The sequence below is a fragment of the Ziziphus jujuba genome, chromosome 11 (genome assembly GCF_031755915.1).
Source record: "Ziziphus jujuba cultivar Dongzao chromosome 11, ASM3175591v1".
Lineage (NCBI taxonomy): Eukaryota > Viridiplantae > Streptophyta > Magnoliopsida > Rosales > Rhamnaceae > Ziziphus > Ziziphus jujuba.
Window position 1 is genome coordinate 10,141,686 of NC_083389.1, and position 144,179 is coordinate 10,285,864.

The following is a 144,179-nucleotide window of genomic DNA, read 5'->3' on the forward strand; positions in this document are numbered from 1 at the left end:
TATATGGTGAGTACATACTGGTTTCGATTGCACAAAAATCCGAACTCAATGCTGACTCGAATATATAAACTAATCAAATTAAGAAAACTCTAATTATGCCAAGGTTTGGCATTTTATGCTCTGCACGTCTACTACGAGAAAGGAAAAATAATTAAATAAACACTTTATATTTGAAGTGGCTTGTACAGGTAGATTACAATTAAAAAATCTGATATAGTATATTGCAATTAAAAAAACAAACTCCTGTAAATTATTATTCGTTGTTTAATTTATAGGTTTCAAATTATATTGATCTATACGTTTAAGAACAAAAAAACAATATTTCATTACTGGGACAGGTGGTTTCTTTGTCTTTAGCAGCACACCACCGGTAGTTGCAACTACTACACTTGCAAATTAAAATCACAATTTTCCATGGAAAAAAAAATATATATATATATATATATATATTCAACCAAGTCGTATAAAGGCAACAAAAAACTTCAGGTGCTTAACCAAGATTCAAAACTCTATTATTCCTCCAAACATGGCCAGTAAATCTCTCTCACACCTCACATCCATCATCCTCACGATCATTTTCTTCTCTTCTCTGCAAATCTCGAGCCTCGTTAAAGCCGATTTCTCCCGAAACTTAATCCCAGAAAAACACGGACTCAAACAAGAGAAGCTAAGCCACCTCCATTTCTTCTTCCATGACATTGTGAGCGGGCCAAACCCTACAGCCATCCGGGTTGCCAGAGCTCCCACCACAAACATGTCCTCAACTGGGTTCGGTGCCGTGGTTATGATCGATGATCCGCTAACTGTGGCACCGGAAAACAATTCGAAAATCGTCGGAAGAGCACAAGGGATTTATGCTCTTGCATCTCAGAGCGAAGCTGGTCTGTTAATGGTTTTGAACTTTGTTTTCACGGAAGGGAAGTACAATGGAAGCACTCTCAGTGTGTTAGGTCGCAACGCCGTGTTCTCGAAGGTGAGGGAGATGCCTATCGTGGAAGGAAGTGGGGTTTTCAGGTTTGCTCGTGGCTATGCTCAGGCTAAGACTCACACCTTTAATCTTAAAACTGGGGATGCCGTTGTGGAATATAATGTGTATGTTTTCCATTATTAATTAACATGCATGTTATCAATTTTTATTTATATATATGTATATATGGAACTGATATCTTAAAAACTATCTTCCAGTTAATCATGAAATAAATTTTCAATACTTTCAAGAATACAATTCCCTTCTCTTACAAATAGGTGGGACTATTACATATGGATTTCACATGCATCCCATTTTTTTGTGAGAAAAAGAAGTTGTACTTCTGATAATAGGATCATTTTTTAGTTGTTCTCAGAAATATATTGATGCCGAGATTTTTGTATTTTCTTTCCTTTTTCAATTTCACTAGTTGTAATTTTTTTCAATTTCAATGTCAAGAGAGAGAGAGATGGAGAGAGAGAGAGAGAGAGAGAATAGAAAAGAGATTATATATTTTTTCATCTGCTACTTCTTCTCTTCTTTTGTTTATTTGATCAAAAAGAGAAAGAGTGTTATTGGCTTTGGAGAAAGAGTGTTAATGGCTTTGGCCTTGCCTAAAATATATGTGTGGTCCCTTTCAATGGTATATGAAATGAATATTTCATTTGTTTTTGTCAAATTCTACCCACTCAACTACAATGCTGCTTCTCAAAAAAAAAAAAAAAAAAAAAAAAAAAAAAAAAAACTACAATGATGCCTTTAGAGTTCAGGCTTCATCTTCTTCTTATTCTTCTTCCACTTCCACTTTACCATGAAGACCTCACTTGGCTTCAGATGCCTATCATATAAAATAATTTTGCTAGTTCGTCAATATTTACTTCATTAACTAAATTTGGCTTCGTTGAATTTGAAGCCTCCAAAACCCAAAATTCACGATTAGGCTGTTTGGCATTTTAGGACTTGGTCAAAAGTCCAAACCAAACTTTTGTAAATCAATTAATTTTAATTTATTAAATTAATCGGAAAGTGTGTATAAAAAAAATGAGTAGAACAGAGAATTAAAAATAATAACAATAATAAAAACAAAGAAATTATTGGTTTAACATGTATGATGCAGACGCTTATGTGTGTATATCAAAACGTCATTCCAAAATATTCAGTGGACCAAACGCAAAAACCCCTTAAAAAAAGTTCATTGTTCTTTCGTGTTTGGTGGTTCTTCTAATTCTCATAATATATTATATATATATATATATATATATTGGCTTCCTAGGGAGGAGAATATCATTTTATCTGTAAATGGTGTATCACCCATAATACCAGTGGAATGTTGTCTCAAAGCTACCTCCCTAGTAGTTTTGTTGACTTTGTAACCCAAGAGGAAAGGGGCAAGTAGTCTTCTTTTCTGTGCTTTTCGGTTGTTGTTTTTAGGTTCTTTTGGTTATAAAATTTTTTTTTCTAGCAAAAAAAAAAAAAAATTCTTTTATGATCCTGACCGTCCATATGATTTTTAAAAAAATCATTGTTAAATATGGATCATTTATAGAGTAGCATTTATATATATATATATATATATAATAAAAAAGTTAAAAAAAATGAAAATAGGTTTTTTTGCCACAGGCTTGGACTGCAATTCTACACGCTGCGTAAATGGGCCTAAATTTGTCCTCTTCTTGATAAATAGTCCAATAGCCCATTAATGATCCCTTTGCACAGTTGTTCACACGCTCAAATTCAGTTTATACACACCCCCTTTACGATAAACGGTTTTGATTCGACTTTACACTGGAGTACTGTGTATGGAAATCAATTTAGGATTTATTTTTCTCTAAAATCTACATTTATTCTACTTCATGTAAATTTTAATACATCGAAATATATAACTCTAAGAAAAAATTATATATGTTTTTTCCTTTAATCCCGAATATATTGTTTAGTTAATCTTTTTTTATATTCAAAAATTAAAAAATTATTTTATATTAGAGCCAAAAAAAAATAAAAATAAAAAAATGCAGAAGAGAAAGCCTGGTAAATCTTTAATATTAGAGTGAATTTTTTATTTTTCTTGCATTCAAACAAGATTCAGTGTAGTACCAACCTTTACCGGCTTTAGATGAAGCTGAAGGATGGGAGTGAAGCCGATAATAAAACAGAAATAAAATAGTGATTCAACATGCAAATCATACTAAAATGTCGACAGGAAGACTTGCGTGGTAGCTCAGTGATTAGCACAGCACAGCCCGGCCAGTGGAGCTGGGTTCGAGTTTTGGGGAGGGGTAAGGGGATGCCAGGGGGCATGGCCAAAAAAAAAAAAAAGAATGTCGACAGGAAAGAGAATCAGAAACCAACCTGCAACTTGTGATCACCCTCCACGCACTTCTCAAATGATATGCATAAACATTATTTGATCCTTTCACATCAAAGTTGGAGGTAATAAAAGGATTTTGTTTTCTTGGATTTCTGAAAAATGCCCTTCAAACAGCTGTTTAATTTATTGTCCCCTCAACAACAGTTCCCTGGACAGCAAACAAAACAATAATTAATATATGACGAAAGGCATAAACCTAGACCTTCATTTGGCCCTCCCATAATTCTTTTGCTGCAACACTCTTTATCATTGTATTGAAGCTTGTAAAATAAATTCTGTAGTGCAGGGATGCTTGTCATATCATTTTCAGATGTTGCAATATTGTAAACAGCCTGATAAGTAGCCCGAATTTAGGAAAACAGAAAAACTAAAACAGAAAACATAAAATCATTGAGACAAAAAAACAGACCACCTATTTACCTCTCTAAATTGAGAAAGGTGGTACAATATGTGGAGGAGACAAGTTAGATAACAAGTTGCCCCCTGATTTTCAAGTCCATTGTGGTCACTTTCCTTTTTGAGTCCAAGCAATCATCAAAGAAGAACCATCTCCTAACCAGGGAGTTGTGTGTCTACAAAAGCATATATAACAAAAGTGAAAACAAAAGCAAAAGCAAATAAAAGATGCCTAATGATACCCTACAAAAACATATATAATAAACATCAAAATAAAACCAAATAAAAGAAGCCAAAGATAGGGAGTATGGCACAGAACCAGTAGGCTAAGGCTCTGCCGGTGTAGCCATCTACCGGGATTAACAGCAGTATTTGCTAAATCTAGCGTATGCCTGACCTTTAAACTCTATAACATTCATACTACCTATACTTTTCCCCCTCATTTTCTCGGCAACCAAAGGGATAAGAAGGTACGGAGCAACAAAGCATCTATCAGCGAAAACGAAACGTAAAACGCAACGATCGAATGGAAAATAGAGAAGGATTAACAACGGCATTTACTAAATATAGCGTATCCCTGACCTCTAAATTCTAACATTCATACTACATTTACCTTTCCCCCCCTCATTTTCTTGGCAACCAAACGAATAAAAAGGTACAGAGCGACAGTGCATCCATGCGTGAAGCCAGTCCTTAAAATATAAAAGTTTTTTTTTTTTTTTTCCTGCAACTTAAAGGTGTGGAAACGAAGCAACAGTGAAAACACAATAGTAAGGTAGGTTGCATGGAGAATTTTGGTAGAGAGAGAAGAGTCCAATTAGGTTGCAGAATGTATCGAAGCTTGAGTTTCAATGCCAATTGTTTTTGTGTTGCTTTTTCTTGGTTCTTATTTATTTATTTTTTTCTTCTCGGGGTTTTAAGAGGGTTTTTGGTTTGTCAGGTTTTGAAAAATCCATCTTTATAGCTTCTAGTGCGTAACGAGATTGCTGATGGATTTTTTTGCGAAGAAGACCGCCTCTGAATCTTGTTGCATAGACTAGGCATTGCTCTTCTGCTTCCGAAACTCTTCATACTGCTTCGCAGATTCCTCAAAATCCCAAGAAAATATACTCCTTTTCCTCTCTCTTTTTCTCCATTTGGTTGCTGAGAAAATCAAACTTCAAAGTTTGCTGCATCGTTGTTCTCATTTATAAGATACAGGAGTCTACTTTTCAAATTGGAGCCTTATTTTAAATACTTGTGTGAATCTTCAATATTGTCGTCAAAAGGATATCACTTTCATGGCATGGTACTCTAATGGAGGCATTTCACACCCAATTTTTGTACTTTGCATTACATGTACTAAGTAATAATTAAGGACATTCATAACTAGCTAGAAACATTGCTGTCCATAAAAAACGTGAATATATATTAGTTTATATTATATATTCACCCTCATATAAACACCAGCCAGCCAACCATGCATTGTAAAGCCATGGCTACGATTTTCATCTTTCAAATTAAGCTCCACACCATCACCATAACTAAGACTCTTCCAAACCTCAAGCCAATCATCCTCATTTGACATAAAGAAATCTATGCATGCTGTTATGGAGTATAATATTTATGTCTTCCATTATTATTGATAGAGAGCTTAGACCATACTATTGGCTTACAGATATATAGTACACTTGGATCCGTAAAATATTTTACCAAAGAAAAAATAAATAAATAAATAAAAAGAAAAAGAAACTTGGATCCGTAAAATATTGCCAAAATGTCGAGGATCGATAATGTCTTTGGTTTTTGTGTTGTTGTTTTTTGTGACTTTGCATGAGAATGGTCCCTCCATTAGTAAAACTACCATTATTTTTCTCAGTAATGATCCCAATTTGAACAACCTACCAATTTAAAAAAGAAGAAAAATAAAAGAAAAAAATTAAAAAAAAAATAAAAGAAGAAGAAGAAGAAGAAGAAGATAATGGGGTTTACAAATATGGAACTAGGGAAGCTGGCCACAAAAGACGATGATATGTCTAAAATTATACATATTATTCATGGAATATTATTGTAGTAATTTTATTATTTGTTATGACAGTTACTTAGTTTATATGTCAAACTTTAATATTAAGATATTTAATTCTATTATTTTTTATATTAAAATATCAAAAGTGAATTTTTTAATACTAATAACTTAAATTATTATCTAATATATAATTTCATTTGTAATCATTTATCATTGATAACAAATAATTTTTTTTTGCATTTTTCCTTTGATAAAATGTTTATGTTTCTATGGTTTTTTGTTTGTCTTTCTTTCTTATTTTTTAATCTGAAAACTAAAGATTTATCCCATAGTTACAATCTTTTTTTTTTTTTTAATGGCCAAATTGAAGACCATTTAAAACTATTTACATTGAAATATTTAATGAAGAAATTGTTGAGAAAAATATTAAAGTTAGCCTCAAATTTGGCATGGAGAGTATAAAATTAATTACAAGACCAAGTAATCCTATCATACTATTTGGCTTCAAATATAAATTAGACATGTATGGCAGGATTTTTAAAAAGTTAGAAACAGTTTTTAAAGTTCAAAAACTGTTTCAAAAAATATTTAGATAATTTTCAAAAAATTCTGATTTTCAAAAATATTTTTAATTAAAATCGGTAAAAGATGGTTTTTTTTTATATAATATTTTTAAAGAAACAGAAACAAAAGCAAAAATAAAAATTATACCCAAAAAGACTTTTTTTTTTTTTTGAACAATACCCAAAAAGACTTTATTAATTAACTTTTAAATAATGGATCGGGTTTTTTTTTTTTTTTTAATTGAAACAGTTATAACGATGATGATAATAATAATAATAATTATTATAATATAAAGGCTAAATGGGCGTGTTTCGAAATTAAAGAAAGTAAGGAGGGTGGTTTCAGAATTTTGGAGAATCGCTTCGTTAAGCGCGGTGGGAGAGAAGAAACGAAGGGAAGCGAAAGAGAGAGAGAAAGAGAGAGAGTGATTTTGTGGTGCGGTGCGGCAGGGAAGAGAAGGAGATGGGGACGAGAGAGGTTTACGAAGAGAAGCTACGGAGAGGAAATCTCTACCACGAGCCCACCATCAAGCCGGGACTCGGTTCCCCTCGCTGCCCTCGCTGTCTTTCTCTGATCGACTCTACCTCTGTACGAAAACTCCCTTTTATACAATTATCTCTCTGTGATTGTGTCTGGTGGGCTTTTTGGTATTATTTTAATGCATATAACCTGTTCGACGAATTTCCTCTTTGAATCATGAATTCAATTGAATTGGGTTTGTTGGTCTTCTTTCAGGGCAAGGAAGAGTGGACTATAACTTCCGTTTTACATGATGCCACCTCTGTCGTGAGTTTCTTCCTCTTCGTCTTTGTTTTTCTTTTTCTGTATCTTCTGTTTGCTTGTTGCTCATAGTCGATGGTTTGTACTTAAACTGGAGATTTTTTTAATTCTTAAATGTCCCAAGTTATAGAATTATGTTATAGTGTATTAAATTGTTATCCCCAAAAATTTTAGCTAAATTCTTTTCTTGGATGTGGCAATGAGTTTTCTTCTCAATGATTGTTAGTAATTTGGGAACAACTCTTGGGTCGTCGGCTCTTGTTGATGATGGGATATTTTAGACTGAGCGTCTGTCGGACTGTTTTCTTTTGGAATACTAAGTTCTCACTAATAGGGATGAGCTTACTTTTTTTGTATTCTGGACTTTGAGATCATAAATGTGCTTCATGATTGTTGGTTTTTGGTAATTGCCTTTTTTTCTTTTTTCTTTTTTCTTTTTGGGTATATTTAGGTATTTAGCTTTGGTCCTCTACAAATGTAGATGGCATTATTCATATGACCTTACACAGCCTGCCCTTTTTGATAGAATTGGTTACTTGATGGTCATCTGATCTAATGTCCGTTGTAGCAAGCTTGTTATTTTCTGGTTGAAAGTCATGTTCTAGTTTATGGACAAAAACCACATTTGAGTCTATTGTATGCAAGTTGTGATGGTTGAGGTATACATGATTGAAGATCCTTGTTATATTTACTTTCTGGTATTCTTATTGGAATAGGCTGGTTCAGGAATTGGTGGACTGCTTAGTGCTATTCATGGTTTTAATACAGGTATAATTTTGTTACTTTGCCTAAGAATCTGTATACATACAAATGCCAATTGCTAATTATTGCTTTATTGCAGGCATCCCATACCTTCAGAATCATGTGAAAGGACCAAAATGGGTTCCTTTTGTAGTTGGGGTACATCTCAATTGTTTCTCATTTTCTTTTCTAATTGTTTTAATATGCATTGCCAATAATATTACATGCAATGTCAAAAGATGGGTTGGTTAACTTGATTTGCATGTGCATTTTATTTACCTCATCTTATTTCATTGCCTTATTTTGTGATATAGATTCCTCCTCTGCTACTGTTTTCGGGTGCCAGTGCTGCATTTGGAGGTATATATGTTTTCTCACTACTTATGTGGCAAAAATGGTGTCTTTTAATCTTAACATGTGGTAAATCATAAATGACCACATATGTTATATTGTTCCATTGATTATATCTTCACTTTGTTGTATTTGCACATCCTAACATTTTAGAAGGTATTACTGAGCTTATTTTACCCGAAAAAAGAAAACGGTTAGTGTCCTCTTTTTCTTTTATATCACTTATGGAAGAAGCCTAAGTTGAAGGCAGCTACGTACTCTTAATCAGGAGAGAGTAAGCTGTTGACTTTTAACCTTGTGGTGTGGGGCAAGAATGATTCACTTTCAGGGAAGGAAATTTGAACTGATGTTAGGGTTTAGGAGATTGAAGTTGGTCAAGGCTCATGTTTTCGGCCAGTTTGCATTTTTTTTTTTTTTTCCTTTTTTGTTGGACATAGGTCATGTAACAGTTTTATGAACATAAATATATGTACTTTAGTACGTTAGAACTTGCGCTTGGTATAGGGTCTGATGCCCTGTCAATCAACAAAAATTTTGGTTGGCAAAGGTGTAACTGCAGTGATTTGGTGGGTTTTATCTAGCATGTCCAATAAACTCTAATATATCATACCTGTTTTAAGGTTGCAGTTATCAGCATCTCTGATATACTATATCTGTTTTGAAAGCAAGACCAAGGAACAAACTAGTAGTATTATAGACTGAAAGCACAGAACCAGGAATGAAAGGGTCTTTTCAGTCTCTAATACTTTTTCACTCCTGGTTTGTTCTTCAAAATTCTTGCTCTAGCTTTCGTAGGGCTTTAGAATCTTTGTTGGTTTAATGGTTCTTGTATAGACCAGTAACAAAGTGCTGTTGTAATGGCTTCTAATGCTTTGTAAGTAGGACCTATACCAGAGATTTTGTTCTCTGGCCTCAGAAGCACACCTGAAGGAAGACCACCCCATCTAAATATAAAATTCGAAAGAATAACATTTTTATTCTAGGGACCTCTGACCAATAAGGAAATGACACATGCGTGAGTACGACAGAGAAGGCTTATCTTCTCTGTGGAATGTATCAGGTAGATTGGCAAGTGGAATGATACTTAATTCTGTGGTTTTGAGCCAAATAAAGTCAATATTGAGAGTTTGAGATTTTTCAGAGTTGGTATTCATTATTATTTTTTGCTGTTGGTTACCGAGTTTAGTTGGTTTTTTATATGTAAAGCTTGAGCTGGTTGAACAAGCCTGGCACTCCATTTACATGATCTTTTCTGTTCTATTTTCTTTTTCTTTTTTCTTTTTTAAGTTAAAGATTTTAGATGTAAATAATTCAACTGGCTGTTTACATGTAATGTTGTAGGTTATGCGCTTCCAAAATTTGCTCAACTCAGTGTCACTTCCTATTATGCTGCCTCTAGTGCCTCTCACTATGGAATATCACTTCTCACTCGACGTATTGAAGAGGCCCACACTTCCCGCACTGGGCAAGAAAGTCTCAGATGATTTTTTGCAGGTGCTCATATTAATACATCTACCATTTTCTTATCTCCTTCCAATTTTGTACGTAGTGTTATATATGTCTTCAAAGACACATTAAGTTATATATAGGATTGTTCTTCACTTTTTGCCTTCAATGCTCACATTTTTTTTATTTTTTTTAATGACATATTTTGTAAATGAGTAAAGTTATTTCATTAAGATGATTTGGGTTTTGGGCTCCCTTTCAACCAGCTGAGTAATGGATGTTATTTATAAGATAGTTGATTAAGTGAAGATGATGATTGCATATCTAATAGCATGATATAGTATATGTTCATAACGATCAAGTCTGACGAGGTTCGCATAACCGTAAATTAGATGGCTTCACCACTACTGTTTAGTGAATGAGTTAATGCCCATATTGACATCATAATTTACCTTGTATTATAAATTCAAGCTTTGTATTACTTGTGGGTAGGATCAGATAGTCTGAAGTTGCTATATTATGGTTTAACCAATGGTACTTCCATGAATTGTCATATCTCGTCCTTCCAGACAATTTCAATTTGGAGCATTAATCTAAATTCCATATTGGCTCGTTCTCGACTTTAATTAAGATTTTAGGGTAGGAATTAAACCAAAACGGTTGTTGAGACTGTTTGACCTTATGAAGAAAGATATAGCGCCTATCGGGTTTCTTGGGGTTAGATGCCATGGAAGACAAGTTTTATGGTTGTGAAGAAGTAGGTTTTCACCAAGATAAATTTGATTACGACCAATGGACTGATTAAGCAGCTGTTAGATTAGAATGCAGGATAATGGTATAGAGAGAGAGAGAGAGAGAGAGAGAGAGAGAGAGAGAGAGAGCCTATGGATGACCACATGGTCTATAAGTGTGTTAGGCATTTATTGTAAAATGCTAAAAGGCAGTGCTACCGGGCTAACAGAGGTCCACCACAAAGGCCAAATGATTCAATAAGAATGAACTCAAAGTGATTTTTTTTTTTCTTTTTTTTTTGTTTTTAATAACTTGTCATGGGATGGGGGGGTGTTGAAATGCATCCCAAGAGTGGCGTAGGTTAGCAGTAGGATGCTACCGTATAAACAGTCAACCTCGTTTAAAAACTTTATAGAGATGCGGGCCGATGTTACTTAAATTCCAATGCTCTCATTTTCTCAAAACAATTTTTGCTCTTTCTTGGAGAAGCATATATTTATATATATTTATGCACCAAGGAGGAGAAGAACAAGAAAAAGAAGTGAAAGTGGTCCCAATGATAATGTGTGTACTCTTCATACTGTCTTTATTATGCCTTTCTTATCAGCTTCCTCCTCACATGCCCTCCTCTTAGATTTTGCATCTGCTTGTGGGCCCCCCACCTTCATAGTTGTGCTGACGTTAACTGTCTTTCTTTTCATTATATATGCAGAGATATGTAATTGGTCTCTTTAGCATGTCAATATGGTAATATTATATACTCAAGATTCTTATCAGTCACAGCTGTTTGGATTATTTGTTTGCCGGATTTGTTTGATAAGTCTAAGCCTATCTTTTAATATTAAATATAAAAAAAAAATGGATTATATAGGTTTTGTAGTATATTATTATCATGTCGAGCAACCTTTGCAAGCTCAGATGCCCTTTGCTTTTTCCACCAAAAAAAAAAAAAAAAGCCCTTTGCTTGATTGAAGGAATTGGATGTCTAATTTGTCCTTTTGTCAATTGTTTTCGGTTTCATAGATCGCTCTAAACTTCTTATTTCCAATAAACCCAAAAATTTCTCAATTTAAGTTCCTTCTGCTAACCAATTATTAGAGAACTAATTGACAGTGACTTGTCCATCTTACGTTATTAGTTTTATTGTTGATTAAAAGATAATTCCCGTGGTTTGAATTATGAATTTAACTTATATAATTAACAAGGTGTTTGATCGACTTTGTATAGCAAATGGGGGAAGATAAATAATGTTAAAATGATTCCTTTTAATTATTATCAAAGGTATTTAAAATTCTGGAAAAGTTATGGGTTATAAATAGTTAAATATCTGACAAAAAAGCATAATAATAATAGATAAATATAATGAGCGGTATACACAAGTTCTCAAAAAAGTATGCTGCTATTAATGTTTGTCAAAAAAGAAAACTTCATTAATGCCTTATTCTTACTATTGCCATTTTCATGCTTGCAATAACAAATAATGAACTAAGAACCTTAGCTAGCTTCCTATTTTCCCCATATCTAGTGGGCTTACATTTCCAATGTTCAAATTCACTTTTCATTAATTTTTACATATGTATACCCTAAAGGAAAGTTTAAATGCCCCTTTACAAGAAGATGATTTATTGACTGCCCCAATTTACTCTTGGCAAAATATGAGAACAGTATTTTTATTTTTGTGTTTCTTTTTGCAATAATTACATGAAAGAAGAGGCCAAAAGAATGGTTGGAATACAGGTAGGAACCTTTTATCACTACTGTGGACTTTTCTTTGTTTCTTTTGCTCCATGAATTACGTTTTACATATTATATGACAAACATCACCTAGAAATAACCAGGAAAATTAAGTTTAATTTTAATGAAACACAAGATTTTTGCAAAAAAGTTATATAAAATTTAAAATAGATAAGTTTCAAAGTTTGGTGCATCTATGAGGAGAACTCGATGAAAGAAATATTGCAGCAAGCAAGTCTTTTAAGTTGCGAACTCCAAAAAAAAAAAAAAAAATTGTCTTTAAATTAATGACAAATCATGTGATAAACTACGTTATAGAGCTTCTAAAAACTTTTAGATGCATAAGCAGTTTCCATGATTGAGTTTCTGGATTCGGTTTTCAAATAAAAAATGTACCCTATTGATATACATATATATATATATAGATATATATGTTGCCAATCGAAATCCAAATTCGCTAATTATCCAACTCATAAGTCTCATATAATTGACGAGATGACTAGTGGAAATTTAGGCACATAAAAATGCATCGAATCACATTATTAGTATTAGAAATTGGTATTTAGGCTTACCACAAAAGGGGTAATGGGATTTCATAATGAGGTTTGTTAGTTTTCACAAAACATCTTTGTTCACATGTTAATAAATAAATAATCGGCTTTTTGTTGTTGAAGTATAACAGACAGCACGTCCAAAATGGAAATCTTGATTGAAAGCAAGTAATACGATTAATGTATATAATAAATATGTAAATCCTTGTTGAAGTAATTGCGTAAATGTATTTTTCATGATATTAACTAATGATGGCAATGTTCCTAAAAATGTTTCAAACAACCTTAAAGAGATACAATAATTAGGAGATAATGAAAGAATTCTTTTTTCTGATAGCAGTCTGAAATAATTTGATTACGAAGCAAAAAAGATAAAATTAAGAGTCTTTTTTCTTTCCTATTTAGACCGCAATAATACTGGTTGGTCCAGATGTATAATCTGAAATTCAAATTTAAAATGTATGTTTTCTGGTAGTAAGAGGTTGAGAGGAATCATGCACAAATCCCAACATCAAAGAACACAATGTTGGCCGAGAAAGCATATATTTTTTTATATATATAATTATGATAGTTTCTTTATAATATTTCTTAACAAAAGATTTGTGGGAGTTCTGTATATTATCCATGATCGTATTAAACACTGACCAGCTTTGTGATGTCACATTATTTTAAATAACAGATTGATTAAACATTAAATGAAAGAAACAGAGAGATCCTTTAATTTCAGTACAAAACTATAACTGAATTATTGGTTATTGAGAGAGAGAGAGAGAGAAAGAGAGTCGAAGTGCTTGCCCTAGGTGGGCACAGCTATATTATCAGAATCCGTAAATTTTTATTCACCTTCACTCACATCTAAAAACTATATAACCTACCTAATTGCTTTATTTTCTCTCTCTTTCTATTGCAGACATAAAAGCAAATGGTACAAAAGCCATGGAAATAAAGATGGCAGGCTAACTACCATGTTCATATGTTCCTTTCAAAGAGTCTCCTAGAGAGGGAAAAGGAAGACACATCCTTTTCTCTAGGGTTGGTTTTGCCATTTTAAAGCCATGAAAGCTTTGGTACTATTCCCTCTGAAATGACGAAAAATGTACGTTCATAAACAGCTACAGACAGAAGTGACCCATGAATTCCCCTACTACTACTCCTAGACCTTCATCAACTTGGTATTCACTTATTCCTCTTTCTTCTTTGAATTGACACCATTACAATTGTTTCTTCTTCCATTACCCACTTCCATATTTTTCATCTCTGCTATAGTCATTTTCTTATAAAATCGACCTGATATAAATACTAACAACCTATTATATTAACTATTTAACTAACCTTATACAAAGAAATCCTACATTTGTTAATAATAGTGTTTAGTATAACATTATGAGGATGACGTGATAATAGAATATTGTCAATTATCGCCAACAATCACTGGGGTTAATTAAGAATCAATATATGGAGATTATATCAACACTAAAACATAAAAATGGAAAGAATCAGTGGTCTTGAGATTGGCACCTTTGTCTCATTAGTCATTGAGGTGGTATGATGATCAGGTGAGGTAGGTTCCACCACAATCTTTTAGGTAGATATGTAATGCGCATCATTATTTAAAGTTTGATGGGCACACATTCATAACACATAAACAGTCTTTTCTTTTTCTGTGTCTTTCTTTGTTTCTTTCAGTCTGTGGATTGCACTGAAAATAAGTGAGAATAATAAGATCAAGGAAGAGGAGGAGGAGGGACATGCATTAAAGTTAAGCAAAGCGCTATGCTGTACCTGCAGCAATGCCATGGAATTATCGTTTTCTTCTTCTGCAAAATGTTATATCTTTTAAGCAGAAGAGACATTTAACCTTATCAATATGTCTGATAGATGATCATCTTTTCTTTTCTTTTTCTCTCATGACTCTGATGCACCGAAGCCAATCTCACCTCTCTCATCACCCCACCTGTCTTACACATCAAATATGGACGTATCCACACGTGTGTATCGACAAAAGTTCATGCGGAACTCGACTGGTACCATATATTCCCCACACGTGTGTTTTGCAAAAACAAAAAAACTACTCTGATTTATAAAGATGATAGATACATATATATGAATTGCTCAGAGCAAAATATTGCTTTTAAGTATAAATCGATGAAATTTGAGCAAGAAACATTGAACCAAAATTTTACTTAATTGCTTCTAAAGGTTGAAATATTTAGTATCAGAAAATTATGCGTGGGGGCGGGGGGAAGAGAGAGAGAGAGAGAGATGTGTTCTCGGAAATGGTCTTCTAGAATTAACGAAGCTAATAAAGAGAAAGACGTTAAACATTTTAATTAATACCATGTGTTATAAAAAATTCCCAACAAACACACAAATATTTTTCATTTTTTTTTTTTAATTACAATAATGGGGAAGGAGGATTCTTATCCAGGTCAAGGTTTGAACCTCAGTTACATGGTGAAATTATGAATGAAGTTAATTCATAAATTAATTAAGCAAGAAAATTAATCTAATATTTTTTATAAATTTTCCCACATTTGCATATACCGAAAGGAAATTAAATACCCAACATGAGAAAAATCTCAAATTTTTTTCTTTCCCAAAAAAAAAAAAAAAGTTAATTAATGGAATTATTACAGATGAAGATCCAAACTCACATGGTCCTGAACGCTAGGTTTTGACTCATAAGTAACATACCGACTTTGAGAAGCAGCAGATCCACCAAGGTGTGACGCTTTCATTTCTTCACCAGCAAACAATGGCAAAGGATGCACAGCCGATGAACGGTCACGATTAAAAGCAGGGTGGTTGCTTTGAACGGCAGGAGGGATTCGCCACAAAGCCAGAGGACTTCCATTTATTGGTGGTGGGTGAGAGTAAGAGCCAAGGCCTCCATAAAACCTATTCCCACTTGCAATGGCAGTGGCAGCAGTAGAATTATTGCTGCTGGTCCACGACGGATAAGCTGGACTCGATCCCAGTCGATAATTCATGAGACCATAGACATGAGCATCCGTCAGGTTGCTATGCACCATAGCAGACTGAAGGTGTGCTCGCTTGGCGTGTTGTCGCTCTCTCTTATGAGCGTTCTGATGTCCTCCCAAAGCTTGTGATGTCGGGAAGTTCCGGCAGCAGTAATGGCATTCGAATCTCCGATTGCTCTCCCCGTTGTTGTTGTTGCTCTCGTTGCTGTTATTGTTGCTGGTGCTGTTGTTGTCTTTGGCATCGTCGTACGCATTATTGGTTTCCGCGGATTCGGATTCTTCCGTGGCGGTGGTGCCCGCCACATCGCCGCCGCCGAATTCTTTGCCGAAAAGGCGAATGCTCTTTTCTTTAACTGGAGCTGGACGAATGAAGGGAAGCTGAGAGAAGGATTCCACGTTCATGAAATCATGAGTCTCTCTCTCCGTCTTGTCCATAAGGAGGAAAAAAACACAAATGAATTTTTTTTTTTTTTTTTTTTTTTTTGGGAATTAAATTCGGGCTCAAGTTAGCAGGAAAGAGAGGAAACTGGGGTGATGGGTGCAGTACACACCACTCTGAAGGATAAAGAGGAGGAAAAAAAAAAAAGAAAGAAGAAGAAAGAAGAGAAGGAAATGGAAATGAGGAAGCAGAGAGAAAGAGAGGAAGAGAAGAGGAGGGTAGTGTTGGTATGTGGGGATGAGGAAGGAGCGAGAAGGGGTATTGTGGGGCCTATAAAAGGGAGGGGTGAGTCTGATCAATTGACAATTGGGGCTGACCCATCTGAGGGTGAAGCCTGATGAGGCCACAAGTTTGAGAGTGGCTTTTGCTTCTCAAAGTACCACCTTAATTTTGCTTCCTAGCTTTCTCACTTATTTTTGTTTTCATTTGGAAACTTCTTTTACATCCACACCCCCGCCCCCAAAGCTATTTTCATAATTTTCAACCAACCCCATCTTTTACGTCTTATGCCTTTTTTTTTATATAAAAAAAAAAATGCTTTGGTGAATGATATTGGAAATGTAAATAATTAATGTAAGAAATTTTGACCAATTGTACTATTTCCAATCTAAAAACTTAAAATGATATGTAGAGAAGATGGATATAACTATGATGATATCGACCTCTCTGTTTGTACCGTGCATCGGTATAAGGAATAACCTTAATCTGTTAGTTTTAGACAAAGTTTGACCTTGTTAGAAGATAATTATATTTTCATAATTTTCAACCAACCCCATCTTTTACGTCTTATAACTTTTTGTTAAAAAAAAAATTGTTTTGGTGAATGATATTGGAAATGTAAAAAATTAATGTAAGAAATTTTGACCAATTGTACTAGTTTCCATCTAAAAACTTAAATGATACGTAGACAGGGTGGATATAACGATGATGATATCGACCTCTTTATATGTACCGTGCATCGGTATAAGGAACAACCTTAATCTATTAGTTTTAGACAAAGTTTGACCTTATTAGAAAATAATTATATTATAATGGTACTTGGGAATAAAAGCTATAGCCTAGCTTCATGATTAAGCTTTCATTGATTCCCTCATAATTTCCTATATATCAATCATTTGATTTGTAATTCTTCTTTTCATATTATTAAAATTTGATAAATGATTTAATGTGTTATCGAATTAGGGGTTTTTTTTAAAAAAAATAATTATCTAATTGGGGATTGAGTAGTTAATTATAAAACATTATTTCCTTTTAATGATAATACTTGCCGTAATAAATAAATAAGAATCGGAATCCACTGTTGATTTTGAGTAATTATTTAATAAGGAATTAACATTTAAAAAGAAGAAAGTAAAACTAAACTACTTTCTTTTAATAATATGAAACTCTGTAATAAATCGATTTTGTTAATTGGTGTATCAGTCTCCTGAAGAAACATGAAGATCCCATATTAATTAGTTTCTTAATTAAACTTATACTTGAAATGTTAAATTTTCATATTAAAAATGTTGGATGTACATATGTTTGTCAAGTCACAGCAGTTATCGTACATTCAAAAGCAAAAGATAATATTAAAAAAAAGTCCTCGTTTTGTATACATGTTGGTTGCTACGTGGTGGACATGCATGTAAAGATTTTGATTGTATATATCATATTGGATTTTAGCGGTATATATTGGATGGTTTAGTTATTAATTAATTAACTGGTTAAGAATATTAAACCTAACCATTATTAGTAACGCCAAAACTCAAAAACTGTCTAAAACGTTTCTTTCCTATTTTTTATTATTAAAGACAGAAAAAAAAACAGAAAAAAGTCCCTGAAACATATAAACTATTGATTAGAAATGAGAAATAAATTTGATTGGTATACCATTTTCATGTTAATAATTGTAATATCTTCTTCCTCTTCCAATGGCGCATAACACATGCTTCCTTTAGCATTCAGATTGATACAAACCCCTTAATAAAAGTTCTTCATCATTAGGGTATTTTAGAAAGACAAGGAGATATATATATATACCAAATATTATATAAACGTTCTGGTTGATTGATTATGATTTTACAACTCCTTTAAAATGTTTATATATATTTATATATATATATATACATATTGATTTTTTACTATAATGTCAACACCATCGACCATCATCTTAATTAATTTAAACCACTTTAAAGTTTAAAATAGAAATCACTAACGTTCATGAATGTCAATTTCAATAATATTGATGCATTACATAATGTTTCTTTAAACTAAAAAAAATTTTCATAAAATTATTGAAAATTTTCATGAAAAAATCTACTTCTGAGTACCCAGCCAACTGATGTTTTTTAGTTGCAATGAAATGAAAACTAGCCTATAAATAAATTTTTAATCGACAAAAAAAATAAATAAATAGCTTTCATTATCTGCTTTTGGTGGGGAAAAAAGTTTCACCACATGGCTGTTTTTCACAGAAAATCTGTCTCTTGCTCTTATTCTCTATCAATCACCAATTGTATATATATCTCAATTGGTAAAAGTTATTGTTTTTTTTTTTTTTTTTTTTTGAATTTTTTATCTTTGGTTGGTAATTCTCTTTGTTTCTTGACCCTACTTGGTTGGGTAACTATATATCGATATGTATCTATGTGTCTCTCTCTAGGACCAGGGTACTAGGAGTTGGTGTTGGTTCTTTATAGCTTTGTTGGCTGTTTTTATATCTGTCGCAGGGATTCTGCAGAAGTGGTCCTTAGAAAATTTTAACCAGAGACAGTCACCCAAATATTATCATCTAACCTTTTTTTGTTCTTTTTTATATTTTTTTTCCATCCAAACAAACACCCACTTAGATCTCTTTCTCTCTTTCTCTCTTTCTACATCTCTCTCTTGTATAATTCATCCCTCACGCATTATTAATTAGGAAATCCTATATATACAAAAGTGGAATGTCTATATATAAGCATTTCTACAATTTAGTAGTTTTTCCTTTAGGAAGAATTTTCCTCTTTTTAATTTTCCTTTCCTTTCCCCTTAATGAAGTAGAGTTTACATCTTTTCTTTGATAATAATATTAATCACTTTCAAATATAAAAAGTACTATAGGATGATTCATATATATATAGCATTTGCGTATTCTATTCCACCACTTAATTTTTTTTTCCTTTTTCAATTGGTATTTTGCATTTCTTTTTTTTTTTTCCCCTTTTTTTTAGAAGTTTTTTTATTCACGCTTTTCCATATATGTTACACATGAATCTAATGTCATTATCCACATATCTAACTCTAGGGGAATAACAAATTTGTTTAAATATTTTCATTTTGATTATATATATATATATCATTTGCTATTTTTTATTTTAAATAGAAGTGAAAGGATTTAAACTCAAAATTATTTGATATATCAAGGAAATAGTTTGGCACGGTAAAGCTAAATTAAAAACATATTTCTACAAATTAAAAAAGGGATTAAATAACCAATTTCGGCTTCTGCTTATTTATACTCCATCTATTATCGCCAGTAAATAGCTCTTTTTTGATAAATCCCAAGTAAATAGTTATTGGAAAGAGTATAATTGAAAGAAAGTGCTGCTGCACGAATGAAAATTAGGGGATATAAAAGAAAAAAATTATTATAAAATAGTTCTTGAACACTACTTTTAATTTCTATATAATATTACTTTTCTTTATAATATTAAAGAGTATTCTATGAATTAGCAACATTTACAATCTACCATGCCCAGTGTGTGAGAAATTAAGATGTAGATCAAATATTATATGTTAGTTGACATATTAATATAATTTACTTATAAATATCTGAATTTTTTAAAGGATAAATGTAATTAAACATAAATAGATCAAATATTCATCTATGTATATAGATTCATTTGATACATTTAGCGTTATTTCAATAACACATCTCGAATTTGAATCTCTATATTAACATAACAAAAAAATAAAATAAAAAAATCTACAAGATTTAAATTCTAAATTATTGGCTCAAGGAACAATAATTATAATTTGCCACTTGATTGTCCTTAAAAATTATGCCACATTACTTTTTTTTGTTGAATGTACATTACTTGGCATATAAAATTTGACAATTTAAAAAAAAATGATAACATGGAAATTATAACTTAGTTAATGTATTTATAGATATTATAACTATGTGTAATATGAATTACTCACAAAAAAAGCTTGTGACAAATATATATATATATATATATATATATTATAACACATTTATATACTACTATAGAGCTATATGATCCAAATAAAGACAATGAAATTACTTCAAAATACTAAAACTAAATTTGAATGACCACAAATATATGCTTTGTACTTCTATTGCCCAAAAAATAAAAAATAAAAAATTTCTTCTACTTTTTTTTTTTTTTTACGATATTTATTTACTGCCCCATGGCTGGGGCATGGCTCAATAATTGAAGGTATATAATATAGGGATCGGAATTAAATTAAGTTGAGGCCCCGCCCCCTATAAGTTTGTTGAATAAGATGTACATAGCCGTTGAATGTAAAGTAATTGTAGGAAAATTTGTACGTTGGAAATTAAGTAAGCAATTTATTTATTAATACGAAAACAATTAAAAATCCCATATATAATTTTGTCATATGCTAAAGGAAGGAAGACGTATGTATCTCTCTCTACCTATTCTTTCCTTCTTTTCGCTTCTTTTAATAAAAAAATCCAACCCCACTTTCGTTTTCTTTTATAACCATCAGTAATCAGTCAGGCCAAAAAGTTGCTCTTACCATATGAGGTACTTTGTGTTTGTTTGTGTTTCTGTGAAGAGAGAGAGAGAGATAACTTACTATTTGCTATTACAAAGGGGGTTTTAGTTTTAGGGTTGGGAGGGTCTGTAATTTTATTTATTTTTATTTTTTTCCCCTTTTTGAACGAGTGTGTTATCTTTTTTTGAAGAATGAGTGTGTTATCTAAAATAGTAATTTAATGATAATTTTTTGGGGGGTTTTTCTACCAAAAATAAAAAATAAAAAAGGAACAGTCTGCCTCATTCATGCATGCTTGACTCGTTTTGCAATTATTCCCAAACCCAACCGCTCTCACTTGTTTCATAATTCTACCTTTCTTTGCCATCCCAAGACAAGTCGCCATCTACATCTTCTCTCTCTTACATAATTTTTTGGGTTTTGTCATTAATATGATCTGGAAGAGAGCTTTTTCTTGTACACCACTGGCTAGCTAGCTCATAAACTCTAAGAAGGTATTATACGTAATGAGTACATTATGTCATTATATATCATTTTTAATTATAATGTGTAACTGTAAATTGAAAAATTAAGTCATCAAGTTTGACAGTTTTATGAAATAATTGTTGAGTACTCTAAATGGCCTATACACCGTAAAAATGTTAGTTAACCCTTAACTTTTTAATTTAGTAATTTAAATTTTTGATTTTTCAATTTGTTATAATTTGAATCTTTTTTACTTTTAATGTATGATTAGTAATTTTAAACTATATCAAATTTCAAACCACAAAGTATTAAAATACAAAATTTAAAAACTAATTCCAAAAAATTTGCATTTTTTAGAGCTTTAAATTTAAAATTTAATATAGTTTAATACTAGTCAAGTAATCTATACAACTTTTTTTTAAAAATAAAGGGAACCAAAATGCAAAAAATTTAAAAGTAGTTTTAACATTTTATATTTTAGTATCTTATAATTTAAAAATTGGTACATTTTAATATGATTCAGATAAGACAGCAATTAAAAATCAAATAAAATGCAAAATTTACAACAAATTAAAAAAATGAAGATCTAAATTGCTAAATTAAAAAGTTGAGCACTTAAATTGTAAAATTCTTAAAGTTGAGAGGGTACCAAGTACAATTGATTCTAAAAATGTTTTTCAATGACCCTATTTGGAAATTTTCAAGTTATGTTTTTTTTTATTTAAAAAAAAAACTTGGTGGTTTTTATGGAAGCATATAACTAATTCCATGACGATCATCGATATCGCTTTGCACCCATCTCAAAGTGGACCCCCTCTAACTCTCTTGTTGCAACCCTAAAGCATTGTGTTAAAATAAAAACCCACATATATTTGCAACCCTAAAGCATTGTGTTAAAATAAAAACCCGCATATATATCTTCCAAACCTAACAACAACGTTTCATTGGTTTCAAAAAAAAACAACCGTTCATTCACACAACAAGCTTCTTTGCCATTAAAGTCTTAGTCGTACAGGACTTTGAGAGGAGGGGGACCATATATATGGACATGGTTAAATGCAACTGCACCACTTGAAAAAGTAGATTACAATATGATGTGAACCCACCTCATTCGCTCTTTCCTTTGCCTCGTGATGTGGCTACATCGTATGCGACGTTTCCTAAATTAAAAGGGTACACGTTTCTTTGATAACCCCCCAGTTTGCATTTGCATTTCCTAATTCATTCACCCTTTTAATTCCCTTTTCTACATAATTATACTATAATATATTAGCTTTTAAATACAAACATAATCCGATAGTCTAAGTAGTAAAGGTACTATTTTATCAAGCTAAATAATCCCATTGAACTTGAACTCTTCTGCATTCAAAACAAAATACAAAGATAATATATTGTTTTATTTGGGATAAAAATCCTGACCTTAAAATAAATCAAAGTGATTGTTACACATTAGTTCAGTTGGTATTGCCTCTCATATTCACACCCATGAGATCTTGAATTTAAAAACACATCCCCTCCCTTTGTATTAGGAATTGTAATGATTGAAAAAAAAATGAAAAGAAAAGAAAAGGAAAAAACTCAAAATCCCATTTAAGCCCCAAATTTTTTATTTTTTCCCCACAATCAATTGATACACGTAAATTCTCTATCTTCAAATATAATTGTCATTAATTAATTGACACGCTAATTATTAACATACTCAAGCAATGTAATATATATCCAGCTTAATTTAATTGTAGATTTCTATATATATATATATATGGGCTTTTTCAAGAATTAATTAATGATATGTCATCTCCATATATATATATATATATATATATGTACATACCTTCGTACATATCTATTGTTATAGCATGTATGGTGAGTTGGTGTTTTGTACAACATGTGTGAGTTAGGTGTTTGGTTTAATATTCAAGAATTGAGAAAAAATATATATTGTGGGTTAATTCAACGGAGATAGAAATCAAGAATAAATAAATTTAAAAAAAAAATTGAAATGTGGAGAACTTATGGTGGAAGTCTTGGATAGAATAGACTAAACATTGAAGAGTATATAGTAGGGGGTCATAAACAGAGAAGGCTCAGAGCTTGTGTTTGAGATGTGTTTCCAATAACTTAGCGTTACCGACTTGATACGTCTTTTTATTAATGTCACGTAGGCCATACTTTGATAAGAAAAGATCATCTTCAGCCTCTTTGTACCGCCACTTAAATGACCCCAAAAGCCTTGGCTTTCACATTCTATTTCATAAAAGTTTTTTTTTTTTTTAATTACTTTTCTTTCTATTTCCTTTTTACTCAAATTGGCCCGTAATATTGTGATGGCTAACCTCATATGCAACCATCGAGGATTATAAGGGAAGTTTCAAAATCTTGATCAACACTTGATTTCAATTATTAGTATCTTTCTAATAGATGCATTCCGTCTAAATTTGAGGACTTAAAAAACATGGACTTTTTCTTTTATTAAAAAATTAAGAAAGAGGAAAAATTATTATAGATGATAAAAAAGAAGAAGAAAAAAAATCAATGTCAAATGACAGCAAATGTTCATCAATTCTATAGCTTGACTATCATTTTGGGGTTTTACTTTTTTTTTTTAATTTTTTTTTTTTTTTTTTTTGAGATCTATCAAGTTTTGAATTTAAAATTTCTTAGAATAATGCATGAAATTGAATTAATTATCAAATTTTTTAAAAGATTAAACTAACGGAATGTGTGAAGGATTACATATATATATATATATATATATTTATATATATTAAAAGTGATAGCAAAATCAGTCATCTTTCATATATGTAACACAAAATGTAAAATTCACAACTAAAAAAAAAATGATAGGATGCGATTTTTGTTATCCATTTCTTATCATTAAAGGAAGGTGATTTTACTTTTGGGAAATCCAAAAAACATGTGAAGATGGCACAAGAGAGTCCAATATATAGTGTAATTGCATGCAAACAACAAAAGGGTCACCATCCAAAAAGAAAGGGGAAAAAAAAAAAAAACCTAAATTCTCTTTTTTAAACAGCCTAAAATTATAATACAATAAAGAGTTTGGAGAGTATATTGGTTAAGCAACGGTGTCTCGTTAGTACTATCCTTTTCTAGCAGCCGCGGTGTTTTATTGTCTGTTTATGGCTCTTACAAAGGGAGAGGTCCTTATCTTCTTGTTCCTCATCTCTCTTTCCCATTAGGTGGCCTCAATGTGACTTTACCTCTCACAAACTCCTGTTTTGGTCCTCTCTTTCCTTTATATATATAGCCCATCTCTCTCTTCTTTTCCCTGCAACATTTTGTTACCAATTTCTATGGACCAAATCGATAGCTATGCACGACACTAGTGGTCATGTTCTTTTAACCAAACCCTTGTTTGGACGCGACTTTTTATTTATTTTTTGTCACTATTATATATTTGATTAATTAGTGCAAGTTTTCTTTATTCTTTTATTATTTTCTCCGTCATGTGAATTTCAAGGTTTTTAGTTTCAGTATTGAAGATCCTGTCAGTTCAGTCAATTCAAATTAAGATCAGGTGTAGCTAAGGTAAGCCCATATTTTTCAATCAAATTATACATATAAATAAAACTAATTTACCTTTTCAGATGGGCATGTTACTTTAGAAAAACTAATTATTAATTTGCCACCGACGTAACTTTTTAATTTATTATGGATTGGTACTTATGCTTCTGTTAACATTTATTATTTGAATAGAGCTTTTTTGAAAAAATAAATAAATAAAATAAAATGTCAATTAAACGGGCACGTAATCTAATAACCATATAGGAAGGTACAAACTTATTAGAACTTACATATACATTGTGAAAAACCACTGGCCAATTTATATATATATATATATATATATAATTAGATTTAAATAAGTTGTACTTATTAGTTCCTTTTTTTAATAGTTATTAGATGAAATTATAAACTTTGATCCATTTACATAGAATCTAACAGCCATAATAGAGGGGTTTTATTTTAAAAAATAAAATGCACCTTATAATTAGAGCCTGATATATATATATATATATATATATATATATTATTTTGTTAATTTAGGCAACATAGCTTATGTTTAGATGGGAGACAATTATTCAATCGTATACGATTATATGTACTCAAATCGAAATCACATTACAAATGCACTTTATTACAACTTGATATCATATTGAAGATTTTGTTAATTTGGGCAACATCACTAACCCCTTAATGGACATAGCTTGCCCTTAAATGAAGATGTATATCCAATCGCATTGCGACTCCATCTACTAATATAATCGTAATTACATTATATTATATCCAATCACGTTCTGAATACATGTAATTGTATAAATTGGTGATGATAAATATTTGTCACTCACCTGTGGATATCGTCCATGGTAACAGTTTTGTATGTATATATATAGGTTTTATGTTCCATAGAAAATATATTATGCGTACATTCAACAATACGGTAATAATTTGGTTCAAGAAAACGGAGTTCTAACTATTTTCCATGTAATATTAGATTCATAAATAAGAGGTCTAGCTTCTACAAAAAATAAAATAAAAGAGATAGGAGTGCTACTTCCGCAAATGTACTTGAGTATTATGTATGAAAAGATATAGATGTAATTAACTCAATTTGGTAAAATAAATAAATTCACCTGTACTTACTGAACGTTGTATGGAAAATCAATTAATGAAAAATAATTGGGTATTCTACACTATGACCCTCTGAAATTTTCTCCCTTCTTTGCACTTTAATTTCTCAACTTTTTTTTTGCTTATCACAACCCAAAAGCTTTATAAAAATGCAGCTACAGTCTCTAGCCTTTATTTTTAGCTGTTTGAAAATGTATTCTCCCTTTGTTATACATAAATTAAAAGGGTTATTGACTATCAACCAGTCTATTATTAGTCAATTTAACATATATTAGACTAAAAATTAGTTTTTAATTTAATATTATCACGTCTATTTTTTTTTTTTTTTTGTGGTAATTATTATCAATTCTGATATGATACAAGAATGATGATGTATAGACTAATGGTACTGTTTATGAAAGAAGTTCAAAAAGTACCGTGTCAGAAGAAATAATTGAGATTAAAGTGCACAAAGAGAAAAAGTTGAGGGACATTTCTGCAAAAGAACCAACACCAATCATATTAAAGACGTATCACATGTGTTTGAATGCAAGACCTTCCACAGAGGAGGAAAAAATACACGTGTCCCCTGTTCATTAGTTGATAAAATCAGAACCCCTCAAGTTGACTCCAGAAGATTTGAAGATCAAGAGAAAATAAAAAAACAAATAAATAAATAAAAAAGAGGTATGATCCAGACATTCCTGTTTGCCCTTTCACCACATGTGACTTCACATATATTCTAAGATATGCAAAGCCAAAAATTTAATGTTTGGAAGAGATATTTTCTGCAGAAACAAACACAAGGCAGGAATGTGGATGCAAAGAAACCAAAGCAATATGTGCAAGTGGTAATCAAAACATCAGACCCCACCATATATATATATATATATATACAACTCTTTCACTCTCTCTCTCACTTAGTAAAGGATAAAATTAAAGCAGCTTAGCTAGCACCATCAGAGGCACACATATAAACATAGACAACATGCAAAGGGGCTAAGTCTATGAGGATGATGGATGGTGGGCTTTTTCTACTTGCAAGACCCTTAACTGTCATTATAAGGATAGCTCTTTGAACTCCTTAAATTTAAAGCTTGATGGGTATGATATCATTGTTGTCTGAAACTGAAGGTTTTTTTTGGACCACATTGGGGCATCTTTTCAGATGTTGCATTAATTCTCTGTGGGGGCAACTTTTTTTTTATGCATGTAATTATGTGTGTCATATCTTTTGGTCCCTTTGCCTTTCCTTTTCTATTTAATTAATTCACTTACCTATCAGTATGTTTTGCTATATGATAATAGAGTTTCATCAATTCACTGTTAATTAATTAATTGACCACCCTTTCAATTAATAATTGATTCATTTTATACCAGGAGAAATATAGTTATAATGAATAATTAGAGTCTAAAAATTAGTAATTGTTCTTTCGGAGACAATTCAATAACACAGTCCATTGAATTTTAAATCCCACACCTCCAATAACTTAGTAATAATAATAATTAGCTATCAATTGCTGTGTATATAACAATAAATTGATTTGTGAACCAAGCTCCCAATATTGAATGTATAAGGAAAGGTTATAGCGAGATTTTGTGTCAAATGATAAAGAAACATGTACAAATTGTAAAAAAGATAATAATAAAATCAAAATTCATGTTTCATAAGAAAAAACAGAGAAAATTCCTTGCAGTCGTCTAATCTAATCACTTTCCTTGAATTTGAAATAAATTTCTTTCAATAAATGGTTTTATTTATTTTCCTGTCGTTTTGGACAAATGGATGGATATACAAGAGACCCGCCACGCATATAATTTTGGAATTGATTAAAATGCGAAGAAGAAGACAACGTTGTGAAAAGCTTGTATCACGTTTGCATCACAATTATAGTCACTTTCATCAATAATTATGGTCATTCTCTTCTGAATATACTTGCTGGTTTTGTGTGCCAACTAAATCTAACAAATCTAAGTTTCCAGCTCAATTATACTAATTAGATTTGATTTTTTGATTGACAAAGAAGCTTCTCCAATTTGATATAAACATTTTGCTCATTTAAAAACTTTCATTTCCTGAAGGTCCAAATTATATATAAAATAAAGCAAAGTCTATGACTTTTACTATATAAAGAAGGTCGTTCCCGTACCCACCACTGAACATCTATCATCTAAGGTGGTGAAGAAGCTCATATATAATTTATTCTATTTGGAAATATAAAATTTTTATAAAAAAAATCTTTTTAGAAATAGAAAAAAATTGGTAACAAATTAAAAACAAATATATAAAATTGAAAAGGTTGGGAATTGAAGAGAAGACTAAACGGAAGAAGTGACTGAGAGCTATAAGAAAAGAGTGATGAAGATCCAGCCAATGCTAAACTTACCAAGTTGTGGGGAGACAAGGTCAGTTGAAAGTTTGGTCACTTTAATTTCTTCGAAAAAATTTTAGAGTTAATAAATTATGGAATTTATATTTACCTGTGGGCTTGGTTGTGTTCATGACTCACAATAATGAGAGGGAGAGAGATCTATAGAGCGAGAGAGAGAGAGAGAGAGAGATGCCATCCATATTTTTGTGTTATTTGAGTTTGACATTAAAGTTGCATAGCCATAGTATCTGAATTTGGTAGTTGTAAGTTAACGACGTTCACATGAATAATGTTCCCCATATTTACTTCAATCACTGGAAATTTGGTCCACATCTTTAAATTATGATGTTGACGTAAGAGAAACATTTTGAATCATACTTCCTTATTTACCTTTTTCCTTCTTCTTCTTCCTTCTTTTTTTTTCTTTCCTTTTTTTTTTTTTTTTTTTTTTTGGTTGTGAATTTGATAAGATATAATAATCAATATAGTTGAAATAGTTCAGGGTAAGCGTTTTAATTAAATATAAGCATCTCCCCTTAAATTCTTGTTAAAACTCCAACTACAGAAGATTAAAAAAAATATATATCCTTTTTGGAGAAACAACCATGCATATATATATATATATGTGTGTGTGTGTTATTGTAACAAATTACATAAGGAAAAGGGTTAATTACACTTTATTATCTTGAAATATTATATCTTTTGCAAATTTGCCCCCAAATTAAAACAATATTAGATTGCTCCCTTAACTATCCTTCACTTGTAACATTAGTCAAATCATGAGATTTTTACTACGAATTTGGCTGAATTATCCATATACATCGGTTAAAAATAAATAAAATAAAGTAAAACAAAATAACTTTCAAATTATATGAGTTGTAGATGGTAATTTTCATCTAATTCATCTATTAAAAATAAATAATTACACTAATTAGTGATTAATATATATGTATGTATATGTATATATATATATACATATATAAAATCAATAATTCAAGAAACAATTTGAGATATTCTATAATTCAAAATATAAAGTACAACATTTGTAATGGTTCAAAAGACCTAAATATATTTAAGCCTTAACAACATGTCCTTGTTGAAGATTTGGACATGTTGAAGATTTATTTCATATAGAGAACAGAAGAGTACCCATCGACAAGAGAATCTTTTCTTGAATGACTAAAGATCACCCAAAGTACAATGATCAAAATTGTTTTAAAAATCCACGTAAAAAGAAAAACAAAGTTTTCTAGGTCATTTAACCCTCTGAGAATAAGCCACACACCCACACCCCCCTCTCTCCTCCCCCCCCCCCCCCCCCCCCTCCTCTTTTTCTTCAAGTTTCGTATTTACTTTCTACTTTCCTTGGCAGTGTAACATGGGCAACTTGACCTTTTCTAGAATGTTTGCAGTTGTTGTTCTACGGTACTTTGAAGATGAATGAGTGAGAGAAAGAGAGAGAGGGAGAGAGGGAGGGAGAGAAAGAGAGGATTATAAAGTCCATGCAATTGGTAGGGTATGGTACTTTTGGGGGGGGGTGGGTTTTGATAGATATAACCAATGCTCTCTGGCGCACCCTCAAAGGTGGTCCTAGAACAAGTACTACAATGTCTTGTGTTTTTATCTTCTTTTGCGCCACTTCCTCCACACATAAACTTATTTGACTTTTCCTTCCAATGTTTAACAAGTGTAGGCCCACTGATAGCCACTTTGTGATGATAAAAAAAGCTTTGCTTCCCCAGTACATAAAAACCAAAGTTTTCAATCTAATCAAGTACAATATCAAACTTAACTAGTTATAGAAACGTAAATACATAATTTTGTTCCTTGTTTTAGCACTTCTATGTTTGAGTGCATTTTCTTGGATCATATCCCTATTTACTTCAAAAAGGAGGCTATATATATGTATATATATATATATATATATATTAAAAGAAAAATTCTTAGCATCAGTTTCTTTGTCTACCTAAAAGCTACTACAATCACAAGTCAAGGGGAGGCCAATGGGGCCCTTAATAATGATGTATTTGGGTGACCAATTTTCTATCAATTATTATTATCTTTCTAAATTATTCTAAGAGCATTTTTTTGATAACCAATTTGATTGAAAGTTTTAACTAATACTTTGAACCAAGGTTCCATTGTTTGTTCAATGCCCACATTCAAATATTCATTTGGGGTCCAACAAAATGACTAGAACGTGAGGCTTTTTTAGTTGGGAAATGATTTCCTTTTTGAGACATATATCATAACTGGTGAACAATTGTCCTCTATATTCACAGCTGGAATATTGGTTTTGAACATAAGGAATTAAAAGAGCAAAGCGGTGCAACAGCAAGGGCCAGCACAACAATTATTGGCTGACTAATTAAGCAATGCTTTGGATGTTTTAACAGAAAAGAGTGAACAAATTTATTATTAGATAAGGTTTGAATTTTTACCACTTTGATACAATTGTGATAACGATGACATTATTAAATGTATGATTGATCTTGTATTTTAACAAATTTTTCTTATAAATAGAAGAAATAGGAAAAAAGTTTTACAAAAAAAAAGTATGTCCGTATGATGTATTCTGTTAGGCAGCCAATTCATTTTACCCAAAATAATTCAAGAGACAAAACATTGCAAAATTTACAGCTAAGCATGCAAGGAAGAGACAGAGATAGGGTCAATTATGATGATTTGGACAAGAATTTTACTCTCTTCGATTTTCGACAGTAAAGACTTAAATCGTTGTTAAAAAATAGGGGTTTCATGTAAAAAAAAAAAAAAAAGTAAAAATAAATAAGAAATTGATTCGAGTCGGCCCAGTTTTTAAGCCCATTTGAGGGTATGTGGACTCTGCGTAACCCATCTCATGCAGAAGCAAAGCGGTAAAAATAAAACAAAACAAAATCAAAAATCAAAATCAAAGTCCAGCAGAATTGTGTAAAAACAGTCTATTCTTGATCGGAGTATTCCTGCCTACAAACACACTAAAAACTTTATACAAAAACTCATAATTTGGTAGTGAATATTTTTTTTAATATTCATCCCTCCATATCTATAGACAAGGAAAATTAAGCAAATAATACTTGCAGGATAGTCTTAATGGCAAAAATTATTATTTTCTTGAAAAATTAAGGGTTAAAAGAGACGATCAACCAACACAAAGCCTAACTGGAGTGAAAATTTTGATTCTGAGTATAAAAAGTTTATTAAAATTGAATTTATTTAATATTAATACATATATTGCACAAAATAATATTAATAACATTCAAAATTATAAATAAAATAATTATTAATTAACCAGGAATATTGTTAACGTAATATTCATTAGAGGGGACAGACAAAGCAGAGTAGACATGTAAATTGCTATTTTATTTAGCAGAGGACAAGGTATTACAAACGCAAATAAACAAAACAAAGTAGGAATAAATAAAGAAAGAAAGAAAAAGCTTTTTTTTTTTTTTTTTTCCTTGTCAGCTAGATGTATAATTCTCTTCTCACCTCTTGCAGTCGTAAATTTTGGATATCTAACCTGTAATTTGCCCGGGAGTTAATTTGAAATTTTACCAGCATAATGCCGCTTCAACACCCATGGGCCATGACCAGCTATTCCACGGCTAAAGGCCCTCTTTCATCAGAAAGTTGAGGCAGCAATGGATGAGTTCATCTCATTGAGAATGCGGTAGTAGGTACTGTGATCCGATGTGTTTCTGAAGCCGGGAATAAAATCTGAAAAGAATCTCAGAACTGCAGCTAGATGTTGCCAGTCATTCGAGGCAAACGCCGCCTCAAGAAACAACGAAGGACGTACAGTAGTGACCTGTACAATTTACTCATCTTGTTAGGTGTTAAAGACTTATTTGTCAAGCCAAATCAACAACCATAAGCACATTGTCTGGCATTCCAATGAAATATTAATGAAAATCCTTGCCTTTCAATAGAGAATACAGTTAGGAAAAGGGCTCTAATATAAAACTTGCCAACACACAAAAATATACAGGAAGATGAGATTAATTAAATTTTGAAAAAAGAAAAAAACAAGCACACAATTCAGAGAAAAATTTAGTAATAATATATTTATTTTCACTGATTTGATATTTTAGACAAAGCATCAGTTTTTCTAGTGCTTCAAAGGGAGACGTTTTTTTACCAAAAATTTTCCCATGTCGCCAAACACAACGTAATCTTTACTGGAGTTTCAACATGTACAGGGCTTAATTCAGAAGTTAACACGTTCTTGACAATCAAAATATCAAACAGTAATGGTTTTGCCTGGTATTGAAGAACATAGAATTACCTTGTACTTCCTTGCATACCGTAAAGCTTCCAGATAATATCCATCTTGGACCAGTAATAATACATAGTCATGATGTAAGGCGAGCTGCCTTAGCATGTCTAGACCCAACTTCCTTGTTTGGGGATTTTGACGGCCAGACTCTAGGAGTTGCATTGCAACTTCTTTAGATGGTTCAAGAATCTACAATGAAAAAGGTTTCATTATTAACTTACAAACATAGAAGATGAAGAGAACCTTTCATTAATATCCAATTTAAATTAGAAAGACATATACTCTGATACCTTGTTTAAGACAAACAACCCAAGTTCTGCATATCGCTCACCCCGAGCTAGAAGTTGTATAGTCAAAACATACAGATTAGGATGCACTTTAACCTTTTCCAAATTGGCACTGTAAAAGTAATAAAAAATCAACATATAATCTTTGGGACAATAGAAAGAAGGGGATATCGCTTGTGACAAGAAAGATAAGAGATACGAACTAAAAGTGCCCCCTAATATATACCAGAATGACTGCTTTTAAAATCCTAAATCACTTTGAAGTTCATAATCTATACCATACCTACGAAGAAACTCAACCATGATTGAAACCAAGTAAGAAGGATCTCCAACCATCTCTTCTTCAGCAGGAGCAAAAATAAAACGATAAATCTCATCAGGCGAAACTGCTGGAGAAGTAAGTTGAGATTCCTGCTGCTCATAAGCATTTGCATTCAATGGGTTGTTACCAAGTCCAAGATGCTGAAATTGAAAAGATGATGGCTGCATTTCACCACCAGAAGGTTCAGCATCAACTGCCTTTCCTCTGTCTCCAGAACTTGCACTGTCATCAGAGTCTGAATTTGAAAAAGTTAAAGATTTATTGGGTGATCCACCATCCACTCCAGCAGCAGATGATTCATGCTTGATGGATTTTCCAAGAGCATCTACTCTAATCGCAGATACATCAGCACTTGATCTAGGGCCTCCAACATGTGTCACACCTGAAGGTGATGTCTTCTCGGATTTTATCACCTTAAGATGGTTCCCTGTCTTAATTGAGTGGGCATAGGAGGTCACTAGAACATCTATAGCCCTGGAAACCATAGTGACAGGTCTGTGTTCTAGAATCGCAGTGCATACTATTGACAAGCACAATTGTTTAGCCTGTAAGTAGAATTCAAAGACAATTACCACCAGCTTAAACAGAAGAAAGGCAATGGATACACAAGGAATAAAAGCAATCATTAAAAGTTACAACTTAAAATCATAGGATATTTCTAATAATTGATAAAAGTTATATGAACAAGTATGTCACTAATGCTCTGAAAGAACACATATCATTTAATTAATGAGAAAACAACCACTTTAGACAATCAAGTAACAAATAAAAAGACCTACTTTACTGGCATCCAACTTCCGCCTCTGTAAGAATTCTAGTACTGATGGCACATCTGAGCTGCTGGCAGAAATTGCCTGCAAGAGAAACAGAGGAGCATTAGTTATTTTAAAAATTCTCTATGTAACAGAGATGCAAAAAGAGTGAAGAAAACTTGCCTCCAAGTCCAGATGAATCTTCCACAGAAATTGATTGGCAACATCACATATGAGATCAGGAACAAGAAAAGTCCAATTATCTCCATAGACTTCATGATCATTTACAACATGAGACTCAGAACTTTCATTACCTTCCCTATATGCTCGAAAGCCAGAAGAATTGGACCTGGGGAAACTTCTCAACAACAAAGGAAGTGGGGCAGATATGGGTGCTCGAGAATCTGCAAATACGTCATACAGTATGACAACTTTTGCATCAACTTGATGAACAAGCAGTACATTATCAACCACACTGACAGCAACCTTGCTAGAATAAATTGGCAAAGAGCCCTGCAAATACGAATGAACCTTATTTTAAAACAGCAAAGTCCAGCTTATGACTGTAGTTGAATTGCTTGATCAGTTCAAGTCTAGAGAATATAAAGCCTTTTTGATGTTCTTACAGCTTAGAGATATGGGAACTTTCTTTGTTCATTAACTTTGAAATTTAACAATTTATATGCAAAAGCTTACCTGTTGTACAACAGCATCACGGTAAAACCTATACAAGTGTAGGAGCATTGCAACCCTATCAACCTGAAGGCAGTATATTCTACCATAACTGAAAACAAGCAAAAACAATATATAAGCATTGATTTAGGAAAGCAATTAAAATTATGCATAACATGCTATAAAACAGACACATACACAGTAACAATAAATATATCTTCAACAGCTAGGACAGGTTTATTGTTAGCCTCAGATTTAGCCATTGCCATCTCGAACTTTGGTAAGCGAATAATCCCAGCAGATGATAGCTGAGCACAAGAGTTGGCAACTTTGTCAGACCATAACTGGAAAATAATAGATGGTGCTAAATACATTGCAAGATGGTCTTAAGTAGAAGGAATAATTATGTTACCAAGACCATGAATTGATCCTTGCATCGAATTAAATAACATGATGCTTCAAATAGAAGAATTTAGATATCTTAAAATAAGGGTAGGTTGAGGTGTGGGAACAGGGGTTGCTTTGAGGTATGCTTCCAAGCATACAAATAAGATTAGATAATAATTATAGTTTTACATATACCTGAAATCCATTGAAGGTCTTGCACTGCATTCCAGAAGCAAGAAGAAGCAAGCGACTTTCATGTGTATAAACATACCAACTCACATTCAGTCTCCTTGTCTCCATCAACTGAAGCGATTTTGATTCGGGTTTGTAAGCAAGCAAGTCCCACCCACTGCAATTGAACTCCGTTTATCAAAATAGAAATCAAAACTTTGGCACAAATAGACGTTACCAAATATTTATCCCTCATGCAAAAAGGAAGAAATAATTTTAACAACATAAAATGGGAAAAGTATCAATAAAAGGAGTGGAAAATATTTATCCTTGTAGAAAAACAAATATATTTTCTCAAATAATGAGGAAAATATATTTCTGTCTGTATAATTGTCATCTACACATACAAGAAGACACTCTTTACCTAAGAAGACACAAACATATCTTCAATCGAAGATCATAATCATTTTGAACACATTTACACATGGATTTCAAGTAACATAATTCATCCTTTAATATTCATATAATGCATGATGGAAATTTCTCTTTATATATGGATCCTTTAATATTCATATAAAGTAATATGATAGAAATTTCTCTTACCTGGTCTTTACGATTACAATATCACCCAATGGGCAATCTGTCCAAAAGAATCCCAATATACTTTCTGCCTCTGGCCTGCACTTCTCACTAAAATGTTGTCCACTTTCTCTATGCCAAAACTGGATCTCAGTAGTAGATCGTTGAATTGCTATCAGCTTTCCATCTAAAGAATATCGGATAGATAGAATTGGCCCTTCACTTATTGAATCGCAATTAGGAGTAACACTAGGAGCAAAGGGTGCAGTCTTCCAGGAAAAGACCTAAATTTATTTGGTAAAACACAGAAGCAAGAAAAAACAATTAGTTTTGATCAGAAATAGAAGTCTTAATAACCAAACCATCTAGCTTATGGTCAGGGAAATAAAAAGCTAATCACACAGACGATTTTAAAGTAAATGATTTCTCAATTCCAACTATCCAATTTACCTGGTCGGATTTTGGGGATATTAGTAACTTATTTCCATCATCATAGAATAAACCCCTTGACCCAGGAACACAGCATCTTAGGGGTGGATATGGGATATAAACATGCGACAAAGCACCAGAACCATTCAAACCAACACTTGATTGTGAACTAGATGCTTTTCCAGACATCCTTCAGCCTCCTTATACGTTTGAGAAGTTTTGACAGAGTATAGAACAGCCGCTACTTATTTACATGGAAAAAAAACACTGTAAAGAATTGCAAAATCACATCAGTTGAACAGCATATAAATATGGGCTTAATGAGCATTACCAACCAAAAGAATAGCACACTATGCCTCTTAATGCATGAATGAAAAACCTTTTTTGAATGCTTCCAACTGCTATCACGAAGTACTGAAAATTACTCTTGCATTATCTAGTCTATGCTTCGACAGTGATGAAAGTATAGTGCACTCAAGCCTTTCCTCGCAACTATTCAAAAGGGGGAAATTTTGAAAAATAAAATTTTAGTTAGAAGAAAAAATAATGTAAAGCTATCATACATTGCAACGTGTTTCTTATTGATTAAAAGAAAAAATTGGTACCACATTCTGCATGCAACTCTTAAGTGCAAGAAATTCTTTCAAACACATATCACGTTCAACTTCAGGAACCTTTGCTGCAACACAACCCCCGTATTCTTTTGCCTACAAGGATTATAAAAACTTAACACTGAACTAACACAATACATATTCCTATACCATCCAAATGAACCAAGCAGAAAGAAATCAAAAGACAATGCAGCAATTATTCATCTCCATTTGGCATACTCTATCTTCTACCCTTTCTTTCTGCAAATGAAGATACATAACCTTATACTAACATTCAAGTAGGTTTTCTAAATAATTCTACTTCAACTCAATGAAGAAGTTGGAGCCGATAGTATACCTGGGCCGCACAGTTAACCAAAATGCGGTTAAGGGTGGTAGCGGTTTTCCTTTCTTTCATGTCCACCATACTGTGAAAGATTTTTTTCAATAAAATTATATTTTAACTATTAATAACATGCCATATCAAAGAAAATCATAAGAACAACTAGCAATTTTGAAGTGTAGGATTGGAAACGCTTGCATCAAAATCTTCTATATTCAGAGAAAATCATATTTGAATTTAAACACACAAATATTACAGGAGACTCAAAAGAAATATGGAAACTCTTTGATTAGGTGGATAAGCACCATCTATGAACTAGATTGAAGAACACGTCTAAGGCACAGTTGGATCAGAATTGGCGTAAGTAAAGCAACATATATTCAGCACGCCGAACTTTCTCTTTGAAGCAAACTTCAAGAGGTGCAGAGGTCGAGACTTTCAAAGAGAAACATAAAACAAACTCTTATTAATTACAAACCAGCGGATATGATATATTCCTTTTCTATTTTCCTTCTTTCACAAATAAATTTTCCGAATTGCCAAACAGCCTAGTCTAATGTTTAAAATTTCACTACAAAAGCCACTGCAAAGTGCAAAAGAAACATAATATTTTGACTTGTATTGCTACTCGTATGCACCGGGATCAACAAAATCAGGAAAGACAGGGAAGATTCAGCAAATACGAGTAGAGAAAGTGATGGAAAGCGAAAGAAAATACCAACTGAAATGACCATCGGAGGCTTTCGCTGTACGTGAAAAGTGAAGCTCGATCTTTTCGATGCCAAGGAAAGGATCTCTGACCCTCTCTCTCTCTCTCAGTGAAATTTGTTTAGCGGGTCGAACCACCTAACAGTCGTTTCGAGTTTCAACCAGCAATTAACCAAAGTTACTGTTCTACCAAAAAAATAATAACAATAATAAAGAAAACCAGGAAATCCATTGAGTTTTTCTCTCTGATTTTACCCATAGCTTCTCTTGGACTGGGCCTACTTGTTTAGCTCACTATGCCCAAAAGACGAAGCCCGATCCAATTTAGAACTCTTTTAAACCATTGGTTTCTGTACATCATGATTCTTATTTTTTTTATTTTTTTAAAATAATTTTGAATTTCCAGATCATTATAATGATTTTATCATAATATTTAATTATTTATTAATTAATATGTAAAGAAATACAGGCTCTCACTATCACTTCAACACTTTCCAGCCATCTTCTACTCTTTTTGTCTTTAATTATTGATTCTATCATCTACTAATTCCAATAAACTCTCAATTCCTTATAAAGTATGACTACCATTCTAGTTTTAAATCTTCCTCATTGTAAACCAGTTTAATTTTTGGTGGAGTCGAAAATTGTTAATAGGGCCAAAGTTTTCTCATCCAAACATTTTTACAGAGGAATTTTTTTTAACAATAATAACAAAGTAAAGAATTTTAGTACAAGGTTTACTCTTATGAGAGACCTTACAATAATTCATTTACCTGGCTAGAGAGAGCTTCACAAAATAAATTTAATTTCTGTATACTTTCACTAGTTTATTCCATAAAACCTTTCCTGAATTTCTCTATAGTTCCTCAACAAATTGATAAATAATAACCGACTATGAACCAACCCAATAATATACCAGGCAGTTAATAAAAAATATATTTATATAATATATTATTTAACAAAAATTAAAACACATTTTAAAATTAAGTCAAAATAAAATAACGGGAATAAAGGGGTGGAAAAAAAATTCATTTCTCCAAAAAAAAAAAAAAAAAAAAGAAGGTAAATTTGGTATTTCCTCAAATAGGATAGCCGAGTGAGATTCGTAATTAATTGTTCACCAAATAATTCCAAAACCAGTGTAAATATGCTTGCCACCTAATCAATACCATGTTTTTTATGATTTTTGATAAAGATGTATAATGCTAAGTTAGGTGACTGATAGAGATACATTCGTTTTTTTCATTTTTCGAATTTTGCACCTTGATTTATACGAATATACATGTAGATATCCATATAAATATATATATATATATATATATTTACATCTTTAATTAATTTATTACTTAATTTGTATTGAAAAGTTAAGAGGGACCTATAAATGGAATTTAGTGTATGAACATGAAATATTAAGTGATATCGATTGTCAACTTGCCCCATCTAAATACCCAAAGTCATTAACATGGACCTCGTCTCATTGACTGATATCTTAATTGATTGATGGTCGATCTCTATTTATTTTTTATTTTATAATGAAAATGGCAAAATTCATAATTTATTTAATTGTTTGATTGAAACACCAAACTCAATTATAAACCCTTCAAATTAAAAACAACACAGATTTCTTTGATGTTTTCCATAATTGAATTATAAGAAAAGGTCCCTAAATCAATCCATATTTATTTATAGTGAATTGATTGTTGTGTGTTTTAAAATCCAAAGTGATTACAATGACAACGACTGGAATTAGTACAACAACATAATAATAATAATAATAATAATACATTATCAATAACGACAGAAATAATATTCACCAAAAAAAATAACAGCAATAATATTAATTATAAAATATAAAAATAAATGAATAATGGAATACAGTAATCTGCTCACCTAATATATAAAGATAACATTGATGGCTCATCTACCTTCATAATCAAATTGCAAGCTACCTTCCTCTTTTTTTTTAAAAAAAAATTAATGAGTCATGATTCCCAATTTGGCCTTCCAAGGCACACAGACCATCCGTACTGTATTATTGCTAAAAGAAGACACAATTGCTGAATGCCCTTAAAGAACAAATTTCATGCTCTTAATTATCGTATTATCTGCTTGTAATAGAAAATGATTAAGTAATTATAGTATACCTAATAATCACCTAACTGAGACCCTTAATCATATACCTAACTTCATTTCCAATATCTAATATGTTCACAATCATAAAATTCTATGTATCTTATTCTTTAGAAATACTTGTCCATTAAACTGTCACACCCACACCTACTTCCAACTTTGTTTCGTTATTTTTTATTTTGATCTAATATATGCAGAATAAGAGTTTGGCAACTGTAACACTCAAATGGATTTAGGTAAAAAAATTTAATTTATCCAAAAATTTTACATTTACATGTGATATCATGAAAGGTAAATATTTCAAAAAATGTATTGCATTGGTTACGTGTCGTTTAGATCTGATTTTCACAGAGACAAGCCAGCGCATCCGTTTATTGCTGTTCTTGAAGAAATTCACCTATATTTTGTATATGGCATATTGAGTTTGGACAACAAAATTTCATATCGAAATCATTCCTTTTGGTCTTTTCCATGGGACAAAATATTTCAATTACTTTTGCCATGTAAAAGTTTCTTAGACCTTTTAGTGCCTATATTACTTCCATAATTACAGTGCAGGGTTAATTGTTGAAGCCTCCAAAATGAAGCAGTGTAAACAACATATAGCTGTTATATATTAATCATTAGATTTTATGAGTGGACCGACCGAGAAGTATCCTAATTATTAAATCTAAAAAGTATGTTTATCCCTCTTGTGCTAAAATCTTCTTCTTATTTATTTATTTATTTTTTTTAAGGGATGGGCTTGTACATAATATATATGCAAGATTCCAACTAATAAGAAGCAAACAAAAAAATGAAAAGGCAAAAGTATCCAAGACAAAAGGAATCCTTTTAGTTATACAATATGAGTGGTTGTTGGACAGGCGTTCTCTATGATGTAGAGTAGTAGATAAACCAATACACCACAAATATTTCATTGAGACAAAACATATAAAAGAATTACCATGAAAAAGGTTTTTCATTGCCTTGGATGCTTGAAAATTTTCATGATACTATAGGTTACCTGCTAAAAGTTTAATGCAATGATTGAAGTTGAAGTTGAACTTCATTTTTTTTTTTTTTTTTCAATTGGAAATTGGATTGGTATCCTTTTTATCCTTTATAAATCCAAAATACTCAGTACAGAGTTGTTTTCTTTTTTTTCTCTTTTTTTTTCTTTCTTTTTTTTTTTGGAAAATTAATACCAGTGCAGAGTTACCATTGCAAAAGGAAAGAGAAAAATAAAAGGAAAGAGAAAAATAAAGAAAAAGAAAAAAGTGTATGGGAAAGGGAAAAAAAAGATTAAAAGAAAAGAAAAGAAAAAAGTCCTCTTGTACTCTGCTTTTCTTTTTTAATTTATATTATTTCTTCTAATTTTCTCTTCGATTTGAGGCTTTTAGACTGGTTGGAGTAGGGTTGGGGATTCTCTGAAAAAATTAAGAGAGTATGAAAAAAAAGGCACTCAATCTTTAGCTGAATATATTTATTTATTCGTACTTATTTGCTTAAAATGGTCAAACCATCTTTATTTATTTTTTAATTTTTTACCCCACCTACAATCTTTATTCCCAAATTCCAACTTTGCCACCTAACGGGGCTACCTTCTTTTCTTTCTCTATTAGCTTGCCAGGCTTTTAAGCCATAGAGAAAAATATTCAATAATCTATTTCTGTTCGACCCTCTTACTCTTTTCTTCATAGACGTGACTGGAAAACTAGATTCACCTAAAAAACAAAAAAAAAGGACTGAAAAAATAGACATGCATGCTACTTCCCTTATATAACATTAGACAATATTAATTTTGTGACCATTAATATAATATAATTAGATGTCATGCTATCGCTAATTTTTAATTGGATAACATTGGACTGCTAGAAAATTATCAATCTTTTGATACTAATAAATTGCTTACACATCCCATAAGTGACGACTTCAGAAAATAAAATAAAATTTTACAAAATTTATCTTAAAAAATGATTTTTTTTTTTTTGGTACTTACATGAATAATTTAATCGCAAAGGTGTTATGCCTTCTTATAACAATATCAGTTAAAATCTCCATAGCATAGTATGGGAAAATAAGTTGTTTTTTGGATTCCCATGCAAATGTATATTGATAATTTATTGTTCCCTTAATTTTCCTGAATCATTATTACTATTATTATTATGATTATTATTATTATTATTATTATTATTATTATTCTATATTTAACCTTTTGTGGTTTTAGATTTATTTCACAAAAGCTTCTCCTGCTTAATTATGAAGTTAAAACTAATGATGGAAGTATATAAACGTGTACCATAAGTGGAGAGAGGGAGAGAGAGTTTTGGCAAAAGAAAAAGAGTAAAAAGGCACGTCACCTTTATAACTAATATGATTGAATGCTTTAGTATCGATCTGCCTATAATAAATACAAGATGCTTATAACTCATAAAGCATTAGCTAGAAATGACTCTTCTCTACTCATTATTATTTTCTTAAAGCAAAAAAACAACGATATTTTTGGCATATATAATATATAGTTGTATGTGGGGTCGGAAGAATTTCTATTTAAAAAATTTGGAGTAAGAAATAAAAATAAAAATTTGTCACTTTAACTTAATATACGGCAAATGAAAGCAATATATTTGGTACAACGAGGTGATGGATGATGATAAAATAAATAATTACGTATTTAATTATATAATTTATTAAAAATATGTAATCATTGTGTATCGGTGATCACAATGCGCATCATTGTTAATATATTTTATTAGGTTTTTAAGATTAATAAGGATGTATATATAATAATTATTAGACAATATAATATCTATGTATTTTTTTGTGACAAAAATGCTTCTTATTTTCAGTGGGGAACAAACTTAACAAACAAAGGTGAAAAATCTTTTCAGGAATAGTAAAAGTTATCGTTTTTCCAAAATAATTCAAATTTAAATTTGCCTAACATAAATAAAAAAAAAAAAAAAAAAGAAGAGAGGAAGATGAGAAAACCTTGCAGAATAGTAAAAGTTATCGTTTTTCCAAAATAATTCAAATTTAAATTTGCCTAACATAAATAAAAAAATAAAAAAAAAATAAAAAAGAAGAGAGGAAGATGAGAAAACCTTGCAGAACAACCTAACAGTAAAAATCATTTTTTTTTTTAACAAGTAACCCAATTTAAATTTGCCCACTATCAAAAAAAAAGAGACGAGAAAAGGGCTTTTTGGTAAGTCTAGCCTTGGGTGTAGAGAACCCAAGTTGTACAGCCTCATCAGAAACAGGTAGTGGCATAAGATGGCTGAACGAAAGGTAGTCGTTTGATTTCTGAAATTAACTCTAAAATATCACAATATTCATGATTAATGCGATTGACGGTTATGATGGCAGGACTCTCGGTCAGGGTCCTCGGTAAGTACAGTACGTTACCTTTATTGGATCCCTCACATGTTTAGAGTCGTTGATACTCTAAGTCCATGTCAATATGTTTATTTTCCCTGTCTAGTCTACCATCGAGAGTACGGTAACGTCTCAAATTTCAATAACCTCAATGGATAAATATATAAATAATGTGACTCCGCAAAATCGTAATAATAATAACAATGGAAATGCTTTGGAAAAATAAAATGCGGTGGAGAACCAATAAATAGATAATGTAATGATATAGTATTGTATTAGGCAACTTGCCATTTTATTACTCTTTTAATTTCTTTATTTTTTTATTTTTTTGATAATTCATTGTAAAACTATACCATATAATAGCTATATGAAAAGAGTTCTTTCTGTAGCAGTAATTGGAACCAACAAAAGTTATTTCGCACTTTCTTGTGAAAAGGGAAAATTTTCAATATTTATTGTTATTTAATGTCATTAATTTTTTCCATAAATTTTATTATCAAATAATAAAAACTATTAAACCAACAGTATGTATGATCAACACCCAATGTGGGATCAGCCAGCTCAATCCCTTACATCTGTTTGCAAAAATTGTAGGTTTGAATCTTGACAAATTCTATTTGAATTTTGGTATAAATTTCACGTCCTAAGCACTATTGGAGAAGGCGATAGGGACAAGCGGAAGGTGATGGGCTGAACAGCTTGTAGATTCTTGCATGGTTACAAAGCTACAACTACTAATGGTTTACAGTTTTTTAAAATCTGCACCAATGATATTCACCAGAAAATCTATTTTTTTTTTATTCAAAAAAAAAAAAACAGTATGCATGATCAAGTATTAAAAAAAATAAAATGTAAAAATAATCTATTAAGATAAATATATATAACAAAATTATAAAACCCACGGAAAAGGAAAAAAGCACAATGAAGAGAGATATTTTTGTAAGACTTTTTTTAAGACATGTTGTTTGGAGTTATTTAAACAAATTTCAAAAAGACAAATTAAGCCTTGTCAAAAAAAAAAAAAAAAGGCAAACAAAAATTGTCTATTGAATAACTTTACTCTTTAACTATACAACTTTTTGTACTTTGTCCCCCCGACATACAAAATTCCTCAGTTTAGTCTTTTCTTCTTTTTGATAAAATCCCTTAGTTTATTTTCATCATACAATTTTTTCTAAGATATAATTAATCATGTATACTGTTTAAAAGTAAAATAAAATAAACAAAATAATTTTAAAAGTGTTGTATTATTTACGTATATTTAATTTCACCATACATGATTCCGAAATTCATTACAATTTTTGTCTCATTGTCATATCTTTTATATAATTTTTTATTTTTTAATGAAGTGAGATTGTTTTAATTAATTTAATTAATTATAAATTCAAAATATCAGAAGAAAAAAAAATTGTAAATGATAAAAAAAATGTCTAATGTGAGATTTATTGTAGTATATGTGGCAAAATGCAAAAATTTGTATAGTTAAAGACTTTTTATTTTTTGGGATAGAAAATGCAATTAATTATTTATTTATAGTTGAAACTTGAAAAGAGTAAGATTTAATTATTCCTAGAGTAAGATTTAGTTATTCCTTATTTTATCTACTTATTTATTTATTTATTTATTTTTCTTTCATCCTTATTCCATATTTATATCAGTAAATATCGGTCAAAAACCAAAAAATGAGAAAAAAGTAACGGTCAAGTGTTTTCAGGCAAAGCCAAAACGGAAGGGAGCAAAAGCCAATTGGATGTTTGGTGTGCTTCCAAATATATACGAAAATAACAACAAAATATGAAACTTCACCATACTCGCAAATGTGAGCCGTCCTCATCAAACTTTTTTCTAAAAACCAAATTAAAAAAAAAGAAAGAAAATTTTCTCGTGGAAAATTATTATTATTATTATTGTTTTCACTCATTCTTCGTTTTATGCTTATCGGACACACGTAGCCAACTCCTATTGGTCCCACAACTTCGTCTCTAAGCTCATCCAGTCATCCTCATCACACGCGCTTCCTGTGACCTCTCACAATCTCTCGCGAGTCCGCTGTCTTTCCCTGCCTGCGCGCTAAAACATAACAATAAAATGAATAATAAATTAAATAAAAAAGTTTCCGAAAAAACAAAAGAAAAAAAGAAAAGGCAGTGGAAAAATTACACTACCTCACCGTTTCAGCCTTTCACCAGTCACTCACTACTTTCTCTCTCTACATCTATAGGCATAGGTGTATGTATAATTCTCTCTTTCTTTCTGTCTGCCTCTTCTCTCTCTCTCTCTAAAGTTGGATTGAGAAATGCGGTTTGCCTTTGATGAAGGGCATCGCTTCCAAGGCAAGTAAGAAAAGCTTCATTAGAAAATTATTAATTAAAAAAAAATTCAGCTCTAATGTTTTTATTTATTTAATTTTTTTGTCTCGCTTTCTCTGACTGGTGATGATGATGATGATTGATGCTCTATTTGTGTACTACCTCAGTCACACACTCTGTCAGATCCATTTTGCCCCGAGTTCGAAGAAGATCTCCGTATAAAAACTCGGTTTTTTAATATTTGTATTACTGGATTTGGTTTGCAATGCTTCTCTGATTTGTTACAGGTAATGTTCGAATCTTATCTTCAGTAGTTTCTGTCTGGTTCTCGAGAAAATGGAGGGAAGAAAAAAATTTCAGAGCTTCGTTTGGTTAAGTTTTGCTTTTTTAAATTCGAAGGTCAAATTTGTAATTAGCTGTGTTGAGCTTCGCTGAGTAGCTTCTTTATTTCATTCTCTTTCTATTCTCATAGCAGTTTAAAGAAAGATGCTAACCAACTGAGATTTTGTTGCATTTTTTTTTTATTAAAAGAATTTGTTTTGGTTTTTGCGCATTTTCTTCATCTATTTTCCTCTGTTTGGTTGCTGAAAATATGAAGTCAAGCAAAGGATAAATTCGACATTCATGTTTCCGTTGTTCTAGTTATTGAAAAATTGAAATGTCAAATTACCTATCCACAGGTTGGTTGGAATGAGATATTTTCCTTTCTTTTTACTCCTCCGAAGTCGTTAATAATGGATATATTAACCCTGAAAAAATGGCTTTATTTACTCTTTTAGTAGTTATTTTCTCTACATTTTTCTCTGCGGACAAACAGAGCCCTAGAAAATGTTAAGGACCTAAAGATTCGAGGTTTGTTCTTATTGATTCTGATGTGACTTCACAGTCATAGTTTTAAAAGGATTTTAGTAGATCAAGATATTTTTAACTGAAAAGCTACTACTCACTCTAAATTTACCACGTGCCTCGTCAAGAAAACAAGGTCTATAAAGATATTAAACAGATTGAAGAGTGCGAGGATTGAAGTTGTGTCTGATTGATGTTGAAAACGAATTATTCTCGTTGTGTTGAAGGATTGATGTTGAAAACGAATTATTCTCGTTGTGTTGAAGGATTAAGTTTGAATGGTAATGGCGTCAAGACAAGGATCGAGATCAAAAAGATTGGGTTCGAGTAGTTCGAAAGCTGTTCATTCTCATTCATCTTCGACAACATCGTCTTCAAAAAAATTCCTAGAAACATCTATTGATGGTCAAAGCTCTCCTGCATCTTCTTCAGCTCGAAGTAAGCCACAATACTTCTACTCTGAAAGTTTACCAGTGGATGTGGGGAGATCAAAAGAAAATGTCACAGTAACAGTTCGCTTTCGTCCTCTCAGGTGCATTTTGCTATTCCAAATTATGTTTCATTGATGTGGTCCTGTTCATGAGTATTTACTAAGTTCTTTGTAATATGTTTGGGATAGTCCAAGGGAAATTCGCCAAGGAGAGGAGATTGCATGGTATGCAGATGGAGAAACAATTGTGCGGAATGAGCATAATCCATCAGTAGCATATGCATATGGTAATTATGTTGTTTCTAGTGAAGCCAAATATTGTGTTGTCCTTGATTGTTTGGTTTTAGAAATGAAATTATTATATAGGATTTTGTTTTTTTATCTATTTATCATGAAATATTGTATCTTACTATCTTGTTGAGAAAAATTGTTGATAAATGTTTTTAACTTTTTAACTTGTATTAGCTAATATATAATTGAATTTTATATTACCATTATTGTTTTTCTATTACATGCCACCAGATAGGGTGTTTGGGCCTACAACCACAACTCGTCATGTTTATGATGTTGCTGCACAGCATGTGGTTAGCGGTGCAATGGAAGGCGTCAATGGTAAATAGCATCCATTCTTGAAGCTGATGAACTTAATTTTTGAAATTATTTTCTAGCTGGTTTATGTCCCAAATCTTGTTATTGTTTTTTAAAGGTGGCTGATAGATCACAGAAGTATATTTATAAACTAGTATTGGGACAAAAGCATTTTATCCTACCTATTTGGTGTTGGATGTGTATAACAACTAGAAGTTATTGATGCTTAGCCACACCAATGTGGCTTAAAGAATTCATGAAAACCAAGTTGGTTACATATGGCCAATAGCAGGCCTTGCAGCTTAGGTATCCCAGGAATGGCCTGTGAACAATTACTTCCATTTTCTGCAGAGTCATTAGGTGGTTGGTTGTACTGGGCAAAAAGTTGATTTTAGTGATTGAAATTATGATCAGTTTTTTGCATTAGAAGTTGGATTTTCAACGTCTTTCTTCATATTTAGATACAAAAGGCATTGCATTGTATTTTAGTTATGCTCTGATTTCTTTAATTACAGGTACAATTTTCGCATATGGGGTGACGAGCAGTGGGAAGACTCATACTATGCACGTGAGATCAAATATTTATGCTTATCCATTCTTTATGCAATTGACATACATTGGTCTAGCATCCTTTTTTTTTTTTTTTTTTTTTTTTTTCCTCCCTAGTTCTCTCTTCCTGTAATTTAACTGTGGAAATGTCATCACATGTGGGTTTGATTATTAACATCAACACTGTTGCTTTATATAGGATTTTGTTTAATAATGTCTTGTCAGGCCTTATATTAGGTATACCTGAGTGTTATTGATGTTGTTGTTATGTTGGTCAGGGTGATCAAAGGTCTCCTGGAATTATACCACTGGCTGTGAAGGATGCTTTTAGTATAATTCAAGAGGTATTTTGTACAGGACACTATGATCTTTCTCTGCACGTTCTTTCTATAAGATTTTCTAATCAGAGAAACTACATTGTCTAACATTTATCTATGCTGCAGACTCCAAACCGAGAGTTTCTTCTCCGAGTCTCGTACTTGGAAATCTATAATGAGGTAATCTTTTCTCAAATCTTTCTTGCTTGTATATGATATTACAATCTCTGTAGCATTGTTCAAAATTCTGTCCAGAAATGTAATATTCTGGATGTCATATTCTATATGAACTGGTCCCTATGTTGCTTACACCTTTTAAGATACTTTATTATCCTTCTAAGGTTTCTTTGTTTTCAGGTTGTTAATGACTTGTTGAATCCAGCAGGACAAAATTTACGAATTAGAGAGGATGCACAGGTTCAAATAATCATATTATGCTTTCTCTGTTCCTTGTCTAATATGTTAACTTCCTCATGGAAAAGTTTTGCTATATGTTACATCTGTTATTGGCATTTCTAATTCTCTTTCATGTCATTAGTAATATTCATAAATGCTTAATAATACATTTCAATGTCCATAGTAAAATGGAAGTTGAAGCTTATGATCTTGAGCTTTAGGCAGTGACAACAAGCAGTTAGGGTGAGTTTTTTTAAAGAAAATCTATTATCACTTCATGCATAGTAAGTGCATGAAACAGCAATGCAAGTGCACTGAATAGATCCATCTGACATTTATCATAAGATTGTCAGTTTCATTAACAACAGTTTTTAAGCTTCTCTGTGGTGTGTCACTTTGTTAGTTACAGTTGGTTTCTTTGTTCCTAGTCTTGGGCTCTTAGCCATATTCAATTTTGGCACTATGATGCAATTATTTCTAAAAACCTTCAATGACAGGCAAACCTTGTTGTTGGGCAACATCCAGCATGATCCTGGGAAAACAACTATAGATAAATTTATTGTTTATGGTTATGCCTCCATCTGGAAGTTAAGATAACACAATCCATGATAGGTCTTGGCATAGGACTGTAGAGGAGTTGTAAGTCAGTTACTGCTTGAGTAGTCACATATATGCCTTTATGGAGTTTATTCATTCCTTGTCTTGACTACCTGAGTTAGGTGGGTAAATAAATGGGCTTTTACGCATTTGAATAGCATCAAGCTGATGCTATTTTCTCATTAATGATCAACGTATTAAAGCTTTTCTTTTCAACTAGGGAATTATGTATCTATACCTAGCATTAGATTTTCGATCGTCAATGCATTGGTTCTCCCTTATTCTAGTTGATTTTAGTTTGACATGTGAAAACTCAACATAAGTTCTTTCCTCTAATTCTTGTATGTTGGGAACTCAGCTTTGGATTCTTTTTATTTGAGAGAACTTTTATGGTTGCTTACTTAAAGTATTATTTCCTAAATTGAGATTGTCTCATTGTAATCCATGGTTGTAGGGCACCTTTGTTGAAGGAATAAAGGAAGAAGTTGTACTTTCCCCAGCTCATGCCCTTTCTCTTATAGCAGCAGGAGAAGGTAAAATATCTGCACACATGTTTTGCTTTTATTGTTAAGCTAAATATGAGCTGGGTTGTTTTTACTCATAAGATTTTTATTGTTATCATGAATGTTATTACTGGTGTTTCAGTTTCTGTTGTGGACTAAATTAAAATACGTTGCATGACTGAAAATGTGAGAAGTATATGGATGAATATTAAATTTAAAATGGGTTCACCTGTAACAAAATGATCTGATGGCCCATAAAAAAGAAAAACTTGTATAATAATTTTAACGGATGGAATGATGATGATGTTTTTAGGAAATATTATTTGTAGATATATAAGATATATGATGGGCAGTGCAAAAAATGGAAAAGAACAAACAACTAGACGCTTTATATCACAGACATGTCCTAATTGTATGGTTTCAAATTACAAAGTCCGACATATTTTATGATTTGCTAGAGTCAAATAAAAACCTTCCTTTGTCTGGACTGTTTTTTTTTTGGGTGATTATAACTACTGCTGTTCCACTTAATCTTGCTTGCTAATGTCATGATACTTTTTATACTTTTTGATAAATTCTAATTGTCAACAACAGAGCACAGACATGTCGGGTCTACAAATTTCAATTTACTCAGTAGCAGGAGCCACACAATATTTACATTGGTATCTTTCTACCCTATTAGAGTGTAGTTATTATAGCTTTGGTCATCTCTTGCAATTATTAGTATTTTCTGTTCGTGGTTTCTTCATTAAGTTTCTTTATACATTTTGTTGACAAACATGATGAGACACATGAAATAATTGTAATACCATTATGAATTTGCTATGGGATCATATATGGTATCCCACCAATTATCTATCTCTTCATTCAGCCAAAGTTTCTATCCATACGTGTTAGTTCCAAATTGAGGAGAGGTCTAACTGGTTATTGAGTGCTTCCTTCTTTCTAATGTTCTTAGGTGCTAAACACCCACATCCTCTTTCTTTTTTCTTATATATATATATGCATAATATTTATATTCATGTCTCATGAGTAATGTTCATTCCTCCTTGTGAAGCATGGGTAAAATGTACTACTTTTTTTGTTTGATCATGGGTGTAAATATAATATACTTTCTTTTTTTGTTTGCCATTTCATCTTTAAATAATCATTCACTTGTCTATATATATATATAGATATATTTCTTTTCTTATTTCTTTCTTAATGTATATCTTTGGCTATCTTGTTAACAGACGATAGAGAGTAGCCCATGTGGTGAAAATAGTGAAGGGGAAGCTGTAAATTTGTCTCAATTGGTAATTATGTCACTTTTGTTTTGAACTGACTTCATTTTCTATTTTGATATCTTTTTAATTTTCAACTAAATGTGGCCTCTTTTTCTTGCATACTAACTCTTGTCGGTGATTGTATTGCTGAGTATATACAATATCTATGATTTTCTTATGACTTTTTATATCTTACTTATACGCAGAACCTCATCGATCTGGCAGGTTCTGAGAGCTCCAAAGCTGAAACTACTGGTGTGAGACGAAAAGAAGGATCTTACATTAACAAAAGCCTGCTAACTCTTGGCACGGTGAGGCCTTAAACAGATTTTTGTCAGGAAACAAGAAGTTAGAAAATTTGGAATCCTCTTTATTTCATAATTCCATAGTTCTACAAATCATAGTTTTTAGGCTGTGTTTGGCCTTCAAGAAATTTTAATGTGATTCAAATCAACCATGGTAAGACGTTCAACCTCTAACGGTCTGTAAGAAATCTTCCAACTCTAGTTTCAATGCATGCCTTTAGTTCAAATCTTTCATCTTAGAAAATAAAAATAGAAAAGAAGTAAAATAGGGGAAAAGTATAAGTAAGAAACATGATAATATTTTCTGTTTAAGATTGAAATATTGTTTCCATATGTAATTTGAGTGATCTTACAGAATTAAATGTAACTAGGAAAGGACTTATTTCATTTTCTTTGAATCCCAGCTCATATTACATGTGATTGGAACTTCATTCATGCTTTTGTTTTACCTTATCAAGTTGGACATATTTGGTTGCCTTTGTTCATACTAAATTTCTAAATTTCTTGTCAGCCAATGACCTTTACATTTATCAAATATGGTTGAATTAGTGTGATTGAGTTGTACAGCTGCCATGCGTAATCTCTCTAATTATTCCTTTCTAGTTTGAAGGATTCTGTTTTTTTCTTGTTCATCATGCTATACTTTGTAGGTGTATCTTCTACATTATTTCTTATTTTAAATTGAATAGATTATAGACTCTTGCTTAAGATAATCCTTTCTGTACAGTCGGTTTTAATTTTTCTATTTGCACTTTAATATACGTATCTCTAAAGATCTAATTTGTGTTTGACGTAGGTTATTTCAAAGTTAACAGATGGGAGGGCTGCTCATATACCATACCGAGACTCCAAATTGACTAGACTCCTCCAGTCTTCATTAAGTGGCCATGGGCGTGTATCTGTAAGACTTCCCATACTTTTGTTTTCTGGGGAAACCTCAGCACCATTCATTTAAATTATGATTGTATTCATTAGTGTCATTACTATTACTATAGCTATTGTAGTTGTTGGTAAGTTTGTAATTGCTATGTTTTTGGATGTGCATTGTTGTTTTACTATTAGTTCTGTATCTCTTATTCTCTTTTATATATCAGTGTTGTAGAACAAACACAGTATAGTTTCATGGTTTACTTATATATCAACATTGTCCAATTAACAGCTTATCTGCACTGTTACCCCTTCCTCAAGTAGTTCAGAAGAGACTCATAATACATTAAAATTCGCACATCGGGCAAAACATATTGAGATTCAAGCAGCACAAAACAAGGTTTTTTTATTTTTTTATTTTATATAATTTTTCTCGTTTAGAATGCCATCTATGATGTTGTTGGAAGTAATGTTGTGGTTCTGGCAGATTATTGATGAGAAGTCACTTATAAAAAAATATCAAAATGAGATTCGTTCATTAAAGGAAGAGTTGGAACAGTTGAAGCGGGGTATTGTTACTGTTCCTCAACTGAAAGATACTGGAGAAAATGATATTATCCTCCTAAAACAAAAGGTGCACTCTTATCCTTGTGTCAAGTTGTTATATGTAGTTTCTGCTAGGAGCCAGGACTGCAACTCTGGTTTCTTGATTTTATTTATTTATTTACTTATTATTTTAGATTTCTATATTGTTTAAGCTCGCCACAGTTTTAGCAAGTTTAAGTTTATATTACTTCTGAACGCTTTTGCATAGTTTGGACTTTATAGCGATGCTCTTCGTTTTTCATCATAAAGAATTTTGTTCTTTCTCGTATCTCATTAAACCTTTCTTTTATTCTTTTTTGGGGCAATTTTAATGCTTTTCTCCATGGAAAAAGGTGGTCTATATTCCTAGATGAATTATGTCGTTCAATTAATGACAGACTCCTATAAAACTATAATAAGCTAGAAAAAAATGTCTTCAAGAAAAACTATTGTATGTGAACTGAAATATTGTTTTGATGTGATTAAAGCTAGAAGATGGTCAAGTCAAGCTGCAATCAAGATTGGAACAAGAAGAAGAAGCTAAAGCTGCTTTATTAAGCAGAATTCAACGATTGACAAAACTAATCTTGGTGTCCACAAAAGCATCACAATCGACACGATTTCCTCACAGACCTGGTCATAGGAGAAGACATTCTTTTGGGGAAGAGGAGGTTTGACTACGTTTTTTCAATGTCTTTGTTTTTATTTTTATATATTCACTTTTCCAATATGTTTAAAAATTTCTAATCCACCATACGCTTAAATCATAAGTTGGCTTTCTAATAATGACGACTATTTTTACTTATGCGCTTGTTTTCTTTTAGTTTCTCTATACTGTTTGAATTAATAGTGGTTACTTGATTAATTTTACAGCTTGCTTACCTACCATACAAAAGGCGGGACTTGATCTTGGATGATGAAAGCATTGAGTTCTATGTGCCTCTTGAGGGGAATGCCGAAATTGCTGATGATACAACAAAGGAGGAGAAAAAAACCAAGAAGCATGGACTGTTAAACTGGTTGAAGCTACGGGTATGTGGTCTTTGGATGTCGGTTCTTTCTTATTCTGGTGCTTCACAATTTCACAGCTCTTTGTATGAACCAGGAATAGATTTTCTTTCCTCTGCACATCATGTTTTAGCTAGACTTAAAATATTGTGTACACTGTTTTTATCAGAAACGAGATGGTGGTTTGGGGGCTTTGTCAAGTCCAAGAGATAAATCAAGTGGCACAAAGTCTGTGAGTACACCTTCGACACCACAAGCAGAAAGTGGCAATTTTAATTCAGAATCCAGACTTTCCCATTCTTTCCCTGTGGAGAGCCCTCCATCTGCAGATGTTTTATCTGAAACTATAGAGGATAGAGAAGTTCACCAAGATAATTTCTTGGGAGAAGAAACACCTTTGGTATGTGAATGTCTTTCATACTAGTGGAGTCAGTATATCAACAATGCATTGTCCTTTCTTCTCATTATCATGATTATATTCATTCTTTTTCTTCTAGACGTAAGTATTAGTATGTGCATACTGTCTGTCTGTCTCTATTTGTGTTTGTATCTTTAAAGTAATTGATTGGAATCTTGTTTCTTTCTTATTTTATTTTATTATTTTTGGTAACAAGAACCGATTGGAATCATGGCTGAGAGACAATATCAAAGTAACTTTTATGATTATTAAAATTTAGAAAAAGGGATTAAAGTTAACAAGTAATTTAACATCTTTTGCATTCATAAAATAGATTTGATTTATTACCTTTTATTCTAGTTTGCTTTATTTATTAACTTATTTTTCCAGACAAGCATAAAATCAATCGATCACATAGATCTCCTTAGAGAGCAGCAAAAAATCTTGTCTGGAGAGGTGGCACTCCATTCAAGTGCTTTGAAGCGGTTGTCTGAAGAGGCAGCAAGAAACCCCCAGAAGGACCAAATCAATGTAAGATTTTATTTCCTTATTGTTTCTGTCTTTGACTGCTGTTCCTATGCCTGAGTCCAATCTTTATGGCTTTGTTTACAATTTAGGTGGATATGAGGAAGTTAAAAGATGAAATCAAGGCAAAGAATGAACAAATAGCTTTACTAGAAAAGCAAATTGCTGATTCCATGAATGCCTCACACAACAAAATTGATTCATTGGAAATTTCTCACGTAAGTTTAACTTCCTATTACTGGCTTCAATTCTTTTTTCCCCCCTCTCCACAACATACACACTTTTTTTTTCCCCCCTAATGTCTTTTGTTTAATGCTGCAGTCTATTGCTGAACTAGAGGAACAGTTGAATGAGAAGTCCTTTGAACTTGAGGTGATAGATCTGTACACAACTTCCACAACATATATAATATCCTTTTTTTAGCAAGCGAGCATCCTTTTATAAATGAGTTTTCTTGTGAAACATTACTGGAGTTACTCCAGATAATCTGGATCAGAGCCAAAAAGGATGATAATATATAAATGATGTGATACACCTTCTTTGTATTATCTTTGATGTGTTAAACTAATTTAAGGGCAAATGGACTTTTGAGTTATACATACAAAATGAGGATAAACCCCTTGGTTTTTTTTTTCTTTCCTTTCACGTTTCCTGATTTGGTTATATGCCTGTTTATATCGCTTTATTTTACAGCTGTAATGATTTTTAGTCATTACAGTTGCAATTCAAAAATAAAAGGGTCCTGAAAATGACATGAATTTTTTTTTTTTTTTCTAGCTCTCTCTAAGTTTAACTGATGGTAATTCCAGTTATATCTGTTGATAATTGGATCATTATTTTATTTCCAGGTTAAAGCTGCTGACAATCGTGTAATTCAGGAGCAACTGAAAGAAAAGGTATGGAGATCACTTGAACTACTTCCTTGAAGATTATTGTTTTCTTAAAGATGTAGTCAAGACTTGGGAGCCACTTGTGACTTGATATTCTCTTGCTATCAGATTTGTGAATGTGAAGGATTGCAGGAAACAGTTGCCTCCTTGAAGCAGCAGCTCTCTGAGGCATTAGAATTGAGAAATTTCAGCCCTGTAGTCAGTTATTCAAAACAACTTACTGAAACAAAAAGCTTGCATGCTGAACTGTGTGCAGAAAAACAAAATGCAGCGCTGAAAGACACAAATGACAAGCTTCTTTTGCAAGAAAAGGTTTTGTCTTCATCAATATTGTTAATCTATATGTCAATTTTCCTTGATTTGGATTTACTTTGTAAGTAGAAGGCCTGGATCATTGCTTCTTTTTATTAGAGGGTCTACATCGATAACTGCTATAAGTTTGAGCACTTGCGAGTATAATTTGCATATAAATACTATCTTGTCAAGCTCATTAGCAGTATCAGCTCTCAAAGTAGGAGACCTTTCAATGTGTTTTTTTTTTTTTTTGTTCCCCTCAGGAAAATATGATTGAAGAACTGAAGCAGAAGGTGACTGAACTAACATTGTCAAAAGAACAGCTAGAAGCCCAGAACCAGAAACTGGCAGAGGAGAGTTCGTATGCCAAAGGTTTAGCCTCAGCTGCTGCTGTAGAGCTCAAAGCATTATCAGAAGAAGTTGCTAAACTCATGAATCAAAACGAGAGACTGTCTGCTGAGCTGGCAGCATCCAAAAACTCCCCCACCCAGCGTAGAACTAGTGGCATGGTCCGGAATGGCAGGAGAGAGAGTCATATCAAACGGAATGACCAAGTTGGGTCTGTCTTGGAAATAAAGAAAGAACTAGCCATGAGCCGGGAAAGAGAGCTTTCATATGAGGCTGCTCTCTCGGAGAAGGATCAGAGAGAGGCAGACCTTCAAAGAAAGGTTGAGGAATCTAAACAAAGAGAAGCATATCTAGAAAATGAACTTGCCAATATGTGGGTTCTTGTGGCAAAGTTGAAGAAATCCCAAGGAGCTGAAACTGAAGTTTCTGAATCAAGAAGAGAGACTAAGCGAGCTGATGATTTTGGGTTTTGATATTTGACTAGGATGGTGATAGTTTAAGGATTTGTTTTGTGTGCGAGAGTGTGTACAAAATTGTTTCTTGTATTGCAAAGCGCTTCCTGTTTGTGTATAACCAAGTGAGGGCTTTTTTCTTTTCCACACGATTCCCACATTGTATTGTCCCTTTTTGGCCCAGTTGATATCTTTGGGGGGACCGTAACTAAAGCTAATGCTAGTTTCTCATATGCATTTGTAATGCTGTCAAGTATTTTCTAGGACCTTTGTAGTGCCTGTTTGATCATTCTAAATTTTCTAATCCCATGTTGCTATTGGACGATGAAGAGAATACTCATTGGGTTGGCGGTTGTATTGTTTGTATACCTACTCAGGTTGCGAGATGAGGTTTTGATTTCATTGTCTGAAGCTAACATAAATTTTTGGATTCGTGTACTAAAAGATACAGTTGCTGACTTTATTTGACACCTCATATCCTTTCTAGGAAAATTCATAGACGAACACTTCCCAAGTTGTGATTATAAAATTCCAATGTAATTAGATGGCTTATGTGTATATCAAAATTTACCGATTTAGCTGATCAATAAATTTTAATGTAGTATAGTATTAGAGACCCCTAAGGGCCGGAGCTGAATTCTGACTTCAACAATAAGAGGATTTTATGAGATTTGAGAATTCATGACCATCTATACATTTCATTGGATTATTGCATGAATATAACTATTAGCTCGAAATTTGCACTCATTAGAGAGATAAAATGGGGTTCACTAAAATTGGGCAAAAAAAACGTCGTGGCTTATCATGTACAGCATTTGTCTCATAGGAGATTTACGATTTTTTATGGGGACATTTTAAGAAATCAGTCTGAGAATGTAATTTTTCCTTTTTCTCCCTGATGTGAATTCGAATCGACTGGTAATTTGGTTATCGAAACGTGAGCGTTTAGCCAAGACACTGTAGTTGAAAGCTCAACTATTTGTTTTGGTTTTTTCTCTTTTAAGGTCATCTACCGGAAGGGAAATGAATGTTTTTTAGGGAATTTGGCCCAATGTCCTAGGAATGAGCTTAATGATTTTTACCCCTTTCATTTGGTTGGTTTGTTTGTTTGTTTGTTTTTTTTTTTTTTTTTTTTTGTTTTTTAATTATTTTTTAATAATCCCAAAATACTTTTATATCCAAATTAAATATTTTTATTTTTTAAAATTTTTTTTTTCCGTTTTTTTTTTTTCTTTTCTTCATCCGACTTTTCTCTTCTACTTTATCATCCTTTCCCCAAAGCTGGCTCATCTTTTCTCATTTATCAAGCTTTCTTCACTTAATTGCTCTTTTGCCAAACAGCCCGTTTCATATCTCTGGTAGTCAAATTTCCATACAAAGAAATTGATGGTTTGGAATTCGAAATTAGGGTATTGTGAAAAAGGAGGACGTGGATTTGTATACGAAGCTCAAGGATGGTACTTCATGGCGGAAGCAAATGCCCAAGCTTGCTGTTTTGCTTGGCTTCTCTGATAAAATGCATGTTCCGTTTGCTTCATTTTTTTTTTTGACTTTTCGATTTGATTGGTTTCTGGGATTTTTTTAAAAACATTTGTGGGTGTTTTTTTTTTTTTTTTGATTAATTTCGGAATAAGTTGGAATCGAAATTAGGGTTATATTTTTTTTTTCTTTATGGATACTCTAGATATTTAATTATTTTTTTTGAAACTTGTATGCTAAATATTTTAACTAACTATAGATATTTCTTTTGATTTCATCCAGGTATCAAATCGATCTCTGTTATACTGGAGGTGCCTGTATGCTTTTAATGCTGTCACTAAAGTTTGGCATTATATCAATTGTGGTGCCAATTGGTGTTCGAGATTTTGACATTGAAGGGGAACTTTGGGTCAAATTAAGATTGATACCAACAGAGCCTTTTGTAGGAGCTGTTTTATGGGCTTTCCTTGCACTTCCAAAAATCAAATTTGTGTTGTCACCATTCCGCTTGTTCAATTTAATAGGTATCTCATAAATTCTGAGCCTTTTCTATGCCATATTTGACAGCACAACTGTCATAAAATACACTGTTTTAAGATACTGATTCGTATCTTAGTATAGTTGTTTTTACCTTGTTACTATCCATGTTAACTTATCACACGTACGTGTAAGCAAAACACACGTAAAGAGCTGATTTTGATAATGGCATCTTATAATTCGGCACTTTAGGAATATGAACTTCTCTGGAAATGATTGTCTGATCGTGTATTTCCTAGTTTTTATTATAGACCACCACAAATTTTCATTATCTAAACCCTGTAATCATATCATAAAATTTATGATCAATTTGTTATTGTCTGTAAGAATTAAGAAATAACATACATGTTGGTTTAATAACGAATGGGTTTTATCATTTTCCTTTTGTCGCCTTATTAACTGGCTTCTATACTATACGTGATAGAATTCTTACAATTTGTTTATCAATCACGTTTTGGCTGAGAACTACTTTGCGGGAAATTTTTGTTATACTCGCTATGCTTGACTGCAATTCAGCTTTAATATGTGGATTTGTCAACATTAGGGAGGCTGTTTATCAATCACGTTTTGGCTGAGAACTACTTTGCGGGATATTTTTGTTATACTCGCTATGCTTGACTGCAATTCAGCTTTAATATGACAGGTGGATTTGTCAACATTAGGGAGGCTGTTGGCAAGGTTGAAGGTAAATATTTTTTTTTTTTTGGGGTCTTTTTTCTTGTTTGTTTGACATTTTTGTTTTCAATCTGTCTGAAGATTGCCAGTGATTCGTATGTTGGTTGCTGCATATTTTGTGTTACTTGGAATTTATTCATGAATTTTGGATTTTGAAATCAAAGATGGAGTGATTGTGGATGCATAACTATGTATTTGATGATTTAGTCTCGGATGATATTTTTTTCCCCAGAGCTTTCCTTTAGCTATTCCTGTGTAGTAAGGCTTCGACCATGCTTAAACCATATTTTCCATGAACAATGTAGCCTATGATCAGTCAATTCATAATGTATTTCACTGTTGAGTAACTAACTTTAAAATGCATATTTGCTGCTCGCTTGTTTGAACATTGTAGAAGTGTCAACCCAATTGCAGAGTTATATAAAAAGTTCATGGTAGATTAAGTTGAAATGGTTCCTTCAGAAAAAGAGCTTAACTTTCCATGGTGTCACCTCTCTTGAGGATTTTAACTTCCTTTTATTTCCAGGTGATTTTTATGCACGGTGGAGGTCCAACGAGCAATTCCCATTCTAGCAAAAGCATATGGTGACAGCATGCACAAAATTCTGCATGTTGGCCTTGATACTTGTTCAGTGGTTTCTAAATTGCTAAAGGAGAAAGAAACTGAAGCCTCGGGTGTGGAACCATATGACATAGAGGATGCTGATAGAAACTGCAAAGCTCTTGTGAAGAAAGGCATTGTGCCTGTTGCCGACATCAAGTTTCCACTTCCATACAGGCCAAAATCATTTTCTCTTGTAATTGTTTCAGATGCATTGGAATATTTGTCTCCTAGGTACCTTAAAAAGACCCTCCCAGATCTGGCAAGGGTATCTATTGATGGGCTTGTGATCTTTACAGGTGAAAAGATCGTCCAACTGTTAAATAGATTTTGTGAAAGTACAGAGGCTTTACCCTGTATTGTGTTTGTTAATTGCATTTCTATGTGGTTATCTGTTGCTGCTCTTTATGCTCTCTTTATTCTGAGTCTCTAGTAAACTGTTTTTTTTGCATTAATTGGCAATCTGTGCTTCCTGAACATAAGATATATGGATAATTGGCACATAAGTATCTTTTAGTGAAGACCATGACAACCAAATTTTATATGAGATTATGATGTTATCTTCCAATCTTGGTGCATTTTTCTTAATCCCAAGTTTCACAATTATTAAATTAGAATGCTTTAAGATTTTTTCCTTAATGCCTTCCCACATGCCAACGAAAGCAAAAGGTGGTAGGATGTTTTTAAAATTTTCTTATAAATTATGTTGTAATATTATGAGATGCTTTAAACATTTAATAAATTAAAAGAAGGTTCTCTGATATTCACATTTCTATTTGACAGCAAATTTTGATTTTCCTTCTTGTGTTTGAATGTACTGGACAGTCATAGTATTTTAATGATATCAGTTCTTAGAGAAAACTGCTCTTTTATGATGTTCAAACTTCAAAGTAATCTTTGCTTGATACTTATGGTAGTAAAACTTCTATATTGGGATGAAAAATATATGATTGTTTTCTAGTGACATCTTTTGAAATGTCTATTCAGGCTCTCCTGGTCATCGGAAAGCTAAAGTTTCAGAATCCAAATATGGAAGGGTGGTAAGAATATCTGCATTTGAAACTTATTTTTCATATGCTTTTCTTTTATTTCAAAAGTTGTTTAATTCATTGTGATAAGCTATTACATTAACTGCTGACATTTTGTTATTGATCATTTTCATGATAATCTTCCTTTGCTTGAGATGGTGAGATTGGATGGAGAGGTTTAGGAATCAAAGAAAATATAAGGAATTTAAAAAGCTTACCGAAGAAAAAAAACAACCTCTTTTGCTTTAGGAATGAAAGGTTTTCATTTGAAAGGCTGGTTTATCTTAATATTTCAGCTCATATTGTTGTGCTGCAGATATTCCTGTGTCTCGTGGCTGCTTTAGTCTGAATATCATCTTATAAACAATTTAATTTTCTAAATAACCGACACACTGGCATTTTTATTTTTATTTTCCTTTTTGAAGGCTAAGATGAGGAGTTCATCCTGGTGGGTCAAGTATTTTGTTCAGACTAGCTTGGAGGAGAATGAAGCTACTATCAAGAAGTTTGAGCATGCAGCGACAAAGATGTCATATGTCTCAAAATGCCAAATTTTTTACCTTATGCCATTCCATTAACATTTTGAATTTTTTTTTAAATTTTTTTTATCAGTCTTGAAGCACTTGGAGGTGCTAGTTTTGATAATTCATCTTAGACAATTTTTTCTGTAGGAGACTATCAATCTTTCCCCTCAGTTGTATTGTTCACAAGAATATGAATTGTATTATTTTATTTAAGTTATTATTTTGAAGTTAAAGCAAGAATGAGTGTGGTATGTGTTCAGAAGGGTCTTATATTGTTATCTGAGTACGCTGATTGTTATATAAACAGATACTTTGGTACTCTCAGTATCCGCTTGGTTTCTCAAGTTGTGAAACAAATTTAATATTGTATCCATTCTTAATCTGAAAGGGGAGAGAGCATATAGAGACACTAGAAGGAAATAAAACCAGCTGCTAAATTTTTGCTTTTTTTGGAAGGGACTATATCTTAAGTGAATGAAGAAGTGTTAATATATAGGTTAGAAGGTACTTGAAGAGGTAATTTTTCTGGAGGGGTAATTTAGGTTAGAAGGTACTTGAAGAGGTAATTTTCTAAACCTGTGAGATTGCAGAGAGGGAAAAAAATAATGCGAACCATACAAGAATGTATATATATGATACATGTTGGTAAGTACTCTTTTACTTATTTTGTTTTTTTCTATTATGGAACAAAAAGAATGAAAGTGAAAATTAGTGTCTCTCAATCGTTATATCTCTATGATGCTTGCTTTTATCATCTTCATTCTTTAGCCTTTCCAAAACAAAATAATTTTAATTTGATACAAGGACTTTTGCTTAGTTGTGGCATGGAAGAGAAATGGTTCTTTGTCCCCCAACATCTGCTCAATTAAGGTGGGACCTCAGTTATTGCCTTTTTTTTTTTTTTTACTAAGTTTCTATAAAGATCTAAACGAGCTCTGCTCCTTGTGTAGACAGTCATTCTCCTTCAAACGTAACAAAATCCAATTGTCATTTGTTGTAGGGGCCAGCTGGAGATAATTTATTGGGCCTAGATGACAAGGGCAGGTTTGTCTATTAACGTACTTATGTTTCATAATTATCTGCTATATTTGTTCCTACCCTTCGTTTGAACAAGCCACTTTTACCACCAGCGCAGCAGAAAAAAGCCGATTCAACTATGCTGTGTTTTTATTTACCTTTTTATCGTCTCGTAAGGTCCTATACCTCTGTAATGGCCATGTGGCATATGGGACTATTGATATAGTGCCTATAGTACTAATAGTATCTAGCAGGAGATATCTTTTTAATTCATCATTAAAAAAACAAAAAAAAAGGCACTTTTAATGCTTAAATAGACCCCATCCGTATAACCATATGCCATTATGATATAAAATCTCAAAGCCCCAAACTTAATCATATAGATGAAAGATTAAAATTCTTGGGACCATTTGAATTTATTTTAATGGAATGCATTAAAATTTAGTTAGTTTTAGATTGGAGAATATTCCCAGCAAAAGCTTCTTCCAATCTTTTTTAGATTTGCATTTATCCTTTTTATAAGTCATCTATCGTATTGTGTTAGTAAAATATCATTCTGTGTTCAGTATTTTGTAAGTTCTTATTGTTACAAGGATGCTATTAATGCCCAACGGTAATTACCGATGCATCGTCGGTAATTGACATTTGTCCACCGTCATAAAAGATTAACCCAATTCCATCCGACAGCTTCAATAGTGTGTGTTCCACCAAGAACGTATTAAATCTAGCTTTATTAATGATAACCGTTGATAAAATTAAAGAAAAAAAGACATTAAGAAGTGAAAACATTTAAATAGTGTTTATCCAAAACCAAATAAGAGAGAAACAGACCTTAAGAAGTGAAAACATTAAAAAAAAAAAAAATCAATACGGATGGTGCATCGGTAATTATCGATGCCGGTTTCATCGGTAATTACTGAAGGCCCTTCGGTAACTACAATTGACAAATTTTTTGACTCCCACAAGTCCCCTAATGTGTGTTTTGTGCAACAACATGCCAAATATACATTCATCAATGATCCTAAACAGTAAAATCGCCATAAAGTTCAGAAAAAGTTCAAAAATTGCTTAAAAAATTTGATTACTGTAGGGCCTTCAGTAATTACCGATGCAACCATCGGTAATCAAATTGTCATTGCTGGAAAAATTACCGAGGGTGTCATCGGTAATTACCGAAGGCCCTTCGGTAATTACAGTTGACAATTTTTTTGACTCCCACAAGTCCCCTAATGTGTGTTTCGTGCAACAACATGCAAAATATACATTCATCAATGATTCTAAACAGAAAAATCCTCATAAAGTTCGAAAAAAGTTTTAAAATTGCCAAAAAAATTTGATTACTGTAGAGCCTTCGGTAATTACCGATGAAACCATCGGTAATCAAATTGCCCTTGCTGGAAAAATTACTAAAGATTTTATTGGTAATTACCGAAGGCCCTTTGGTAATTACAGTTGACAAATTTTTTGACTCCCACAAGTCCCCTAATGTGTGCTTTGTGCAACAACATGCAAAATATACATTCATCAATGATCCTAAACAGCAAAATCCCCATAAAGTTCAGAAAAAGTTCTAAAATTGCCAAAAAATATTTGATTACCATAGGGCCTTTGGTAAGTACTGATGAAACCATCGGTAGTCAAATTGCCCTTGCTGGAACCGAAGGTTTCATCGATAATTATCGAAGGCCTTTCGGTAATTACAGTTGATAAATTTTTTGACTCCCACAAGTCCCCCAATGTGTGTTTCGTGCAACATATGAAGAGAAATAAAGGGTTTTCCACTTTTAAATGAACTTTGACATGGATATGTTAATTCATACTTTATCAACCACTTTTAAATGTTCTTCTTAAAAAAGTGATATAGTTGAAAATGTTGGGGTACCATTCCTCAAAACAATTTTATGTCTGTTTCTTATCTTATGGACCAAATAATGATAATTTTGATAGATTTTCTAGTTAGCATAGCATGGGTCTGATAAAAAATCCTTTGAAAAGTGAAGCTAATTTAATTATACATTACATGTTAGGGCTTTGCTTTAATTAGCAACTGAAATTTGAATTATGTAATACACTAGAGGAATATGTTTTTCTTACAAAATTTTGTCATGATAGAGATATTCTTTTCTGTTATATCTGCAGCATTTTAGAGGCTTAAGTTTTCCTACTAGTTCGTTGGTTGGTCCAAATGCTGCAATCATCCATTATGCATCACAAGCAAAAACTTGTGTTGAGTTTAATCCAGACAGCATATATCTTTTTGACTCAGGAGCGAAGGCTTGTTAGCTATAATAAACTATTATATGTACTTGACTGGTAACAATTATGTAAAAATTACAAACTACATTCATGCACTTATTTTTATTAAATATTTTAGCTAGATAGACTATGTTTTCTATTGATACATTTTTAACTTATAAGTGGTTATCTTTATGGGCATTTATCTAGTATTTACATCGAACAACTGATATAAGAAGGACAGTTCATTTTGGAAAACCATAAGAACATGAGAAACCATGCTATACTGCAGTAAGTGCTAATCTATCTTGTTTTTCCTTTTTATTACCAGTATTATTATTATATTTTTTTCAAGTATTGCAAAGTAATTTTGTTTGCTTCATTTTGCAGGTCCTAAAGGGTTATATTGCACTTGGGAATGCTCGATTTCCTAATGGAACCAATGGTATTTTATTTTATTTTTCAAATAATGTATTTCATTTTAGGTGAAATGTATTGACCATATTGTTGTAAGTTTGTGATAGGAAGGTACATGTTCATTTTCCTATAGGGAATGCCCTAGACATTCTTGCTCGAGTTCCACTATGGAAAATGACCTTGATTATCGGCATGGTACAAGCCCAAATGGAATTGGGTCTTACCTTAATGTTCATGAAGGCAAGTGTGTTTTACTACTTCTTTCCTCTATTATTTGTGTTTTGATTTCAAGGCTATAGTAAGTTTTCCTTCTTCTTCTTTTCCCCTATTTAATTCATTTTACACATTGAACAGGACCCCATTTAATTAGTTTTAAACCACATGCTCGAAATGTACCACTACAAATTGTGGACTTCAAATTTCTTGTTTCATTGGAGCTTTAATTGTGGACTTCAAATTTCTTGTTTCAGAACCTCGTTACTATGAGGACAGGAGTTTTGGTATAAGGTTGGAGAATGTCCTTATAAGGTTGGAGCTCTAATTGTGGACTTCCAATTTATTTTATCCAATAAATTTTATTCTACATCTTCATAAATTGCGTATGATACAAACAGGAACCGAATAACATTACTACTAGGATCAGTCTTAAACGACATCGTTTTGGCCTTCGAAGACAAAGAAAAATCACAGTTATTGTGTCTTCCCATTCAATTTGTTCAAAGATATGCCATAACACATAATCGGCTCTTAACATGTTATTTTGTCTTCCCATTTAATTTGTACTTAAGTCTCTCATCCGCTATGACAATCTGCAACTCCCTTCATAGAGAACTCTTAAGAATAATGCAACGGAAAGAATAGCTTAACAATCATTCTAATTGCATACTACATAGATTGAGTATGCTACAAAATTGTATTCGCATTTTGTTAATGATAACTTGTAATGTTTTTGTCATGTGTCTTTTAAATAAGAATAAAAAAGAGTTTGTTATCATTATATATTTTTTTGGCCACTGTGTTGTTGGTAGTATTTATATTTATACCATATATACATATGTTTGTCCAAATATTTATATTTATATTTATAGCCTTTGCATATATGGTATATTTGATGGTTTGTTGTCAATAAGAAAATAATGGTATGGCAAGAATATTGTATTGGTGGCCTCAATTTATATTTGTTCAATTTTTTCAAAGCAAATCATCATAATTCAATCCGACAACCTTCGATAATGTGTGTTTCTACCAAGAACATGCTAAATATAACTTTATTAATGATTCTGACAAAAGAATCCACACAAGATTTGGAAAAAGTGAGAAAATTACAAACAAAGTGGATTATCGAGGGTAATTTTTTCAGCAACTACAAATTGATTATCGTAGGTTTCATCGGTAATTACCGAAGGCTCTACGGTAATCAAATTTTTGTGTCAATTTGAAAACTTTTTCAGAACTTTTAGGGTTTTTTCTCCTTAGGATCATTGAAGAAAGTATTTTTGCATGTTGTTGCATTTAACACACATTAGGAGACTTGTGGGGGCAAAAAAATTGATAAAATATGATTACCATAGGAATTTCGGTAATTACCGATGAAACCTACGGTAATTTTTCAAGCAAGGACAAATTGATTACCGTAGGTTTCATTGGTAATTACCGAAGGCCTTACGATAATCAAATTTTTATGCCAATTTGAGAACTTTTTCATAACTTTGTCTTAGTCTCACCCCCTTTGAATCCCCCATATGTTTGACTCATGCAACCTTGCCTCATTCCTCCGTCACCATGCAATTTTCCAAAGACTCATATACTAATGTAACATGCAAGGTCAGGAAACTATCAAATGACATATTTAACAACCAAAGAATTAAAGAGTGGGCCATTAAATGACATATCTACCAGGGAAAAAAAAAATCAAAGAGTTGTGCAAATTTATGGTTCAAATTATGAATATATTAAATACTCTAAATTATGCAGGATTGTAGAGTTTCATTAATGATGTTTAACTCTCAATATCTGGTTGACATTGAAAATGAAAAGATCGGTCGTGTTTTGTTTCTTGATTCCCTTAAAAATGGTGATCTATGGAAGGAAGGACCTAAGTAACCGTATGATCATTTTTATAAACTAAAAATACCAGAACAAGCATGACAAGTATGAGGAATGTATAAAAAGTTGATTGCAAGTATCTGGAAGTCCAGCAATACACCAATGGTTACAGTCCATGCGCCTAAAGCCATTATAAAAGCCAGGGTGTGCATCTTTTCTGAGTTGTGATAAAGTTGTTATGTCCAGCAGATGAACATGTTTTCTCATTTCAGTTAATACATCTTTCACCACATATAATGCCTTGGGCAATCCACCTCGATAACTGATCCACTTAGGAGTTTTGTCTCATTTCCATAGTTTGTCACCCCTAGCTCATTCCAATCCCTTGCCACTAAATATGAAAAGGAAAAAAAAGAAAGAAAAAAAAAAGCATCAAAGAAATTCACGAAATTAATTTTTGGTTTTCAAAAAAAAAAAATGGTGATGGGAAAGAAGTAAACTTAATGGTAGTGAGTAAGAGAAATTCCTTGGAAGATGACTTTGGTTTTACTATGATTCATAGTAGAATCCACCCACTTAGCCCATGTTGTCAAACCCTTATGAAAAGCAACTGTACAATTCATGTCTTTGAGAGTTTGGTTACCATATTGAGAATTTAAATGCTCTCTTTCTAGTCCTCCGGAATTAAAGTGAAGGCAGGTCATAGGGATGCAGATTGGACAAAACAGGAAAACAAAAGTAGCAGAGAAAAGAAGTTAATCACATGTTTATAGCAACTTCATTAAAAACTCTATGAGCAACAGAGCATTTAAATTCTTTTTTAATCATGTGCTTATAGCAATTTCATTAAAAACTCTATGAGCAACAGAGCATTCAAATTCTTTTCCTCTTTTGTTTTCTTTTACCTGGTATCACCTCTAACTAGACCCCATTTGTACCCAACAAGGACTGATTCCTTAAAGCCAATATTAAATCCCTCTTGTGTTACAGTTTCTTCTCTTGCTATGAGACCATCATGATATCCACTCTAGTAATACGCCAATTGTTACATGAAATTCACAAAAAGGGTGTGGGGGCAGCAATTATTACTTCTAGACAAAAAAAAAAAAAAAAAACCCACAACTTCCATACGTTAAGGAGGGACACTACATCAACCTCATAATCAAGTGCACAAGGATAACGATATGCACCTGACCTAAGGCATTTTCAAGCACATTTTTGGAATTGTAACCGATAGTATGGGTTTCTCAATCTGTAAATATCAGTTTATCATGGAAGTCTTGAGTGCCATTAGCCTATAATACAAAACCACAAGTAAACTAATACCACATTTCCTCAACCAACCTCAAATTCATAAAATAGGAATAAGTATAAGATAGTTCACCTATCCTATCCCCAACTGCATATTTGTAATCAACTTGAAAATTAATAATGTTCCACCAGCCAAGCCTAAGAAATTCCAACCTTGGCTAAAAACTAAACAGAAAGAAATTAAGGCAAACTAAACAACATAGATAGTATACCTCATGGTCCATATAGTAGGTATAACATCTTTTTTAAATATTAACTAATTGTAAACAAAAAAAGAAGAAGTTAACTTATATAATTCGCCATAGAACATATAACTAAAAGGATACCATAAGAATCACTTCGGTCACATCAGGCACTTGGCATAAGATCACTTTCTATTTGATGCTGCAAACTTTCCAAGTGAAGCTCCTCTGCAATACTACCGCTCACCTTCATAACCATAAACAAGAAACCAACATAAAATCAAAATGAAGTTATGTAATTAAATTATGATATCTAGCAGGATGGTGAGTGTCATATAAACAAGAAAACAAATGATTCAACATTTGAAGCATATTTGAAGCAGATTTTAACTAACTGAATAGGATACCTTTTGTCTTATTTTTGTTACTGAATTCTTGTGCTCTACAATCAAACTTTGAGTTGTCATAGAGTTCATATATTGGCCTCATCTTATAATGATACAAATATATAATAGAATATTGCTATAATTATTTGATTAAAAACATTAAAAATATATAATCAAGAAACAACTACATCACCATTGATCAAATTAGTTTTGTAAATCTTTTAACTACTAAATTAATTTCCTAAGAAGTTTTAGCTCTTTTCATAGCTTCAATGAATTGGGTTGATCAATTAACATGTGGTCATTACCCAGTCATTATCCCGTTTACATGATATAAGATGTGCTAAATTGTTATTGTAATTAATTAAGTTAGATTAAGTAAAATATTAACTTGATGAATTTCTTTAGCATAATTAGGCTATTGAATGAAATATGCTTTAAATAATCCTTTTTCAATTACTATAATATGAGCACATGTTTTATAAAAAAGTAGCATTTTAATTAATAATTGACACGTTACACATTACATACATGAAACATTTAATTTATGTACAAGTTTAGCATAATAGAATTTTCTTTCCTTTTATTGAGCTCAAATAAAACATGTTGGTTTTTAGACCTACAAATCATCTATAATCATTTACTTTATCGTATATTTGAATAAGTACAAAGCAGAATATATGATATTTAATATATTTTATTGTATATATGATATTCTATGTGTATTTAGACCATTTTGTTTTGTTATACATAAAATATTACACATAGGTGATCTATGTAGCACTGCAACAAAAGTATAAATCAACAACATGCCTTGTGTCACTGTCCTACATTTTATGCAGCAGAAATAAGACCGTGCGGCGCCAAGACTCTCTAGTCATGGCCAGCCTTCTCACTATCCGAGTTCATATATCGACCTATCTGATACCAATTGTACGCCTCTGAGGTTCACCGACGAGAACTACTCTTGCGAGACTCGCACATAGGCGACTATGATTTCTTCCTGGCATCACGGTTAATAACCTAGATGCTTACCCCATCTATTGATTCTCCTAATCATCATGGCTCATGCCGCCTAGCAAGCTAGCCCGATGGCCTCATGCCCACTCGGTAGCTTGTTACTCAACCTTGTGCAAAGATCTAGCCAGCAACTCAACTCTCCATTCGCGCCTTGGTCCATGCACATCCCGAATAGCATTCGACCCTGGAGCATGCACGCCAACATCGTGCCAACATGCCACCCAAGGTAGCAACACAAGATCGGAAGCCCACATAGGAATGTCACCCGATGGCACGGTGTTGCCTTGTCTGTGCCTATTTAGCTTCCGACCCTCTTGAGCGAGGCAGAACCCGAGCCCCTGCTCACTGGCACATTTGCCACAACCTTGTAACAAAGGCCTACGTGTGTTCTTGGCATAGCCGATAGGAAACGGCATTGTGAATGCTACACTCAGCCTCTGGCACAGGAGTGATGTGTAATACCAGCTTGTAGCGCCTACCGGTACTGTCCTCGGGACTCCCTGTTTCTCGGAGACATAAGCCCACCTCCGTGGCACTTTATGTCCGCCTCATGGCTTACCGTCGCCCATGGGAGGCTCGCTTAGCCTAAGCTCGAAGTCAGAGACGGGGGCCGTGGAGAGCCAGACACGGACCACCCCCTTAAAGAGCTTATTGAGCCATTTCCTTTCTGGCAACAACAGAGATCGCTTTGTGCGAGGAGTCATAATGGGGTTTTCTCTAGCAAACCTTCAAATCTTGGCCTGCCATTTGACATGCACCATCCTAGTGACATTCTTAAGAAATTCCCACGGCCCGAGATCGAAGATCCCGACCTTCAAATATTTACAAAAATGCCATTAGGCCATTCCAAAGGTGCAGACCGTCACATCCTCCCCCACTTCATTATGTCGATGCCCTCATCGACGTGCCTGCTGGCTATCCTCAAAACTTCTGCAGTCCGTGCAATACCTTTCATCCACATAAGCTCTTCAGGCTCAAACTCAAGATCCTGCATACTTCGTCCTTCTACCTCTGTAGAATCACCTCTGTGACGACCTTCGTGCGTCCACTCTTGGACTTGGCCAAGGACCTCTTGCATGCGTTCACCCAAACTTAAGCTTTCCTCAAAACGTGCACCTCCTTGTGCATAAATTAGTGTTTCACCCCGCACTTTCAGCTCCGTAAGCAGATAGTGTCCCCTTCGGATGAATTCTGCCTCTTGTATATCATGATGGCACCCTAGCCAGACTCATGTCCCCCGTGAACAAATACTCTCTTCACTTGTTGGCATCACTCTAGCCAACTTCATGTCCCTTCTTAGACGAGGTTCTCTTCCGTCGTTGGCACCCAAGCCAATGCTTATTGTCCCTCTTGGATGAATGCTTTCTTCATTTGTTGGCATCACTCTAGCCAACTTTGTGTCCCTTCTTGGACGATGTTCTCTTCAGACAGTCGTTGGCATCCAAGCCAATGCTTATTGTCCCTTTTGGATGAATAACTTCCTAAGCTCCAAAGTAAGGCACCCTCTTGCCTTCAAGGTCCTCGCTTGGACCGAACTCTATTAAATAATCCGATGGTGACCTTGACCCTCTCATTGAGCACACTGTCTCCTCTCAGGTGTTGCCCTTATGTCAACTGTCCCAACGGTACCCAAACTCGAGAGTTCTTCATGTGGTAGTTTTTCTCTCCCTTGAACTCCACTTCATGCTTCCTCGGCACTCTGTTGCCGTGACGAGCTAAGTTTCCCTTCTCAGCTCTTGTTCCCACGCTCAAATTTCCATCCTCATGATGGTGATGTGCTAGCAAATCTTAAGCTTACTTGCCTTCTCCTATTGCAAATTGATGCACAACATCCCTCAAGTGTGCATTTATTCTTGTGGCTTCCAACGCCAATCCCCTACGCAAGTGGCATTCTCTACTCGACGAGTTACCACATCTTGAATGGAGGTCCTCTCTTCTAAGACCCCCTTATTTTTGCTGTTGACACCTAGTGTCATCTTGAACTAAGTCCCTTCCTTAGTTCTTTGCCTCAATCTTGCTCACTTTTGTATCTTGGCTCCTCCTTTGAGCCAGTTTTGCCCTCTGGCAAATTTGTAATGCTCCACGCATCCAAGGTTCCTTCTTGAACCCAAATCTTGCCCTCCGGCAATATACCACACTCAAATTTGACCCTCTTGGTCAGATAAGGACATTTTGTTGGTCTCCACTGAGACTTTCCTTCATAGTCCTTTCCCTTTCCAGCTTACATATGTCTTTTGGCATTTCACTTTTGTGAGGTTCTGGGTTTCCCTGGACTCATCGTTTTCTGGCCCTTATCCCTCCACAAATGGCTTTCAAACTCCACAAGGCTACTTGATCATGGTGATACGAACCTAGGACGACCTGCTCCTAAACCCGTATTATATTAGCCCGGATCTCAATTAAGTTCAAGTTCTTATGGAATGGACCTCAACCCCTAACCAACCTATGGTTAGAAACCTTGGTATAATGTAGACGCCACAATAGGGGATGGAAAACCTATTGATAAGTCAAGCTAAAACAACCAATTCTCTAATGGTGTTTTAGGTGTTCTCAAGGAACAAAGAGATAATTAATCTCACAAGTATTTTCTTAATCAAATCAAAGCCATGAAATAAAACCCTAAAAACAAAGGAAAAACCGGCTACACACATAAAGAAACCTAGTTGGCCAAAACTATACTTCCTTTCCTAATCTAAGTTTGATTAATTAATTCCTTTATATTAAATTAGGAATTAATTAATTTACAATGGAAAGAATAAAATAAAAACCTTCCTAAAGTTATTTGTCCAGAAAATAAATAAATAAAAGCCAAAAAGTAATGGTAGTTTCCTAAAACAAAAAGTAAAAACAAATTAGGAAACTAAAAATGCTAGCCTTTTGATCAAGTTGACTTTGATCAATCTTTGACCTCTTTGTGCTTCAAATCAGGTTCTAGATGCTTTTTAGGATGCCAAATAAACTGAATATGAAGTCCCACACGTTGCCCATGCTTGGAAAAATAAGAAAAGGTTAATACAGTAAAATACAGTAAAGCCAGCAAGCAATACAGCAAATTCGGCCAAATTGTTGATGCTGTCCGTACAAGCCCTTTTTGATTGCATTTGAGGCTGATTTAACTTGATTCCATGACCTCTTAGGCATATGTATTGAACCCATAAAGCATTGGAACCATATCATGCTTCCCGGACTCCAAAATGTACCAAAACCGCCACCCGGGCCCGTTTTGGCTTCTATTGCTTGTATGAGTAAAACAGGCCTTGGTTCTTTAGATATGGCCAACCCCTCTTGACTATGACTTATTGTTTGTATAAATATAACAAGATTTTCCTTGAACTTCTTGTCTAGGGCTCTAATGATCGGTCCCAGCTTCATCCGTAACGGATCGGCACCCCAGCGGGTTGTCGGTTGTATGGGTTCGGGCGGATTCGCATCACATGGGCCTACTTTGGCTCCATCCAACTCTAGCCAAAAGATTTAAGGATAAGGTATTGTCCCTCATGAACTTCTTCAACTAGAATTCTGCTTCAATACACGCTGCCTAACTCAGATTTAGGCTTCCAAAACTGCCACTTCTTTATGCCCAAGGTGTAGGGTGTCAACACAGTGAGCACTTCCCCACTTACACCTTTGACGCCTAACTCTAGTGCTCTTCTAAATTCCACCCAAGCAAACGTTTACTTTCTCACCGAACTGGCTCACTTATGGCTTCCTTATGGACTCGCACCAGAGTCTCGTGCCCTCATGGCACTGACCACCATGCCCACAAGGCTGTTGCTTCTATTGAAGTCCTTTGCCTCCACAACCGACATTTTGTGCCCATGTGCACCAATACTTCCGAGGCTACCTAAGCTCTGTGGTCTAGTTGTGCTTCCTCTGAAGCTCGTGCCTCCACGGCATTTCAACATTCGGCCTTCATGCCTTGTTGTCATCGTCGCTTGCTCTCTGCCTTTTCTTTGGCAGTCCCTTGGCCTTTTCGGCCTTATTTACTATGTTGCTCGCATTGGTGCCTTTGTGGCAACCATAATGTTGGCCCCGTTGGCCTGATCTCTTGAGTTCTCACCCACCATCATGCCTTCATGGCATGCACGATTCTTGGCCTTGTTAGCCTAATCTCCAATTCTCGCCTGTACTTGTGCCTTAATGGCATCTAAACTTTGGCCTTGATGGCCCCATTATTCAATGATGCTCAACGAGAGTTTCCCTTAGAACATACACCCCTGCACCCACTCGTCTTGACTTCCCATTCGCTTCGACAAGGTTGTCCTTTCTCTTGGATAAACGTGGCCTTTGCCACCCAGCCGCACCGGCTTGTTCTTTCTTCCCCACTCTTTGTGGCCGTCAAGACTCTTGGTCAAAATGGATCTATTTTAGGTATTTTCTATAATTCTTGAGACCAATACCCCAAAAGAAACACATGGCTAACAAGCCCTCGACTACCCAAGAGAACTGCACTACTCACGGCTTGTACTCCTATAAGAGCATTGTGGCTGGAAATCTCTTGTGGCTCCTCATTTAACAATGCACGAATTCCTTTCTGAGCATGAATCACTTATTCCAAATGCTTGTCCCATTCAAGAACTTCGCATTTGCCTCGTGCTCGAGCATCCCAGTTAAAGTGTATTTGTATTGCACACTGGTACTCGTTTGGTGAACATCCCCACATCATATTCAAGTTGGGCATGCCACCACAACTACCCACGCACCATGCAAGAATGCCCCCTTCATAGTAGCATCGGGGTTCTACGGATCCAAGCATCACCACCCAATATCATCTGTTCCTCGGTTCGCCTACTGCATGACAAACTGAGCTTTGATACCAACTGTCACGGTCCTACATTTTATGCAGCAGAAATAAGACTGTGCGGTGCCAAAACTCTCTAGTCATGGCTAGCCTTATCACTATCCGAGTTCATATATCGACCCATCTGATACCAATTGTACGCCCCTGAGGTTCACCGACGAGAACTACTCTCGCGAGACTCGCGCATAGGTGACTATGATTTCTTCCCGGCATCATGGTTAATAACCTAGATGCTTACCCCATCTATTGATTCTCCTAATCATCATGGCTCATGCCGCCCAGCAAGCTAGCCCGATGGCCTCACGCCCACTCGGTAGCTTGTTACTCAACCTTGTGCCAAGATCTAGCCAGCAACTCAACTCTCCATTCGCGCCTTGGTCCATGCACATTCCGAATAGCATTCGACCCTGGAGCATGCACGCCAACATCATGCCAACATGCCACCTAAGGTAGCAACACAAGATCGGAAGCCCACATATGAATGTCACCCGATGGCATGGTATCGCCCCGTCCGTGCCTATTTAGCTTTCGACCCTCTTGAGCGAGGCAGAACCCAAGCCCCCGCTCACTGGCACATTTACCACAACCTTGTAACAAAGACCTACGTGTGTTCTTGGCATAGCCGATAGGAAATAGCATAGCAAATGCTACACTCAACCTCTGGCACAAGAGTGACGCGCAATACCAGCTCGTAGCGCCTACCGGTACTGTCCTCGGGACTCCCTATCCCTCGGAGACATAAGCCTACCTTCGTGGCACTTTATGTCTGCCCCATGGGGTTTTCTCTAGCAAACCTTCAAATCTTGGCCTACCATTCGACATGCACCATCCTGGTGACATTCTTAAAAAATTCCCACGGCCCGGGATCGAAGATCCCGACCCTCAAATATTTACAAAAATGCCACTAGGCCATTTCAAAGGTGCGGACCGTCACACCTTGCATGTTGTCGATAGGATTTAACAACATGCTAGACTGTGTTGTCTACCAACATGTGGTTAAAAGTATCAGTATTTAACAATACATGAAGCATGTTGTCAATACATTTAACAACACTCTAAATTTGTTGTTAAATAACTAAATGAATGTTATCAATGCATTCTTTAACAATATATATCATTTCATTACCAAAGACAAAAAGTATAGATATTTAGATGTCAACCGTGATCTAGTGATAATCCTAGTGAGATTATTATCAATATGACAATTGGTAATTAAGTGTATTTATTGGTTTTTTGATGTATCACAACTGGTTTTGGTATGGTTGGGTACACTATTATATTGACTTATAATATAATTGATGTCAATATTCCCAACCTACTAAATGCTTAATTTTCACCAACTAAAACTGCTAAGAAGAATATGAGGATGTGTAATTAAGATATTAAGATTTGATTAAAAAACCAAAAAGAAAGAGAGAGAGAGAGAGAGAGAAATTAAGAGAGGTACCTTTTTATAACATTTTGATGCAACTCTTTAGCCTAGCAACCGTATTTCCCAAAGCTTCAATGAGAATTCGAGAATCATCAGTAGGTCTATATAAATTCAATTTCTCATTAAATGCATGTTCAACCCAAATATTCCAACAATCTCTACCAAGTGGCATCTGATGAACTTTTGCATTTGGGTTTTTAGAAGCAATCTTTCCTTCCACCACAATGTCTTCCACATCAAACTTGTACCAATGCAAGAGATGATATGTGGTACTTTCATTATGAATAGTGTCTTGCATATTTCCACTTCCAATTCCCTGTTGTGACTATAATTAATAACGAACAAAAAAGCACAAGAGATAAAAGCTTATGTTAGAATTTGTGCATAAAAAATATTTTCACAAAGATAATCATCTTACGTTGCTTATATATTGAATTATCTTATAGAAGAAAAGGAATCCACATGGATAAGTATTTAGAATAGATGTTTGGATTGAAGGACATCTTAACAAGAATGGTGAACCTATCAATGAAGCAGTCAATGAGGCATTGGTGTATCATTTTGATTTTTTTCTTGTCAAGTTTAATAATCCAGCAAGTTATTTTTTTTTCCATTTTTTTTTAATGCTGACTTTTGAAGATTTGTACGATTGTCACACTTCCAACTCAACTTCAAGCTCATTAGCATTCAGTTTAGTTTTTAGTTAAATAGTTGATCAATGACTATGATATAGCTGTGAGAGTACGTTATTATTCAGAGAAGTAGTATGATCTAGTGGTTTTTGTTATCTATGTTTGCAAATCTTAACTGAATTTGCATAATTATAGGAAAAATTACAAGAATGTAGTCTATCAACTTTGAATCCTCCAAAGAAAGATTCTATGTGAGAAGATGCTATTGCACATGTATTTGGGCCTAAACCTCGTGGAAGACTTAGAACGTTAAATACAATACTAATTTAATTGATAATGTAATAAAATAAATTATCAATTTTAGAATTTACCATGTCATGGTGCAACCGAGCATAGCCCTTTCAACTCATTGTATGCACAATTGTTTGGTTCAATCTCATTCTTCTGAACCTCTTGCTCATTGTCTAGATTATGAAATAAAACATTACTTATTTTCAATTTAGAAGAAAGTCTATATTTCACAAATGACTTCCGTTCTTTATTTGATTTCACATTTGTTGTCCTAACAAGGGCAAGTCCCAAAGTACGTTCATCCTTTTTTTCTCATCAACCGATCCCCAATCTTTAGTTACAAATAGGAATATACTCCCTTGTTATGGCTCCAATGTAAGATTCGAATTTGTCTGAATAATTATCAACTACTTGACCACATTCATTGAATTGAATTGTCAATTTGGAGTTATTTCCTTGTGCAAACCTTGTCATTTTAGTTGTCTCTCTTGTCTTTTTCAAATCAACATTTTGATTTGTGGCTTGTCGATGTTTCTCAATATCAGCATGTGGTGAAGACGAAGATGAAGAGCATTCAACTTCGCTGGACATCCTAATCCGTCATTTCCATTACGAGTTGCTGCAGAAAATAAAGATTTTCGATCTTTGGCTGCTCTCTTCTTAGCTTGCTTAGCAGACTTTAAAAGAATACAAAAACTAAATAAGGAAATAAAGGTATTCTTTTAAATAAATAAACAAACATTGTCAATTTAAAAGTTATCTTAGGACTGTCCATCTTTTAGTAAACTAGCTGCATCAGCAAAATTTAAGGGGGGGAAAAGAGGAACAGGAAAAGGAAAATATATGTTTAATATACCATAAAACAATAAAGTTACTGAAATCATCACAAATAATAATTTCTTACAACAATAATACCGCAACCTTTTATTATTTTTCAAAAATTTTGCCATGTGATTGTCTAGGGAAATTTATCAGCAAAAGACCCAACAATTACTAACTTGCCCAGTTTTCACCACCACTACATCCGAGTCAGTTAAAGGAATTGAACAAGAGACATCCCACTCAAAATGAAGAAACAACAGGTAGTCACTTATTGGGCAAGGGTGTGCATGTACTCAAAAATTGCTATGGACACAACATTACCTTTTGGATAATTGGCACACTAACTAGTTGCTCCAACTATGAATATGATCACTTAAGAAAGAGTAGTAATTTCACATCACCCTCGATCGGCAGTCTTACTATTATTTAATTAGAGGATCTTCATAAGCTCTTCAATCATTACAAGTATAAAAGATATCCATGAATCTTACAAGTTGTCAGAGGATATATATACAAGTTAGAAAGAGGTTGATCCTTAAACATGTTATTAAACCCAACAGCTTAATCAATAGCTTAAGCAGAGGCGTATATCCTTAAACAAAGAATATGAATCACGGCCAAATAAGCAGAATTACAGCCAAAAAAGCAAAATTTACGTTGATAAATGCACCATTCTTTATCCATGATGACGACTGAAAAATTAAACAAAAATGGAAGATTAATGGAAGCACTGCAAATGGATTTAAACAAATACATAAACTATTAGAGTATTTTATGATGATCTTATTATACTAAATGGTTTTCTTATAAATAAGATATAAATGAGACACTCAACTTACATGCAAAATTTAAGAAATATAAGCCATCATTACAACTGACAGCAGAAGATAAATTTTATGACCATTAAGTGCGACAATTTTGAATGGAGTACTGTGAGAAACTAGAATTCCAAGAAATTGCTTAATCATTGCAAACAAATCGCTCACATATATAATTCATATCACCACTCAACTAGATTGTCTACCATGAAAAATAAACAGTTCTCTTATCCAATAAATGAATTTTAGATTGTTTACCCAAACCAAGAAATTTAGATATAAAATTGAAACTGGGAGGTGAAGTACAAAGAACGCACTCAAAATAATGTTAAGAGTGAAAGAATGAGGGCAAGGTTAATTAAAAGAAAACAAGGTATGAAGGATTGAAATCGATTTGGACTGAAGGTGTATCTCGGCTTTGATGTAATAAGCTGCTGAAAAATTTGTAACAAGGCCGGTTTTAGTGTTCTCTTGGTTTCAAATGGAAACTAAGGTATATTTCTCCAAAATTCAATAGATTCATTCATGGAACTGTAATACATATTTATAGCATACAAAATAGGTGTGAAAGCACACCATGACCGGTTTTAAGGACCAATACAAACAAGTCCTTCATGGTGAAGCAAAACAACATGTGTAAAGTAACTTTGTCACATGCATCATGGTTGGTTGACAAGTGTTGCTGCTCATTAGTTGCTTCATGGTGAAGTAGTCGTCATGCATGATGACACATGTCTTTCCATGCATTGGTTGAGAGAAAGGCCGAATGGTGAAGCTCCATGTCACCAAGTAGCTTCCATGTCACCGTCCTTGTCACCAAGGTGCTTTCCATGTCATCTAGGTGCTTGGTTTTTCTTAAACCCTAATTTGGCTAGTATACTTTAAACAACATATTTTGGTGTCTTTGTGCACCAACTTATCTAGCCTAGATTACACGATTTGCTAGAATTAAAATACAACCCAAATATGAAACAAACTAGGTTAATGATTTCGGCCAAGGCATTTCGGCTTTTACCTTGCCTTGGTCTCGATTTTGCATGTTTCATGGCTAACACTTGCCATGATTCTCTAACAAAGAGATTGCCTATATTCCAATGGATTCTTCTACTAACATGAATCTAGTTTTGAGTAGAAGAATTCTTCTTTTTTATGACATATGAAATTGCATACTAATTTGGACAAAAAATATGTCTACACAGAGTCCAAGAACAATTTAACCTGCATATATAGTCTTAGTTCCAACCAAACGCAGAACATAGAATGGATAAATTGCTGGAGGATCATAACTTGGTTGATCAATTTTTGCCGACAAGAAGGTTTAGATCAAGATTAAAAAGAAGAGAGCAAAATAAAAGAAATGAACAGAGCAGGGAACATAGGGTTTTGTGCCTAACCTTTTAGGCTAGGGGCAAAATAAATATCAATGGAAATAAATTGTATTACTTTCTTTCAAATGTATGATATGTTCTCCATATGTAATCATCTAATATAAAATATGGCAAAACATAAATATCAATAAAAAAATAGATACATATCTGTTAGAGTTGGTGATCCAAATTCTTGTTGACCCAATTCGAAAAGCTTGCAGTGCGACCTATTTGGTGAACTTAAATTGAGAGAAAAATGGGGCTTTGTGGTGGTAGCAGAGGTCGAGGTTTGATAGACGTACCAAAGCTCCAATTTTTAAGTTTCTTTTGTTCGTACAACATATATATATTTTCGGAGGTTTTTTTTCTTCGGATGTATTAGTTGTTGCAGCTCTTTTGCTCACCTTTTTTTGCACCAATCTTCATCAATAAAAGTTTACCTCTTTTTGCCCGTGGTTATTTTTGGATGTATTAGTTGTTGCAGCTCTATTTGCCCAACTTTTTTTGTACCAATCTTCATCAATAAAAGTTTGCCTCTCTTTGCTCGTGGTTTTTTTACATCAAGGGTTTTTCACGTAAATCTGTGTGTGTTTTTCTTCTTCTATTGCTATTGTTGTGTTCTATTTTTCAAAATACCATAGAACACTCTTTCTGTACGGACCAAAGCTCCAATTTTTAAATTTATTTCCTCCGTACATCATATATATATTTTTGGGGGACTTTTTTTTTGATGTATTAGTTGGTGCAACTCTATTTGCTGACCTTTTTTTGGACCAATCTTCATCAATAAGTGTTTGCCTTTCTTTACCTATGGTTTTTTCAAGTCAAGGGTTTCCCACCTAAATCTGTGTGTGTTTTTCTTCTTCTATTGCTATTGTTTTGTTCAATTTTTCGCATACTATAGATCACAAATCCTGTACGGACCAAAGCTCTAATTTTTAAGTTTATTTTGTCCGTACAACATATATATATTTTTGGGATTTTTTTTTTGTTTTTCGGATGTATTAGTTGTTGCAGCTCTATTTGCTCACCATTTTTTGTACCAATCTTTATCAATAAAAGTTTGTCTCTCTTTACTCATGGTTTTTTCACGTTAAGCGTTGTCCACGTAAATCTCTGTGTGTTTTTGTTCTTCTATTGCTCTTGTCTTGTTCTATTTTTTGCAATACTATAGATCACTAATTCTGTACGGACCAAAGCTTAAATTTTTAAGTTTATTTCATCCATAACACACATATATATTTTTGGGGTTTTTAATTTTTGGATGTATTAGTTGTTGCAGCTCAATTTGCTCACCTATTTTTGTACCAATCTTCATCAATAAAAGTTTACCTCTCTTTGGCCATGGTTTTTTCGGTCAAGGGTTTTCCACGTAAATCTGTGTGTGTTTTTGTTCTTCTATTGGTATTGTTTTGTTTTTGTTTTCTTCGCAATACTATGGATCACTAATATTGATGGACCAAAGCTCCAATTTTTAAGTTTATTTGATCCGTACACATATATATATTTTCAGGGTTTTTTTTTTCTTTTTTTTTTTTTTCCAGATGCAATCCTAAATCTGTGTGTGTTTTTCCTCTTCTATTGCTATTGTTTTGTTCAATTTTTCACAATACTATAGATCATAAATCCTGTACGGACCAAAGCTCCAATTTTTAAGTTTATTTTGTCCGTACAACATATATATATTTTTGGGATTTTTTTTTTGTTTTTCAGATGTATTAGTTGTTGCAGCTCTATTTGCTCACCATTTTTTGTACCAATCTTTATCAATAAAAGTTTGTCTCTCTTTACTCATGGTTTTTTCACGTTAAGCGTTCTCCACGTAAATCTGTGTGTGTTTTTGTTCCTCTATTGCTCTTGTCTTGTTCTATTTTTTGCAATACTATAGATCACTAATTCTGTACGGACCAAAGCTTAAATTTTTAAGTTTATTTCGTTCGTAACACACATATATATTTTTGGGGTTTTTAATTTTCGGATGTATTAGTTGTTGCAGCTCAATTTGCTCACCTATTTTTGTACCAATCTTCATCAATAAAAGTTTGCCTCTCTTTGGCCATGGTTTTTTCTATCAAGGGTTTTCCACATAAATCTGTATGTGTTTTTGTTCTTCTATTGGTATTGTTTTGTTTTTTTTTTCTTCGTAATACTATAGATCACTAATATTGATGGACCAAAGCTCCAATTTTTAAGTTTATTTGATCCGTACACATATATATATTTTCAGGGTTTTTTTTTTTTTTTTTTTTTTTTTTTTTTTTTTTTTTTTTTCCAGATGCAATCCTAAATCTGTGTGTGTTTTTCCTCTTCTATTGCTATTGTTTTGTTCTATTTTTTGCAATACTATAGATCACTAATTCTGTACGGACCAAAAGTTCAATTTTTAAGTTTATTTCATCCGTACAACATATATATATTTTTGGGGGGTTTTTTTTTGCTGATGCATTAGTTGTTGCAACTCTATATGCTCACCATTTTTTGTACCAATCTTCATGAATAAAAGCTTGCCTCTCATTGCCGGTGGTTTTTTTCAGATGATTAGTTGTTGGAGCGCTATTTGCTCACCTTTTTTTGTACCAATCTTCATTAATAAGAGTTTGCCTCTCTTTGCCCGTTGTTTTTTCCCATCAAGGGTTTTCCACGTAAATCTGTTTGTGTTTTTCTTCTTCTATTGCTATTGTTTTGTTCTATTTTTTGCAGTACTATAAATTACTAATTCTGTATGGACCAAAGCTCCAATTTTTAAGTTTATTTCGTCCGTACAACATATATATATTTTCTGGTATTTTTTTTTATGATGTATTTGTTGTTGGAGCTCTATTTGCTCACCTTTTTTTGTGCCAATCTTCATTAATAAAAGTTTGTCTCTCTTTGCCCGTGGTTTTTTCCCGTCAAGGGTTTTCCACGTAAATTTGTATGTGTTTTTCTTCTTCTATTGCTATTGTTTTGTCCCATTTTTGGAATTACTATAGATCATTAATTCTGTACAGACTGAAGCTCCAATTTTTAAGTTTATTTCATTTGAACAACATATATATATTTACGGGGATTTTTTTTCTTGATGTATTGGTTGTGGTAGCTCTATTTGCTTAGCTTTTTTTGTACCAATTTTCATCAACAAAAGTTTGCCTCTCTTTGCCCGTGGTTTTTCCGGTCAAGGGTTTTCCACCTAAATCTGTCTGTGTTTTTCTTTTTCTATTGCTATTGTTTTGTTCTATTTTTCGCAATACTATAGATCACTAATTCTGTATGGACCAAATGTTCAATTTTCAAGTTTATTTCATCCGTACAACAGATATATATTTTTGGGTTTTTTTTTTCCCGGATGCATTAGTTGTTGCAACTCTATTAGCTCACCTTTTTTTATATCAATTTTCATCAATAAAAGTTTGGCTCTCTTTATCCATGGTTTTCTCCCGTCAAGCGTTTTCCACGCAAATCTGTGTGTGTTTTTTTTCTTCTATTGCCATTGTTTTGTTCTATTTTTCGCCATATTATAGATCACTAATTCTGTACGGGCCAAGGCTCCAATTTTTAAGTTTATTTCGTCTGTACAATATATATATATTTTTGAGGGTTTTTTTTTTTTTTTTTTTCCAGATGTATTAGTTGTTACAGCCCTATTTGCTCACATTTTTTTGATACCAATCTTCATTAATAAAAGTTTTCCTCTCTTTGCCCATGGTTTTTTCTTGTCCAGGGTTTTCCACGAAAATTTGTGTGTGTTTTTCATCTTCTATTGCTAATGATTTGTTCTATTTTTCCCAGTACCATAGGTCATAAATTCTGTACGGACCAAAGCTCCAATTTTTCAGTTTATTTCGTCCGTACAACATGTATATATATATTTATGGGTTTTTTTTTTCTTGATGTATTAGTTGTGGCAGCTCTATTTGCTCACCTGTTTTTGTGCCAATCTTCATCAATAAAAGTTTGCCTCTCTTTGCCTGTGGTTTTTTCCCGTAAAGGGTTTTCCACCTAAATCTGTGTGTGTTTTTCTTCGTCTATTGCTATTGTTGTGTTCTATTTTTTGCAATACCATAGATCACTAGTTCTGTACGGACCAAAGCTCCAATTTTTAAGTTTATTTCCTCCGTACATCATAAATATATTTTCGGAGGTTTTTTATTTATTTTTTATTTATTAGTTGGTGCAGCTCTATTTGCTCACATTTTTTTGTACCAATCTTCATCAATAAGTGTTTGCCTCTCTTTAGCCATAGTTTTTTCAAGTTAAGGGTTTTCCACCTAAATCTGTGTGTGTTTTTCTTCTAGTATTGCTATTGTTTTGTTCTATTTTTCACAATACTATAGATCACAAATTCTATACGGACCAAAGCTCCAATTTTTAAGTTTATTTCTTCCGTGCAACATATATATATGTTCGGGGTTTTTTTTTTTTTTTTTTTTTTTTTTTTCGAAAGAATTAGTTGTTGCAACTCTATTTACGCACCTTTTTTTGTAGCAATGTTCATCAATAAAAGTTTGCCTCTCTTTGCCCATGGTTTTTTCCTGTCAAGCGTTTTCCACGAAAATCTGTGTGTGTTTTTGTTCTTCTATTGCTATTGTTTTGTTTTGTTTTTTGAAATAATATAGATCACTAATTCTGTATGGACTAAAGCTAATATTTTTAAGTTTATTTCTTCTGTAACACACATATATATTTTTTGCATTTTTAATTTTCAAATGTATTAGTTTTTGCGGCTCAATTTGCTCACCTTTTTTTGTACCAATCTTCATCAATAAAAGTTTCCCTCTCTTTGCCCATGGTTTTTCCTGTCAAGGGTTTCCCACGTAAATCTGTGTGTGTTTTTGTTCTTCTATTGCTATTGTTTTGTTCTTTTTTTCATAATACTATAGATCATAAATTCTGATGGACCAAAGGTCCAATTTTTGTGTTTATTTCATCCGTACATATATATATATATATTTTCGGGGTTTTTTTTTTCGGATGCATTCTTTAATCTGTCTGTGTTTTTCTTCTTCTATTGCTATTGTTTTGTTCTATTTTTTACAATCCTATAGCTTACTAATTTTGTACGGACCAAAGATCCAATTTTTAAGTTTATTTCATCCATACAACATATATATATTTTCGGGGGGTTTTCTTTTGCTGATGCATTAGTTGTTGCAACTCTATATGCTCACCTTTTTTTGTACCAATCTTCATCAATAAAAGCTTGCCTCTCCTTGCCGGTGGTTTTTTTTTCCTCATGTATTGGTTGTGGTAGCTCTATTTGCTCACCTTTTTTTGTACCAATCTTCATCAATAAAAGTTTGCCTCTATTTGCCCGTGGTTTTTTCCCGTCAAGGGTTTTCCACCTAAATTTGTGTGTGTTTTTCTTCTTCTATTGCTATTGTTTTGTTCTATGTTTTGCAATACTATAGATCACTAGTACCAAAGCTCCAATTTTTTTGGTTTCTTTCTTCTGTGCAACATATACTTATTTTTTGGCATTTTTTTTCCGGATGTATTTGTTGTTGCAGCTCTATTTGCTCACCTTTTTTGGTACCAATCTTCATCAATAAAAGTTTGCCTCTCTTTACCCATGGTTTTTTCTCGACAAGGGTTTTCCATGAAAATCTGTGTGTGTTTTTCTTCTTTTGTTGCTATTGTTTTGTTCTATTTTTCCTAGTATTATAGATCACTAATTCTATATGGACCAAAGCACCAATGTTTAAGTTTTTTTTTCCGGACATCATATATATATTTACGGGGGGGGGGGGGGGGGTTCCTGATATATTACTTTTTGCAACTCTATTTGCTCACAATTTTTTGTACCAATCTTCATCAATAAAAGTTTGCCTCTCTTTGCCCGTGGTTTTTTCTCGTCTAGGATTTTCGACAAAATTTTTTGTGTATTTCTCTTCTTCTAGCACTATTGTTTTGTTCTATTTTTCACAATACTATTGATCACAAATTCTGTACGGGCCAATGGCCCAATTTTTAAGTTTATTTCAATCGTACAGCAGTTATATATTTTTGAGGGATTTTTTTTTTCGGATGCATTAGTTGTTGCAGCTTTATTTGCTCACCTTTTTTGGTGCAAATCTTCATTAATAAAAGTTTGCCTCTCTTTGCTCGTGGTTTTCTCCCTTCAAGGGTTTTCCACGCAAATCTACGTGTGTTTTTCTTCTTCTATTGCTATTGTTTTGTTCTATTTTTCGCAAAACTATAGATCACTAATTTTGTGCGGAGTAAAGCTCCAATTTTTAAGTTTATTTCCTTTGTGTAACATATGTATATTTTTTCGGGGTTTTTTTTTTTTTTTTTTTTTTCGGTTGTATTAGTTGTTGCAGCTCTATTTCCTTACCTTTTTTTAAAACCAATCTTCGTCAATAAACTTTTGCCTCTCTTTGCCCGTGGTTTTCTTTGGTCAAGGGTTTTCCACGTAAATCTGTGTGTGTTTTTCTTCTTCTATTGCCATTGTTTTGTTCCATTTTCCGCAGTACTATAGATCGCTAATTCTATACGGACCAAAGCTCCATTTTTTTTTGTTCCTTTCGTCCGTACGACATATATATATTTTGGCGCCTTTTTTTTTCCAAATGTATTAGTTGTTGCACCTCTATTTGCTCAACTTGTTTTGTACCAATCTTCATCAATAAAAGTTTGCCTCTTTTTTCCGTGGTTTTCACTGGTTAAGGATTTTCCACGTAAATCTGTGTGTTTTTTTCTTCTTCTATTGCTATTGTTTTGTTTTATTTTTCACAATATTATAGATCACCAAATCTGTACGGACCAAAGTATCAATTTTTAAGTTTATTTCGTCCGTAAAACATATATATTTTTTGGGGTGTTTTTTTTTTGGGTGCACTAGTTGTTGCAGCTCTATATGCTCATCTTTTTTTGGACCAATCTTCATCAACAAAAGTTTGCCCCCCCTTTGTTGGTGGTTTTTTTTCGGATGATTAGTTGTTGGAGCGTTATTTGCTCAGCCTTTTTTGTACCAATCTTCATCAATAAGAGTTTGCCTCTCTTTGCCCTTGGTTTTTTCCCGTAAAGGGTTTTTCGCATATATCTGTTTGTGTTTTTCTTCTTCTATTACTATTGTTTTGTTCTATTTTTTGCAGTACTATAAATCACTAATTCTGTACGGACCAAACCTTCAATTTTTTACTTTATTTTGTCCGTACAACATATGTATATTTTCTGGCCTTTTGTTTTTTGGATGCATTTGTTGTTGTAGCTCTATTTGCTCACCTTTTTTTGTGCCAATTTTCATCAATAAAAGTTTGCCTCTCTTTGCTCTTGGTTTTTTCCTATCAAGGATTTTCCACTAAAATATTCGAGTGTTTTTCTTCATCTAGTGCTATTCGTTTGTTCTATTTTTTGCAATACTATAGATCACTAATTCTGTACGGACCAAAGCTCCAATTTTTAAGTTTAGTTCGTCCGTAGAACTTATATATATTTTCGGGGGTTGTTTTTTTCGGACACATTGGTTGCTGCAACTCTATTTGCTCACCTTTTTTTATACCAATCTTCATCAATAAAAGTTTGCCTCTCTTTGCCCATGGTTCTTTCCCATCAAGGGTTTTCCATGCAAATATGTGTGTGTTTTTCTTATGCTAATTCCATTGTTTTGCTCTTTTCTTCACAATACTATAGATCACTAATTCTGTACGGACCAAAGATCCAATTTTTAAGTTTCTTTCGTCCGTGCAACATATATATATATATATATATATATATTTTCGGGCCTTTTTTTTTGTTCGGATGTATTTGTTGTTGTAGCTCTATTTGCTCACCTTTTTTCATGCCAATCTTTATCAATAAAAGATTGCCTCTCCTTGCCCGTGGTTCTTTCTTGTTATGGGCTTTCCAGGTAAAGCTATGTTTGTTTTTCTTCTTCTATTGCTATCGTTTTGTTCCATTTTTTGCAGTACTATAAATCACTAATTCTGTACGGACCAAACCTCCAATTTTTTACTTTATTTTGTCCGTACAACATATGCATATTTTCTGGCCTTTTGTTTTTTGGATGCATTTGTTGTTGTAGCTCTATTTGCTCACCTTTTTTTGTGCCAATTTTCATCAATAAAAGTTTGCCTCTCTTTGCTCTTGGTTTTTTCCTATCAAGGATTTTCCACTAAAATATTCAAGTGTTTTTCTTTGTCTATTGCTATTCGTTTGTTCTGTTTTCCGCAATACTATAGATCACTAATTCTGTACGGACCAAAGCTCCAATTTTTAAGTTTAGTTCGTCCGTAGAACTTATATATATTTTCGGGGGTTGTTTTTTTCGGACACATTGGTTGCAGCAACTCTATTTGCTCACTTTTTTTTATACCAATCTTTATCAATAAAAGTTTGCCTCTCTTTGCCCATGGTTCTTTCCCATCAAGGGTTTTCCATGCAAATCTGTGTGTGTTTTTCTTATGCTAATTCCATTGTTTTGTTCTATTTTTCACAATACTATAGGTCACTAATTCTGTACGGACCAAAGCTGATATTTTTAAGTTTCTTTCGTCCGTACAACATATATATATATATAAATATATATATTTTCGGGCCTTTTTTTTTTTGGTTCGGATGTATTTGTTGTTGTAGCTCTATTTGCTCATCTTTTTTCATGCCAATCTTTATCAATAAAAGATTGTCTCTCCTTGCCCGTGGTTCTTTCCTGTCAAGGGCTTTCCAGGTAAAGCTATGTGTGTTTTTCTTCTTCTATTACTATCATTTTGTTCCATTTTTCGCAATACTATACATCACTAATTCTGTACGGACCAAAGTTCCAATATTTAGGTTTATTTCATCTGTACAACATATTTTCGGGGGGTTTTTTTTTTTTTAGAAGTATTAGTTGTTGCAGCTCTATTTGCTCACCTTTTTTTGTACCAATCTTCATCAATAACAGTTTGCTTCTTTTTGCTCGTGGTTTTTTCTCGGCGAGGGCTTTCCACGAAAATCTGTGTGTGTTTTTCTTATTATATTGCTTTTGATTTGTCCTATTTTTCCCAGTACTATAGATCTCTAATTCAATACGGACCAAAGCTCCAATTTTTAAGTTTATTTCGTCCGTACAACACATATATATTTATGGTCAGTTTTTTTTTTCCCCCGATGTATTGGTCGTGGCAGCTCTATTTACTCGCCTTTTTTTGTACCAATCTTCATCAATAAAAGTTTGTCTCTCTTTGTCCATGGTTTTTCTCGTCAAGGGTTTTCGACGAAAATCTGTATGCATTGTTCTTCTTTTATTGCCATTGTTTTGTTATATTTTTTGCAATACTATAGATCATTAATTCTGTTTGCACCAAATCTCCAATTTTTAAGTTCATTTCGTCCGTACAATTTATACTTTTTTCGGGTTTTTTTTTTTTTTTTTTAGATGTATTAGTTGTTGCAGCTCTATTTGGTCACCTTGTTTTTTACACCAATCTTGATCAATAAAATTTTACCTCTCTTTGCCCGTGGTTTTCTCCCGTCAAGGGTGTTCCATGTAAATCTGTGCGTGTTTTTCTTCTTCTGTTGCTAATGTTTTGTTCCATTTTTCACAGTGCTATAGATCACTAATTCTATATGGACTAAAGCTCCAATTTTTAAGTTCCTTTCGTCCGTACAACATATATATATTTTTTGGCATTTTTTTTTCCGGATGTATTTGTTGTTGCAGCTCTATTTGCTCACATTTTTTTGTACCAATCTTCATCAATAATAGTTTACCTCTCTTTGCCCGTGGTTTTTTCTCATCATAGGTTTTCCATGAAAATCTGTGTGTGTTTTTCTTCTTCTATTGCTATTGTTTTGTTCTATTTTTCCCAGTACTACAGATAACTAATTCTATACGGACCAAAACTTCAATTTTGAAGTTTATTTCGTCCATACAACATATATTTATATTTACAGAGTTTTTTTTTTTCCTGATGCATTAGTTGTGGCAGCTCTATTTGCTCACCTTTTTTTGTACAAGTCTAAATCAATAAAAGTTTGCCTTCCTTTGCCTGTGGTTTTTTCCCGTTAAGGGTTTTCCGCCTAAATCTGTGTATTTTTCTTCTTCTATTGCAGTTTTTTTGTTCTATTTTTGGCAATACTATAGATCATTAATTCTATACGGACTAAAGCTCTAATTTTTAAGTTTATTTTGTCCGTACAACATATATATATTTACGAGGGTTTTTTTTTTCCTTGATGTATTAGTTGTGGCAGCTCTATTTGCTTACCTTTTTTTGTACCAATGTTCATCAATAAAAGTTTGCCTCTCTTTGCCCGGGGTTTTTTCCCATCTAGGGTGTTCCATGTAAATATGTTTGTATTTTTCTTCTTCTATTGCTAATGTTTTGTTGTACTTTTCGCAATACTATAGATCATGAATTCTGTACGGATCAAAGCTCCAATTTTTAAGTTTATTTCGTCCGTACAACCATTATATATTTTCGGGGGGTTTTTTTTTTCGGATGCATTAGTTGTTGCAGCTCTATTTGCTCACCTTTTTTTGTACAAATCTTCATTAATAAAAGTTTGCCTCCCTTTCCCGTGGTTTTTTCCCTTCAAGGGTTTTTCACGTAAATCTGTATGTGTTTTTTTTCTTCTATTGCTACTGTTTTGTTCTATTTTTCGCAATATTATAGATCACTAACTGTGTATGGACCAAAGCTCAAATTTTTAAGTTTATTTCATCCGTAGAACATATTTAGTTTTTCGAAGGGATTTTTTTTCGTATGCACTAGTTGTTGCACTTCTATTTGCTCATATTTTTTTGTATCAATCTTCATCAATAAAAGTTTGCCTTTTTTTGCCCTGCTTTTTTCCCGTGAACGGTTTTCCACGTAAATTTGTGTGTTTTTTTTTTCTTCTATTTCTAATGTTTTGTTATACTTTTCGCAATACTATAGATCACGAATTCTGTATGCACCAAAGCTCAAATTTTTCAGTTTAGTTCATCCGTACATCATATATATATTTTCAAGGTTTTTTTTTTCCCCAAATGTATTAGTTTTGCAGCTCTATTTGCTCACCTTTTGTTGTGCCATTGTTCATCTCTTTGCCCGTGGTTTTTTCCCATCAAGGGTTTTCCACGTAAATCTATGTGTTTTTTTCTTCTTCTGTTGCTATTGTGTTGTTCTATTTTTCGCAATACTATAGATCACAAATTTTGTATGGGCCAAAGCTCCAATTTTTAAGTTTATTTCCTCCATACAACATATAAATATTTTTGGGTGTTTTTGTTTTTTAGGATGCTTGAGTTGTTGCAGCTCTATTTGCTCAACTTTTTTTGTACAAATCTTCATTAATAAGTGTTTGCCTATCTTTGCCTGTGGCTTTTTCCCATCAAGGGTTTTGCACACAAATCTCTGTGTGTTTTTGTTTTTCTATTGCTATTGTTTTGTTCTATTTTTCGCAACACTATAGATCACTAATTCTGTACCAACCAAAGCGCCAATTTTTTAGTTTATTTCGTCCGTACAACATATATATATTGTTGGGAGTTTTTTGTTTCGGATGTATTAGCTGTTGCAGCTTTATTTGCTTACCTTTTTTGTACCAATTTTCTTAAATAAAAGTTTGCCATTCTTTGCCTGTGGTTTTTTCCTGTTAAGGGCTTTCCACGTAAATATGTGCGTGTTTTTCTTCTTCTATTGCTATTGTTTTGTTCTTTTTTTCTCTGTATTGTAGATTACTAATTCTGCTTGGACCAAAGCTCTAATTTTTAAGTTTACTTCGTCCGTACAACATATATATATTTTCGGGGTTTTTTTTTTTTTTTGGATGTATTAGTTATTGCAGCTCTATTTGCTCACCTTTCTTTGTATAAATTTTCATCAATAAAAGTTTTCCTCTCCTTACCCGTGGTTTTTTCCCACTAAGGGTTTTCCACGTAAATCTATGTATTTTTTTCTTTTTCTATTGTTATTGTTTTTTTTTTCTATTTTTCGCAATACTATAGATCACTAATTCTATATGGGCCAAAGCTTCAATTTTAAAGTTTATTTCGTCTGTACACCGTATAAATATTTTCGTGTGTTTTTTTTTTCGGATGCATGAGTTGTTGCAGCTCTATTTGCTCACCTTTTTTTGATTAAAGCTTAATCAATTGCAACTGTTTTGTTCTATATTTCACAACACTATAGATCACTAATTCGGTACGGACCAAGTCTCCAATTTTTAAGTTTATCACGTCTGTACAACATATATATATATATATATATATTTACGGGGGCTTTTTTTTTTTCCTGATGCACTAGTTCTGACAGCTCTATTTGCTCACCTTTTTTTGTACCAATCGTCATAAATAAAAGTTTGCCTTTCTTTGCCCGTGGTTTTTTTCCTACCAAGGGTTTTCCACGTAAATCTGTGTGTTTTTCTTCTTCTATTGCTATTGTTTTGTTCTATTTTTCCCAGTACTATAGGTCACTAATTTTGAATGGAGCAAAGCTCGAATTTTTAAGTTTATGTCCTCCATACAACATATATATATTTTCAATTTTTTTTTCCATAAGTATTAGTTGTTGCAGCTCTATTTGCTCACCTTGGTTTGTACCAATCTCCATCAATAAATGTTTGCCTCTCTTTACCCGTAGTTTTTTCTCGTCAAGGGTTTTCCATGTAAATTTTTGGGTGTTTTTCTTCTTCTATTACTATTTATTTGTTCCATTTTTTGCAATATTATAGATCACTAATTTTGTATGGACCAAAAGCCCCAATTTTAAGTTTATGTGATCCGTACAACATATGTAAATTTTTGGGGTTTTTTTTTTTAGAAGTATTAGTTGTGGCAGCTCTATTTGCTCCCTTTTTTTTGTACCAATCTTCATCAATAAAAGTTTGCCTCTCTTTGTCCATGGTTTTTTCTCGTTAAGGATTTTCAACGAAAATTTGTGTTTGTTTTTCTTCTTCTATTGCTATTGTTTTGTTCTATTTTTTCCAGTACTATAGATCACTAATTCTGTACGGACCAAAGCTCGAATTTTTATATTTATTTCGTCCGTACAACATATATATATATATATATATATATATATTTTCAGGGGGTTTTTCTTTTTGGATGTATTAGTTGTTACAACTCTATTTGCTTACCTTTTTTTGTACCAATCTTTATCAATGAAAGTTTGACTCTTTTTGCCGATGGTTTTTTCCCATCAAGGATTTTCCACGTAAATCTTTGTGTGTTTTTCTTCTTCTATTGCTATTATTTTGTTTTGTTTTTTGCAATACTATAGATCAGTAATTCTGTACGGACCAAAGATCCAATTTTTAAGTTTATTTCGTCTGTACAACATATATATATTTACGGGGGGTTTTGTTTTCCTAATGTATTAGTTGTGGTACCTCTATTTGCTCACCTTTTTATGTACCAATCTTCATTAATAAAAGTTTGCCTCTGTTTGCCCGTGGTTTTTTTTCCGTCAAGGATATTTCACGCAAATCTGTGTGTGTTTTTCTTCATCTATTGCTAATATTTTGTTCTATTTTTCCCAGTACCATAGATCACTAATTCTATATGGACCAAAGCTTCAATCTTTATGTTGATTTCATCCGTACGACATATATATAGTTACGGGGGTTTTTTTCTTTTTCCTGATGTATTAGTTCTGGCAGCTCTATTTGCTGGAATTTTTTGTACCAATCTTGATCAATAAAAGTTTGGCTCTCTTTGCCCTTGGCTTTTTTTCGTCAGTGGTTTTCCACGAAAATCGGTGTGTATTTTTCTTCTTCTATTACTATTGTTTTTCTTCTATTTTTTGCAATAGTATAGATCACTAATTCTGTAAGGGCCAAAGCTCCAATTTTAAAGTTTATTTTGTCCGTACAACATATAAATATTTTTGGGGTTTTTTTTTTCGATGCATGAGCTGTTGCAGCTCTAGTTGCTCACCTTTTTTTTGAATAAATCTTAATCAATAAATGTTTAGCTTTCTTTGCCTGTGGTTTTTTCCCTTCAAGGGTTTTCCACGCAAATTTCTATGTGTTTTCCTTCTTCTATTGCTACTGTTTTGTTCTATTTTTCGCAACACTGTAGATCACTAATTCGGTACGGACCAAAGCTTCAATTTTTAAGTTTACCTCATCTGTACAACATATATATTTATTTACGGGGATTTTTTTTTCCTGATGCACTGGTTCTGGCGGCTCTATTTGCTCACCATTTTTCGTACAAATCATCATCAATAAAAGTTTGCCTCTCATTGCCCATGGTTTTTTCTCACCAAGGGTTTTCCACGTAAATCTATGTATGTTTTTCTTCTTCTATTGCTACTATTTTGTTCTATTTTTCCCAGTACTATAGGTCACTCATTTTGGATGGACAAAAGCTCGAATTTTTAATTTTATGTAATCCGTACAACATATATATATTTTCAGGGTTTTTTTTTTTTTTTTTTAGAAGTATTAGTTGTTGCAGCTCTATTTGCCCACCTTTTTTTGTACCAATCTCCATCAATAAAAGTTTGCCTCTCTTCGCCCGTGATTTTTTCCCATCAAGGGTTTTCCATGTAAATCTTTGTGTGTTTTTCTTCTTCTATTGCTATTTATTTGTTCCATTTTTCGCAATACTATAGGTCACTAATTTTGAATGGAGCAAAGCTCGAATTTTTAAGTTTATGTCCTCCATACAACATATATATATTTTCAGTTTTTTTTTTTCATAAGTATTAGTTGTTGCAGCTCTATTTGCTCACCTTGGTTTGTACCAATCTCCATTAATAAATGTTTGCCTCTCTTTACCCGTAGTTTTTTCTCATCAAGGGTTTTCCATGTACATCTTTGGGTGTTTTTCTTCTTCTATTACTATTTATTTGTTCCATTTTTTGCAATATTATAGATCACTAATTCTGTATGGACCAAAAGCCCCAATTTTAAGTTTATTTGATCCGTACAAGATATATAAATTTTGGGGGTTATTTTTTTTTTAGAAGTATTAGTTGTGGCAGGTCTATTTGCTCCCCTTTTTTTGTACCAATCTTCATCAATAAAAGTTTGCCTCTCTTTCCTCGTGGTCTTTTCTCATCAAGGGTTTTCAACGAAAATCTGTCTATGTTTTTCTTCTTCTATTGCTATTGTTTTGTTCTATTTTTCCCAGTACTATAGATGACTAATTTTGTACGGACCAAAGCTCCAATTTTTATGTTTATTTTGTCCGTACAACATTTATATATATATATATATTTTCGGGGGTTTTTTTTTTTTGGATGTATTAGTTGTTACAGCTCTATTTGCTTACCTGTTTTTGTACCAATCTTCATCAATAAAAGTTTGCCTCTTTTTGCCCGTGGTTTTTTTCCGTCAAGGGTTTTCCACGTAAATCTTTGTGTGTTTTTCTTCTTCTATTGCTATTGTTTTGTTTTGTTTTTTGTAATACTATGGATCACTAATTCTGTACGGACTAAAGCTCCAATTTTTAAGTTTATTTCGTCCGTACAACATATATATATTTAAGGGTTTTTTTTTCCTAATGTATTAGTTGTGGCAGCTCTATTTGCTCACCTTTTTTTGTACCAATCTTCATCAATAAAAATTTGCTTCTCTTTGCCCATGGTTTTCTTCCGTCAAGGATATTCCATGCAAAATCTGTGTGTGTTTTTCTTCTTCTATTGCTAATTTTTGTTCTATTTTTCCCAGTACTGTAGATCACTAATTCTGTATGGACCAAAGCTTCAATTTTTATGTTTATTTCATCCGTACGACATATATATATTTACGGGGTTTTTTTTTTCTTGATTTATTAGTTGTGGCAGCTCGATTTGTTGGCATTTGTTTATACTAATCTTCATCAATAAAAGTTTGCCTCTCTTTGCCCTTGGCTTTTTCTCGTCAGTGGTTTTTCGCAAAAATCTGTGTGCGTTTTTCTTCTTCTATTGCTATTGTTTTGTTCTATTTTTCGCAATACTATAGATCACTAATTCTGTATGGGCCAAAGCTCTAATTTTTAGTTTATTTCATTCGTACAATAGTTATATATTTTTGGGTTTTTTTTTTCCAGATGCATTAGTTGTTGTAACTCTATTTGCTCACCTTTGTTTGTACTAATCCTCATCAACAAAAGTTTGCCTCTCTTTCCCCGTGATTTTTTCTCATCAAGGGTTTTCCGCATAAATCTTTGTGTTTTTCTTCTTCTCTTGCTATTGTTTTGTTCTATTTTTCCTAGTACTATAGATCACTAATTCTATACGGACCAAAACACTAATTTTTAAGTTTATTTCATTTTTACAAGAGATATATTTATTCGAGGGTTTTTTTTTTCGGATGCATTAGTTGTTGCAGCTCTATTTGCTCACCTTTTTTTGTACAAATCTTCATCAATAAAAGTTTGCCTCTCTTTGCCCGTAGTTTTTTCCCATCAAGGATTTTCCATGAAAAACTGTGTGTTTTTTTTCTTTTTCTATTGCTATTGTTTTGTTCTCTTTTTCCCAGCACTATAGATCACTAATTCTGTATGGACCAAAGCTCCAATTTTTAAGTTTATTTCGTTCGTACAACATATATATACTTACGGGGTTTTTTTTTTCCTGATGTATTTGTTGTGGCAGTTCTATTTGTTCAACGTGAGGAACTGCCTTTTCTCATACTTCCAAGCAAGGGCAATGTGAGGAACTGCACAATAAGCTTATTTGGCATCCTACAAAGCATATTGAAGCTGATTTGGAGCTCAATTTGGTCAAAGAATAGTCAAAGTCAATTTAGTCAAAAAGCTAGTATTATAGTTTCCTAATTTTATTCTACTTTTTGTTTTAGGAAACTACCTTTACTTTTTAGTTTTATTTATTTATTTTCTGGATAAATAAGTTTAGGAAAGTTTTTATTTTATTATTTTCATTGTAAATTAATTAATTCCTAAATTCAAAATAAAGGAATTAATTAATCCAAATTAGTTTAGGAATAGAAAAGTTTCGGCCAAGGTAGAATTCTTCTTTGTGTGGCCGGTTTTTCCTAGGGTTTTTAGGGTTTATTTTGTTTCTTTCAAAGCCTATTTAAAGGCTTATATTTCATTAATAATATAACTTTAAACTTTGATTTGATTAAGAAAATACTTGTGAGATTAATTATCTCTTTGTTCTTTGAGAACACCTAAAACACCATTAGAGAATTGGTTGTTTTAGCTTGACTTATCAATAGGTTTTCCATCCCCTATTGTGGCGTCTACATTATACCAAGGTTTCTAACCACAGGTTGGTTAGGGGTTGAGGTCCATTCCATTAGAACTTGAACTTAATTAAGATCCGGGCTAATATAATACGGGTTTAGGAGCAGGTCGTCCTAGGTTCGTATCATTTTTTTTTGGTTATATTTGTTGTTGCAGCTCTCTTTGCTCACCTTTTTTTGTACCAATCTTCATCAATAAAAGTTTTCCTATTTTTACCCGTGCTTTTTTCCTATCTCGGGCTTTGCATGTAAATCTGTGTGTGTCTTTGTTCTTCTATTACTATTGTTTTTTTATATTTCTCACAATATTGTAGTTCACAAATTCTGCACAGACCAAGCCTTTAATTTTTAGGTTTATTTCGTCCGTACAACATATATATATATATATATATATATATTCGGGGGTTTTTTTCAGATGTATTAGTTGTTACAACTCTATTTGCTCACTTTTTTTACACCAATCTTCATCAATAAAGTTTGCCTCTCTTTGCCCGTGCTTTTTTCGCCTTAAAGGCTTTCCACGTAAATATGTGTGTTTTTCTTGTTCTATTCCTATTGTTTTGTTCAAATTTTCGGAATACTACAGATCACTAATTCAACACAGACTAAGGCTCCAATTTCAAAGTTTATTTAGTCTGTACAACATATATATATATATATATATATTCGGGATTTGTTTTTTGAATGTATTATTTGTTGCAGCCCTATTCGCTCACCTTTATTTCTACCAATCGTCATCAATAAAAGTTTGTGTCTATTTGCCTTTGGTTTTCTCCCACCACAGGTTTCCCACATCAATATTTGTGCGTTTTTCTTCTTCTGTTGCTATTGTTTTGTTTTTTTTTTCGCAATACTATAGGTCATTAATTCTATACCGAACAAAGTTCCATTTTTAAGTTTATTTCATCCGTACAACAAATACATATTTTCAGGGTTTTTTTTTTTTTTTTTTCGGTTGTATTAGTTGTTGCAGCTCTATTTGCTCACATTTTTTTGTACCAGTGTTCATCAATAAAAGTTTGCCTCTCTTTGTTCATGGTTTTTTTCCATCAAGGATTTTCCATGTAAATCTGTGTGTGCTTTTCTTCTTCTATTGCTATAGTTTTGTTCGATTTTTTTGCAATACTATGGATCATTAATTTTGTGCTGACCAAAGCTCCAATTTTTAAGTTTATTTCATCTGTACAGCATATATATATTTTTGGGGGTTTTTTTTTGGATATACTAGTTGTTGCAGCTTTATTTGCCCACGTTTTTTTGTACCAATCTTCATTAATAAAAGTTTACCTATCTTTACCCGTGCTTTTTTTTTTTCTGTCTAGAGGTTTCCATGTAAATCTGTGTGTGCCTTTGTTCTTCTATTGCTATTGTTTTGTTATATTTTTCACAATACTACAGATCAGAAATTCTGCACAGACCAAGGCTTCGATTTTTAGGTTCATTTCGTTTGTACAACATATATATATTTTCGGGGGTTTTTTTTCGGATGTATTAGTTGTTACAACTCTATTTGCTCACCTTTTTTTGCATCAATCTTCATCAATAAAAGTTTACCTCTCTTTGCCCATTCTTTTTTCGCCTCAAGGGCTTTCCACGTAAATCTATGTGATTTTCTTCTTCTAGTCCTATTGGTTTGTTCTATTTTTCGGAATACTGTAGATCACTAATTCTACACAGACCAAGGCTCCAATTTTAAAGTTTATTTTGTCGGTACAATATATATATATTTTGGGATTTTTTTTTCGGATGTATTAGTTGTTGCAGCCCTATTTGCTCACCTTTTTTTTCTACTAGTCGTCATCAATAAAAGTTTGTGTCTATGTGCCCATGGTTTTTTCCCATCATGGGTTTCCCGCGTTAATATTTGTGTATTTATCTTCTTCTATAGCTATTGTTTTGTTCTATTTTTTGAAATACTATAGATCACTAATTCTACACAGACCAAGACTCTAATTTTGAAGTTTATTTTGTCTATACAACATATATATATATTTTTGGGGTTTTTTTTTCGGACGTATTAGTTGTTGCTGCTCTATTTGCTCACCTTCTTTTCCACCAATTTTCATCAATAAAAGTTTGGCTCCCTTTGTCCATGCTTTTTTCACCTCAAGGGCTTTGCACTTAAATCTGCATGTTTTTCTTCCTCTATTGCTATTGTTTTGTTCTATTTTTCGGAATACCATAGATCATTAATTCTACACAGACCAAGGCTCCAATTTTTAAGTTTATTTTGTCCATACAACATATATATATATATATATTTGGGTTTTTTTTTTTAAATGTATTAGTTGTTGCAACTCTATTTGTTCACCTTTTTTTATACAAATCTTCATCAATAAAAATTTGCCCCTCTTTGCCCTTGGTTTTTTCCCGTCAATGATTTTCCATGTAAATCTATGTGGGTTTTTCTTCTTCTATAGCTATAGTTTTGTTCTACATTTCGCAATACTATGGATCACTAATTTTGATTTGACTAAAACTCCAATTTTTAAGTTTATTTCATCCGCACAACATATATATATTTTCGGGGATTTTTTTTTCGGATGTATTAGTTGTTACAACTCTATTTGCTCACCTTTTTTTGTAACAATCTTCATCAATAAAAGTTTGCCTTTCTTTGCCCGTGCTTTTTTCGCCTCAAGGGCTTTCCAAGTAAATCTGTGCATTTTTCTTCTTCTATTGCTACTATTTCATTCTATTTTTCGGAATACTATAGATCACTAATTCTATACAGACCAAGGCTCCAATTTTGTTGCTTATTTTGTGCGTACAACATATATATATTTTTGGGGTATTTTTTTTTTGGATGTATTAGTTGTTGCAGCTCTATTTGCTCATCTTTTTTCGTACCAATCTTCATCAATAAAAGTTTGCCCATCTTTACCCGTGCTTTTTTCCAGTCTCAGGTTTTCCACGTAAATCTGTTTGTGTCTTGGTTCTTCTATTGCTATGGTTTTGTTTTATTTTTCGCAATACTATAGATCACTAATTCTGCATAGACCAAAGCTCCAATTTTTAAGTTTATTTCATCCGTGCAACATATATATATTTCGGGGGTTTTTTTCTCGGATGTTTATGTTGTTGCAGGTCGATTTGCTCACCTTTTTTTGTACCAATCTTCATCAATAAAAGTGTACCTCTCTTTGGCTGTGGTTTTTTCCTATCAAGTGTTTTCCTCCTAAATCTGTATTTTTCACAATACTATAAATCACAAATTCTGCACAGACCAAGGCTTCAATTTTTAAGTTTATTTGGTCCGTACAACATATATATATTTTTGGGGGTTCTTTTTCGGATGTATTAGATTTTACGACTCTATTTGCTCACCTTTTTTTTGCACCAAACTTCATCAATAAAAGTTTGCCTCTCTTTGCCCGTGGTTTTTTCCCGTCAAGGGTTAAATGTGTGTGTGTTTTTCTTTTTTTGTTGCTATAGTTTTGTTCTATTTTTCGTAATACTATGGATCACTAATTTTGAACTGACCAAAGCTCCAATTTTTTAGTTTATTTCGTCCTTACAACATATATATATTTTCGGGGTTTTTTTTGTTGAAGTGTGGCAATTTTGCCACTTGATGGTGCATGTCACCCGCTAGCATGCACACCTTGGTATCAAATCCTTTCCTTTTATAAGTTTATATTTTTTGTATGTTTTTAATTGATGCAAGGTATATTTTGATAATGTTTTGTGCCTAAGTTATGTATGCAAAAGTATAGGCAAAATTATGCACAAAAGAGTAGGAATGTTATGCTTGAAATGCCTATGGTACTGGATTCATAATTTCCAGCAACATAGTTCCACTATTTATCTTATATCTCAAGTTGAAAATGAAGTTTTGGGCTGAAATTTTGAGGGTTGTCTACAGACATATATAGAAGACTATGGTTCAAATTTTAGGTCAAAAAAACATGGGAAAGTCCATTTCCTATTCCAAACAGATTGCTGTATTTGATGGGCCCAGTATGCAGAGTATGGGTCAGTTTTGGAGCTGTTTGGCCCATGATCCGGTTCCAGAACTTTCCTAGCTCTTGGAATAATATTTCTTGATGACCAAGGATGCTTCATACCAAGTTTCATAAGCAGATACAAAGGGGAACTAAGTAGGTGAAGCTAGTTTGGTTGTTTACCCAAACTAGTTAAACAATAGGAACTTAGTTCAAACCATGTGCCACTTTTTACTATATTTGGAATAGACATGTTGCAGCTGGTTTTTACCTCTTTTATGTATGAAAATTTAGGTGTTGACCATTTTATTTTTTAAATTTCAAATACTTTACTCATTTTGTAAGCTCACATGCTTGGTATGTGTGAACTAGTTGTAATTTCAAGCTTATATTGTAAAATGAATGAAATGGCTACACATCTAAGCCTTATTTTCAAAAGCCAATGTGGTCCCCTTCTTCTTATCTATTCTTCAACACCTTAGAACACTTTAGGAACCCTAAAAACCAGAAAACACCATAACCAAAACCTAAACACACAACTCACACACAACCATTCCCAAGAGCATCACCAAAAGCTTGCTTGTTGCTAACACTTCAAGCTAGTTTGCTCTTGGGCATAACCTTCTCACCCCAACAAAGTGGTATCAGAGCAAGACATATTTTTATGAGATTTGTGAGGTTTTTGGGCTGGTTCGTTCCTTGAGAGTGAAGAGATACTTGAAAGCACAAATATATTTTCATATTCCTTCATACTAGAAAGCAACATTCACATGGCTTCTTCAAGTTTTTCAACTCCTTCTCCTCCTATCTTCAATGGGGAGAACTACAACATTTGGAGTATCAAGATGCAAGCCTACTTGAAGGCTTATGGTCTTTGGAAGGTCACCATAAATCCCTAAGAACCTGAGCCTTTGAGACAAGGGGCAACGGTCAACCAAATCAAGCACCATGAGGAGGAATTGGCTAAAGGTTTCAAGGCTCTCACCGCCATTCATTCTTGTATTAGTGATACCATTTTCACAAGGATAATGGCATGTGAGAGTGCCAAAGAAGCTTGGGACAAACTTCAAGATGAGTTCCAAGGGAGTGCAAGGACAAGGCAAATGCAAATCCTTAACTTAAGGAGGGAGTTTGAGACTATCAAGATGAAAGACAAAGAAACGGTTAAGGAGTTCACCACAAGGCTTCTTAATGTGGTGAATCAAATTAGGGTGCTAGGTGAAAGATTAAGTGACTAAAGGATTGTGGAGAAGGTGTTGGTCTCCTTGCTCGAGAGGTTTGAAGCTAAGATATCTTCATTAGAGGAGTCAAGGAACCTAAATGAAATTTCTTTGACCGAGTTGGTGAATGCCTTGCAAGCTACGGAGCAAAGGAGGAGGATTAGATATGAAGAACCAATGGAGGCTGCATTTGTGTCTAAACAACATCAAAAGACACAAAATCAAAAGAAAAACAAGCTTAAAGTCATAAAGGAGAAAGGTGAAACTAGCAAACCCGAGAGGAAGTCCTATGAACCTTGTCACCATTGCAAGAAGAAAGGTCATCATCCAATAGGGTGTTGGTGGAGGCCGGATGCATTTTGCCATAAATACCAAAAAAAGGGTCATGTGGAGAGAGTATGCAAGGCTAACAAGAAAGATAAGCAACAAGCAAATGTTGCTAAAGATAATGTAAGTGATAGCTAATCCGAAGAGTTGTTTGTTGCTACTTGTTTTAGTAGCATCAAGAATGATGAAGGATGGATCATTGATAGTGGAGCAACACACCATATGTCTCACAAGCATGAGTGGTTCACAAACTTGGATAGGAGCAGCCATAACAAAGTTAAAATTGGAAATGGAGCCTTGATGGAAGTGAACGGCAAAGGAGATGTGGTGATACACACCACCAAAGGTATCAAAACTATCCATGATGTTCTCTATGTACCTTCTTTATGTGAGAACTTACTTAGTGTAGGTCAAATGCTTGAGAACAAATATGCATTACACTTCTCAAACATGACATGCACTATAGTTGATCCACATGGAAATGAATTAATGTGTGTTGGAATGAAGAACAAGAATTTTAGGTTGAATATGGATGAAAATGGTGCATCGGTTGCATTGAACACCAAAGTTGAGAACACCTCTCAACTTTGGCATAAAAGACTAGGCCATGCTAGCTTTAAGTCATTGGTAGGCACACATGAACTTGTTAGAGACATGCCATTGGTGGAGAAGCAAGAACATGTGTGTGAAGTGTGAGCATACTAGGCTAGCATTTCAATCTTGTTCTTGGAGATCAAAGGAGAAGCTAGGACTTATACATTCGGATATTTGTGGTCCTATGAGTGTTCCATCCTTAAATGGTAGAAAGTATTTCATAACTTTCATTGATGATTACTCAAGAATGTGTTGGGTGTATTTCCTTAAAAGAAAATCACAAGCTTTGGAGAAGTTTGTAGAATTTATGAAGTCAGTGCAAAATCAATCCGATTGCATTATAAAGGTGTTAAGGACAGACAATGGTGGGGAATACACAAGTGAGGCTTTCAAACAACTTTGTAAGGATCATGGTATAGTTCATCAATTCACTACACCATACACACCACAACAAAATGGTGTATGTGAAAGGAAGAACCGTACCATCATGGAGATGGCTAGATGTTTGTTGTTTGAAAGTGGCTTGCCAAAGAAGTTTTGGGCCGAAGGAGTTAATACATCCATCTACATCCAAAATAGGCTTTACTCCAAGTCTTTGAGGAGTAAAACCCCATTTGAGCTTTGGTTTGGATATAAGCCTTCTCTTGATCATCTAAGGGTATTTGGAATCATTTGTTACATCCTGGTACCACAAGAGAAGAGAGGAAAGCTTGATGAAAGGTCACAAGTTGGTGTCTTGGTTGGCTATAGTGATGTGACCAAGGGATATAGAGTGTATAACTTGGAAACCAAGAAACTTGTGATAAGTAGAGATGTGAAAGTTGATGAGGAAGCTAAATGGGTTTGTAGTAAGGAGGAGTTGGCTAGTATGGATGAAGACAATCGGCTTGAAGCTCATGATAACGATGAGGAACAAGGAAATGATGAAGGTGCTGCCCATGATGATGAATATGATGAGAATGAGCTAGAAATCTCCATAAGGGCTGATTTGGAGATTGGTGATGGTGTGAGAGGCACAAGACCTCTTAATGAGATTTATGAAAGGTGTAATGTGGCATTGAGTGATCCAATCAATGTCCATGAGGCTATGGCAAGAAAAGAGTGGAGACAAGCCATGCAAGATGAAATCGATGTGATAAACAAGAATGACACTTGGAGCTCGGTAACAAAACCGAAGGGAAAGAATGCTATTGGGGTGAAGTGGATCTTTAGAACTAAGTAAACCGAATGGGTCCATAAATAAGCACAAGGCAAGGCTTTTTGTCAAAGGATATGCACAACAAGCCGGTGTGGATTATGGAGAGACTTTTGCACCGGTTGCAAGGATGGAAACCATAAGACTTCTCCTTGAAATTTCGACACAAAAGTCTTGGAAAGTATATCACCTTGATGTGAAGTTAGCCTTCTTGAATGGAATATTGAAGGAGGAGGTCTATGTTATGCAACCCGAAGGTTTTATGAAGAAAGGAAGTGAAGAGAAGGTATATAATCTACACAAGGCCTTGTATGGCCTTAAACAAGCTCCTAGGGCATGGTATGCCAAGATAGATGGTTTTTTGACAAAGCATGGATTTAGGAGGAGTCCTAATGAGCCTACATTGTATATTAGGACTCATGGTTGCATGGTGTTGGTGTCTCTTTATGTTGATGACCTCCTAGTGACCGGTGGTAATGAGAAAGAAGTGAGTAACTTCAAAATTGAGCTAGAATTGAACTTTGAGATGTCTAGCCTTGGAGAGATGAAATACTTTCTTGGAATTGAAGTTGTCTAATCATCCAAGGGCATCTTCATATCTCAAGAAAGCTATGTGAAGGAGTTGCTCAAGAAGTTTGACATGGAGGATTGTAATAGCGCTGCCACACCTATGAATGAAGGCATCAAGTTGGTGAAGTATGATGATTCTCCAAAGGTAAATCCTTCCATCTATAGAAGTTTAATTGGTAGCCTTTTATATGTATGCTCTACTAGACCAAATATCATGTTTAGTGTGGCTGTTTTGTCAAGATTTATGCATAGTCCATCACAAAATCATCTTAGTTGTGTAAAAAGAATCCTAAGGTATTTGAAAGGTACTAGTGATTTTGGTATATGGTACAAGGATGGCATGAATGAAGCTTTGCTTGGTTATAGTGATAGTGATTGGGCTGGTTCTTTGGATGATAGCAAGAGCACATGGCATGAATGAAGCTTTGCTTGGTTATAGTGATAGTGATTAGGCTGGTTTTTTGGATGATAGCAAGAGCACATCGGGCTACATTTACACTTTTGGAAATAGTCCTTTCTCATGGAATTCTAAGAAGCAATAAACCGTTGCACAAAGCACCGCGGAAGCCGAGTATATTGCTTGCTCAAGTTGTGCTAATCAAGGTGTTTGGCTTAGGAAATTATTGGAGGACTTGATCTTGAAGCAAGAGGAAGCCACGGTAATATTGTGTGACAATACTTCAGCAATAGCAATTGCACAAAATCCAGTCCAACATGGGAGGACTAAGCATATACCGGTCAAGTATCATTCCTTAAGGGAATTTGAAGCAAGTGGTGAAGTGAAGTTGGAGTATGTAACTTCTGAGGAGAACTTGGTGGATATCTTCACCAAGCCATTGGGAAAGAAGAGATTTGAGATATTGAGAGGACTTCTCAATGTCTCATACAAAATTGCCAAGGAGGAGTGTTGAAGTGTGGCAATTTTGCCACTTGATGGTGCATGTCACCGGCTAGCATGCACACCTTGGTATCAAATCCTTTCCTTTTATAAGTTTATATTTTTTGTATGTTTTTAATTGATGCAAGGTATATTTTGATAATGTTTTGTGCCTAAGTTATGTATGCAAAAGTATAGGCAAAATTATGCACAAAAGAGTAGGAATGTTATGCTTGAAATGCCTATGGTGCTGGATTCATAATTTCCAGCAACATAGTTCCACTATTTATCTTATATCTCAGGTTGAAAATGAAGTTTTGGCCTGAAATTTTGAGGGTTGTCTACAGACATATATAGAAGATTGTGGTTCAAATGTTAGGTCAAAATGACATGGGAAAGTCCATTTTCTATTCCAAATAGATTGCTGTATCTGATGGGCCCAGTATGCAGAGTATGGATCAGTTTTGGAGCTGTTTGGCCCATGATCCAGTTCCAGAACTTTCCTAGCTCTTGGAACAATATTTCTTGATGATCAAAGATGCTTTAAACCAAGTTTCATAAGCCGATACAAAGGAGAACTAAGTAGGTGAAGCTAGTTTGGTTGTTTATTCAAACTAGTTAAACAATAGGAACTCTATGCATGTTTTTCTTCTTCTATTGCTATTGTTTTGTTCTATTTTTCACAATACTATAGATCACTAATTCTGCACAGACCAAAGCTCTAATTTTTTACTTTATTTTGTCCGTACAATATAGATATATTTTTGGGGTTTTATTTTTTGGATATATTAGTTGTTGTAGCTCTATTTGCTCACCTTTTTTTTGTACCAATCTTCATCAATAAAAGTTTGCTTCTCTTTGCCCGTGCTTTTTTCGCATCACGGGTTTTCCACGTAAATCTATGTGTGTTTTTCTTCTTCTATTGTTATTATTTTATTTTATTTTTTTGCTATACTATAGATCACTAATTCTACACAGACCAAGGCTCCAATTTTTAAGTTTATTTCATCCGTACAACATATATATATTTTCGGGGGGTTTTTTTTTTTTTTTTCCGGATGTATTAGTTGTTGCAGCTCTATTTGCTCACTTTTTTTGTACCAATCTTCATGAATAAAAGTTTGCGCCTCTTTGCCATTGGTTTTGTCCCATCAAGGATTATCCATGTAAATCTATGTGTGTTTTTCTTCTTCTCTTGCTATAGTTTTGTTGTAGTTTTCGCAATACTATGGATCACTAATTTTGTACTGACCAAAGCTCCAATTTTTAAGTTTATTTCGTCTGTACAACATATATATATTTTCGGACTTTTTTTTTTTGAGGTATTAGTTGTTACAACTCTATTTGCTCACCTTTTTTTGTACCATTCTTCATCAATAAAAGTTTGCCTCTCTTTGCCCGTGCTTTTTTCGCCTAAAGGGCTTTCCACGTAAATCTGTGTGTTTTTCTTCTTCTATTGCTGTTGTTTTATTCTATTTTTCGGAATACTATAGATCACTAATTCTACACAGACCAACGCTCCAATTTTAAAGTTTATTTTGTCGCACAACATACATATATTTTCGGGGTTTTTTTTTTTCCGGATGTATTAGTTGTTGCAGCTCCATTTGTTCACCTCTTTTTCTACCAATATTCATCAATAAAAGTTTTCCTCTCTTTGCCCATGCTTTTTTCCCATCATAGGTTTTCCGTGTAAATCTGTGTGTATTTTTGTTCTTCTATTGCTATTGTTTTGTTCTATTTTTCGCTATACTATAGATCACTAATTCTGCACAGACTAAGGCTCCAATTTTTAAGTTTATTTCATCCGTACAACATATATATAATTTCAGGATTTTTTTTTGGATGTATTAGTTGTTGCAGCTCTATTTGCTCACCTTCTTTACTACCAATCTTCATCAATAAAAGTTTGGCTCCCTTTGCCCGTGCGTTTTTGCCGTCACAGATTTTCCAAGCAAATATGTGTGTTTTTCTTTTGCTATTGCTATTGTTTTGTTTTATTTTCACAATACTACAAATCACTAATTCTGTACGAACCAAAGCTCCAATTTTTAAGTTTATTTTGTCTGCATAACATCTATATATATATATATTTTCAGGAGCTTTCCTTTCGGATGTATTAGTTTTTGCAACTCTATTTGCTAACATTTTTTTGTACCAATTTTCATTAATAAAAGTTTGCCTCTATTTACCCGTGCTTTTTTCCCGTCACGGTTTTTCCACGTAAATCTGTCTGTGTTTTTGTTCTTCTATTGCTATTGTTTTGTTCTATTTTTCGCTATACTAAAGATCACTAATTCTATACCGAACAAAGCTCCAATTTTTTAGTTTATTTCATCCGTACAACAGATATATATATTTTCAAGGGGTTTTTTTTTTTCGGATGTATTAGTTGTTGCAGCTCTATTTGCTCACATTTTTTTGTACCAATCTTCTTTAATAAAAGTTTGCCTTTCTTTGCTCGTGGTTTTTTCCTGTCAACTATTTTCCATGCAAATCTGTGTGCATTTTTCTTCTTCTATTGCTATAGTTTTGTTTCTATTTTTCGTAATACTATGGATCACTAATTTTGTACTAACCAAAGCTCCAATTTGTAAGTTTATTTCGTCCGTACAACAGACATATATTTTTGTACCAGTCTTCACCAATAAAATTTTGCCTCTCTTTGCCCGTGGCTTTTTCCCCTCAAGGGTTTTCCATGTAAATCTATGTGTGTTTTGATGCGAACCCGCCTGAGCTCGCACCACCGACAACTCGTTGGGGTACTAATCCGATACGGATGAAGACTGGACCGATCACTAGGGCTCAAGCTAAGAGGTTGAAGGACAACCTTGCTGCCTTTATCCAGAAAGTAATTCATTCTCAAAAGGGCTTGTCCATACCTGAAGATAAAAGACCTATTTTATGTATCCAAGTGGTGGAGGCTTATACATCAGATACCCATACATTGGACATTTTATATCAGACACCCTTGCCTTGGACATCTGATCTCGGACTTCGGACATCGGAGCCTTGCCTTGGACATCTCATCTCAGACTTCGGACATCGAATGTAGCTTGGACAGACATCAGTTAGCTCGGACAGACACAAGTTAGCTTGGACAGACATCAGTTAGCTCGAACAGACATAAGTTAGCTCGGACAGACATCAGTTAGTTCGGACAGACATAAGTTAGCTCAGTTGAAGACATAATTCAGCCTAGATGTCAAAGTCAACTCGTTACCTAATTTGTGATTGACTTTCTTTTTTTTGGGTTTTTATTTATTTATTTTTTTGGACAAATAACTTTAGGAAGGTTTTTATTTTATTCTTTCCATTGTAAATTAATTAATTCCTAATTTAATATAAAGGAATTAATTAATCAAACCTAGATTAGGAAAGGAAGTATAGTTTCGGCCAACTAGGTTTCTTTATGTGTGTGGCCGGTTTTATCTAGGGTTCTTAGGGTTTATTTTGTTTCTTTCAAAGCATATTTAAAGGCTTATTTTTCAATAAGAATACAATTTTGAATTGATTGAGAAAATACTTGTGAGATTAATTATCTCTTTGTTCTTTGAGAACACCTAAAACACCATTAGAGAATTGGTTGTTTTAGCTTGATTTATCAATAGGTTTTCCATCCCCCATTGTGGCGTCTACATTATACCAAGGTTTCTAACCACAGGTTGGTTAGGGGTTGAGGTCCATTCCATTAGAACTTGAACTTAATTGAGATCCGGGCTAATATAATACGGGTTTAGGAGCAGGTCGTCCTAGGTTCGTATCATGTTTTTCTTCTTCTATTGCTATAGTTTTGTTCTATTTTGTACAGTACTCTGGATAACTAATTTTGCACTGATCAAAGCTCAGATTTTTAAGTTTATCTCGTCCGTAAAAAATATATATATTTTCGGGGGTTTTTTTTGGGATGTATTAGTTGTTGGAGCTCTATTTTCTCACCTTTTTTTTTAACCAATCTTCATCAATTAAAGTTTGCCTCTCTTTGCCCATACTTTTTTCCTATCACGGGTATTCCATGTAAATCTGTGTGTGTTTTTTTTCTTCAATTGCTATTGTTTTGTTCTATTTTTCGCAATACTATATATCACCAATTCTGCACAGACCAAGGATCCAATTTTTAAGTTTATTTCGTTTGTACAACATATATATATATATATATTTGGGTTTTTTTTTTGGATGTATTAGTTGTTGCAGCTCTATTTGCTCACCTTTTTTTCTACCAATCTTCATCAACAAAAGTTTGCCTCTCTTTCTGTGGTTTTTTCGCATCAAGGGTTTTTCATGTAAATCTGTGTGTGTTTTTCTTTTTTCTACTGCTATTGTTTTGTTCTATTTTTCGCAATACTATAGATCACTATTCTGCAAAGACCAAAGCTCCAATTTTTAAGTTTATTTCATCCACACATCACATATATATATTTTTGGGGGGTTTTTTTTGGATGTATTAGTTGTTGCAGCTCTATTTGCTCACCTTTTTTTCTACCAATCTTCATCGATAAAAGTTTGCCTCTATTTGCTTGTGGTTTTTTCCCGTCACGGGTTTTCCACGTAAATATGTGTGTGTTTTTCTTCTTCTGTTGCTATTGTTTTGTTTTATTTTTTGCAATACTATGGATCACTACTTTTGTACCGACCAAAGCTGATACTAACTTAGGACGACCTGCTCCTAATCTCGTATTATGTTAGCCCGGATCTAATTATGTTCAAGTTCTAATGGTCACCTTGAACCCTAACCAACCTGTGATTAGAAACCTTTTTATATAATGAAGACACCACAATAGGTGATGGAAGGCCTATTGATAAGTCAAACTAAAACACTCATTTACTAATTGTGTTTTAGGTGTTCAAAAGAACAAAGAGAATTCAATCTCACAAATAAATTTCTGTATAAAATTCAAGCTTTTTTCTCATTACTCAATAAGCCCTTAAATAGGCTAAGATTACAAAGCAAAAACCCTAAAAAAATTAAATTCAAAACCGGCCACCTATAGGAATTAAGAAACTTGGTTGAATTTTAATACTTCCTAAACTAAGTTTCTTAAACTAAATTTGATTAATTAATTCCTTTATTTTGAATTAGGAATTAATTAATTTACAATGGAAATAATAAGTTAATAACTTTCCTAAACTTATTTTTCCGGCAAATAAATAAATAAAAACTAAAAAGTAATGGAAGTTTCCTAAAACAAAAAGTAAAAACAAATTAGGAAACTAAAATACTAGCTTTTTGACTAAGTTGACTTTGACCAATCTTTGACCATTTTGAACTTCAAATCAGCTTCATTATGCTTTTTAGGATGCCAAATAAGATGAATATGAAGTCCCACACATTTCCCTTGCTTGTAAGAAAGAGAAAAACCAACTCAGCACAATACAGTAAAGCCAGCACAAAATACAGCAAAACCCGACAAATCTTGGACCCATGTGCACACCACCTGTTTGTTTGCATTTGAATCTGCATTGAATTGATTTCATGATTTAGAAGACTTATGAATTGAATCCATAAAGTTTTGGAACCATTTCATGCTGCCCGATCTCCATTTGTGCACCAAAACCACTATCGGGGTCCATACCGACCTCCATCACTTGTATGCTTAGGATAGGTCTTGGCTCTTCGGATATGGACAAGCCCTTTTGAGTATGAATTATTCCCTGGATAAAAGCAGCAATATTTTCCTTAAAATTCTTAGCTTGAGCTCTAGTGATTAGCCCGGTCTTCACCTGTATCGGATTGGCACCCCAGCGGGTTGTCGGTTGAGCAGGTTCGGGCTGATTCGCATCATTCCCCTCCTATTGAAAAGGATTTGCCCTCAAATCAAAGTCATCACCTGCAGTAAAAGGAGACAAATCAGAAACATTGAAGGTAGCACTAACATTATACTCACCGGGCAAGTCATGTTTGTAAGCATTGTTGTTTATCCGCTCCAAAACTTGAAAAGGTCCATCTCCTCTCGGCATTAGTTTTGATTTCCGCTGCTCGAAAAACCTCTCTTTCCTTAAGTGCAACCAAACCCGATCTCCAGGTTCAAAAACAAATTTTTTTCTACCTCGGTTAGCATTCGGTGCATATTGCTCGGTCCTCCTTTCAATATTTGCCTTAGTCTTCTCATGAATCTGCTTGACAAAATCAGCTTTTTGTTTTCCTTCTAGATTAGTACGTTCACTCAAAGGTAAAGGTGTTAGATCTAATGGAGTCAAAGGATTAAAACCATAAACAATTTCAAATGGAGTAAGTTTAGTCGCTGAATGTAAAGACCTATTATATGCAATTTCAACATGTGGCAAACAATCCTCCCAAGTCCTCAAATTTCTACTAATTAATGCTCTCAACAATGCAGACAATGTTCTATTCACTACTTTGGTTTGTCCATCAGTTTGTGGGTGACAAGTAGTTGAAAATAAAAGCTTAGTACCTAACTTAGCCCATAAGGTTTTCCAAAAATAACTTAAGCACTTAGCATCCCTATCTGAAACAATAGTCCTAGGCATCCATGTAACCTCATAACTTCTTTGAAAAATAAATTAGCAACATTAGATGCATCATCAGTTTTATTACATGCAATAAAATGTGTCATCTTAGAAAATCTATCCATAACAACAAATATTGAATCCTTACTTGTCCTTGACCTAGGCAAACCAAGAATAAAATCCATAGATAAATCCACCTAAGGAAAGGAAGGAATCGGCAAAGGGGTATAAAGTCCATGCGGCATAAACCTAGATTTGGCTTTTCGGCATTTCAAGCATCTTTCACATATTTTCTCTACATCGCTCTTCATGTTAGGCCAATAAAAATGTTCTTGTAGCAAGGATAAATTTTTAGAAACAACAAAATGACCCATTAAACCACCCCCATGACCTTCCCGGACTAGTAACTCTCTAATGCTACAATTAGGCACATAAAGTTTATTTTCCTTAAACAAATACCCCTCGAATATGTAAAATTTATTAAACCCATGTTTCAAACAGGTTTTAAAAGTTTCTCCAAAGTCACTATCATGCTCATAAAGTTCCTTTAATTGTTCAAAAGCAAGCAATCTAGCATCTAATATAGAAAAAAGAACATACCTTCGGGATAATGCATCGGCAACCACATTTTCCTTACCTTTTTTGTAGCGGATCACATATGGAAATGTCTCAATGAATTCAATCCACTTGGAATACCTTTGGTTAAGCTTTCCTTGGCCTTTAATGTGCTTTAAAGATTCATGATCCGTGTGAATCACAAATTCTTTTGGCATGAGATAATGCTGCCACGTTTCCAAAGCCCTCACCAAAGCATACATCTCCTTGTCATATGTCGGGTAGTTTAGTGCAGCTCCATTTAATTTCTCACTAAAGTAGGCTATGGGCCTTCCTTCTTGCATTAATATAGCTCCAATACCTACACCCGAAGCATCACATTCAATTTCAAAAGTCTTAGAAAAATTTGGCAAAACTAATAAACGTGCATTACATAATTTTTCTTTCAGCAAATTAAAAGATTTTTCTTGTACTTCCCCCCATTTAAAGCCAACATTCTTCTTTACAATTTCATTCAGAGGTGCTGCGATGGCGCTAAAGTCCTTGACAAATCTTCGATAGAAGCTAGCCAAACCATGAAAGCTCCTCACTTGGGTGATAGATGTTGGTGTTGGCCACTCCTTGATTGCTTGAACTATAGTTTGATCAACTTTGATTCCTGCAGTACTTACTACAAATCTTAGGAAAACAAGCTCATCTTTGTGAAAGTCACACTTTTTCATGTTACCAAATAACCTTTCTTTCCTAAGAACATTTAGAACTTGCCAAAGATGGTCTACATGGTCATCCAAATTTTGGCTATATACTAGAATGTCATCAAAGTATACAACCACAAATTTACCAATAAATGGATGCATAACATGATTCATAAGCCTCATAAAAGTACTAGGTGCATTAGTTAAACCAAAAGGCATGACTAACCATTCATACAGCCCATATTTAGTCTTAAATGCGGTCTTCCATTCATCATCTTCTTTCATCCTAATTTGATGGTATCTGATACAAACCTAGGACGACCTGCTCCTAAACCCATATTATATTAGCCTGGATCTCAATTAAGTTCGAGTTCTAATGGAATGGACCTCAACCCCTATCCAACCTGTGGTTAGAAACCTTGGTATAATGTAGACGTCACAATAGGGGATGGAAAACCTATTGATAAGTCAAGCTAAAACAACCAATTCTCTAATGGTGTTATAAGTGTTCTCAAAGAACAAAGAGATAATTAATCTCACAAGTATTTTTTTAATCAAATCAAAGTTGTTTTCTTATTGAAAAATAAGCCTTTAAATAGGCTACAAAGCCAAGAAATAAAACCCTAAAAACCCTAGATAAAACCGGCCATACACATAAAGAAACCTAGTTGGCCGCAACTATACTTCATTTCCTAATCTAAGTTTGATTAATTAATTCCTTTATATTAAATTAGGAATTAATTAATTTACAATAAAATAAAAACCTTCCTAAAGTTATTTGTCCTGAAAATAAATAAATAAAAACCCAAAAAGAAAGAAAGTCAATCGCAAATTAGGTAACGAGTTGACTTTGATATCTAGGCGGAATTATGTCTTCAACCGAGCTAACTTATGCCTGCCTGATGTCCGAGCTAACTTATGACCTATCCGAGCTAACTGATGTCTGTCCTAGTTAACTTGTGTTTGGCCGAGGTAATTGATGTCTGTCCGAACTAAGTTGTGTCTGGCCGAGCTAACTGATGTTTGTCCGAGCTAAGTTACATCCGATGTCCGAAGTCCAAGATCAGATGTCCGAGGCAAGACTCGCCCGAGATCAGATGTCCGAGGCTTGTCTGTCCGAGCTAAGTTACATCCGATGTCCGAAGTCTGAGATCAGATGTCCGAGGCAAGACTCATTCGAGATCAGATGTCCGAGGAAAGGCTCCGATATCCGAAGTCCGAGATAAGATGTCCGAGACATGGGTGTCCGATATAAAATATCCGATGTATGGGTGTCCGATGTATCAGCCTCCACCACTTAAATGCTTAAAATAGGTCTTTTATCTTCAGGTATGGACAAGCCCTTTTGAGAATGAATTACTTTCTGGATAAAGGAAGCAAGGTTGTCCTTAAACCTCTTAGCTTGAGCCCTAGTGATCGGTCTAGTCTTCATCTGTATCGGATCAGTATCCCAGCGAGTTGTTGGTGGTGCGAGCTCGGGCGGGTTTGCATCATTCCCCTCCTCTTGAAAAGGATTTGTCCTCAAATCAAAGTCATCACCTGCAGCAAAAGAAGATAAATTAGCAAAATTAAAGGTGGCACTAACACTATACTCACCCGGTAAATCAAGTTTGTAGGCATTGTCGTTTATCCTCTCCAAAACTTGAAAAGGTCCATCGCCCCGAGGCATTAGTTTGGATTTCCTTTGTTCAGGAAACCTTTCTTTCCTTAAATGCAGTCACACCCAATCTCCAGGTTTAAACACCATTGATTTTCAGCATTGATTAGCCACCTTTGCATATTGCTCGGTCCTCCTCTCAATATTTGCTCGTGTCTTCTCATGAATCTGCTTTACAAATTCAGCTTTTTGTTTTCCATCTAGATTAGCACGCTCACTTAAAGGTAAAGGTGTTAAATCTAATGGAGTCAAAGGATTAAAACCATAAACAATTTCAATTGGAGTAAATTTAGTTGCTGAATGTAAAGACCTATTATATGCAAATTCAACATGTGGCAAACATTCTTCCCAAGTTCTTAAATTTCTACTAATTAATGCTCTCAACAATGCAGACAAGGTTCTATTTACTACTTCAGTTTGTCCATCAATTTGTGGATGACAAGTGATACGAACCTAGGACGACCTGCTCCTAAACCCGTATTATATTAGCCCGGATCTTTGATTAAGTTCAAGTTCTAATGGAATGGACCTCAACCCCTAACCAACCTATGGTTAGAAACCTTGGTATAATGTAGATGCCACAATAGGGGATGGAAAACCTATTGATAAGTCAAGCTAAAACAACCAATTCTCTAGTGGTGTTTTAGGTGTTCTCAAAGAACAAAGAGATAATTAATCTCACAAGTATTTTCTTAATCAAATCAAAGTTGTTTTTTCAAATCAAAGTTGCTAAAAGGCTAATGCAGTAAAATACAGTAAAGCCAGCAAGCAATACAGCAAATTCTGCCAAATTGTTGAAGCTGTCCGTACAAGCCCTTTTTGATTGCATTTGAGGCTGCTTTAACTTGATTCTATGACCTCTTAGGCATATGTATTGAACCCATAAAGCATTGGAACCATTTCATGCTTCCCAGACTCCAAAAATGTACAAAAACCGTCACCCGAGTCCGTATCGGCTTCTACCACTTGGATGCTTAGAATAGGCTTTGTATCTTCAAGTATGGACAAGCTCTGTGGAGATTGATTACCCCTTGTATAAATACTCCCAGGTTGTCCTTAAATCTCGTAATTTGAGCTCTTGTGATTGGCCTAGTCTTCATCTGTGTCGAGTCAGTACCCCAGCGGGTTATTGGTGGAGCGGGCTTGGGCAGAATCACATCATTCCCCTCCTCTTGAAAAGGATTTGTCCTCAAATCAAGATCATCACCTGCAGTAAAAGGAGTTAAATAAGCAACATTAAATGCAGCACTCATGTTATACTCACCCGGTAAATCAAGCTTGTAGGCATTCTTGTTATTCGACTCCAAAACTTGAAAAAGTCCATCCATAGGCGGCATGAGCTTTGACTTTCTTTGTTTAGGAAACCTTTCCTTTGGTAAGTGCAACCAAACCAATTCTCCTGGGTCAAATACTATTACAAAAAAATCTAGAAATACATGCTCATTATGGTAAAAATTACACTTTTCAAAGTTAGCAAACAATATTTCCCAAATTTTCAAATTACCACTAAGTAAAGCTCTCAACAATGCAGATAAAGTTCTATGCAATAAAGACATCTTTAAATAAGTATCTTTAAAATTCATGGTCAGCAATGATTTCTTATTCATAATTACTTTATTAACATCACCAAGTCTTCCTTTTCCTTTCTCACTCACGGCCATCTCACCTTCCTCACTCTCGGCTTTTGCACCAAATTTTTCACTCTTGGTTTTATTAAAATTTTTCCACATAACCTGAGTATTAGAAGACTTACCTTGGACAGCAAGCTCACCTTTTCCCTCTTGATTGGATGGTAGTCCACTTGGAATTTCATTTGGGAAGACATCTCCAAATTCCTTCAAAAAAGAAATCATTGAACTTGGCAATTCAAGTTCTTCAAAGTTAGTTTGATCATTAAAATAATTTTCTTTATAAATCATGACCAGCAAAGGTTTCTTACACTCAATAACCTTATTAATATCCCCTAAACTCAAATAAAAATTGCTACCTAACCTTTCCTTTCTTTCTTTTTCTTTTTTTCCCTTGGATTGGCGCAAACGTTCGGATTTCTCTTCCTTCTCCAAGCTCACGGGTTTGCCACTTTCTTTCCCCTCTCTTTTGGCTTTCCCTTGATCTTTCCACTCAATATGAGCCTTAGAAACCTTACCTTGATCAGCAACCTCATTCTTACCCTCTTGAAAGGATGGTGAAGCCGTTGGTGCCATACTTGCTTTTTCCTTGAGCTTTTCGGCTTCTCTCCTTTGTTGCATTTGTAATTGGTCTCTGTAAACCTCTTTAGGAGATAATGGTTCCAGCTTGACCTTCTTCCCTTTGAACCTGAAAACAATACTATTTTCTCGACCAAAATGAGTAGCATCTTTATCAAATTGCCATGGCCTACCTAATAGTATATGTCCAGCAATCATGGGTACAATATCACATAAAACTACATCCTCATATCTACCTATACTAAATTTTACTTTGGCTTGTTTGTTTACTTTCATCTCACCACTATCATTAAGGCATTGTAATCTAGAAGGTTCTGGATGTTTAATAGTTGTTAAGCCTAATTTATCAACTACAATGTTACTAATTACATTTGTACAACTTCCACTGTCAATAATCATACTACAAATTTTACCTTGAATTTCACATCGGGTGTGGAAGATGTTCTCTCTTTGAATTTCATCCTCATCTTTGTATGCAGCAAGTACTCTCCTAGAAAGCAAGTTTAATTCAGCATTGGATGCTTGCAAGGTTTCGGGTTCATCCTTCAAGTCCTCCTCCTCTTGCTTGGCTTCATCCTCACTTTCTTCACTTTCCGATTCTAGCTCGTCATTGCCCTTTAACACCGTGATTCTTTTATTCGGGCATTGGCTAGCAATGTGTCCTTCTCCCTAGCACTTAAAACACACAACATCATGAGTTCTAGAAGGTTTAGGATCTAATTTTACCTCATTCTTTGGTGCTTGGACAGATTTGGTTCTAGTCTCCTTCCTTGGCCAGTTTGAACTTTCTTCTTTGACTTTCGGCTTTAGCTTGCTTTCATAGATGGGATTGTTCCTCCAGCCACTTGAATTGGACCTTCCATTGTTGGAAACACCTCCAAACCATGATCTTACACCCCTCCTCTTGAATTGATGCTCTAATTTAATAGCCACATGCAACATCTCCTCCAATTCCATATATTGTTGCAATTCTAGTTGATTGGCTATTTCACGATTCAAACCACCAAGAAACCTTGCCATGGTTGCTTCCCTATCTTCATTCAAGTTCAATCTCATCATAAGCATCTCCATCTCCTTGTAATAATCCTCCACAGATCCATGTCCTTGAGATAAAGATTGAAGTCTTTGATGTAGCAACCTATGATAGTGTGATGGTACGAATCGCTTCCGCATGGCTCCTTTCATTTGTCGCCACGTAGTAATCAAGTCATCACCAACTCTCCTTCGGGTGTTTTGCTCATTGGTCCACCATTGGAGTGCATAATGGCCAAACTCCATTGCTGCCAATTTCACCTTCTTAGACTCTGAATAATTATGGCGGTCAAATATCATCTCCATCTTTTCTTCCCACTCCAAATATGCTTCGGGGTCACTTTTTCCCATGAATGGTGGGATGCTGATCTTGATATTGCTAAGATTGTCATCTGTTTCTTCCCTCCTATATCTTCCATGGACAGCTCTCTCTTGGACAGCAAAGGTTTCGTCCATGCCTTCCCCAAAGTCTTCACTGAAATTCTCCTCCTCAAATTCCTTTCTTGGTCTCTCACGACCTCCTCATCTTCGACCTCGTCCTCCATGGAATTCTTGCCTATTTCTTGTGTTCGGCATTTCTTGTGAGGCTTCTAGCCTTCCCATTCTTTGATTCACATGCTCAACTTGAGCACTAACCCGCTGTATTGACTCCAAAAGAGCTCTCATGTCTGCTTGGTCTCCACTCCTGGTAGCTAGTGGATCACCATGAAATCCTACGGACTCCTCTTCATTAATTCTCAGTGGTGTGTCTCCTCTTTTTATTCTAGAATCTGCCATGTTATCAAAATACTGCAAAAATAAAATAAATCCTCACAATATTCACTCCGTCACGTGTTTCACTCAAACAAGGTCTCGACACTCGTGTTTGCACACTAGTTTCGGCTTTTACCCTCTTTTAAGCTCACACACTCTTGCCTTTTTCCACTCAATGAATTATCTCAAAGTTCTAATTAAAACACCCACAAACAGCAATTAGATCACTAGTATGTTTTAATTAAACTTATCAACAAAACAGAAGCAAAAAGTAGGCAATACCGAAAGAATCCAACAAATCCTAATTTTTCGGCTTTCTAGACAAGCAAACACAAAATAATGGGAAAACATTGGAATTTTTGAAAACTGCACCAGATGGTAGTAGATTATGAGTTCAAGAATAAAATTCCAGAAAAAGAAATTCAAATTCGAACAAGAATCAAATTCAAGAAAAGTATAGAATAGTTGTTGGTTGTTGTTCTTTGTAATTCAAGTTTTGTATCAAATCCTTTAACTGATTTTAATCCAAATAATTTAAGCACCCAAAATCCAAATATCCAGCAGCAAAAATAATTTCCCAGCAACTCAAATATTGAATAAATAATCAAAAAAGCCAGCAGCTCCAACAAATTTCCAGCAAACAAATCAAACTCCAACAAACCGAAATTTTTTTTTTTTTTTTTTTTTATATTGGGCTTTACCTCTTCTTCTTTTTTTTTTTTTTTTTTCTTTACTCACAGAGCATAAACAACTGCAGTAGCAAGAGTAAGTACCAAAATTGCAATTCCAAATCTAAAACAAATACCAAACCCGTGACCTCCAAATAAACACAATGTGCAGTTTTTTTTTTTTTTTTAAATGTTGCCGCAAACTTCTTCTTGTTTTTATTTTTTTTGAATATATGAATGGAAATATTTAAGACTAAAACAGCAAAGGAAAATAAAAAAAAAACAAAAATTAACAAGAACAATGATGAAAAAAAACAACCAACAAACTAGGAAACAAAAATACGATAAAACTAGGAAATCCTAATTCAACTAGGAATGAAATTTTTTTTTTTTTTTTAAGATGCAGAACGTGTATGATGATAGAAGCAACTTTAAACTAATGATAAAATTGCAGATTAACACAAAAATAAATAAAGCAAATAAAGATAGATCAAACCTGAACAAAACCTGGCTCTGATACCAAATGATACGAACCTAGGACGACCTGCTCCTAAACCCATATTATATTAGCCCGGATCTTTAATTAAGTTCAAGTTCTAATGGAATGGACCTCAACCCCTAACCAACCTGTGGTTAGAAACCTTGATATAATGTAGACGCCACAATAGGGGATGGAAAACCTATTGATAAGTCAAGCTAAAACAACCAATTCTCTAATGGTGTTTTAGGTGTTCTCAAAGAACAAAGAGATAATTAATCTCACAAGTATTTTCTCAATCAAATCAAAGTTGTATTCATATTGAAAAATAAGCCTTTAAATAGGCTTTGAAAGAAACAAAGTAAACCCTAAAAACCCTAGGTAAAACAGGCCACACAATAAAGAGTTCTATGGTGGCCGAAAATCTCACTCCTTTCATAATCTAATTTGGATTAATTAATTCCTTTATTTTGAATTAGGAATTAATTAATTTACAATGAAAATAATAAAATAATAACTTTCCTAAACTTATTTTTCCAGAAAATAAATAAATAAAAACTAAAAAGTAATGGTAATTTCCTAAAACAAAAAGTAGAATCAAATTAGGAAACTATAATACTAGCTTTTTGACTAAGTTAACTTTGACCAATCTTTGACCAAATTGAGCTCCAAATCAGCTTCTAGATGCTTTTTAGGATGCCAAATAAACTGAATATGAAGGCCCACACGTTGCCCATGCTTGGAAAAATAAGAAAAGGCTAATACAGTAAAATACAGTAAAGCCAGCAAGCAATACAGCAAATTCGGCCAAATTGTTGAAGCTGTCCTTACAAGCCCTTTTTGATTACATTTGAGGCTGCTTTAACTTGATTCCATGACCTCTTAGGCATATGTATTGAACCCATAAAGCATTGGAACCATTTCATGCTTCTCGGACTCCAAAAATATACCAAAACCGTCACCCGGGTCCGTATCGGCTTTCACCACTTGGATGCTTGGAATAGGCTTTGTATCTACAAGTATGGACAAGCTCTGTTGAGATTGATTACCCCCTGTATAAATATTCCCAGGTTGTCCTTAAATCTCTTAATTTGAGCTCTTGTGATTCCGCACTTTGTATCTTCAAGTATGGACAAGCTCTGTTGAGATTGATTACCATCTGTATAAATACTCCCAGGTAGCCCTTAAATCTCTTAATTTGAGCTCTTGTGATTGGCCTAGTCTTCATCCGTGTCGAGTCAGCACCCCAGCAGGTTATCGATGGAGCGGGCTCGGGCAGAATCACATCAACAAGTAGTTGAAAATAATAGCTTAGTACCTAATTTAGCCCACAAAGTTTTCCAAAAATAGCTTAAGAACTTAGCATCCCTATCCGAAACAATAGTTCTTGGCATTCCATGCAATCTCACAATTTCCTTGAAAAATAAATTAGCAATATTGGATGCATCATCAGTTTTGTTACATGCAATAAAATGTGCCATCTTAGAAAACCTATCTACTACAACAAAAATTGAATCCTTACATATCCTTGACATAGGCAACCCAAGAATAAAATCCATAGACAAATCTACCCAAGGATAGGTAGGAATCGGCAAAGGCTTATACAATCCATACGGCTTCAATGTTGATTTTGTTTTTCGGCACTTCAAACGTCTTTCACAAATTCTCTCAACATCTCTCCTCATGTTAGGCCAATAAAAATGTTCTTGCAGCAAGGATAAAGTTTTCAAAATACCAAAATGACCCATCAAACCACCCCCATGTCCTTCCTGAACCAATAATTCCCTAATACTACAATTAGGCACAAAAAGTTTGTTCTCCTTAAACAAATATCCTTCAAATATGTAAAATTTATTAAATCCATATTTCAAACAAGTTCTAAAAATTTCTCCAAAGTCACTATCATGCTCATAAATTTCTTTCAATTGTTCAAATCCAAGCAATCTAGCATCTAAGGTAAAAAAGAGTACATACCTTCGGGATAATGCATCGGTAACCACATTTTCCTTTCCCTTTTTATAGCAGATCACATATGGAAAGGTTTCAATAAATTCAATCCACTTGGCATGCCTTGGGTTAAGCTTTGCTTGACCCTTGATATGCTTCAAAGACTCATGATCCGTATGAATCACAAACTCCTTTGGCATGAGATAATGCTGCCACGTCTCCAAAGCCCTCACCAAACCGTACATCTCCTTGTCATAAGTCGGGTAGTTTAGGGCAGCTCCATTTAATTTGTCACTAAAGTAGGCTATGGGTCTTCCTTCTTGCATTAAGATAACTCCAATACCTACACCCGAAGTATCACACTCAAGTTCAAAAGTCTTAGAAAAATTTGGCAAAACTAGCAAATGTGCATTACACAATTTTTCTTTCAACAAATTAAAAGATTTTTCTTGTACTTCCCCCCATTTAAAGCTGACATTCTTCTTGACAACTTCATTAAATGGTGCTGCTATGGTACTAAAATCCTTGACAAATCTTCTACAAAAGCTTGCCAAGCCATGAAAGCTCCTCACTTGGGTGATAGAAGTAGGAACCGGCCACTCTTGAATTGCCTTCACCTTAGCTTGGTCAACTTTGATTCCTGCAGCACTTACTACAAACCCTAGAAACACAAGCTCATCTTTGCAAAATTCACATTTTTTAATGTTAGCAAACAATCTTTCTTTTCTTAGAACTTGCAAAACTTGCCTAAGTTGATCCACATGGTCATCCAAATTTCGGCTATATATTAGAATGTCATCAAAATAAACAACCATAAATTTACCAATAAATGGACGCATTACATGATTCATAAGCCTTATGAAAGTACTAGGTGCATTGGATAATCCAAAAGGCATAACTAACCATTCATACAGCCCATATTTAGTTTTGAATGCGGTTTTCCATTCATCACCTTCTTTCATCCTAATTTGATGATAACCACTTCTAAGATCAATTTTTGTAAACATGCAAGCACCATGCAACTCATCAAGCATATCATCTAATCTAGGAATGGGATGCCTATATTTGATGGTAATGTTATTTATAGCCCTACAATCAACACACATTCTCCAAGAACCATCCTTTTTAGGTACCAACAAAACAGGAACAGCACATGGACTTAAACTCTCACGAATGTATCCTTTATCGAGCAAGTCACTTACCTGTTTTTGCATCTCCTTTGTTTATTCGGGATTGCTCCTATAAGCTGGTCTATTTGGTATGGCAGCCCCTGGAACAAAGTCAATTTGATGTTCTATCCCTCGAATAGGGGGTAGTCCACTTGGAATTTCATTTGGGAAGACATCTCCAAATTCCTTCAAAAGAGAAATCATTGAACTTGGCAATTCAAGTTCTTCAAAGTTAGTTTGATCATTAAAATAATTTTCTTTATAAATCATGAACAGCAAAGGTTTCTTACACTCAATAGCCTTATTAATATCCCCTAAACTCAAATAAAAATTGCTACTTAACCTTTTTTTTCTTTCTTTTTCTGTTTTTCCCTTGGATTGGCGCACACCTTCGGATTTCTCTTCCTTCTCCAAGCTATCGGGTTTGCCACTTCCTTTTCCCTCTCTTTCGGTTTTCCCTTGATCTTTCCACTCAATATGAACCTTAGAAACCTTACCTTGGTCAGCAACCTCAATCTTACCTTATTGAAAGGATGGTGAAGCCGTTGGTGCCATACTTGCTTTTTCCTTGAGCTTTTCGGTTTCTCTCCTTTGTTGCATTTGTAATTGGTCTTTGTAAACCTCTTTAGGAGATAATGGTTCCAGCTTGACCTTCTTCCCTTTAAACCTGAAAACAATACTATTTTCTCGACCAAAATGAGTAGCATCTTTATCAAATTGCCATGGTCTACCTAGTAGTATATGTCCAGCAATCATGGGAACAATATCACATAAGACTACATCCTCATATCTACCTATGCTAAATTTTACTTTGGCTTGTTTATTTACCCTCATCTCACCACTATCATTTAACCATTGCAACCTATTGGGTTCTGGATGTTTAATTGTTTTCAAGCCTAATTTATCAACTACAAGGTTACTTATCACATTGGTACAACTCCCACTATCTATAATCAAGCTACAAATTCTACCTTGTATTTCGCAGCGAGTGTGGAAGATGTTTTCTCTTTGTATCTGCTCTTCATCTTTGTAAACAGCAAGTACTCTCCTTGAAACCAAGCTCAACTCAGCATTAGATGTATCTACAGGTTCGGCTTCATCTTCATTGCAATCCTCCTCTTGCTAGGTTTTAGCCCCACTAGCCTCACTCTCAGATTCCACTTCTCCATTACCCTTAATTACCATTATTCTTCTATTCGGGCATTGGCTGGCTATATGTCCTCTTCCTTGGCACTTGAAACAAATAATTTCTCTTGACTTTTGAGGTTTAGGTTCAAATTTTACCTCACCTTTAATGGCTTGGACAGATTCGGCTTTAAGTTCCCTTCTTGGCCGGTTAGTAGTTTCTTCACCAAGCTTCGGCTTCAGCTTGCTTTCATAAGTAGAATTGTTTTTCCAGCTACTTGAACTTGTCCTTCCACTGCTAGAAACTCCTCCAAACCGTGTGCTAACGCCCCTCCTCTTAAATTGGTTCTCAAGCTTAATTGCTACATGCAACATCTCCTCCAATTCCAAGTATTGTTGTAATTCAAGCTGGTTGGCAATGTCACGGTTTAACCCTCCAAGAAATCTTGCCATTGTTGCCTCTCTATCCTCATTCATATTCAGCCTCATCATTAACATCTCCATCTCTTTGTAATAATCCTCCACGGACCTACTTCCTTGAGACAAAGATTGAAGCCTTTGATGCAGCAATCTATGATAATGGGATGGCACAAACCGCTTTCTCACGGCTCCTTTCATTTGTCGCCATGTTGTAATCAAGTCATCACCAACTCTCCTTCGGGTATTTTGCTTATTGGTCCACCATTGGAGAGTATAATGTCCAAACTCCATTGCTGCCAACTTCACCTTCTTGCCCTCCGAATAATTATGGCAGTCGAATATCATCTCCATCTTTTCTTCCCACTCCAAATAAGCTTCGGGATCACTTTTACCCATAAAAGGTGGAATGTTAACCTTGATATTTCCCAAATCATCATCTGTATCTTCCCTCCTATATCTTCCATGGCCAGCTCTATCTTGGATAGCAAAAGTTTCATCCATACCTTCCTCAAAGTCTCCACCAAATGGCTCCTCATAAAATTCCTCTCTCGGTCTCTCGTCCTTGGCCTCGCCCTCCATGGAATTCTTGCCTATTTCTTGTATTCGGCATTCCTTGTGAGGCTTCTAGCCTTCCCATTCTTTGATTCATATGCTCAACTTGAGCACTAACCCGCTGTATTGACTCCAAAACAACTCTCATGTCCACTTGATCTCCACTCCCGGTAGCTCGGGCATCACCATGGAATGCTACGGACTCTTCCTCATTGATCCTCAAGGGTGGATCTCCTCTTCTTATCCTAGAATCTGCCATGTTAGTAAAATACTGCAAAAATAAAATAAATCCTTACAATATTCACTCCCTCACGTGTTTCACTCAATATAAGAACTCGACACTCGTGTTTGCACACTAATTTCGGCTTTTAACCCTCTTTTGTGCTCACACTCTCTTGCCTTTTTCCTCTCAATGAATTATCTCAAAGTTCTAATTAAAACACCCACAAAACAGCAATTAGATCACAAGTATGTTTTAATTAAACTTATCAACAAACAGCAAGTAAAGGTAGGCAATACCGAAAGAATCCAACAAATCCTAATTTTTCGGCTTTCTAGACAACAAAACACATAAAATAATGGGAAAACGTTGGAATTTTTGAAAACTGCACCAGATGGTAGTAGATTATGAGTTCAAGAATAAAATTCTAGAAAAAGAAATTCAAATACGAACAAGAATCAAAGAGAACAAAAATATAGAATAGTTGTTGGTTGTTGTTCTTTGTAATTCAAGTTTTTGTATCAAATCCTTTAACTAATTTTAATCCAAATAATTTAGCACTCAAACTCAAATATCCAGCAGCAAAAATAACTCTCCAGAAACTCCAAATATGGAATAAATAATTAGCAAAGCAGCAGTTACAAAAAAAATTTCCAGCAACAAACTTCAACACCAATTTTCAACTAACCGATATATATAATTTTTAATTTTTTTTTTATATTCGGTTTTCTTTTTTTTTTTTTCTCTTTGTTTTTTTTTTCACTCACTGAATATCAGACACAACTGCAGTAGCAAGAATAAACAACAAATTTGCAATTCCAACTCCAAAAAAAAATCACCAAACCCGTGACCTCCAAATAAACAAAATGTGCAGTTTTTTTTTTTTTTTAAATGTTGCTGCAAACTTTTTTTTTTTGAATATATGAATGCAAATATTTAAGACTAAAACAGCAAAGAAAAATCAACAAAAACCAAAATTAAAAAGAACAATGATGAAGGACAACCAACACACTAAGAAGCAAAAATACGATAAAACTAGGAAACCTAATTCAACTAGGAATGAATTTTTTTTTTTTTTTAAGATGCAGAACATGTATGGGATGGATACAACCTTAACCTAATGCTAAAATTACAGAATAACACAAAATAAATAAAACAAATAAGGATAGATCAAACCTGAACAAAATTTAGCTCTGATACCAAATGATACGAACCTAGGACGACCTGCTCCTAAACCCATATTATATTAGCCCGGATCTCAATTAAGTTCAAGTTCTAAGGGAATGGACCTCAACCCCTAACCAACCTGTGGTTAGAAACGTTGGTATAATGTAGACGCCACAATAGGGGATGGAAAACCTATTGATAAGTCAAGCTAAAACAACCAATTCTCTAATGGTGTTTTAGGTGTTCTCAAAGAACAAAGAGATAATTAATCTCACAAGTATTTTTTTAATCAAATAAAAGTTGTATTCTTATTGAAAAATAAGCCTTTAAATAGGCTACAAAGCCACGAAATAAAACCCTAAAAACCCTAGATAAAACCGGCCATACACATAAAGAAACCTAGTTGGCCGCAACTATACTTCCTTTCCTAATCTAAGTTTGATTAATTAATTCCTTTATATTAAATTAGGAATTAATTAATTTACAATAAAATAAAAACCTTCCTAAAGTTATTTGTCCTGAAAATAAATAAATAAAAACCCAAAAAGAAAGAAAGTCAATCGCAAATTAGGTAACGAGTTGACTTTGACATCTAGGCGGAATTATGTCTTCAACCGAGCTAACTTATGCCTGCTTGATGTCCGAGATAACTTATGGCCTATCCGAGCTAACTGATGTCTGTCCGATCTAACTTGTGTTTGGCCGAGCTAACTGATGTCTGTCCGAGCTAAGTTACATCCGATGTCCGAAGTCCGAGATCAGATGTCCGAGGCAAGACTCGTCCGAGATCAGATGTCAGAGGCTTGTCTGTCTGAGCTAAGTTACATCCGATGTCCGAAGTCCGAGATCAGATGTCCGAGGCAAGGCTCCGATATCCGAAGTCCGAGATCAGATGTTTGAGACATGGGTGTTCGATATAAAATATCCGATGTATGGGTGTCCGATGTATCAGCCTCCACCACTTGAATACTTAAAACAGGTCTTTTATCTTCAGGTATAGACAAGCCCTTTTGAGAATGAATTACTTTCTGGATAAAGGCAGCAAGGTTATCCTTAAACCTCTTAGCTTGAGCCCTAGTGATTGGTCCAGTCTTCATCTGTATCGGATCAGTACCCCAGCGAGTTGTCGGTGGTGTGAGCTGGGGCGGGTTTGCATCAGTATCCACTCCTAAGATCAATTTTAGTAAACATGCAAGCTCCATGCAATTCATCAAGCATATAATCTAATCTAGGAATTTGATGTTTATATTTAATAGTGATATTATTTATAGCCCTACAATCAACACACATTCTCCAAGAACCATCTTTTTTAGGCACTAATAAAACAGGGACAGCACATGGGCTCGTACCGTCACGAATATAGCCTTTATCAAGTAACTCACTTACCCGCTTTTGTAGCTCCTTTGTTTTTTCGGGATTGCTTCTATATGCAAATCTATTTGGTATGGCAGCCCCTGGAACAAAGTCAATTTGATGTTCAATCCCTCTAATTGGTGGTAATCCCCTTGGAATCTCATCCAGAAAGATGTTTTCAAAATCTTGCAAAAGAGAAAGAATTGAACTTGGCAATTCAAGTTCATCAAAGTTAGCTTGATCATTTAAATAGTTATCTTTATAAATTATGACTAGCAATGGTTTCTTAATCAATATAGCCTTATTAATATCCCCAAAACTTAAATAAAAATTTGGATTTTTCCTTTCTTTTCTTTCTTTTCCTTTCTCTCTCTCGGCCACCACTCAAGGTTTTCCTCTCTCGGGTTCCTCACCAAAGCTCTCTGGTTTCTCTCTTTTTCTTATCTCTTTTTCAGCTTTCTCTTGGTTTTTCCACTCAAATTGAGTCTTATAACACTTACCTTGGATTGCAAGCTCAGACTTACCTTCTTGGATGGTTGGTGAAGCCATTGGTGTCATACTAGCCTTCTTTTTGAGTTTTTCGGCTTCTCTCCTTTGTTGTATTTGTAATTGGTCTCTATAGACTTCCTTAGGAGTTAATGGCTCCAACTTGACCTTCTTTTCTTTAAACCTAAAAAAAATACAATTCTCTTGGCCAAAATGAGTAGCTTCTTTATCAAATTGCCATGGTCTACCTAATAGTATATGTCTGGCATGCATAGGCACACCATCACACAAAACAACATCCATAAATTTATCTATACTAAATTTTACTTTGGCTTGTTTATTCACTTTCATTTCACCACTATCATTAAGCCATCGTAATCTATATGGTTTGAGATGTTTAATTGTTGTTAAACCTAATTTATCAACTACAATGTTACTAATTACATTTGTACAACTTCCACAATTAATAATCATACTACAAATTTTACCTTGGATTTCACATCGGGTGTGCAAGATGCTTTCTCTTTGGACTTGATCCTCATCCTTGTATACAGCAAGTACTCTCCTAGAAACTAAGTTTAATTCATCATTGGTCACATTCAAAGTTTCGGGTTCATCCTCTAAGTACTCCTCCTCTTGCTCGGCTTCATCCTCACTTCCTCACTTTTCGATTCTAGCTCACCATTGCCTTTCAACACCATGATCCTTCTATTCGGGCATTCGCTAGCGATATGTCCTCATCCCTGGCATTTAAAACACACAATATCATAAGTTTTAGAAGGTTTAGGATCTAATTTTACCTCATTCTTTGGTGCTTGGATAGATTCGGTTCTAGTCTCCTTCGTTGGCCGGTTTGAACTTTCTTCTCTGACTTTCGGCTTTGGCTTGCTTTCATAGATGGGATTGTTCCTCCAGCCACTTGAATTGGACCTTCCTCTATTGGAAACACCTCCAAACCATGAGCTTACACCCCTCCTCTTGAATAGATGCTCTAATTTAATAGCCACATGCTACATCTCCTCTAATTCCACATATTGTTGCATTCTAGTTGATTGGCTATTTCACGATTCAAACCACCAAGAAACCTTGCCATGGTTGCTTCTCTATCCTCATTCATGTTTAACCTCATCATAAGCATCTCCATATCCTTAAAATAATCTTCCACGGTACTAACTCCTTGGGTTGAAGATTGGAGTCTTTGGTGCAGCAACCTATGATAGTGTGTTGGCATGAATCACTTCCTCATGGCTCCTTTCATTTGTCGTGATGTAGTAATCAAGTCATTACCAACTCTTCTTCGGGTATTTTGCTCATTGGTCCACCATTGAAGTGCATAATGTCCAAATTCCATTGCTGTCAATTTCACCTTCTTAGCCTCCAAATAATTATGACAATCAAAGATCATCTCCATTCTCTCTTCCCATTTCAAATATGCTTCTGGGTCACTTTTACCCATGAATGGTGGGATGTTTACCTTGATGTTGTCAAGATCATCATCTACATCCTCTCTCCTATGCATCCCATGGCCAAGCCTCTCTTGGGCAGCAAGTGTTTCATCCATTCCTTCTTCAAAATCATCTCTAACATTTTCCTCCTTAAACTCCTCTCTTGGCCTCCCACGGCCTTCTCGACCTCGACCTTGGCCTCCATGAGCATCTATCCTTATATTGAGCATTCCTTGGGATGTTTCTAACCTATTCATCCTCTAATTTAAATGGTCAAATTGAGTATTCATCCGCTGTAGTTGCTCCAAGACAGCCCTCATGTCGGTTTGTTCACCACTCCCCGAAGCTCAGGAACCACCATGGAATCCTACGGACTCTTCTTCATTAATTCTCAAAGGTGGATCTCCTCTTCTCACCCTTGAATCTGCTATGTTATTATAAATAATGCGAAATAAAATAAATTCTCACCAAATATCACTCCCTCACGTGTTTCACTCAATTAAGAACTCGACACTCGTGTTTGCACACTAGTTTCGGCTTTTAACCCTCTTTTGTGCGCACACTCTCTTGCCTTTTTCCTCTTAATGAATTATCTCAAAGTTCTAATTAAAACACCCAAAAAAAATCAATTAGATCACAAGTATGTTTTAATTAAACTTATCAACAAAACAGTAGCAAAAAAGAAAAAAAAAAAAGGCAATACCGAAGGAATTCAACAAAACCTAGTTTTCGGCTTTTCTAGGTAAAATAAAACAAATTAATGAGAAAACTTTGGAATTTTGAAGAACTGGAACAGATGGTAATAGATTATGAGTTCAAGAATAAAATTCTAGAAAAAGAAATTCAAATACGAACATGAATCAAAGAGAATAAAAATATAGAAAAGTGTTGGTTGTTGTTCTTGTAATTCAAGTTTTGTATCAAATCCTTGAACTAATTTTAATCCAAATAATTTAAACACCCAAAATCCAAATACCCAGCAGAAAAACTAATTCTCCAGCAACTCCAAATATGTAACAAATAGTCAACAATGCAGCAGCGCAAAGAAATTTCTAGCAACACCAAATTCAACAAACCGATTTTTTTTTTTAATTCGGCTTTTTCTTCTTCTTTTTCTTTTTTTTTTTCTTTTTTTTACTCATAGAACATAAAACAAACTGCAATATCAAAGATTAACACCAAAATTTCAATTCCACACCAAAAATCCACCAAACCTGTGGCCTTCAACAAAAACAAAAGTACAGTTTTTTTTTTTTTTTTATATGTTGCCGCAAACGCTTCTCTTTTTTTTTTTCTTTTCTTTTTGGAATATATGAATGCAAATATTTAAGACTAAAACAGTGAAGAAAAAAAAAATAACAAGAACAATGATAAAAGACAACCAACAAACTAGGAAACAAAAATATGGTAGGACAAGGAAAACCTAATTTGACTAGGAATGAATTTTTTTTTTTTTTAAGATGCAGAACATGTATGGGATGGATGCAACCTTAACCTAATGCTAAAATTGCAAAATAACACAAAAACAATAAAGCAAACAAAGATAGATAAAACCTGAACAAAATTTGGCTATGTTACCAAATGATACGAACCTAGGACGACCTGCTCTTAAACCCCTATTATATTAGCCCCGGATCTAATTATGTTCAAGTTCTAATGGTTACCCTGACCCCTAACCAACCTGTGATTAGAAACCTAGGAATATAATGAAGACGCCACAATAGGTGATGGAAGGCCTATTGATAAGTCAAACTAAAACACTCATTCACTAATGGTGTTTTAGGTGTTCAGAAGAACAAAGAAAATTCAATCTCACAAATAATTTTCTGTATAAAATTCAAGCTTTTTTCTCATTAATCAATAAGCCCTTAAATAGGCTAAGATTACAAAGCAAAAACCCTAAAAAAATTAAATTCAAAATCGGCCACCTATAGGAATTAAGAAACTTGGCCGAATTCTAATACTTCCTAAACTAAGTTTCCTAAACTAAATTTAATTAATTAATTCCTAATTCAAATTAAATTCCTTTATTTTGAATTAGGAATTAATTAATTTACAATGGAAATAATAAATTAATAAATTTCCTAAACTTATTTATCCAGAAAATAAATAAATAAAAACTAAAAAGTAATGGAAGTTTCCTAAAACAAGAAGTAAAAACAAATTAGGAAACTAAAATACTAGCTTTTTGACTAAGTTGACTTTGACCAATCTTTGACCAATTTGAACTCCAAATCAGCTTCAATATGCTTTTTAGGATGCCAAATAAGCTTAATATTAAGTCCCACACGTTGCCTTTGCTTGTAAGAAAGAGAAAAAGCCAACTTAGCACAATACAGTAAAGCCAGCACAAAATACAGCAAAACCTGGCAAATTTTGGACCGATGCACACACCACCTGTTTGTTTGCCTTTGAAGCTGAATTGACTTGATTTCATGACTTAGAAGACTTATGAATTGAATCCATAAAGTTTTGGAACTATTTCATGCTGCCCGATCTCCATTTGTGCACCAAAACCGCCATCCGGGTCTGTACCCGCCTCCATCACTTGTATGCTTAGGATAGGTCTTGGCTCTTCGAATATGGACAAGCCCATTTGAGTATGAATTATTCCCTGGATAAAAGCAGCAATATGCCCTTAAACGTCTTAGCTTGAGCTTTAGTGATCGGCCTGGTCTTCATCTGTATCGGGTCGGCACCCTAACGGGTTGTCGGTTGAGCAGGTTCGGGCGGATTCGCATCAAAAGCTCCAATTTTTAACTTTATTTCACCTGTACAACATATATATATTTTCGGGGTTTGTTTTTTCATATGTATTAGTTGTTGCAGCTCTATTTACTCATCTTTTTTTTGTACCAATCTTCATCAATAAAACTTTGCCTCTCTTTGCCCGTGGTTTGTTCCCATTAAGGGCTTTCCACATAAATATTTGCATGTTTTTCTTTTACTATTTCTATTGTTTTGTTCTTTTTTTTCTAATACTATAGATCACTAATTCAGTAAGGACCAAAGCTCCAATTTTTAAGTTTATTTCACCCTGTACAACATATATATATGTTTGGGGGTTTTTTTTTTTTTGGATGTATTACTTATTGCAGCTCTATTTACACACATTTTTTTGTACTAGTCTTCATCAATAAAAGTTTACCTCTCTTTGCCCGAGGTTTTTTTTCCATCAAGGGTTTTCCACGTACAACTGTGTGTGTTTTTGTTCTTCTATTGCTATTGTTCTGTTCTATTTTTCGCAATACTATAGATCGCTAATTCTATATAGAATAAAGCTCCAATTTGTGAGTTTGTTTCGTCCCTACAAAATATATATATAGTTTTGGTGGTTTTTTTTTTTTGATGTATTAGTTGTTGCAGCTCTATTTGCTCACCACTTTTCTACCAATCTTCATCAATAAAAGTTTGTCTCTCTTTGCCTGTGCTTTTTTCCAGTCATGGGTTTTTCATGTAAATCTGTGTGTGTTTTTCTTCTTCTATTGCTATTGTTTTGTTTTATTTTTCGTAATACTATAGATCACTAATTCTGTAGAAAGCAAAGCTCCAATTTTTAAGTTTATTTCATCCATACAACATATATATATTTTCGGGGGGTTTTTTTTTTTTTGGATGTATTAGTTGTTGCTGCTCTATTTACTCACCTTTTTCTGTACTAGTCTTAATCAATAAAAGTTTGTCTCTCTTTGCCCGTGGTTTTTTCTCGTCAAGCATTTTCCACATAAATCTGTGTGTGTTTTTCACCTTCTATTGCTATTGTTTTGTTCTATTTTTCGAAATGCTATACATCATTAATTCTAGATGGACCAAAGCTCCAATTTTTAAGCTTATTTCTTCCGTACAACATATATATATTTTCATGGGTTTTTTTTTTTCGGATGTATTAGTTGTTGCAACTCTATTTGCTCACCTATTTATCTACCAACCTTCATCAATAAAAGTTTGTCTCTCTTTGCCTGTGCTTTTTTCATGTCATGAGTTTCCACATAAATATGTGTGTGTTTTTCTTCTTCTATTGTTATTGTTTTGTTCTACTTTTTGCAATACTATAAATCACTAATTCTGTACGTACCAAAGTCCCAATTTTTAAGTTTATATCATCAGTACAATAGATATATATTTTCATGGTTTTTTTTACGAATGTATTAGTTGTTGCAACTCCATTTGCTCACCTTTTTTTGTACCAATCTTCAACAACAAAAGCTTGCCTCTCTTTGCCCATGGTTTTTTCTCGTCAAGGGTTTTCTACGTAAATTAATTTGTGGTTTTCTTCTTCTATTGCTATTGTTTTTTTTCTTTTTTTCACAATACTATAGATTACTAATTCTGCACAGACCAAAGCTCCAATTTTTAAGTTTATTTCGTCCTTACAACATAAGTATATACTTTCGGGGTTTTTTTTTTCGAATGTATAAGTTGTTGCAGCTCTATTTGCTCACCTTTGTTTCTACCAATCTTCATCAATAAAAGTTTGCCTCTCTTTGCCCATGGTTTTTTCCCGTCAAGGGTTTCTTTGTAAATCTGTGTGTGTTTTTCTTCATCTATTGCTATAGTTTTGTTTCTCTTTTGCGCAATACTATGGATCACTAGTTTTGTATTGACTAAAGCTCCAATTTTTAAGTTTATTTCATCCGTACATCTGATATATATGTTCAGGTTTTTTTTTTTTTAGATGTATTAGTTGTTGCAGCTTTATTTGTCACATTTTTTTGGTACCAGTCTTCATTAATAAGAGTTTGCCTCTCTTTGCCCCTGATTTTTTCTCGTCAAGGGTTTTTTATGTAAATCATTTTGTGTTTTTCTTCTTCTATTGCTATTGTTTATTTATATTTTTCATAATATTATAGATCACTAATTCTGCACAGACCAAAGCTCCACTTTTTAAGTTTATTTCATGCGTACAACATAAATATATCATTTCGGGGTTTTTTTTTTTTGGATGTATTAGTTGTTGTCGCTCTATTTGCTCACCTTTTTTTCTACCAATCTTCATCAATAAAAGTTTGCCTATCTTTGCCCATGGTTTTTTCCCATCACTGGTTTTCCACGTAAATATGTGTGTGTTTTTCTTCTTCTATAGCTAATGTTTGGTTCTATTTTTGCAATACTATAGATCACTAGTTCTTCACAGACCAAAGCTCCACTTTTTAAGTTTATTTCATTCGTACAACATAAATATATAATTTCGAGTGTTTCTTTTTCGGATGTATTAGTTGTTGTAACTTTATTTGCTCACCTTTTTTTCTACGAATCTTCATCAATAAAAGTTTGCCTCTCTTTCCCTGTGGTTTTTTCCGGTCAAGGGTTTCTTCGTAAATCTGTGTGTGTTTTTCTTCATCTATTGGTAAAGTTTTGTTTCTCTTTTGTGTAATACTAGTTTTGTACTGACCAAAGCTCCAATTTTTAAGTTTATTTCGTCCGTACAACTAGTATATATTTTCAGGGGTTTTTTTTTGGATGTATTAGTTTTTGCATCTCTATTTGCTCACATTTTTTTGTAGCAGTCTTCATCAATAAAAGTTGGCCTTGCTTTGCCCATTGTTTTTTCTCGTCAAGTGTTTTCTACGTAAATCAGGTTGTGTTTTTTTTCTTTTATTGCTATTGTTTTGTTCTATTTTTCGCAATACGATAGATTACTAATTTGTGACAGACCAAAGCTCCAATTTTTAAGCTTATTTCGTCCGTACAACATATATATATATATATATATTTTTTTTTAGGGGGTTTTTTTTCGGATATATTAGTTGTTGCAACTCTATTTGCTCACCTTTTTATCTACCAACCTTCATCGATAAAAGTTTGTCTCTCTTTGTCCGTGCTTTTTTCCTATCATGTGTTTTCCACATAAATATGTGTGTGTTTTTCTTCTCATATTACAATTGTTTTGTTATATTTTTCACAGTACTACAGATCACTAATTTTGTACGTACCGAAGTCCCAATTTTTAAGTTTATTTCATCCATACATCATATATATATTTTCATGGTTTTTTTGTTCGGATGTATTAGTTTTTGCAGTGCTATTTGTTCACATTTTTTTCTACCTATCTTCATCAATAAAAGTTTGCCTCTCTTTGCACATGGTTTTTTCCCGTCACAGGTTTGTCACATAAATATGTGTGTGTTTTTCTTCCTCAGTTACTATTGTTTTGTTTTATTTTTCGCAATACTATAGATCACTAATTCTGTATCGAACAAAGCTCCAATTTTTATGTTTATTTCGTCCGTACAATAGATTTATATTTTCGTGGTTTTCTTTTCGGATGTATTACTTGTTGCGGCTCTATTTGCTCACCTTTTTTTCAACCAATCTTCATCAATAAAAGTTTGCCTCTCTTTGCCCGTGGTTTTTTCCTGTCACAGGTTTTCCACGTAAATATGTGTGTGTTTTTCTTCTCTTGTTGCTATAGTTTTGTTCTATTTACTGCAATACTATAGATCACTAGTTTTGTACAAACCAAAGCTCCAATTTTTAAGTTTATTTCATCCGTATGACATATATATATTTTCGGGGTTTTTTCTTTTTCGGATGTATTTGTTGATGTAGCTCTATTTACTCACCTATTTTCTTCCGATCTTCATCAATAAAAGTTTGCCTTTCTTTGCCCATGGTTTTCTCTCGTCAAGGGTTTTCCACGTAAATCTGTGTGTGTTTTTCTTCTTCTGTTGCTATTGTTTTGATCTCTTTTTAGCCATACTATGGATCACTAATTTTGTCCTGACCGAAGCTCCATTTTTTAAGTTTATTTCGTCCGTACAGTATACATATATATTTTTGGGGTTTGTTTTTTGTATTAGTCGTTGCAGTTCTATTTGCTCTCCTTTTTTTCTACCAATCTTCATCAATAAAAGTTTGCCTCTCTTTGCCCGTGGTTTTGTCCCATCAAGGGTTTTCCGCGTCAATCTGTTTGTTTTTCTTCTTCTACTGCTATTGTTTTGTTCTCTTTTACGTAATACTATGGAACACTAGTTTTGTCCGGAGCGAAGCTTCATTTTTTAAGTTTATTTCGTCCATACAATATACATATATATTTTCGGGGTTTTCTTTCTTTGATGTATTAGTTGTTGCAGTTCTATTTGCTCACCTTTTTTTGTACCAATCTTCATCAATAAAAGTTTGCCTCTCTTTGCCCGTGGTTTTTTCTGGTTAAGGATTTTCCACGTAAATCTTTGTGTGTTTTTCTTCTTCTACTACTATAGTTTTGTTTCTCTCTTTCGCAATACTATGGGTCACAAATTTTGTACTTACCAAAGCTCCAATTTTTAAGTTTATTTTGTCCTTATAACAGATATATATTTTCATGGTTTTTTTTTCGGATGTATTAGTAGTTGCAACTTTATTTGCTCAGCTTTTTTTGTACCAATCTTCATCAATAAAAGTTTACTTGTCTTTGCCCGTGGTTTTTTCCCATCAAAGGTTTTACTTGTAAATCTGTGTGTGTTTTTCTTCTTCTATTGTTATTGTTTTATTCTATTTTTCGCAATACTATAGATCACTAATTCTATACAAACAAAAGCTTCAATTTTTAAGTTTATTTCGTCTGTACAACATATATATCATTGTGAGGGTTTTATTTCATATGTATTAGTTGTTTCAGATCTATTTGCTCACCTTTTTTTGAACCAATCTTCATTAATAAAAGTTTACCATTCTTTGCCCGTGGTTTTTTCTGGTCAAAGATTTTCCACGTAAATCTGTATATGTTTTTCTTCATCTATTGCCATTGTTTTTTTTTTTTTTTTTCGCAACACTATAGATCACTAATTCTGCACATACCAATGCTCCAATGTTTATGTCTATTTCATCTGTACAACATATATATATATATATTTTCGTGGGTTTTTTTTTTTTTTTATGTATTAGATGTTGCAGCTCTATTTGCTCACCTTTTTTTGTACCAATCTTCATAAATAAAAGTTTACCTCTCTTTACCCGTGGTTTTTTCTAGTGTAGGATTTTCCACGTAAATCTGTGTGTTTTTCGTCTTCTATTACTAGTGTTTTCTTCTATTTTTTGCAATACTATCGATCACTAATTCTGCACAAACCAAAGCTCCAATTTTTAAGTCTATTTCATCTGTACAACATAAATATATATGTTTTCGGGGGGTTTTTTTTTTCATGTATTAGTTATTGCAGCTCTATTTGCTCACCTTTTTTTATACCAATCTTCATCAATAAAAGTTTGCCCCTCTTTGCATGTAGTTTTTTCTGGTCAAGGATTTTCCACGTAAATCTATGAGTGTTTTTCTTCTTCTATTGCTACAGTTTTGTTTCTCTTTTTCGCAATACTATGGGTTACAAATTTTGTGCTTTCTAGAGCTCCAATTTTTAAGTTTATTTCGTCCTCATAACAGATATATATTTTCATGGTTTTTTTTTTCGGATGTATTAGTTGTTGCAACTCTATTTGCTCTTCTTTTTTTGTACCAATCTTCATCAATAAAAGTTTACTTGTCTTTGCCCATGGTTTTTTTCCCTCAAAGGTTTTCCTTGTAAATCTGTGTGTGTTTTTCTTCTTCTATTACTATTGTTTTGTTCTATTTTTCGCAATACTATAGATCACTAATTCTTTACAAACCAAAGCTCCAATTTTTAAGTTTATTTCGTCCGTACAACATATATATCCTTGCAGGGGTTTTCTTTCATATGTATTAGTTGTTTCAGATCTACTTGCTCACCTTTTTTTTTACCAATCTTCATCAATAAGAGTATACCACTCTTTGCCTGTGGTTTTTTCTGGTCAAGGATTTTCCACGTAAATCTGTGTGTGTTTTTCTTCTTCTATTGCCATTGTTTTTTTTTCTATTTTTCTAATATTATAGATCAATAATTCTGCACAAACTAAAGCTCCAATTTTTAAGTCTATTCCACCTGTACAACATATACATATATTGTCGGGTTGTTTTTTTTTTTTTTTGAAGTATTAGTTGTTGCAGCTCTATTTGCTCACCTTTTTTTGTACCAATCTTCATCAATAAAACTTTGCCTCTCTTTGCTCATGGTTTTTTCTAGTAAAGGATTTTCCACGTAAATTTGTGTGTTTTTTTTCTTCTATTACTTTTGTTTTCTTCTATTTTTCGCAATACTATATATCACTAATTCTGCACAAACCAAAGCTCCAATTTTTAAGTCTATTTCATATGTACAACATATATATATATATATATACATTTTCAGGGTTTTTTTTTTTTTTTATGTATTAGTTGTTGCAGCTATATTTGCTCACCTTTTTTCGTACCAATCTTCATCAAAAAAAGTTTGCCTCTCTTTGCCCGTGGTTTTTTCTGGTCAAGGATTTTCCACATAAATCTGTGTGTTTTTCTTCTTCTGTTATTATTCTTTTCTTCTATTTTTCACAATACTATCAATCACTAATTCTGGACATACCAAAGCTCGAATTTTTAAGTCTATTTCATACGTACAACATATATATATATATATATTTTCGGGGTTTTTTTTTTTAATGTATTAGTTAATGCAGCTCTATTTTTTGATCTTTTTTTGTACCAATCTTCATCAATAAAAGTTTGCCTCTCTTTGCCCGTGGTTTTTTCTGGTCAAGGATTTTCCATGTAAATCTGTGTGTGTTTTTCATCTTCTTTTGCTATTGTTTTGTTTCTCTTTTTTACAATACTTTGGGCCACAAATTCTGTACTTACCAAAGGTCCAATTTTAAAGTTTATTTCGTCCCTATAGCAGATATATATTTTCATGGTTTTTTTTTTCGGACGTATTAGTTGTTGTAACTCTATATTTGCTCACCATTTTTTATACAAATCTTCATCAATAAAAGTTTACTTGTCTTTGCCCGTGGGTTTTTCTCGCCGAGGGTTTTCCTTGTAAATCTGTGTGCGGTTTCTTCTTCTATTGCTATTGTTTTGTTCCATTTTTCGTAATACTATAGATCACTAATTCCGTACAAACCAAAGCTCCAATTTTGAAGTTTATTTCGTCCGTACAACCTTTATATCATTGTGGGTGTTTTATTTCATACGTATTAGTTGTTTCAGATCTATTCGCTCACCTTTTTTTTGTACCAATCTTCTTCAATAGAAGTTTGTCTCTCTTTGCCTGTGGGTTTTTCGGGTCAAGGATTTTCCACGTAAATCTGTGTATGTTTTTCTTCTTCTATTGCCGTTGTTTTTTTTCTTCTATTTTTTGGAATACTATAGATCACTAATTCTGCACAAACCAATGCTCAAATTTTTATGTCTATTTAATCTGTACAACATATATATATATATATATATTTTCGGGGGGTTTTTTTTTTTTTTGATGTATTAGATGTTGCAACCCTATTTGCTCACCTTTTTTTGTAGCAATCTTCATCAACAAAAGTTTTCCTCTCTTTGCCCGTGCTTTTTTCTAGTCAAGGATTTTCCACGAAAATCTGTGTGTTTTTCGTCTTCTGTTACTAGTGTTTTCTTCTATTTTTCGCAACATTATCGATCACTATTCTGCACGAACCAAAGTTCCAATTTTTAAGTCTATTTGATCTGTACAACATATATATATATATATATATTTTTTTTTGGGGTTTTTTTTTTGATGTATTAGTTATTGCACCTCTATTTGCTCGCCTTTTTTTTATACCAATCTTCATCAATAAAAGTATGCCTTTGATTGCCCGTAGTTTTTTCTGGTCACGTATTTTCCACTTAAATCTGTTTGTGTTTTTTTTCTTCTATTGCTATAGTTTTGTTTCTCTTTTTTGCAATACTACGGGTTACAAATTTTGTGCTTACCAAAGCTCCAATTTTGAAGTTTATTTCGTCTTTATAACAGATATATATTTTCCTGGCTTTTTTTGTGATGTATTAGTTGTTGCAACTCTGTTCGCTCATCCTCTTTTGTACCAATCTTCATCAATAAAATTTTACTTGTCTTTGCCCGTGGTTTTTTTCCCTCAAAGGTTTTCCTTGAAAATCTGTGTGTGTTTTTCTTCTTCTATTGCCATTGTTTTGTTCTATTTTTCGCAATACTATAGATCACTAATTCTGTACAAATCGAAGCTCAAACTTGTAAGTTTATTTCGTCTGTACAACAAATATATCATTGCGGGGCTTTTATTTCATATGTATAAGTTGTTTCAAATCTATTTGCTCACCTTTTTTTGTACCAATCTTCATCAATAAAAGTTTACCTCTGTTTGCACGTGGTTTTTTCTTGTCAAGGATTTTCCACGTAAATCTGTGTGTAGTTTTCTTCTTCTGTTGCCATTGTTTTTTTTTTCTACTTTTCATAATATTATAGATCACTAATTCTGCACAAACCAAAGCTCCAATTTTTAAGCCAATTTCATCGGTACAACATATATACATATATATATTTTCGGGGTTTTTTTTTTTTTGATGTATTAGTTGTTGCAGCTCTATTTGCTCACCTTTTTTTGTACCAATCTTCATCAATAAAAGTTTGCCTCTCTCTCTGCCCATGGTTTTTTTTGGTCAAGGATTTTCCACGTAAAGCTGTGTGGTTTTCTTCTTCTATTACTATTGTTTTCTTTTATTTTTCGCAATACTATAGATCACTAATTCTGCACAAACCAATGCTCCAATTTTTATGTCTATTTAATCTGTACAACATATATATATATATATTCATGGGTTTTTTTTTTTTTTTTTTTATGTATTAGGTGTTGCAACTCTATTTGCTCACCTTTTTTTGTACCAATCTTCATCAATAAAAGTTTGCCTCTCTTTACACGTGGTTTTTTCTAGTCAAGGATTTTCCATGAAAATCTGTTTGTTTTTCATCTTCTGTTACTAGTGTTTTCTTCTATTTTTCGCAACACTATTGATCGCTAATTCTGCACGAACCAAAGTTCCAATTTTTAAGTCTATTTGATCTGTACAACATATATATATATATATTTTTTTTTTTTGGGTTTTTTTTTTTGATGTATTAGTTATTGCAGCTGTATTTGCTCACCTTTTTTTATACCAATCTTCATCAATAAAAGTATGCCTCTCTTTGCCCGTAGTTTTTTCTGGTCAAGGATTTTCCATGTAAATCTGTGTGTGTTTTTTGTCTTCTATTGCTATAGTTTTGTTTCTCTTTTTCGCAATACTATGGGTCACAAATTTTGTGCTTACCGAAGCACCAATTTTTAAGTTTATTTCGTCCTTATAACAGATATATATTTTCATGGCTTTTTTTCTGATGTATTAGTTGTTGCACCTCTATTCGCTCATCTTTTTTTGTACCAATGTTCATCAATAAAAGTTTACTTGTCTTTGCACGTGGTTTTTTTCCCTCAAAGGTTTTCCGTGAAAATCTGTGTGTGTTTTTCTTCTTCTATTGCCATTGTTTTGCTCTATTTTTCGTAATACTATAGATCACTAATTCTGTACAAATCGAAGCTGCAATTTGTAAGTTTATTTCGTCCGTACAACATATATATCATTGCGGGGCTTTTATTTCATATGTATAAGTTGTTTCAAATCTATTTGCTCACCTTTTTTTGTACCAATCTTCATCATTAAAAGTTTACCTCTGTTTGCATGTGGTTTTTTCTTGTCAAGGATTTTCCATGTAAATCTGTGTGTGGTTTTCTTCTTCTATTGCCATTGTTTTTTTTTTTTCTACTTTTCATAATATTATAGATCACTAATTCTGCATAAACCAAAGCTCCAATTTTTAAGTCAATGTCATCGGTACAACATATATATATATATATTTGGGGTTTTTTTTTTTGATGTAATAGTTGTTGCAGATCTATTCGCTCACCTTTTTTTGTACCAATCTTCTTCAATAGAAGTTTATCTCTCTTTGCCTGTGGTTTTTTCTGGTCAAGAATTTTCCACGTAAATCTGTGTGTTTTTCTTCTTCTATTACTATTGTTTTCTTTTATTTTTCGCAATACTATAGATCACTAATTTGTTGGGGTGAGAAGGTTATGACCAAGAGCAAGCTAGCTTGAAGTGTTAGCAACAAGCAAGCTTTTGGTGATGCTCTTGGGAATGGTTGTGTGTGAGTTGTGTTTTTAGGTTTTGGTTATGGTGTTTTCTGGTTTTTAGGGTTCCTAGAGTGTTCTAAGGTGTTGAAGAAGAGATAAGAAGAAGGGGACCACGTTGCTTTTGAAAAACGAGGCTTAGATGTGTAGCCATTTCATTCATTTTACAATATAAGCATGAAATTACAACTAGTTCACACATGCCAAGCATGTGAGCTTACAAAATGAGTAAAGTATTTGAAATTTAAAAAGTAAAATGGTCAACACCTAACTTTTCATACACAAAAAAGTCAAAAACCAGCTGCAACATGTCTATTCCAAATATAGTAAAAGGTGGCACATGGTTTTGAACTAAGTTCCTATTGTTTAACTAGTTTGGGTAAACAACCAAACTAGCTTCACCTACTTAGTTCCCCTTTGTATCTACTTATGAAACTTGGTTTGAAGCATCCTTGGTCATCAATAAATATTGTTCCAAGAGGTAGGAAAGTTCTGGAACCGGATCATGGGCCAAACAGCTCCAAAACTGGCCCATACTCTGCATACTGGGCCCATCAGATACAGCAATCTGTTTGGAATAGAAAATGAACTTTCCCATGTCATTTTGACCTGAAATTTAAACCATAGTCTTCTATATATGTTTGTAGACATCCTTCAAAA

The 144,179-nt window shown here is 33.6% G+C and overlaps 6 protein-coding genes across 17 annotated transcripts; 4 read left to right on the top strand and 2 right to left on the bottom strand.

Annotated features, from left to right (window-relative positions):
• The first annotated feature begins 480 nt into the window (after nt 1-480).
• On the top strand, nt 481-1,596 carry LOC107434402 (dirigent protein 22-like). The gene has a single exon (XM_048465957.2). It carries the CDS (start codon nt 527-529, stop codon nt 1,109-1,111), a length of 585 nt encoding a protein of 194 aa, XP_048321914.2. The 5' UTR covers nt 481-526; the 3' UTR covers nt 1,112-1,596.
• A 5,044-nt stretch (nt 1,597-6,640) lies between these two features.
• On the top strand, nt 6,641-9,880 carry LOC107434395 (uncharacterized). Its single transcript, XM_016045861.4, has 6 exons — nt 6,641-6,888; nt 7,036-7,086; nt 7,797-7,848; nt 7,922-7,980; nt 8,136-8,181; nt 9,514-9,880. The coding sequence occupies exons 1-6, from the start codon at nt 6,763-6,765 to the stop codon at nt 9,654-9,656; spliced, it is 477 nt and encodes a 158-aa protein (XP_015901347.2). The 5' UTR covers nt 6,641-6,762; the 3' UTR covers nt 9,657-9,880.
• A 3,359-nt stretch (nt 9,881-13,239) lies between these two features.
• On the bottom strand, nt 13,240-16,308 carry LOC107434398 (zinc finger protein 8). Its single transcript, XM_048464841.2, has 2 exons — nt 14,418-16,308; nt 13,240-14,334 (listed from the first exon to the last, which is right to left on the bottom strand). Exon 1 carries the CDS (start codon nt 16,049-16,051, stop codon nt 15,266-15,268), a length of 786 nt encoding a protein of 261 aa, XP_048320798.1. The 5' UTR covers nt 16,052-16,308; the 3' UTR covers nt 13,240-14,334; nt 14,418-15,265.
• A 15,209-nt stretch (nt 16,309-31,517) lies between these two features.
• LOC107434407 (uncharacterized) lies at nt 31,518-37,945 on the bottom strand. 11 transcript variants are annotated; one of them, XM_048465397.2, is made up of 15 exons: nt 37,782-37,945; nt 37,079-37,148; nt 36,736-36,837; nt 36,556-36,622; nt 36,152-36,397; nt 35,726-35,985; nt 35,147-35,300; nt 34,763-34,908; nt 34,589-34,676; nt 34,076-34,405; nt 33,920-33,994; nt 33,102-33,685; nt 32,822-32,930; nt 32,541-32,720; nt 31,518-32,063 (listed from the first exon to the last, which is right to left on the bottom strand). In XM_048465397.2, exons 5-15 carry the CDS (start codon nt 36,317-36,319, stop codon nt 31,878-31,880), a joined length of 2,280 nt encoding a protein of 759 aa, XP_048321354.1. In that variant the 5' UTR covers nt 36,320-36,397; nt 36,556-36,622; nt 36,736-36,837; nt 37,079-37,148; nt 37,782-37,945; the 3' UTR covers nt 31,518-31,877. The 11 variants fall into 11 exon arrangements, with proteins under 11 accessions (XP_048321354.1, XP_048321350.1, XP_048321353.1 ...); XM_048465393.2 differs by having other exon boundaries at nt 36,510-36,622; XM_048465396.2 differs by having other exon boundaries at nt 36,487-36,622.
• Nucleotides 37,946-45,441: 7,496 nt separating this feature from the next.
• Nucleotides 45,442-57,057, top strand: LOC107434406 (kinesin-like protein KIN-7K, chloroplastic). Of its 2 annotated transcripts, none has more exons than XM_016045873.4 (25): nt 45,442-45,598; nt 45,738-45,857; nt 46,683-46,948; nt 47,036-47,133; nt 47,369-47,458; nt 47,950-48,002; nt 48,262-48,327; nt 48,427-48,480; nt 48,658-48,717; nt 49,748-49,826; nt 50,391-50,458; nt 51,029-51,091; nt 51,268-51,372; nt 52,163-52,267; nt 52,526-52,633; nt 52,721-52,867; nt 53,307-53,489; nt 53,692-53,850; nt 53,996-54,226; nt 54,614-54,754; nt 54,841-54,966; nt 55,070-55,120; nt 55,597-55,644; nt 55,747-55,950; nt 56,196-57,057. In XM_016045873.4, exons 3-25 carry the CDS (start codon nt 46,695-46,697, stop codon nt 56,751-56,753), a joined length of 3,051 nt encoding a protein of 1,016 aa, XP_015901359.1. In that variant the 5' UTR covers nt 45,442-45,598; nt 45,738-45,857; nt 46,683-46,694; the 3' UTR covers nt 56,754-57,057. The 2 variants fall into 2 exon arrangements, with proteins under 2 accessions (XP_015901359.1, XP_015901361.1); XM_016045875.4 differs by having other exon boundaries at nt 46,690-46,948.
• Nucleotides 57,058-59,953: 2,896 nt separating this feature from the next.
• Nucleotides 59,954-61,882, top strand: LOC132799100 (probable pectin methylesterase CGR3; the record flags this gene model as incomplete). The annotated part of the gene is made up of 3 exons (XM_025068197.3): nt 59,954-60,323; nt 61,012-61,064; nt 61,478-61,882. Coding segments are annotated over 3 exons (576 nt in total), but the record flags the coding sequence as incomplete, so codon positions are not given.
• Nucleotides 61,883-144,179: the final 82,297 nt, after the last annotated feature.

Excerpts from the sequence above, each read along its gene's own strand:
- LOC107434398 (XM_048464841.2), bottom strand. The coding sequence starts at position 16,051 with ATGGACAAGACGGAGAGAGAGACTCATGATTTCATGAACGTGGAATCC.
- LOC107434407 (XM_025067484.3), bottom strand. The coding sequence starts at position 36,319 with ATGTCTGGAAAAGCATCTAGTTCACAATCAAGTGTTGGTTTGAATGGT. Across the intron at positions 34,677-34,762 it reads GATATATTTATTGTTACTGT|TTATGGTAGAATATACTGCC; the intron begins GTATGTGTCTGT and ends GCTTGTTTTCAG. Across the intron at positions 32,931-33,101 it reads ATGGTTGAGTTTCTTCGTAG|TGCCAATTTGGAAAAGGTTA; the intron begins GTATGGTATAGA and ends TTACTTTTACAG.
- LOC107434402 (XM_048465957.2), top strand. The coding sequence starts at position 527 with ATGGCCAGTAAATCTCTCTCACACCTCACATCCATCATCCTCACGATC.
- LOC107434395 (XM_016045861.4), top strand. The coding sequence starts at position 6,763 with ATGGGGACGAGAGAGGTTTACGAAGAGAAGCTACGGAGAGGAAATCTC. Across the intron at positions 7,849-7,921 it reads TATTCATGGTTTTAATACAG|GCATCCCATACCTTCAGAAT; the intron begins GTATAATTTTGT and ends GCTTTATTGCAG. Across the intron at positions 8,182-9,513 it reads TGCCAGTGCTGCATTTGGAG|GTTATGCGCTTCCAAAATTT; the intron begins GTATATATGTTT and ends GTAATGTTGTAG.
- LOC107434406 (XM_016045873.4), top strand. The coding sequence starts at position 46,695 with ATGGTAATGGCGTCAAGACAAGGATCGAGATCAAAAAGATTGGGTTCG. Across the intron at positions 47,459-47,949 it reads TGCAATGGAAGGCGTCAATG|GTACAATTTTCGCATATGGG; the intron begins GTAAATAGCATC and ends CTTTAATTACAG. Across the intron at positions 51,373-52,162 it reads GCCTGCTAACTCTTGGCACG|GTTATTTCAAAGTTAACAGA; the intron begins GTGAGGCCTTAA and ends TGTTTGACGTAG.